This window comes from Globicephala melas, chromosome 15 (assembly GCF_963455315.2).
Source record: "Globicephala melas chromosome 15, mGloMel1.2, whole genome shotgun sequence".
Classification (NCBI taxonomy): Eukaryota; Metazoa; Chordata; class Mammalia; order Artiodactyla; family Delphinidae; genus Globicephala; species Globicephala melas.
The window spans coordinates 4255195-4373270 of NC_083328.1; the positions used below are offsets into that span (position 1 = coordinate 4255195).

Sequence of the window (118076 nt, forward strand, 5' to 3'; positions counted from 1 at the left end):
CCAGGGACTCAAATTTCCCCTTACTTTAAGGGAACGTCTGTTATGTCACCGCTTCTCGAGGACTCTTACCTGTGTCCTGGTGCGCTAATCTTTTCCTTACCTTGAATGCTTAAGTCTTAGAATAAGTGTCCACAGACAACTGATAAATAAGGGAAAGGAGTTTATCATGTTAGCTTACTATCATAGTGAGCTATTTAATCAAAATATTAGTGAATAGAACTTAGCGTTAACATAATAGAGTATTAGCCTAGGATACCTTCCTCCCCCTCATAGGGAAAAAGAAACATAGGTTTTCCAAACCACTTTTAATTCGTGAAAACTGTAGAAAAAATCATAAAATACAGAATTGAAAGAAGAAAATTACCCATACCTTTACTTCCTGAAGAGGATTATGTGTGTGGAAAAAAAAAAGTGTGTTTCAATGGCCAACTAAGCATTATTTGGAGGACATCGCTCTGCGTTGATTTCAGCCCTCTCCTTGTCTTTGAGCTGTTTTACACGTCTTCGAAGGTTGTAGGTAACATGAAATTCTGTCCACTTGGTAGGAAGTTCAGTTGACTCGCCAAACCCCTACCCAGGAAGAATCCAATTTTACCTTCATTTCTTTATTTACATATTCATTTCAGTAGTCCTGATCTGTAATGTGTCTGTTTCTCAGATTCTCTTTTGAACCGGTTATAACAGCTGCAGGTTCCCTCTTGAATGAAATAAAATACTTAGCCTGTGCTCATTTTTATATCTGTATGAGAGTCATGATCTCACCCTTATTTTCTTTTTAAGATTTATTATTTATTTATTTATTTTATTTACCTTTGGCTGCGTCAGGTCTTAGTTGCAGCAGGCGGGCTCTATGTTGTGGAGCTTGGGCTTCTCTCTACTTGTGGTGCGTGGGCTTCTCTCTAGTTGTGGCGGGCTGGTTTTCTCTCTTTAGTTGTGGTGCACGGGCTCCAGGGCACGTGAGCTCTAGCTTGCGGCACTCGGGCTCTAGTTGAAGTGTGAAAGCTCAGTAGTTGTGGCACGCGGGCTTAGTTACCCTGCGGCACGTGGGATCTTAGTTCCCTGACCAGGGATTGAACCCAGGTCTCCTGCATTGTAAGGGGATTCTTTACCACTGGACCACCAGGGAAGTCCCTACCCTTATGTTTTAACAGTTTGGGAGGTCTTCACAGAGATCCTGGATGGATTCACCTAACAGCACCAGGTAAACTTTGTGTCAAGAGTAGTGCACATCATTCCTCAAGAATTTTAAAGTAAAACTATAAAAGGATCCAGAAATTCCACTTCTGTGTATTTTTTGGAAGAAAAAAACACACTAGTTCAAAAAGATACATGCACCCTTATGTTCATTGAGCATTATTTATAATAGCCAGTGTATAGAAGCAACCTATGTGTCCATCCATAGATGAATGGATAAAGAAGATGCATTATATATATATATATATATATATATATATACACATACACACCACAATGGACTATTAGCCACGAAAAAAAAAAAAGAGTGAGGGGCTTCGCTGGGGTTTCACTGGTTAAGAATCCGCCTGCCAGTACAGGGGACATGGGTTCAAGCCCTGGCCCAGGAAGATCCCACATGCCACGGAGCTACTAAGCCCGTGTGCCACAACTATTGAGCCTGCGCTCTAGAGCCTGTGAGCCACAACTACTGAGCCTGCGTACCACAACTACTGAAGCTCGCTCACCTAGAGCCCATGCTCTGCAACAAGAGAAGCCACTGCAATGAGAAGCCCACGCAGCGCAGTGAAGTGAAGCCCCCGCTCGCCGCACCTAGAGAAAAGGCCACATACAGCAACAAAGACCCAACGCAACCAAAAATAAAATAAATAAATTTTAAAAATTAAAAAAAATAATGAAATCTTGCCATTTGTGGCAACATGGATGGAGCTAGAGGGTATTATGCTAAGTGCAATAAGTCAGACAGAGAAAGACGAATACCGTATGATCTCATATGTGTGTGGAATCTAAAAAACAAGGCAAAAGAACTAATGTAACTAAACAGAAACAGACTCATAGATACAGAGAACAAACAGGTGGTTGCCAGAGGGGCGTAGGTGGATGAGTGAAATAGGTGAGGGAGATTAAGAGAAACAGATGACCAGTTACAAAATAAATGAGTCATGGGAATGAAATATACAGCATGAGCAATACAGTGAATAACATTATAATAACTTTGTATGGTGACCGATGGTAACTAGACCATGGTGATGGATGGTAACTAGACCATAACTAGACTTATCATGGTGATCATTTTCTAATATATAGAAATATTGATATTATGCACCTGGAACTAACAAAGTGTTGTAAGTCAGTTACACTTGAATTAAAATTTTTTAATTGAAAAGAAAAGAATAGTGTGTCTCGTTAACTATAGACACTTAGTCATACAGCAGTTCTCTAGAACATATTCATCTTGTGTAACTGTAACTTTATACCCATTGAACAATTCCCATCCTCTCCTCCCCTACCCCTGACAATTTATGTTTAACTTTTTTAGATACCTCATATAAGTGGAACACACAATTTTGTCCTTCTGTGACTGACTTATTTCACTTACCATAATGTCTTCCAGTTATATTCCTGTTGTCACAACTGGTAGGATTTCCTTCTAATAAGTGAATAATATCCTGTTATATGTATATACCACATTTTCCTTATCCATTTGTCTGTTGATAAAATTTGCGTTGTTTTCCTATCTTGGCTCTTGTGAATAATGCTGTAATGAATATAGAGGTGCATATATCTCTTCCAGATGTTGATTTCATTTACTTTGGATATACAGGCTATATTATATTACATTATATTATATTATAGTTATTGTGCTTCCCGGATCTTGTGTTTTTTACAAACTGAAGGTTTGCGGCAACTCTTTGTTGAGCAAGTCTATTGGCACTGTATTTCCAACAGCAGTTCCTCACTTCTTGTCTTTGTGTCATATGTTAGTAATTCTCACACTATTTCAAACCTACCATCAGCAAAAAGATTACTACTCACCGAAGGCTCAGATGATGGTTAGCGATTTTTACCAATAAAGTATTTTTATTTATTTATTTATTTGGCTGTGCTGCACAGCATGTGGCATCTCAGTTCCCTGACCAGGGATCAAAGGTGCACCCTCTGTATTGGAAGACGAATTCTTTTTATTATTATTATTTCTTTTGTGGCACGCGGGCCGCTCACTGTTGTGGCCTCTCCCGCCGCCGAGCACAGGCTCGGGACGCGCACGCTCAGCGGCCATGGATCACGGGCCCAGCCGCTCCCCGGCATGTGGGATCCTCCCGGACCGTGGCAGGAACCCGAGTCCCCTGCATCGGCAGGCGGACTCTCAACTACTGCGCCACCAGGAAAGCCCTGGAAGGCTAATTCTTAACCACTGGACCACCAGGGAGGTCCCTAAAGTATTTTTTTTTAACATCTTTATTGGAGTATACTTGCTTTACAATGTTGTGTTAGTTTCTGCTGTATAACAAAGTGAATCAGCTATATGTATACATATATCCACATATCCCCTCCATCTTGAGTCTCCCTCCCACCCTCCCTAGCCCACCCCTCTAGGTGGACACAAAGCACTGAGCTGATCTCCCTGTGCTATGCGGCTGCTTCCCACTAGCTATCTGTTTTACATTTGGTAGTGTATATATGTCCATGCCACTCTCTCACTTTGTCCCAGCTTACCCTTCCCCGCGCCCCCCCCCACCCCCGCCCCGTGTCCTCAAGTGCATTCTCTGCGTCTTTATTCCTGTCCTGCCACTAGGTTCATCAGAACCACTTTTTTATTTTTTCTTTAGGTACCATAAATATGTGTTAGCATACGGTATTTGTTTTTTTCTTTCTGAGTTACTTCACTCTGTTTCACAGACTCTAGGTCCATCCACCTCACTACAAATAGTTCAATTTCATTCTTTTTATGGCTGAGTTATATTCCGTTGTATATATGTGCCACATCTTCTTTATCCATTCATCGGTCAGTGGAAACTTAAGTTGCTTCCATGTCCTGCCTATTATAAATAGTGCTGCAGTGAATATTGTGGTACGTGTCTCTTTTTGAATTATGGTTTTCTCAGCGTATATGCCCAGGAGTGGGATTGCTGGATCATATGGTAGTTCTATTTTTAGTTGTTTTTAAAAAATAAATTTATTTATATTTATTTATTTATTATTTTCGGCCGTGTTGAGTCTTCGTTGCTGTGGGCGGGCTTTCTCTAGTTGCAGAGAGCTGGCGCTACTCTGTCGCAGTGCGCGGGTTTCTCATTGTGGTGGCTTCTCTTGTGGCAGAGCGTGGGTTCTAGACATGTGGGCTTCAGTAGTTGTGGCACGTGGGTTCAGTAGTTGTGGTGTACGGGCTCAGTGGTTGTGGCGCACGGGCTTAGTTGCTCCGCAGCATGTGGGATCTTCCCGGACCAGGCTCGAACCCGTGTCCCCTGCATTAGCAGGTGTATTCTTAACCACTGCGCCACCAGGCAAGGCCTATTTTTAGTTTCTTGAGGAGCCTCCACACTGTTCTCCATAGAGGCTGTATCAATGTACACTCCCAGCAACAGTGCACGAGGGTTCCCTTTTCTCCACACCCTCTCCAGCATTTATTGTTTGTAGATTTTTTGATGATGGCCATGCTGAGCGGTGTGAGGTGATACCTCACTGTAGTTTTGATTTGCCTTTCTCTAATGATTAGTGTCGTTGAGCATCCTTTCATGTGTTTGTTGGCAATCTTATATCTTCTTTGGAGAAATGTCTATTTCGGTCTTGTGCCCATTTTTGGATTGAGTTGTTTGCTTTTTTTGATATTGAGCTGCATGAGCCACTTGTATATTTTGGAGATTAATCCTTTGTCAGTCGCTTCATTTACAAATATTTTCTCCTGTTCTGAGGGTTGGGTTTTTTGTCTTGTTTATGGTTTCCTTTGCTGTGAAAAAGCTTTTAAGTTTCATTAAGTCCCATTTGTTTCTTTTTGTTTTTATTTCTATTTCTCTAAGAGGTGGGTCAAAAAGGATCTTGCTGTGATTTATGTCATAGAGTGTTCTGCCTATGTTTTCCTCTAAGAGTTTGATAGTGTCTGGCCTTTCATTTAGGTCTTTAATCCATTTTGAGTTTATTTTTGTGTTATGGTGTTAGGTAGTGTTCTCATTTCATTCTTTTACAGGTAGCTGTCCAGTTTTCCCAGCCCCACTTATTGAAGAGGCTGTCTCTTCTCCATTGTATATTCTTGCCTCCTTCATCAAAGATAAGGTGACCATATGTGCGTGGTTTATCTCTGGGCTTTCTATCCTGTTATACTGATCTATATTTCTCTTCCCTAAAGTATATTTCAATAAAGGTATGCATATTGTTTTTTAGACACAAGGCTATCGCACACTTAACAGACTACAGTATAGTGTAAACATAAGTTTTTCATGCACGGGTACACCAAAGAATTCATGTGACTCGCTTTATGGCGGTATTCGCTTCATTGCAGTGTTCTGGAACCGAAGCTGCAGTGTCTCTGAGCTGGGCCTGTATACCAAGAAGTGGGATTGCTGGAACATACGGAAATTTTACAAAAAAGATTTTGAGAAAACTCCATACTGTTTTCCACAGTGCCTGCACGATGTTACACTCCTGCCTATAATATGCAAGGGTTACAATTTCTCTACAACCTTGAAAATTCTTATCTTTTAAAAAAAATTGTAGGCATTCTAACAGATGTGAGGTAATATCTCACTATGATTTTGATTTGCATTTCCTGGATGATTAGTGACGTTGAGCACCTTTTCATGTACCTGGTGCTGTGTTAAGTCTTTCTAACACACATACACACACGCAAAGGGATAGAAGGAATGTTTTGGAAGTGAAGAGTATCTTACCGTGATGGTGGTGGTGGTATCACAGGTGTGTGCATATGTCCAGACTCATCAAGTTATACAAATTAAACATGGGCTGGATTTTGTATATCAATTACACGTAAATAAATCTGTAAAAGCCCAGCAACAAGTGGTGTGTTTCATGAGCCAGTGAAGCCCAGGTACGTCTTATCTCCTCTCCCAGGGGTGAACCCAAGCTGCCATTGAACTTGGAGCACTTTCTGTTTCTTTAGTTTCCCCTTGTATTACTTTTGTGTTTCTGCGTTGTTTTCAGATTACAGCTGAGTGGTTCCCCATTTGGAGCAGCAGGGATTCTGAGTTTGGCTCTGTCGTTTGAAGACTTTTGATGGCCTCTCCAAAGGGATTATGTTTCTACAGAACTAATCTCAATTAGGTGAGAGGTAACAGAGGATCTGGTTTGTTTGTCTTTTCTTAGTCTTTTCTGTTTGTCTACTTGGACAAGCTCAAATCAATTGAGAATCTCTTGCCCAATGGGAGGAGAACTGCTCTTTAATATCTAGACTGGTGAGTGTTTATTCCTGACTCATGTCTAAGACTTGAGAACTGAAGGTAGAAGTTCCATTCTCTATATGTCTGTGTGTCTGTAATTCAGGAGGTCTTTACCTCTGACAGTGTGAGTATGTAATGTTTTCCTACTTCTGGATCTATTAAAGTACATTGTAGAGTCTCTTAAATTGAAGGCTTTCTGTCCTGATTGGCCTACAAAGATATAAATGTGCTTACAAAAATCATATATCCCTAAAATTCTCAGAGAGAAAGGAATGAGAACTTCTCATACGTTAAATGTGCTAGAAAAGTATTCTTGTAGAAATCAAGTCAGGGAATTCCCTGGCCGTCCAGTGGTAGGACTCGGTGCTTTCACTGCCAGGATCCGGGTTCCATCCCTGGTCAGGGAACTAAGATACAGCAAGCCTCTGTGTGCAGCCAAAAATCAACTCAGAAATTAAAAGACTTCAAGTTTACATAATTTAGGTAAATCTTTGACAAATGAAGCTAGTTTAATATTTTTGGTTTAATAAATATTTATTCCTATCTTAATTATCGGTATTAGGCATACATTTAAAAAAATTCTACTTGGGAGTGTTCTTCCTAAATTTATATAGGTGTGCCCATCAAATAAGGTAACGTTACTTCTACTTAATATTTAAGGCTGTGAAAAATGTAAATTTGTGTTTAACCGCATTTACTTATTATTCCGACAAACTTTCTTTCAACAGTAACTGTGTTTTGTACTGTGTTAGCTTGTCGATAAATTCCAAGATCTTTAGTTTACGTAAAGCCTTGAACTGATATTAAATTGTGTTACTTACTGGATAATCGTTGGATACCGAGGTCATTTCTAAGCAAGACAGAAATCCGAAACATTGATTACTAAGCATAATCTCAAGTTCTATGCTCTTGCTGCATATTTTTATTTGTTACCTAGAGGCTGTGTCTGTGGGTGTGTTAATGAATGTGTTTGTCTCTACCACTTGGAGAAGTCGTGTAAGGGATGTTTGTGGCTATGTAAAGTTGTGCTATGTGTGTTCATGAGCTCTCCTAGCCTAAAATGCTGATGTGTGATGGGCAGTTGTCAATTATTCGCTGCTAGTTTTCTTTGTGAAATGGAAGTAACCTTGGTTCAAAGTTATCATTAATATAATATGAATGAGACTTGACCAATAGTAATGTTATCAGCTGTAAGAGAACTCAGGTTCAGCTGCTCATCGCTCAGAAGTCAGTGTTCCAGAGACAAGAGTTGGTGGAAGAAGAAAGATGCTTTATTCAGGAAGCTGGCAACCTGGGAAGATGGCGGACTAGTGTCCCCAAAACCATCTCCCAGTTGCCAATTAGAGGGAAAAGGGGTTGATAGGGAAAAGACGGGAAGTCTCTGGGCTGTGCCGGTGGGGGCTACATGCAGAGTAGCACAGTCATCTCTGACCATCATCTTGAAATTGGTCATGCAGTGGTGTGGTTGGTGTCATGTTGATTGTTTCAGGCACAGTTAATCTTCAACTCCAGTGTTGGTTTGTTCCCATTTCCTTGAGGCCAGTTCCTGGAATTGTGTAAGCCATTGGTTCAGGTCTGCTCAAGGTGGAGCAGCTGACGTCATAGCTCCAGTCTGGTGATCATACAGTTAGCTTTCTCCTCTTGGAGTGGTTTTAGTATCTGCAAAACAAGTTAAGAGTGTGTCTCTGACACTGTTACTTATGTCCTTCGGGAGGAACCAGAGATTCTGTGAGTGCTGTTGTCCTAATCATGAACTGCTTGAACCTGTCCTTTTGTGACTCAGCAGAGGCCTGGGAGACTGCAGCTGTTTTACAAACAAGAGGCAGGGGACATAGAAGGGCCCTGCAGGGTCCTGCTTGGTTCCAGCACCCGAGAGGTACAACTTTGTATGCAAGATAATGAGATGTAGTTTTGTTTATTAACAGGAACAAAACTAGTTTGGTCCTAAAGTGAAATGACTGATTGTTCCAGCACCAGAAAGAGGATAGTGAAGGACACAACCTCAGTGAATATAGAAAGTTGCAGGAGATGGGTGGAAAGGGAATTTCATTTGTCTGAGCTGAAGGCAGCTCAGTTTTGATGTTTATTCCAGAGGTTTTCAGAAAAGAGCTTCTGGTTCTCTGAGTATCCAATGTTATATTGATGCAAAGCGGGAGTTTGGTTTTCTCTCTGTAAAATGATAACTGTTTCTAGTGGAGTGTTGGTCTCTTTAATAAGTGGTTGGAAAGTTGTTCTCTAAATCTGCCTAAACAGCAGAGCTTCTGAGTCTCACTGGAAGAGCTTTCTGCCCCTAGTTCTGAATTCATCCGGTCTTATTATGTTTTGAAAATAAATGCACAGGGACTTCCCTGGCAGTGCAGTGGTTAAGAATCCGCCTGCCAGTGCAGGGCACACGGGTTCGAGCCCTGGTCCGGGAAGATCCCACATGCTTTTAGAAACTAGAGCACGGAGAGAGTAAGGTCATACAAAATTTGAGACGCTAAATATTGTCATAGTTTAAGCAGTGTGAAGATCTTTGAAAGAAATTATTTGTCATTCCTTCAAGCCATAAACATTTGATGAATACTTGCAAAAAATAGAAAATAAAGAAACCTCTAGAGGCCGCGAGCCACAACTACTGGAACCCACGTGCCTAGAACCCATGCTCCGCAACAAGAGAAGCCACCGTATTGAGAAGCTGATGTACCACAATGAAGAGTTGTCCCCGATCACGCCAACTAGAGAAAGCCCACGTGCAACAACAAAGACCCAATGCAGACAAAAATAAATAAATAAATTGAAAAATGTATTAAAAATAAAAGAAAATAAATGCACAACAAAATTTCTGCATTTCTGAGAAAGTTAAGCTTCCTTAAAACTGTGTTCCTTTTGGTCTGTTTTTTTTTTTTGTTTTTTTTTTAAGTGTACTGTCAAGAATTCCCTGGCATTTCAGGAGTTAGGACTCTGCGCTTCCACTAGTAGAGGCCTGTTTTTGATCCCTGGTCAGAGAAGTAAGATCCTGCAAGCTGCGTGGCGTGGCCAGAAAAACAGCAAAGACAAAATAATCATACTTTAGCCGTTCAACACAGTCAGGGACCTTTAGTTCCTCCTCAAGGGCTATCGGGTAATATTCTGAGCCATGTCCTTGGAACTGCTTGGCAGAGACTGAAACCCCCAGCAGGTGGAAGAAGTTAACTGCATGCTGCCCACAAGCACGTAGACCCCAGACCAGTTGGAACCAGAAGGCTGATGATGTTGGGTCCCCGTGACCTCACCACCAACCAATCAGAAGCATGTCCGTGAGCTGATCACGCACCCTGTAACCCTCTCTTCAACATGTAGCCCCTTGCTCTTGTCCCTGTATAGTCCTCAAGCAAAACCTCAGGAGGGGAGAGTTGGTTCTTCGGGACATGAGCCCACCATCTCCCCTGGACTGCCGGCTTCCTCAATAAAGCTATCTTTCCTTGTACCCAACACTTGTCTCTCAGTATTGGAGTCCTGAATGATGCAAGATGTGCCTCATCTTCTGTAGTTTTCTCTGCATGAAAAGGATTATTTTTCAGAGTTAAGAAATGTGGTTGGATAATCACAACACCATTAAGCAGCACCTCGTTGGACAGCAAAGAGGCGAAGCCGACTGGTAATGACCACACACATCATGACTGTGGGAAGACTTTCATCTTTATTGTATTTCCCAAAAGCTGCATTGCTCGGTGCTCTTTAATAATCTAAAATAACATACAAACATGTTGAGACAAGTTAAAAAATTACGACTGAATTCCCACAATTCAATAATGAGAACTAAAAAAATAAAATTTATGCTTACAAGATGTGGGAGGAAATACCCACCTAGCTGTAAGTAGAATGGGAATATTATGTAATATATAAAGTGTATATTATGTAATAGATAAAAATAAAAGTCTCTTGAAAATGTGAGTAAAATTGTATATATGTGTAAATATACAACAGCTGTAATACTCATCAGAAAAGTTTGTAGGAACAAGGTGTTTCAAAATGAAGACTATTTCAAAATAAATATTTAAAACTATTTAAAATAAATATATAAATATAAAAATACAATAATTTTATAGGTGACATTTTCCAAATAAGCCTGTGAAAGTTAAGTCATCAGTCACGACCCTATGGCTCTCATTATATATTTTAAACTTTTTCTATCCTATTCTGAGCCCCTACACTCCACCTTCAAATGCTTCTAGACCGGGGCGAACAAGTGTATAAAAAATGGGACCTCCAATGGGACCTCAGGGGAGATTTGAATGAAATGATCTGAAAATTGGGGTGGTGACTTCCAAAAGGATGGAATCTGAGAAAACCCTGTTTTCTTATTGTCCTGCCACAGACTCCTAGAAGCATGCCCCGCTCCTAGGAGTATGATATGAAGACTCTTCTCAGCTCATTCTAGAAGGTGCTGGGTTCTTCGCGATTATCTGCACAAGAGGCTTTCTCCCTTCCTTCCTCACAGCTGTCATCACTGTCTGGAGTGCCCTCGTGTTGAACATCCTCATCTCTCCTGGGCTCTGTGATCTGGAAGTAAGAGAAAGAGCGAGGATGTCAGATTGCAAAGTGGCAACTGTGCAGCTATAAAGGTTTTCACATGCTTAGTCAATTCTAAGCAGAACTGAGACTCCTTTATGATTGCAGTTTTATCTCAAATTCTCCATTCTGAACCCCAGTCCTGAGCCATTCATTGTTTTCAAGTGTGATTCTTGGACTCTGGTGACCCTGACTCCAAAAACTACTGAATACACCTAAGGTCAGGCCCAGTAATCTGCTTTATAGCGAAGACCCCAGGTGATTGTGCGCAGGGAGCTGGCATTTGGAGAAATGCTGCTTTAGTCTCAACTCACCTTGGTCCTCTGGCACCACTTCAGTTCTGAACTTGGCACCACACTATAGACATGACTGACAAGTCAGCACCGTGGACCAGGAGACCTGATGCCGGATGCCTAACCCTGACGCTAACCCTGCATCCTAATGTCTATTTTATTATTAATTTTTCATTTATTTACTTATTTCCTTTATTTTATTTTTGGCTGCATTGGGTCTTCGTTGCTGCGCGTGGGCTCTCTCTAGTTGTGGTGAGCGAGGAGTACTCTCCGTTGCTTCTCATGACGTTGGCTTCTCTTGTTGCGGAGCATGGACTCTAGGCGCACAGGCTGAGTAGTTGTGGCTTGCGGGCTCTAGAATGCAGGCTCAGTAGTTATGGCTCGTGGGCTCTAGAGCTCAGGTGCAGTAGTTGTGGCGCACGGGCTTAGTTGCTCCGCGGCATGTGGGGTCTTCCCGGACCAGGGCTCGAACCCGTGTGCCCTGCGTTGGCAGGAGGATTCTTAACCACTCTGCCACCAGGGAAGTCCCTGGATCCTAATGTTTAAATAATACTCAGTCCTAAACTTGGTTAGTGTTACGGGCTGAATGTTTGTGCCCCCCAAAATTCTTATGTTGAAATCTTAAAATCTTAACCACTAAGGTGCTGGTATTAGGAGGTGGGGTCTTTGGGAGGTTATTAGGTCATGGGGTAGAGCCCTCATGAATGAGGTTATTGGCCTTGTAGAAGAGACTGTGGTGGGTTGTTTATGAGCGACGCGGTCTGTAGTAGGTAGGGCAGGTCGAATGGACTAAGACAGCTAGTTTGCAAGATTTAAACCAAATGTTTGCTCAGTCCTCTGCCCACATCTAGAACTCTAATGTGTCAATTGTAATAAGCCATGCTGAAGATGGCATTCCTTAACCTTCACTCGTTGTGATAAACCCCCTTGACCGTCAACTTGAGGGGGAAAAGGTGAATTGTCCAAGAGGAATCATTGGTCCAGAAGTGGTGAGTCAGGGGAAATAAAGAGTCCCAGGTCATCTGGCCATAAGCAATTTGAAAGTAAATTTGGATGAAAATAAAGCCAGTCCTAATTCATCTTCTCTTATTGAACGTGTGGGCTGTTGTATGTAATATCCTGTTTGTAGACATTTACTTTGTTGTAGGTAAATGCTAGAACCCATATCCCTGAGGGATGTAAGGCCAAAAATGAATGAAAAAGAGAAACTGGAAACACAGTATATGGAAGAAAATCACCATCTCGTCAAAGCTGTCATTTGGACCCAGTTGCTTTGGGTGAAATGACTTCAGTGAGACCCATGCGTCTGGGACAAACTGGTTTCCCCGAGGTCTGGCGCCCACGGGCACCGCGGTGCTGGTGTCTGTGTGTGGCCGTCAGTCCGTGGCTGGGCGCTGAGTCGGCGTGTGGCTGTGTGCCTGGCTGGCCCCCTTCACAGCGTGAGAGGTGATGTGGGTCCAGCAGTGGGATTCCTCCGATTTCCTCAGTAGACAACACGTCATTCCGCCCTCACCTTTGCGCACGCAGGCAGACCTACCTTTGCGCAGGCCGATGACGTGAGGCCTGCGTGCTCCTGGGGCCCCTGGGGCAAGAGGGCGCGATCTCTTCCCCACACCCAGAGCTCTGGATCAAAAGCCTGGATCTGGAAAGAAAAACAGCCCCTGGCAATGAGGATGCCGCTGCGTCCCGTTGCCCGGCCTCCGGTTCTTTCTCGTCCATCCCCAAGTCCCAAACCGAGTTCCCCGTGATCCCCCCCTCCTCTGCGGCCCCACCCCTCCCCGAGACCGCCACAGCCCACCCACCTGCTCGCACTCTTCTCGAGTGACCCTCGTCTTCCAGCCCATGGAACGGATGAACTGGGAACGCAGTTTGTGGAACAAGGGACGCTGGGAGCGGTTCTTTCCATAGAGGAACGAAAAGATGGCCTGTTTGGGAGCCTGGTTGTCCTCTTCCATGTCGCTGGCCACATAGCTGGGGAAAGACATCAGGTCGCTGTCATCAGGACAGGAAGGGCCTCCGCTTGAGATCAGCTTCCCAGGAAAGAGGCTGGCTGAACATCCTCACACGACCCACCCAGCCCTGCCCAGCGTCACCGTCACCGTCACCGAGAGCCGCCCAGTCGTCAAGGAGGCACTGCCAGGCAGGACCTTCGGAAGGGTGCCTCTCACACCTTGAGGATGAGGACAAAATCCAAACCCCGTTCCCTTCAACTTGTTTTATGTGGACACACCTCTCTCCCTATGTTGTAGGTACATGGACAGTTCCTGAGGGCAGGAGCTGATCTGATCTGTTTCTGCATTCATCCCTCTCCTTCCAAACGACACATTTAGGGCTTGGTTCATATTGATGCATGAATAAAACAGCCTTTTGTGAATCTCTGTTCCCACCACCTCATATTCCGCGGCAAATAGGGTGTACGTAATAAGGTTTCATTAGATGAATGAATGAATGAATGAATGAATGAACATTTAATCTCAGAGCCAAATGCAATACTGATTACCTCGAAGACTCACAATAACGAACATTTGCAAAATGAAAAGAATTGTGCTGAGCGTTTTGGGAATGCATTGACATTTTGACAAGACCTGCCTTCCACATTGTGTCCAGTCTGATGGGACTGGGGAAGGGGAAGGGGGGAGATCAGAAATGACTATAATGCAAAGCATCACAGTATAATACGATTTTAACTCCAGTGGCTCCGGGATGCAGTTAGGGAGATCAGGCATCGTGAAGGTTTTGGTGTTTGAACCCACTTTAAGGATAGGGTCATTTTCTTCAGATAAATGTGTGGGAAAGATACCTGGACAGAAAGCCCAATAGAAACTTAGAGGGCAGGGTATTTGGAAGGAACAGTGGAACACAGGAATAAAGTGTCAGGACGGTGTGATGGAGATTGCAGAGAGAGTTGAATTCCAGCCCAGAACTCTGGCCTTGATTTGGCACGGCATTAGCCGATGAAATTGTGTGAAGCGGTCAGACCTGTGTTTTGGGAGGATATTGAGGCAAATAGAGCCGACTGGCTTGGGAGACTTGGAAGAAACGTCAGTGGGGAGCATTTTACACCAGATCCGCGCTATGTGATGAGGACCCCCCGATTGTGGCATTTGTCGTGGGAACGCAGAAACGGAAGATAATCACACTTGGTGCTGATGTGGGAAGACCCGAGACTGGAAAATCAGAACCGGAAACGTCTCAAGTCTGTTTACTCGGGGGCAGGATGGTGTCAGTTCTTTCTTCCTCTCCTCTTAGGAAGGTTTTGTGTTTTGCTTTGTTTCGTTCAGTGTTTTAATTGACATTAGGGTAGTTTGTTTTGACAACGAATGGTATAAAAAACATAACTTTGTTTGAAAAAGAAACCACTGTACCGTAATCCTGTCATTTTCACACCAGAGTAAACAGTACAAAGGGGTTTAAAAAAATAGATGAAAGGTCAGAGCCCCCCGTCTCTCTCCACCCTCCCAGGGTGTTGAATATTGATGGCGGGGATGGAGCAAGGTACTCACAGAGCTATGAAGAAATGGATTCTCTGGAATTGCCAGGAGAAGAGCCCGGCCCGGCTAAAATAAGCTATCACCATCGACAGGAGATACTGATGGAAAGAGGGAAAGAACGTAGGAGAGAGGTCACCTCCTGGAAGAGGAGAAAGAGTGGGAGGGAGAAGGGAGCAGGGGACGAGGAATGGGTGGTGCCACTTGGAGAGGAGACCCCCCGTGTTGGGTGAGCCTGATCATTTGGGGAAGGGGGGAGGACAGAAGGTCAGAGTTGGCGACGCTCCAAGGATGGGAGGCTGTGGGTTTGAGGATGTGGACTTAGGGCCACTGGCACTGGATTGTGTTTGTTGAACCGGAGCCAAGGCGAGTCCCCAGGAGCTGAGAGGAGAGGGGACTTCGGCAGCAGCCACCAAAGGGGCACACCTGGGGCTCAGATCCCAGAGGGGCCCTCGAGGCCCCTGGAGGGAAGTGTTGACAAGGCATCAGGTTGGGAGGGGAGTGGAAACGTGGGTGTAGGAAGCACCCCGTGCGCCCACCCAGGACAGGCGCTGGAGCTGGAATCCATCTCAGCGGGTGGTTTACCTTGTCAGATACTTCCAGCCTTTTGTCCCAGGCAAGGAATTTCTTAACGACGGGATCCTCTGTGAAAAGAGGGCAGATGTTGCCAGTGGGAACAGGGCTGTCGTGGGAGCATTGCAGATCCAAGAGGGAGAACCGCGCCCCCCGCCCCGGGGAAATGCCAAGTTGTGGCCCAGGGTGAAGCTGACGGGAAGAGGGGATTGAAGACCATTCACTGTGGGAGGAAAGGGGGTGACTCCCCTTCTAGGGGGGCCGAGTGACAGGGAGTGATGCCCCTTCATCGTTACCGAGCATCCTGTTGAAGACCTCGTGGTGCTCAGGCAGCACTGAAGACACCCGCTGTCGCTTCAGCTTCATCTTGAGCCCAATCAGCCACTCCACGACCCAGGTGTCCTGGGCCTCAGCGGCCGGGTCGCCCTTCACCTCCGCTCTGAACGCCACTGACCTCTTCCTCTTACCGCCGGGGCGCTGAGGCGGGGAGGTGCAACCGGCCCAGGGGGCTGACGAAGGGGAAGAGACTACAGTATGACGCCCTCGTCTTGGGAATTCAGCCACTGGTGACCACCCAACCCCACCCCGACTCTGCCTCCCCCCTGAAGCACCCCCGTGCTTTCCAGTCTCACAGACCGCTGACCTTGCCCCAAGTCATCTTTCCATCTTTCTCTGTCCATATCTACCGATCCCTCCCCTGACTCCTTTTGTCATCTTTCCAGCTTCCTGTCCTCGAAACTCTTTCTCATGGTAGATAATTTCTCCCACCAGGGGAAAAAAGAAAAAAAGAACCCTCCCCTTGTTTCCTCTCTTCCCTTCTCTCATCCTTGGATCTCGTCTCCTAACCCTCTTTCTTGCTCCCCAGGTGTTCCGTGTCCCCAGCTCCTGTGCTCTCCTCCCTCAATCTCTGGCTTTCCGAATGTCTCCTTTCTTTCATAGGCACCTTTCGCAGGGGCTCTTTCCCGACCTCTGTACCCATTCCTCCTTACCGGTCAAGCCTCTGCAATTCCTTCTCGTGCCAGCTCCTTCACCTGACGGTCCTGGGATTTCTTCATAGACAGTCACCTCCAGGGGGTACCCTGAGGAGCTGGGCTGGCAGGTCTCGTCCTCAGCCTGGGAACTCGGTGGACGATTGTCCATGATGTCTCCCAAACTCTTCCCTTCCTCGAAGCCTAGACTCTGCTTTGTCCCAACTCTTGTTCTGGACTTGGGCTAAACACGAGTGGTCGTCCCTTCTCCAACTGCAGGGCAACTGGCAGTGGAGAGAAGCTCTGGCGAGATGCTATTGTCTACTACTGTTGCCGAGCACCACGGAGTCTGGTCCTTCCAATCAGGAAGGTCGGAAGCCTCTGATGTCATCATCCGTCATTCCAACCTGGGAAGCAATTTGAAGGAAATCACAAGTAACTGTCAGACCTATGTGTGCACTCGTCCCAGAGATCAGGGGTAAATGGTATCTCCTGCCACTGACCCAACCTCTGCCCGTCCTCCAAAACCCCCCTCAAGGTGTCCAGACCCCGCTTTACCGCTTCCCAGCAGGTGCGCTGTCCTCTCCCTGCTGGACTCTCCCCCTCCCTCCCATTCCTTTTCCACGGGCTGGTGGGAGAGTGGGAAGAGGGACAAGGAGACTTAGGGGAAGCAGCAACGGTTCGGCCTTATAAGAGTGAGATAAGTATGTAAAAAGATATCCCAGGTACATTGACTCACTGGATTAAAAAGTTACGTTAAAACATGGAATTCTGCAAAGCTCTTCTGCTCAGTGTTTACTGGCACTGTGTTCAGAATTCTGTAGTGGGGGAGCACACGTCCGCTACCCTCAGGCACCTTTGAGTCCAAGAGGCATTTTGAGAAGCTAAAATCATACAGAACTACACGTGCTCACGCACCCTTCAACGGGTGTCTACAGACAGACAGACACACACACACAAAAAGGGCCCCTTTGGATTTCACAAAGTCCATGGGTTGTCCAAAGCCTGCCCCTCGATTCCAATTAAGAAGTTCTCGTCTACTTATCAGAATTTTGAGAATGTAGTATCACTGTTGTCCCAGAGATTTCACTACCTGAATAAAAATGTCACATGTAGAAAAGCCTAAATGGGAAAATCTCCAGTTCAAGACAGGTTATTTTTCTATGAGGGGAGGAAGTACACGGTAGCCAGGATGCAGAGAAGAAAATAGCCAACTCGGGATCATGCAGTGTCACTGGAAGCTTCTTCCGAACTTCCCAACTCATGCTTCCACTCCTCGCCTGGGGGTCTGAGTCTTGCTTTTCTTCCTCCCTTCCTCCCTCCCTCCCTCCCTCCTTCCTTCGCTCTTTTTTTATTGTGATAAAATGTGCATCACATGAAATTTGCCCATTTTAAGGGTACAGTTGAGTGACATGACACTGGTGGCACAGTGGTCAAGAATCCGCCTGCCGATGCAGAGGACACGGGTTCGAGCCCTGGTCCGGGAAGATCCCACATGCCGCGGAGCACCTTAGCCCGTGCGCCACCAGTACTGAGCCCGCAAGCCATAACTCCTCAGCCCACGAGCCACAACTACTGAGCCCGTGGGCCTAGAGCCCGTGTTCCGCCGTAAAGAGAAGCCACCGCAATGAGAAGCCCGTGCACCGCAGCGAAGAGTAGCCTCTTCTCGCTGCAACTAGAGAAAGCCTGCGCACAGCAAAGAAGACTCAACGCAGCCAAAAATAAGTAAAACAAAAATCTTAAGAAAAAAAATAAAGAATTCTCATTGTTGTGCAACCATCCCGACTGTCCATCTCCAGAATGTTTTCATGCTGTCAAACTGAAACTCTGTCCCCATTAAACACTGACTCCCCATCCCCCCCAGCCCCTGACACCCACCCTTCCACTTTCTGTCTCCATGAATGTGACCCCTCTGGGGATGTCACCGAAATGGAATCATGTAACATTTGTCCATTTGTATCTGGCCTATCCACTTAGCATAATGTCTTCACGTGTCATCCGTGTGGTAGCCTGTGTCAAAATTTCCTTCCTAGACCCCAAAGCCAGTGTGGACAGTACACAGTGAGCGAGAAGGAAATAAAACCCTAGGTCTGAAGAAGTTCAGATGTATGCCAAGTGCAGTGGGAAAGCAGTGAATGAGAGGTGTCGTGATCCAGTTTGCACTGAAAGGGAAACAATTGATGTTGGCTGCTGTAGAAATGGATGCGGTGGGGATTCAGCAAGAGTGGAAGTCGGGAGACCCAGATATGCTTAGGAATTTGGCGTGGTAGTGCAGGAAGACGATGTCTGAGAAGATGGAGAGAAGCCAACAGGTTCCATATATTTGGAGGGAGACTCAGCAGGGCTCATCGGGGGATCAGACTGGGGGGAGGTAGCGGGGCGGTATTTCTGTTTACTCTGCGTGCACGTGTGTGCTTATGCCTCTACTGCTGAGACTTAACTGTTTCTACAAAGAAACACTAACCTTTCCTCTTACAAGTGGAATTGTTAAATTTTCACTGTTTATACAAAGAAATGTCAAACAATCATTGAAAAATACCTACATGCTCTTTCTATCAATTAGAAACTTTCCTTCCTGTTTGTGGATGAATAATATCTGTTGTATGAATATACACACTACATTTTCTTTATCCATTCATCTGTCAATGAATGCTTGGGTTGTTTCCACATTTTGGCTCTGAATCTTGCTTTTGAATTATTGTTTGGACTTTGATGAGAAGTATCTCTGTTGTTCAGGATGTGCCCAGAGTTTTAGTTTGTCTTTTGATCACTTACATACTTCTAATTAGCCCAAGCAATGCATACGTAGAGTCAGATCAGTTCATCCAAGGTGCAGGGACTGAGTGTCTCTTTGGTTTGCACTCGTGGACTTTCTGAGATGTTCTAGGTCTCAGAGGCCATGCAAAGAGCGTCTGAGGTCCTCCAGAGCTGCCACAGCCCGGCTCTCCTCAGGGCCCGCACTGCTGGGAAAAGCACTGCTGCTTGAGGACCTGTGTCCCTCTGCTGTGGACGTTCCATCGTTAGGAGGCAAATGAGTTCAGATTTGCAATCATCGTGCTTTCAAACATCACCGCTGACTGGGTCCTTGTATAACAGAACAGAAGTTCAGTCTCCCTCTTGCTTAAGAGGCTTTCAAATCCTAGAAGGTTGGTATTCTGTCCCCGTGAAAATTTCTCTTGTATACTGTGAAATACCCTGATTGCTTTATCTAGTCTTCAGATCTGGATTTGCATAATCCCACCCCACATCACCTTGTCCAAATGAGCTAAAATCGGGTGGGACCAGTCTTAAGATGTGTTGGTATGTTGTCCAAAAACGGCGTAAACAGCCCAGATCGAATCTGATGTTGTAAGTGAGCAGGACCTTGTGGGGCCTTCCTGGGACGGATTCTCCCCATGTCTTCTGCCTGCTTCTTGTCTTTAGAAAATTTTAGCCTCCTAGCCTTCCCTGAGTTCGAAAGGGACAATTTAAGCAGAGAAGGGAGAAAGTGCAAAAAGACAGGAAAAGAGTCCAAAACGACCAAATAACAGTAGTGTAGCCGTTAAACAAAGTCAAGGACATTTCCTTCTTCCTCAAGGGCTGTAGATACTGTTCTGAGCCTCGTCCTTGGAGCTGTTTTGCAGACTGAAGCCCCCAGCAGGTGGAAGACGTGAACTGCATGCTGCCCACAAGCACGTAGACCCCAGAGCAGCTGGAACCAGAAGGTTGATGATGTTGACCTCAAATTATCTCACCACCAACCAATCGGAAGAATGTCCACAAGCTGACCACACACCCCTTAACCTCCCCTCCCTCACCCCACTCTTTTGTAATTCACTTTAAACATTTTTTAAATTTTATTTTGGGACTATAGTTGGTTTACAATGTTGTGTTAGTTTCCGGTGTACAGCAAAGTGATTCAGTTATATATACACAGATACCTTTTCTTTTTCAGATTGTTTTCCCATTTAGGTTATTACAAAATTTTGTGTTTTTTTTCGTTGCGCTGTGTGGCTTGTAGGATCTCAGTTCCCTGACCAGGTATTGAACCCGGGCCACGACCGTGAAAGACCAGAATCGTAACCTCTGCGCCAGCAGGGGACTCCCTAGGTTAATAGAGAATATTGAGTAGAGGTCCCTGAGCTATACAGGAGGTCCTCGTTGATTGCCTATTTTGTATATAGTTGTGTGTGTACGTTAGTCCCAACCTCCTGATCTGTTCCTCTCCCCCACCTTTCCCCTTTGGTAACCATAAGTTTGTTTTCTATGTCTGTGAGTCTGTTTCTGTTTTGTAAAGAAGTTCATTGGTATCATTGTTTTAGATTCCACATAGAAGTGATATCATGTGGTATTTGTCTTTCTCTGTCTGACTTTTTTCCCTTAGTATGATAATCTCTAGGTCCATCCATGTTGCTGCAAATGGCATTATCTCATTCTTTTTATGGCTGAGTAGTATTCCATCGCATGTATGTACCACGTCTTCCTTATCCATTCCTCTGTCGATGGACGTTTAAGTTGCTCCCATGTCTTGGCTATTGTAAATAGTACTGCTATACATATTGGGGTGCATGTGTCTTCCTGAATTATGGTTTTCTCAGGGTATGTGCCCAGGAGTGTGATTGCTGGGTCGTACGGTGGCTCTAGCTTTAGTGTTTTGAGGAACCTCCACACTGTTCTCCATAGTGGCGGCACCAGTGTACATTCCCACCAACAGCCTCACCCCATCTGTAAACACCTTTCCCTGAAAGCCATTGGGGAGTGGGGGCCTTCTGAGCCCTAGATACCTGGACCCCTTGCTTGTTGCCCTGCCAGAAACGCGGCACTTTCCTTCACTGTGACCCGGTGTCAGTAGATTGGCTTTAGTGCGTGCGGGCGAGTGGACCCAAGTTTGGTTCACTAACAGCGTGTTTGCAGACAAGCAAAACTATCACCTCTCCTCCTCTCTTTTCCTCCTGTGGATGCAGTTTAATATAACAACGGCTGTAGCTCTAGTGCAGAAATATCAGTAGAGTGAAGCACAAGTGCTTTGTCAACACAGCCCTTTCGGCATGAGAGTCATGTGGAGAAAACATTACAACACAGATGCCTGGACCCAGCCTCACAGATTTATTTCCACAGCACTGAGCTAGGGCCTAATTTTAACTTTCTCAACTGACATGCTTCGGATGTGGAAATCTCTGGGTGGGACGTGCCACCCAGGCCGGTGCCGTAGGGGGGCTTCAAGGCGTTGTTGAATGAAATAAGAAGGAAGGAGGTGAACCGTGACCTGGATTTCACCCAGGCATCCTCTGGCAGGGCTGTGGCCAGGCCATGGGTCCACAGCTGAGCGGACGTCTGTGTCAGCCTCCAATCCTCCTGCCAACGCGTCCGTGACAACCCCTCCAGCAGCCTGGTGCTGCCGTGGATAAGCAGCCCTGGGATCGGAGTTCAGCCCAGGCACCTACCTGGTACATGCATAGTGCATGTGCTGGTGAGGAAACCGCCCTCTCAACCGGGAAGCCTGGAGCACATCCTCCCGTACAGCCCTCAGAGGGGACCAACCCTGCTGACACCTTGATCTCAGACTTCCAACCTGCGTAAATGTCGGACAGTGCATTTGTGTTGCTTAAGCCCGCCAGTTTGTCGTACTTGGTGACGCAGCCCAAGCAAACTGCTACGACCTGTATTTTGAAAAAGAAGAAATTCACATGTGACGGTCGCTTTCCTGCTTCCCCTGCCTTTATTTTTATTTTTTAAAAAAATATTTATTTCTCTTACGCTGCGTCGTGTCTTAGTTGCGGCATACGGTCCTAATTGCCCCGTGGCGTGTGGGATCTTAGCTCCCGGACCAGGGTTCCCGGGCTTCGAACCCACGTGCCCTGCATTAGAAGGCGGAGTCGTTACCACTGGAACACCAGGGAAGTCCCTCCCCTGCCTTCAAATTAAGACGTGTCGCTGAACTTCAAAGAAGAACCTGTCCTTTTCTGTTAGATTACAAACTTGAGTTTTCTTCTTAAACGTTGCGTTTCCGGTTGTGGTAGATGAGTTAGTGTTGAAAAAAATGGCTGAGAGACTTTAAGAGGAAAAGGATTTTACAAATCCTGAAGATGGGTGCCAGTTATCGTGATAAAATTGCTATGTTAAGAGAGCAAAAATAAACAGGAGACAACACAGATAAGTACTTAGGACATGCAGGATGGGAAAGGCTTCTTCAAGTACAGTGTCAAAACACATGAAAAGTATGAAGTGGAAGTGAAAGATTTGAACACAACATACTTTTTTAAGTGTGTGTATAAGAGAATGTGAGAGTAAAAAGTTAAAAAGATAAAGAACAGGGATTGACAGATACACACTTTTATATGTAAAATAGATAAACAGTGATGACCTAGTGTATAGCACAGGGAACTATGTTCAATACCTTGTAATAACCCATAATGGAAAAGAGGCTGAAAAAGAATACATATATTCTTACATAAATACATGTAACCGAATCACTTTGCTGTACACCTGAAACCTTGCAAACCAACTATACTTCAGTAGAAATAGAGAACTGACAAAATAGGGGAAATATCTGTAGTTAATAGAGATGCAGATACACAAGCAGAAAGCTTTGTTTTGTAAATATCCATATATATGAAGAGATCCTAAGGAAACCAAACTAAAAGGTGGCCGTTGCTGCTTCTGGTCAAGGTGCAGTCGCAGGGTCCAGGTTTACCCTCCTAGCTTAAAAGAGCTTTAAAAAGGGGGAAATGTATGAAATGACGGTTTTCCGCCTTTTGGAGAGAGGGGTGAGTCGTGAGGGACATCAGCTCACTGCTGGACATCCTATACATTGGGATGACTCCGTACTTATTCCCTTTTTTAGAGCGTTTCCTCAAGACAACTGGTAATAGAAATACTTCCAGAGAGTGTCCAGGGCAAAGTACAGGGCAGGGGGCTGGGGAGCCCAGCATGTCCCTGGGCTGAAGGGATAGAGTGAGGTGTTGAGGTGGGCACAGCAGCTGGGGTTCACAGGCCACCCCAGTGTTCTGCTGAGACCCGGTCGGTGCACGTGGGTGAGCTGAGAACTGGAGGCCTGGTGGCGGGCTGATGGGCGCGCTGCCCACCCACGGTGCTTCCAAGCAAGGTACTCCGTGTAGCTGACGTCTTTACGTGGTGAAAATGGAAAAGGCGAGAAATGCGCCCTGGAGGTTTGCCAGGCTCTGGCTCAGAGCAGGCGTGGTCACTGTCATTCACACACAGGCAGAATTTCATCGGTGAGAATTCAGGCAGAGGTCACAGTCAACAGCAGCAAGAACCGGAAAAGACCATTCCTGGCTCTAAGCAGCCACTTCCAAGAGCAATTTTGGAGAAGCACGCATTTTGTTCAGGATTAATGTAATGTGGCAGTTCAGCTGGGGAAATCAGCAATGGGTTATGTGCTTATTCATTTGGACGAATCATCACTTATTTCCGTTTTTAGAGGATTTCCTCAAGACGCTTGTAATATAAATAGTTCCTCTGTCCCTTTCGTAAGCATCTAAATCTTTCTAAAAGCTAAATCAGTCTCTTGCCAGCATTACAACCCAGGAATGTCTTTGTTAAGGACCTGAGAGCTATCTTCTTTATCTCTGTCACCCGGGGAGTTTAGGCTAGGTGGTAGGCACCTTGCTCTGAGCTCTAAGTACCTGCTTATGCTAGAGATAGGAGCAGTTGTCTTTCTCCTTTGGATAAAGGGTATTAACTAGCATGGACAGCCACCGAGATTACCAGGTGAATTTAGGATACACTCTGAAAGAATGTATGCCATTTTTATGGTGGTGTCAAGTCTTTTCACATGAGACAAGTTCCCGTTTATCTTGAGAACATGTATGCAACAGAATTTATCTGCTGAGCTATAAAAAAAAAAAACAGGTGAGGTTGATTTCATTTGCACAAACATTAGTGCTTCGCCTGTGGTGCACAACAGTCTGGTTTAATGGTTGTTCAACAGTAAAACCGTTTTCTTTACGTCTACATTTGTGGAGAGGATTTTCTCGGTTGGCGGGAGATTTTTTTTTAATTTTGTTTGTTACTTACTTACTTACTTAATTAATTAATGAGACTGCACTGCGCAGCATGCGGGATCTTAGTTCCCCAACCAGGAATCAAACGCGTACCCCCTGCAGTGGAACCTAGGAGTCTTAACCACTGTACCGCCAGGGAAGTCCCTGGAGATTTTATTTTTAACTTTTCCCCTAGCAGCTTTTAAGGAACAGTTGGCCAAAAACACAGTTATATTATTTCACCCCCAAAATAGTGATAAATCATTACCCTTATGATTCCATTTTTGAAAAATGATATTTTTACCTCACATAAACGGTATCCTCTTTAAGAGGTAAGATCCCTGGTATCTGATCTTCGTACAGTTTTTATCGTGTTGGCTGTGTAAACAGCTACAATTTCTATTTTCTTTTCTTTCCGTGGGTAATATTAGTTTGTATCATGGCTGGGCATTTATTGTATCCTAGGATTTGAAGGAAAGTTGTAGCGTTTCAGTTAAGCGAACATGATACGCTCCTTCCCCTCTCTTGGCGGTGGGGGAATCTCAGATGTAACCCGAAATGTCTCAGGACAGGGAAATGACCAGGGACCCTGGAGGCCATCACACAGCCCCCGCTTGAGGCCGCAGCTTTCCTTGATCCCTAACAGGAGTGAAGACAAATGGGCAATTGAGTCCCTGGTCCCGACGGCCCACCGTCGCAGCCCAGCAGCTCTTCACGGCCAGATGACTTGAAGACGTTTAAGTGGCTCACTAACTGGACGGCGCGGAGACTTCTGGGAAATAGAGTCCTGGCACTTGTTCCGCTCTCCGGTCGGGCTTTGGCAGGCGGACTTCCGGCGTCCTCCTGCGCAGGTGCGCCTCACGGTTTGTGCGTGTTGGCGCAACGCATCGTCGCCGCGCCGCCGTCGCTTCCTGTGTGTGCCGTGGTGTCCGCTGGTCGTGGTTCCCTCGACTTGGCCTGTTGTGGGCGAGCATTTCGGGGCCTGCGGGGCTGGGCGCCGTCCGGCCCGGCCGGCAGCCAGCGCGAGCGAGTTGTTCAGGGGAGGGTTCGCGCAGGCCGGGCGGAGGCTGGGAGTGGGACCCGCGAGCTCGAGCCGCGGAGCCCGCGGCCTGGGCCGGAGTGGCCGAGCGGCCGGCGGCGGTGCAGTGCCCGACCGTCTGCAGCGCGCGGCATAGCGAGTTTCCGGGAGAGCCGTGGGCCTGAAGGGAGTTTGTGCCGTAGGCCCAGAGCCGGCTCCTCGGTCCCAGTGGCTTCGGGAGGCGCAGCGGAGGGACCCGAGAGAGGAGCGCGCCGGAGGAGCAGCCCCCGGACCGGAGCCTCGGGAGCCGGGGGCCTGTCAGCTAGTGTCGACGGGGTAGGTGTTGCGTCTGCGGGCCTGCAGGCGGTTGTGGACCCTGCGGCCCTTGGAGAGCGGGGCTTCGGGTAGCCCGCCCCGGGCCCCGCCGGAGAGCGACCGGGAGGGTTTGAGCGCTTCCCCGAGGTGGATGGGCCGGGCTGGAGGGCAGGGCCGGCTGCTCCGGATGGGGCTCCCCTGGGACTTGTGAGCTCCGGGGGTCCTGGGGGAGCAGGGGCGGGACGTGCCGCGTCCATTCCTCGGTCCAACCGCGATCCTCCTCGTCTTCCTCCTCCTGTCGCCGTCTGGGCATCTCGCACGTGTCTCTCAAAGCGCGTTAGCACATTGGTTGTCGAAGCTAAGTGTCCGCTGCCGCCCTGGGTTGTGCCCTGTGGAATCGCACAGTGTAGTTAGTGCAGGATGAGTCTGCAAGGCTTCTGTCCTGCTGCCTCGCTTGAGGAAGGAAGAGATTGGGCCTGAGGAGGGAGATGACTTGTCCTAGATCCTCACCGGGTGTGCACGTGGGGTCGCTAACAGGACTCCAAACTCCTAGGGCAGGTGTTCTGTCCACTTAAAGTCAGTTTTAATGAAAGAGCTTTTTGAGCGTCGCACTGAAGTTTGTAAAGTTTGTACAAATAATTGAAAGACTGAAACGCACCTGTGTCCCTTTATTCCGGGTATGCTGTGGATTTCCTGATCTAAGTTGTTAACAGACTTAGAAGAGATAAACTATAAGCGTCTTTTAATTTCATATTTATTGACGGAGGTTTATTTTAATAGGACTCAATGTACACTCGGTGCTGAAAAAAAAGTATCCCCTCAGGTACCACAGCCACGTGGGAGTTACAGACCTGAGTGTGGTTGCTCCCTCCTCATTCTAACAGGCCCTTCTGAAGAGGAAATGGCGGGTCTCCCACAGGTGTCTCTTGTGGAGCGCGGGGCGGGTGCTCGTGCAACCCCGAGCCGCTTCAGTCGTAGCTTCACTGCCTGCGTTTTCCTTCTGCAGGTCCGCCTCCACTGTCACAGTCCTGCACGTTGTTCCAAGAGCAGCAGAAAATGAATCAGCCCCTGGTGAGTTTTGCTGTTTACTTATTTACCTGCTGCTGTTCTTTTGTGATAACACCTTGGGAGGCGAATAGTTCAAAACGTGAAATGGGAAAGTCGGAGTAGGGAAAAGATGTGGTTCGACAAAGCGTAGAGGAGCAGGTCAGTACCAAGTGTTTCTGGCAAGTTCCACGTGTAGATCCCACGATCCTCTTATAGACACAGTACAAGCCTCGTGTTCTTGACATCTGTGGCAAAACGCCATCCCTTGCTTGACTTACATTGTCCTGCCGAAGCACTTTTGTTCTCGGGCGTTAAAGGTTTCCTTGAGGATCCCGCTGTAGGCCGCTAGCCTTCCTGAGCCACAGCCCCTAACGTGTTGACATCGGTGCCTTCCTGTCCTTCCCGTAAGCCGAGAGCATGCCTTCCAGGGAGCACTCAGGGCATAGAACTTTTCTGTTCAGTAGAACACCGTTGTCACATAGGTACATTGTTTTCAGTGCTCAGTCCAGGGACGCAATGAGGAGCATCTGGAAGCACAGCCTTGTCACCCTTCCAGTAAATTTCCCTCTTTGTCACTTACAATCTAACAGGGTCGCGTTACACACCATGTAGTGATGTCTGTGGCAAAGATTCCGTGTTTCCCACCTGTATTGTATCGTGCAGCCTGCGGTCTTGGTTCTGCCCCTCCCCGGAACCTGATCCGGTTGAGGTGACCTGGCATCCAGCATACAAACCAGTGGCGATTTGCCAGTCGTCACCTCAGACCACTGTCGCCTTCCCATCTGCAGAGTCTGCTGTGTTGGTTTCTGTGACAGATCTCTCCTTGCTCTCTTCCTGACTGATTCTTTCTTCCCCCCTCTTTGTGTGTTGTCTTTTCACTCTTGGTTCATGACTCTTCAACCTGTCTGACTTCGCCTTGTGGTGCTTTTTACTTCCAGCTCTGTCAGTTCTCCCAGCGGGACCAGATAGATGCCTCTGTCCAGCCACTTGCCAGCATCTCTGTGGAGTTTGTCCAAAGGGCACCTCAAATTGCTAGATCCAGTAGATCCAAGAATGATTACTTACAGCTCCCCCGCCCCTTGCCTTCTCTTTTTGTCCCTGGCGGCTCATCGTTGCATCGTCTAGCCTGTCACCCTACCCAGAAAAATGGGTTCATTCTAAAGTCCTTCACCAGCCTCTGTTACCACGTTGTAGTATTAGGCTTGTTAATGTCGTAGTCTAAATGGTTTTTAGTCGTTCCCCTTCATCCCGTACTTGCTACCATTAAAATAGCTGATCTTTTCATTTCTGTAGTTACGGAAACTTTTTTTCTGTGCTGCTACCTCTTTCCTCCAGCAGCTCAAGTGTATTGTGCATGCTGAGTATTTCTCCTAAAATATTAATCACAGCATTTTGTCTGCATATGGGAAGCACTTTAGAGGTTCCCTGGGTGACTGGACAAACGAGGTAGCCGTTCAATGGAGCCATTAACCATCGAGCCCAGCACTGGGGGGAGGTCGTACCTCGCTGATGATGCGTTTGGATGGATCTGTGGGGTAAAATCCTGATCGGAGACGCTTAGGAGAGAGGAGTGGGAGAACTGGGTTTGTTGTGTTTCTAACTTTTTCAGGACGTTTTGCTGTGACGGGGAAAAGAGAAATTGGACAGTAGCTGGAGTAGGAGCTGAGGTCCGGGGAGGATGTTGTGTTGTGTTGTGTTTTGACGGGAGAAATTAGAGTGGGAATTATCCAGTAGATGCGTGTGGGGGAGGGGAGAGCTTCTGCCCGGGGTGCTGGAGTGGGGAGGGGATGGCAGAGCTGGGTTGCAGGTGGGGAAGCCCTCCAATGGCTTCTCTGTTCTCAGGGAAGCAGCTCCTCAGCTGAGGGTGAGGGTGAAGTTGGGGGTTTGAGGAGAGAGCAGAGCTCTGGGGCCCAGCTCCATGGTGACCGTCAGCACACACAGTTCAGCCAGCTGGGAAGACTGTACTTGCCTTGTCTGCCTGAAGAGCCATCTCCTCTCTTACATGTGGGAGGAATTACTCTTTGGGGAGCCTATGTAATGACACGGGTGCTTCTCAGCTCAAAGCGAATTGAGTGCCAGTTCTGGCCACGGAGACTTTCTGCTCTGCTGGTGGAAGGGTCCCCAGACGACGTGTCCTGCTTCCCTGGCTCTTGGCCTCGGGGACCCTTCACGCCATCTAGTGTCGTGTCTTTTATCTTAGACATAAACTTCAGATGTCTTCAGGTTCTGCATGTGATCTTGAGCAATTCTCTGCTTCCAGGAGCTTCTGTTCTCCTCGGGAAAGGCACTTCACAGACGTAATTACGGGAGAGGACGGGAATCCTGCCCGTCGATACGTCGGGAACTCCAGAGTGCTGACACAGCAGAGCCTGCTTTTATTTACTTATCTATGTGTTTTAATTTTTGTTTCTTTACTTATTAATTTATTCACTTCTGGCTGCATTGGGTCTCTGTTGCTGTGCGCAGGCGTTTGTCTGTAGTTGCGGTGAGCGGGGGCTACTCTTTGTGGCGGTGCGCGGGCTTCTCATTGCGGTGGCTTCTCTTATTGCAGACCGTGGCTTCTAGGCATGCGGGCTTCAGTAGTTGTGGGCCGTGGGCTCAGTACTTGTAGCGTGCGGGCTGTAGAGCGCAGACTGAGTAGTTGTGACTCACGGGCTTAGTTGCTCCGCAGCATGTGGGATCTTCCCGGACCAGGGTTCGAACCCGTGTGCCCACCATTGGCAGGCGGATTCTTACCCACTGCGCCACCAGGGAAGCCCGAGAGCCTGGTTATAAATGCATTGTCAGAGCACGTGGCTCAGTGACTCGGGGAAGGGTGACGGGCCTCAAGTGACCAGGACTTGGGTAGCTGCAGAGGTTGGCGAGGCTCTCAGAGCAGCGTGAGGTGGACTGGATGAGGCTCCTGAGGTGCTGGTAAGGACCTCCTTCCTTAGGACGTGGGCCTCCCGTCAGGAACAGCGGGACGTGGATGCAGGCAGACCCTGAGGTTGACTGAAGAGCCTCCCCTCTGTGCTGGTTTTTGTTTCATCCTGTGGAGAAACTGAAACCTTGTAATCGGGACAGTGAGTCATCTGATCTAAAGATGTCATGTGTAGAGACCGTGGACGGCATGAAACACGGGGTGGGGTGCGGTGGGTCAAGTCAGGGGGACTCTGGGCTCCAGCGCGCTGCCCGACAGGAAGGGGCTAGGCCGCGGCGTGTTCCCGCTGGTCCTAGGCCCCGGTAAGCAGTATGGACGTTCCCTTGGGGTTTTTCTGAATCGTGAATGAGGTTGAGAGTATTTTCACATGCTTAGAAGCTGTTTCTTCTTTTTAATGGATAGACAGTTTTTAGAGCAGTTTTAGGGTTCCAGGAGAATCGAGCAGACAGCAGTTTCCTATGCCCGTCCCTCTGGGTTCCCTCCCTTGATAACCTCTCAGGCCTATGTGGCGCGTCATCGCAGTGATGGATCAGCATTGACCCCTGATTCTCCCGTGGAGTCTGTAGTTTATATTAAGGCTCCCTCTCTGTGTCCTACTGCCCAGGTTTGGACAAGTGTGATGACCTGCAGCCACCACTGCAGTGCTACCCAGAAGCACTTCACTGCCCGAAACATCCGTGCCGGTCACCTGTTCATCCCCCACAGTGTCCCCGAGCCCCCGACAGCTGCTGATCTTGTTACTGTCTGTGTATTTTTGCCCTTTCCAGAATGTCACGTAGTTGGAATCCTTCTGTCTGTGGTCTTTTCAGACTGGTGTATTTCTGTTTTTATATGAAGGGCCTGTCATGTGCATTGCCCGTCTTCCTGCCCCAATACTGTCTTGTTTTGTTTTGTTTCGTTCTGTTTTGTTTTCCTTGTCTTATTGGCTTTCAGAGTCGTGTTAAATGTTTCTAAATTTTTCCAGTTGGGGTCATGTTAGTAAACATTGTTTTCCAAAGTTCATTGTCTTTTTCCTGTATTTTCCAGCATTGCTATGTAATTCATTACTTTTTTTTTTACTTTGAGAGGTTGAATACTATGCATTTCAAAAGTTTCTAGAAATCAGCACGTTTGTGTGGGTAAGAGTCCTAGTTGAAGAGCACCTTCCTTGGTCAGTACTGAGGTGCAGCTTCTTTGCGGGCGGAGGCGCGTGAGAGGGGAGGAATGCGTCGGTCTCATGGTTCCCTTTCTGCTGGGTCTCAGTTCCCCTTTCTGGTTCTGGGCAGTGCATCAGCCACTCTCCTGGGACAGGCCAGGCAGGTAGGGTCCTCGCTTCCTGGCTGTGGAGGCTGTGTGTGTCTGGGAACACCTTTCTTTTTCCCTGACGAGCGAGAGGACCCTTTTGGTTGTGGAGCGGCGTCCTAGGACTGCGGCCCCTGGGCCCCCGCTGTTGTGTGTCATTTGGGCCCCAGCCATGCATGGGAGATCTCTGACACAGGGACGCAGCTGTTAAAGCCCTCTTGGGGTTTTGTCACGTACAATCCTCTGAGGAATACTCCTTTTCTCTAATGGAATTCCAGTGCTTAAGCTTTCTAGCCACTCATGAAAAGAATCTCAGAAAGGAAAGGAGACCCGTCCTCTCTGCCACCAAGCAGGGGAGTGAGCCGACACTGTGAACGTAACGCTGAGAAAGTGGCTTGTGGGAAATGTGTAACCAGTTCTGAGTTGTGGGATTACAAGGCTGTCTGTGTGGAATCTTACTGTACCAAGTGGTCTTTTAAGACACATACGTCGTGGGTTGTTCCCTTGTGTTTTGAAACTAACCTAAAACCCCTCAATATTTGCAGTTCTGATTGCTTTCTTAATTTGTTATCCAGGTTTCCTGACATCCATTTTTTTAAGTTTAAAGTGCAGTTTTCTCATCTTCCCTTTACATAAAAGTGAACGTGGGCAAGCCACTTAACCCATCACCAAATAGAAAATCATCTGGAACATTCACATGAATGCTGTTTTCAAGCAGCAACAGTGCGTATATTTTTATGCCCGTTACCAGTGAAAACTACAATGTTTTCTTATTGTGCTGTTTTTTTCTCATCCGGCAAAATTACAAGCAATTAGAAAAGCCCCACAGATCACACATTTTGTGAAATTACAAATGCAGAACCGGAAAGGAGAATAAGGTGTGCGTGATTCTACTTACGCTTTAAAATGAGAGTAGTTCATGGTCTGATCCCTCACTCTCTTGCATTTGGTAATAACTTTCAGTGTGTGAACGTGTGGGCCCCCAGTCTTCATCCGGGCAGCCACAGGTGTGACCAGTGACGCCTGAATGGAATATGGGCAGAGCTTCTGGAAGACTTGCTGTCGATTTCTGAGACAGGCTTCTCGAGGCTGAGCCGAGGCAGTTCTGCACAGACGCTCGTCTGCCTTGGGCGGCAACCAGCTCTTCCCCCCGCCCCGCTCACCCCCCCACCCCCCACCCCCTGGTGTCCTGTCAGCAGGTGGGCACCCTCAGCCTTCCCAGGCCAGCAAAGCCTGGGTCCCGGACGTCTCTGCATCTGGAGCTGGGGGTCAGGTGACCTGGCATCTCAGGGGACCTTGCTAACAGGACCCATCCTGCCTCTTCGATTGTTACACGTAAAGAACTTTGATTTCCAGTCAATGTCAGGAGTTTGTTGCCATCTTAAACGGCCTCTGTGCTTGGCGTGGTCTTTTCCTTAACCTCCTCCACACCATTCCTTAGTTACCCTGCGGCACGTGGGATCTTAGTGTCCTGACCAGGGATTGAACCCAGGTCCCCTGTATTGTAAGGGGGATTCTTTACCACTGGCCCACCGGGGAAGTCCCTACCCTTATGTTTTAACAGTTTGGGAGGTCTTCACAGAGATCCTGGATGGATTCACCTAACAGCACCAGGTAAACTTCGTGTCAAGAGTAGTGCACATCATTCCTCAAAAATTTTAAAGTAGAACTATAAAAGGATCCAGAAATTCCACTTCTGTGTATTTTTTTGGAAGAAAACAGAAACACTAGTTCAAAAAGGCACATGTACGCCTATGTTCATTGAGCATCATTTATAATAGCCAGTATATAGGAGCAACCTATGTGTCCATCCATAGATGAATGGATACAGAAGATGCGTCACATACACACACACACACACACAATGGACTATTAGCCAGAAAAAAAAAAAAAAAAGAAGAATGAGGGGCTTCCCTGGGGGTGCAGTGGTTAAGAATCCACCTGCCAGTGCAGGGCAAATGGGTTCAAGCCCTGGTCCGGGAGGATTGCACATGCCACGGAGAAACTAAGCCCGTGTGCCACAACTATTGAGCCATGCTCTAGAGCCTGCGAACCACAACTACTGAGCCCGCGTACCACAGTGACTGAAGCCCACTCACCTAGAGCCCATGCTCTGCAACAAGAGAAGCCCCCGCAATGAGAAGCCCACGTACCGCAAGGAAGAGAAGCCCCCGCTGGCCGCAACTAGAAAAGATGCCACCTGCAGCAACAGAGACCCAATGCAGCCAAAAGTAAAATAAATAAATTTTTAAAAATTAAAAAAAAAGAATGAAATCTTGCCATTTGTGGCAACATGGATGGAGGCAGAGGGTGGTGTGCTAAGTGCAATAAGTCAGAGTGAGGAAGGCAAATACCGTATGATCTCATTTGTATGCGGCATATAAAAAACAAAGTAAATGAGCTAATGTCACTATACAGAAACAGACTCATCGATACAGAGAACAAACAGGTGGTTGCCAGAAGAGGGTAGGTGGATGAGTGAAATAGGTGAGGGAGATTAAGAGGAACAGATAAGCAGTTACCAAATAAATGAGTCTTTGGAGTGCAATATACAGCATGGGCAATACAGTCAATAACATTATAACTTTGTACGGTGATGGATGGGAACTCGACCACAACTAGACTTAATCTTGGTGATCATTTTCTAACGTATAGAAATATTGATATTATGCACCTGGAACTAACATAGTGTTGTAGGTCAGTTGCACTTGAATGAAATTTTTTAATTCAGACGAAAAGAATAGTGTGCCTCGTTAACTATAGACGCTTAGTCATACAGCAGTTCTCTAGAACATATTCATCCTGTGTAACTGTAACTTTATACCCATTGAACAACTCCCCATTCTCGCCTCCCCCACCCCTGACAATTTATGTGTGACTCTTTTAGATACCTCATATAAGTGGAAACACACAGTTTTGTCCTTCTGTGACTGACTTATTTCACTTATCATAATGTCTTCTAGTTATATCCCCGTTGTCACAACTGGTAGGATTTCCTTCTAATAAGTCTGAATAATATCCTATGTATATACCCCATTTTCTTTATCCATTTCTGTGTTGGTGAAAATTTGCGTAGTTTTCCTATCTTGGCTCTGGTGAATAATTCTGTAATGAATATAGAGGTGCATGTATCTCTTCTAAATATTGATTTCCTTTTCTTTGAATATACAGGCTATATTATAATTTATTATATTATATTACATTATATTCTATTATAGTTATTGTGCTTCCCGGATCTTGTGTTTTTCACAAATTGAAGGTTTGCGGCAACTCTTTGTTGAGCAAGTCTGTTGGCACCGTATTTCCAACAGCAGTTGCTCACTTCTTGTCTGTGTGTCATATGTTAGTAATTCTCACACTATTTCAAACCCTCCATCAGCAAAAAGGTTACTACTCGCCGAAGGCTCAGATGATGGTTAACATTTTTTAGCAGTAAAGTATTTTTAATCTTTTTTTGTTTCGGCTGTGCTGCACAGCACAGCACGTGGGATCTCAGTTCCCCGACCAGGGATCAAAGCTGCGCCCCCTGTATTGGAAGGCGGATTCTTAACCACTGGACCACCGGGGAAGTCCCTAAAGTATTTTTTTTTTTAACATCTTTATTGGAGTATATTTGCTTTGCAGTGTTGTGTTAGTTTCTGCTGTATAACAGAGTGAATCAGCTGTATGTATACATATATCCCCATATCCCCTCCATCTTGCGTCTCCCTCCCACCCTCCCTAGCCCACCCCTCTAGGTGGTCACAAAGCACTGAGCTGATCTCCCTGTGCTATGCGGCTGCTTCCCACCAGCTATCTGTTTTACATTTGGTAGTGTATATATATGTCCATGCCACCGCTTCGTCCCAGCTTACCCTTCCCCCACCGCCCCGTGTCCTCAGGTGCATTCTCTGCGTCTGCGTCTTTATTCCTGTCCTGCCACTAGGTTCATCAGAACCCCCTTTTTTTTTCTTTCGGTTCCATAAATGTGTGTTAGCAGACGGTATTTGTTTTTGTCTTTCTGACTGACTTCACTCTGTTTCACAGACTCTAGGTCCATCCACCTCACTACAGATAGTTCAATTTGGTTTCTTTTTATGGCTGAGTCATATTCCATGGTATATATGTGCCACATCTTCTTTATCCATTCATCTGTCAGTGGACACTTCAGTTGCTTCCATGTCCTGGCTATTGTAAATAGTGCTGCAGTGAACATTGTGGTACGTGTCTCTTTTTGAATTATGGTTTTCTCAGCATAGGTGCCCAGTAGTGAGGTTGGAGGATCATATGTTAGTTCTATGTGTAGTTGGTTTTTTGTTTTGTATAAATTTATGTCGTTTTATTTATTCTTTATTTTCGGCTGCGTTGGGTCTTCGTTGCTGTGCGTGGGCTTTCTCTAGTTGCAGCGAGCAGGCGCTTCACTGTGCGGTGCGCAGACTCCTCTTACGGTGGCTTCTCTAGTTGCGGAGCGCTGGCTCTAGGCGTGCGGGCTTCAGTAGTTGTGGCACGCGGGCTCAGTGGGTGTGGCTCGCGGGCTCTAGAGCGCAGGCTCAGTAGTTGTGGCACACGGGCTTAGTTGCCCTGCGCATGTGGGATGTTCCCGGACCAGGGCTCGAACCCGTGTCCCATGCACTGGGAGGAGGATTCTTAACCACTGCGCCACCAGGGAAGCCCTATTTTTAGTTTTTGAAGGAACCTCCATACTGTCCTCCGTAGTGGCTGTATAAATGTACATTCCCAGCAGCGTGCAGGAGGATGGTTCCCTTTTCTCCACACCCCCTCCAGCAGTTATTGTTTGTAGATTTTTTGATGATGGCCATTCTGAGTGGTGTGAGGTGATACCTCACTGTAGTTTTGATTTGCCTTTCTCTAACGATTAGTGTCGTTGAGCATCCTTTCATGTGTTTGTTGGCAATCTTATATCTTCTTTGGAGAAATGTCCCTTTAGGTCTTGTGTCCATTTTTGGGTTGAGTTGTTTGTTTTTTTGATATTGAGCTGCGTGAGCCGCCTGTATATTTTGGAGATGAATCCTTTGTCAGTCGCTTCGTTTACAAATATTTTCTCCCACTCTGAGGGTTGTTTTTTTGTTGTTGTTTATGGTTTCCTTTCCTGTGGAAAAGCTTTTAAGTTTCATTCGGTCCCATTTGTTTATTTTTGTTTTTATTTCCATTTTTCTAAGAGGTGGGTCAAAAAGGATCTTGCTGTGATTTATGTCATAGAGTGTTCTGCCTATGTTTTCCTCTAAGAGATTGATAGTGTCTGGCCTTTCATTTAGGTCTTTAATCCATTTTGAGTTTATTTTTGTGTTATGGTGTTAGGTAGTGTTCTCATTTCATTCTTTTACAGGTAGCTGTCCAGTTTTCCCAGCCCCACTTATTGAAGAGGCTGTCTCTTCTCCATTGTATATTCTTGCCTCCTTCATCAAAGATAAGGTGACCATATGTGCGTGGTTTATCTCTGGGCTTTCTATCCTGTTATACTGATCTATATTTCTCTTCCCTAAAGTATATTTCAATAAAGGTATGTACATTGTTTTTTTAGACACAAGGCTATCGCACACTTAACAGGCTACAGTATAGTGTAAACATAAGTTTTTCATGCACGGGTACACCAAAGAATTCATGTGACTCGCTTTATGGCGGTATTCGCTTCATTGCAGTGTTCTGGAACCGAAGCTGCAGTGTCTCTGAGCTGGGCCCGTATACCGAGAAGTGGGATTGCTGGATCATATGGAAATTTTATTTAAAAGATTTTGAGAAAACTCCGTACTGTTTTCCACAGTGCCTGCACGATGTTACATTCTTGCCTACACTATGCAAGGGTTACGATTTCTCTACAACCTTGACAACTCTTATCTTTAAAAAAAAAAAAAAAATTGTGGGCATTCTAACAGATGTGAGGTAATATCTCATTATGATTTTGATTTGCATTTCCCGGATGATTAGTGACGTTGAGCACCTTTTCATGTACCTGTTGCTGTGTTAAGTCTTTCTAACACACACACACACACACACACACACACACGCGCGCGCGCGCAAAGGGATAGAAGGAATGTTTTGGAAGTGAAGAGTATCTTACCGTGATGGTGGTGGTGGTATCACAGGTGTGTGCATATGTCCAGACTCATCAAGTTATACAAATTAAACATGGGCTGGATTTTGTATATCAATTACACGTAAATAAATCTGTAAAAGCCCAGCAACAAGTGGTGTGTTTCATGAGCCAGTGAAGCCCAGGTACGTCTTATCTCCTCTCCCAGGGGTGAACCCAAGCTGCCATTGAACTTGGAGCACTTTCTGTTTCTTTAGTTTCCCCTTGTATTACTTCTGTGTTTCTGCGTTGTTTTCAGATTACAGCTGAGTGGTTCCCCATTTGGAGCAGCAGGGATTCTGAGTTTGGCTCTGTCGTTTGAAGACTTTTGATGGTCTCTCCAAAGGGATTAAGTTTCTACAGAACTAATCTCAGTTAGGTGAGAGGTAACAGAGGATCTGGTTTGTTAGTCTTTTCTGTTTGTCTACTTGGACAAGCTCAAATCAATTGAGAATCTCTTGCCCAATGGGAGGAGAACTGCTCTTTAACATCTAGACTGGTGAGTGTTTATTCCTGACTCATGTCTAAGACTTGAGAACTGAAGGTAAAAGTTCCATTCTCTGTGTCTGTGTGTCTGTAATTCAGAAAGGTCTTTACCTCTGACAGTGTGAGTATGTAATGTTTTCCTACTTCTGGATCTATTAAAGTACATTGTAGAGTCTCTTAAATTAAAGGGTTTCTGTCCTGATTGGCCTACAAAGATACAAATGTGCTTATAAAAATTATATATCCCTAAAATTCTCAGAGAGAAAGGAATTAGAACTTCTCATATGTTAAATGTGCTAGAAAAGTATTCTTGTAGAAATCAAGTCAGGGAATTCCCTGGCCGTCCAGTGGTAGGACTCGGTGCTTTCACTGCCAGGATCCGGGTTCCGTCCCTGGTCAGGGAACTAAGATCCAGCAAGCCTCTGTGTGCAGCCAAAACTCAACTCAGAAACGGAAAAACTTCAAGTTTACATAATTTAGGTAAATCTTTGACAAATGAAGCTAGTTTAATATTTTTGGTTTAATAAATATTTATTCTTATCTTAATTATCGGTATTAGGCATACATTTAAAAAAATCTACCTGGGAGTGTTCTTCCTAAATTTATATAGGTGTGCCCATCAAATAAGCTAACATTACTTCTACTTAGTATTTAAGGCTGTGAAAAATGTAAATTTGTGTTTAACCGCATTTACTTATTATTCCGACAAACTTTCTTTCAACAGTAACTGTGTTTTGTACTGTGTTAGCTTGTCGATAAATTCCAAGATCTTTAGTTTACGTAAAGCCTTGAACTGATATTAAATTGTGTTACTTACTGGATAATCGTTGGATACCGAGGTCATTTCTAAGCAAGACAGAAACCCGAAACATTGATTACTAAGCATAATCTCAAGTTCTATGCTCTTGCTGCATATTTTTATTTGTTACCTAGAGGCTGTGTCTGTGGGTGTGTTAATGAATGTGTTTGTCTCTACCACTTGGAGAAGTCGTGTAAGGGATGTTTGTGGCTATGTAAAGTTGTGCTATGTGTGTTCATGAGCTCTCCTAGCCTAAAATGCTGATGTGTGATGGGCAGTTGTCAATTATTCGCTGCTAGTTTTCTTTGTGAAATGGAAGTAACTTTGGTTCAAAGTTATCATTAATATAATATGAATGAGACTTGACCAATAGTAATGTTATCAGCTGTAAGAGAACTCAGGTTCAGCTGCTCATCGCTCAGAAGTCAGTGTTCCAGAGACAAAGGTTGGTGGAGGAAGAAAGATGCTTTATTCAGGAAGCTGGCAACCTGGGAAGATGGCGGACTAGTGTCCCCAAAACCATCTCCCAGTTGCTAATTAGAGGGAAAACGGGTTGATAGGGAAAAGACGGGAAGTCTCTGGGCTGTGCCGGTGGGGGCTACATGCAGAGTAGCACAGTCAGCTCTAACCATCACCTTGAAATTGGTCATGCAGTGGTGTGGTCGGTGTCATGTTGATTGTTTCAGGCACAGTTAATCTTCAACTCCAGTGTTGGTTTTGCCCTCCCATTGAGGGCAGTTCCTGGAATTGTGTAAGCCATTGGTTCAGGTCTGCTCAAGGTGGAGCAGCTGACGTCATAGCTCCAGTCTGGTGATCATACAGTTAGCTTTCTCCTCTTGGAGTGGTTTTAGTATCTGAAAAACAAGTTAGGAGTGTGTCTCTGACGCTGTTACTTAAGTCCTTCGGGAGGAACCAAAGATTCTGTGAGTGCTGTTGTCCTAATCATTAACTGCTTGAACCTGTTCTTTTGTGACTCAGGGGAGGCCTGGGAGACTGCAGCTGTTTTACAAACAAGAGGCAGGGGACATGGAAGGGCCCTGCATGGTCCTGCTTGGTTCCAGCAGCCGAGAGGTACAACTTTGTATGCAAGATAATGAGATGTAGTTTTGTTTATTAACAGGAACAAAAATAGTTTGGTCCTAAAGTGAAATGACTGATTGTTCCAGCACCAGAAAGAGGATAGTGAAGGACACAACCTCAGTGAATATAGAAAGTTGCAGGAGATGGGTGGAAAGGGAATTTCATTTGTCTGAGCCGAAGGCGGCTCAGTTCTGATGTTTATTCCAGAGGTTTTCAAAAAAGAGCCTCTGGTTCTCTGAGTATCAAATATTATATCGATGCAAAGCGGGAGTTTGGTTTTCTCTCTGTAAAATGATAACTGTTTCTAGTGGAGTGTTGGTCTCTTTAATAAGTGGTTGGAAAGCTGTTCTCTAAAACTGCCTAAACAGCAGAGCTTCTGTGTCTCACTGGAAGAGCTTTCTGCCCCTAGTTCTGAATTCATCCGGCCTTATTATGTTTTGAAAATAAATGTACAGGGACTTCCCTGGTGGTGCAGTGGTTAAGAATCCGCCTGCCAGTGCAGGGCACACGGGTTCGAGCCCTGGTCCGGGAAGATCCCACATGCTTTTAGAAACTAGAGCACGGAGAGAGTAAGGTCATACGAAATTTGAGACGCTAAATATTGTCATAGTTTAAGCAGTGTGAAGATTGTTGGAAGAAATTATTTGTCATTCCTTCAAGCCATAAACATTTGATGAATACTTGCAAAAAATAGAAAATAAAGAAACCTCTAGAGGCCGCGAGCCACAACTACTGGAACCCACGTGCCTAGAGCCCATCCTCCGCAACAAGAGAAGCCACCGTATTGAGAAGCTGATGTACCACAACGAAGAGTCGTCCCCGATCACGCCAACTAGAGAAAGCCCACGTGCAACAACAAAGACCCAACGCAGACAAAAATAAATAAATAAATTGATAAATGTATTTTAAAAAAAAAAAAGAAAGTAAATGCACAACAAAATTTCTGCATTTCTGAGAAAGTTAAGCTCTCTTAAAACTGTGTTTCTTTTGGTCTGTTTTTTTTTTTTTTTTAAGTGTACTGTCAAGAATTCCCTGGCATTTCAGGGGTTAGGACTCTGCGCTTCCACTAGTAGAGGCCTGTTTTTGATCCCTGGTCAGAGAAGTAAGATCCTGCAAGCTGCGTGGTGTGGCCAGAAAAACAGCAAAGACAAAATAATCATACTTTAGCCGTTCAACACAGTCAGGGACCTTTAGTTCCTCCTCAAGGGCTATCGGGTAATATTCTGAGCCATGTCCTTGGAACTGCTTGGCAGAGACTGAAACCCCCAGCAGGTGGAAGAAGTTAACTGCATGCTGCCCACAAGCACGTAGACCCCAGACCAGTTGGAACCAGAAGGCTGATGATGTTGGGTCCCCGTGACCTCACCACCAACCAATCAGAAGCATGTCCGTGAGCTGATCACGCACCCTGTAACCCTCTCTTCAACATGTAGCCCCTTGCTCTTGTCCCTGTATAGTCCTCAAGCAAAACCTCAGGAGAGGAGAGTTGGTTCTTCGGGACATGAGCCCACCATCTCCCCTGGACTGCCGGCTTCCTCAATAAAGCTATCTTTCCTTGTACCCAACACTTGTCTCTCAGTATTGGAGTCCTGAATGATGCAAGATGTGCCTCATCTTCTGTAGTTTTCTCTGCATGAAAAGGATTATTTTTCAGAGTTAAGAAATGTGGTTGGATAATCACAGCACCATTAAGCAGCACCTCGTTGGACAGCAAAGAGGCGAAGCCGACTGGTAATGACCACACACATCATGACTGTGGGAAGACTTTCGTCTTCATTGTATTTTCCCAAAAGCTGCATTGCTCGGTGCTCTTTAATAATCTAAAATAACATACAAACATGTTGAGACAAGTTAAAAATTTACGACTGAATTCCCACAATTCAATAATGAGAACTAAAAAAATAAAATTTATGCTTACAAGATGTGGGAGGAAATACCCACCTAGCTATAAGTAGAATGGGAGTATTATGTAATATATAAAATGTATATTATGTAATAGATAAAAATCTCTCTTGAAAATGTGAATAAGATTGTATATATGTGTAAATATACAACAGCTGTAATACTCATCAGAAAAGTTTGTAGGAACAAGGTGTTTCAAAATGAAGACTATTTCAAAATAAATATTTAAAACTATTTAAAATAAATATATAAATATAAAAATACAATAATTTGATAGGTGACATTTTCCAAATAAGCCTGTGAAAGTTAAGTCATCAGTCACGACCCTATGGTTCTCATTATATATTTTAAACTTTTTCTCTCCTATTCTGAGCCCCTACACTCCACCTTCAAATGCTTCTAGACCGGGGCAAACAAGTGTATAAAAAATGGGACCTCCAATGGGACCTCAGGGGAGGTTTGAATGAAATGATCTGAAAATTGGGGTGGTGACTTCCAAAAGGATGGCATCTGAGAAAACCCTGTTTTCTTATCGTCCTGCCACAGACTCCTAGAAGCATGCCCCGCTCCTAGGAGTATGATATGAAGACTCTTCTCAGCTCATTCTAGAAGGTGCTGGGTTCTTCGCGATTCTCTGCACAAGAGGCTTTCCCCCTTTCTTCCTCACAGCTGTCATCACTGTCTGGAGTGCCCTCGTGTTGAACATCCTCATCTCTCCTGGGCTCTGTGATCTGGAAGTAAGAGAAAGAGCAAGGATGTCAGATTGCAAAGGGGCAACTGTGCAGATATAAAGGTTTTCACATGCTCAGTCAATTCTAAGCAGAATTGAGACTCCTTTATGATTGCAGTTTTATCTCAAATTCTCCATTCTGAACCCCAGTCCTGAGCCATTCATTGTTTTCAAGTGTGATTCTTGGACTCTGGTGACCCTGACTCCAAAAACTACTGAATACACCTAAGGTCAGGCCCAGTAATCTGCTTTATAGCGAAGACCCCAGGTGATTCTGCGCAGGGAGCTGGCATTTGAGAAATGCTGCTTTAGTCTCAACTCACCTTGGTCCTCTGGCACCACTTCAGTTCTGAACTTGGCACCACACTATAGACATGAATGACAAGTCAGCATCGTGGACCAGGAGACCTGATGCCGGATCCCTAACCCTGACGCTAACCCTGCATCCTAATGTCTATTTTATTATTAATTTTTCATTTATTTACTTATTTCCTTTATTTTATTTTTGGCTGCATTGGGTCTTCGTTGCTGCGCGTGGGCTCTCTCTAGTTGTGGTGAGCGAGGAGTACTCTCCGTTGCTTCTCATGACGTTGGCTTCTCTTGTTGCAGAGCATGGGCTCTAGGCGCGCAGGCTGAGTAGTTGTGGCTTGCGGGCTCTAGAATGCAGGCTCAGTAGTTGTGGCTCGTGGGCTCTAGAGCTCAGGTCCAGTCGTTGTGGCGCACGGGCTTAGTTGCTCCGCGGCATGTGGGGTCTTCCTGGACCAGGGCTCGAACCCGTGTGTCCTGCGTTGGCAGGCGGATTCTTAACCACTCTGCCACCAGGGAAGTCCCTGGATCCTAATGTTGAAATAATACTCAGTCCTCAACTTGGTTAGTGTTACGGGCTGAATGTTTGTGTCCCCCAGAATTCTTATGTTGAAATCTTAAAATCTTAACCGCTAAGGTGCTGGTATTAGGAGGTGAGGTCTTTGGGAGGTTATTAGGTCATGGGGTAGAGCCCTCATGAATGAGATGATTGGCCTTGTAGAAGAGACTGTGGTGGGTTGTTTATGAGCCACGCGGTCCGTAGTAGGTAGGGCAGGTCGAATGGACTAAGACAGCTAGTTTGCAAGATTTAAACCAGATGTTTGCTCAGTCCTCTGCCCACATCTAGAACTCTAATGTGTCAATTGTAATAAGCCATGCTGAAGATGGCATTCCTTAACCTTCACTCGTTGTGATAAACCCCCTTGACCGTCAACTTGAGGGGGAAAAGGTGAATTGTCCAAGAGGAATCATTGGTCCGGAAGTGGCGAGTCAGGGGAAATAAAGAGTCCCAGGTCATCTGGCCATAAGCAATTTGAAAGTAAATTTGGATGAAAATAAAGCCAGTCCTAATTCATCTTCTCTTATTGAACGTGTGGGCTGTTGTATGTAATATCCTGTGTGTAGACATTTACTTTGTTGTAGGTAAATGCTAGAACCCACATCCCTGAGGGATGTAAGGCCAAAAATGAATGAAAAAGAGAAACTGGAAACACAGTATATGGAAGAAAATCACCATCTCGTCAAAGCTGTCATTTGGACCCAGTTGCTTTGGGTGAAATGACTTCAGTGAGACCCATGCGTCTGGGACAAACTGGTTTCCCCGAGGTCTGGCGCCCACGGGCCCCATGGTGCTGGTGTCTGTGTGTGGCTGTCAGTCCGTGGCTGGGCGCTGAGTCGGCGTGTGGCTGTGTGCCCGGCTGGCCCCCTTCACAGCGTGAGAGGTGATGTGGGTCCAGCAGTGGGATTCCTCCGATTTCCTCAGTAGACAACACGTCATTCCGCCCTCACCTTTGCGCACGCAGGCAGACCTACCTTTGCGCAGGCCGATGACGTGAGGCCTGCGTGCTCCTGGGGCCCCTGGGGCAAGAGGGCGCGATCTCTTCCCCACACCCAGAGCTCTGGATCAAAAGCCTGGATCTGGAAAGAAAAACAGCCTCTGGCAATGAGGATGCCGCTGCCTCCCGTTGCCCGGCCTCCGGTTCTTTCTCGTCCATCCCCAAGTCCCAAACCGAGTTCCCCGTGATCCCCCCCTCCTCTGCGGCCCTCCCCCTCCCCGAGACCGCCACAGCCCACCCACCTGCTCGCACTCTTCTCGAGTGACCCTCGTCTTCCAGCCCATGGAACGGATGAACTGGGAACGCAGTTTGTGGAACAAGGGACGCTGGGAGCGGTTCTTTCCATAGAGGAACGAAAAGATGGCCTGTTTGGGGGCCTGGTTGTCCTCTTCCATGTCGCTGGCCACATAGCTGGGGAAAGACATCAGGTCGCTGTCATCAGGACAGGAAGGGCCTCCGCTTGAGATCAGCTTCCCAGGAAAGAGGCAGGCTGAACATCCTCACAAGACCCACCCAGCCCTGCCCAGCGTCACCGTCACCGTCACCGAGAGCCGCCCAGTAGTCAAGGAGGCACTGCCAGGCAGGACCTTCGGAAGGGTGCCTCTCACACCTTGAGGATGAGGACAAAATCCAAACCCCGTTCCCTTCAACTTGTTTTATGTGGACACACCTCTCTCCCTATGTTGTAGGTACATGGACAGTTCCTGAGGGCAGGAGCTGATCTGATCTGTTTCTGCATTCATCCCTCTCCTACCAAATGACACATTTAGGGCTTGGTTCATATTGATGCATGAATTCAACAGCCTTTTGTGAATCTCTGTTCCCATCACCTCATATTCCGTGGCATGTACGGTGTACGTAATAAGGTTTCATTAGATGAATGAATGAATGAACATTTAATCTCAGAGCCAAATGCAATACTGATTACCTCGAAGACTCACAGTAACGAACATTTGCAAAATGAAAAGAATTGTGCTGAGCGTTTTGGGAATGCATTGACATTTTGACAAGACCTGCCTTCCACATTGTGTCCAGTCTGATGGGACTGGGGAAGGGGAAGGGGGGAGATCAGAAATGACTATAATGCAAAGCATCACAGTATAATACGATTTTAACTCCAGTGGCTCCGGGATGCAGAAGTTAGGGAGATCAGGCATCGTGAAGGTTTTGGTGTTTGAACCCACTTTAAGGATAGGGTCATTTTCTTCAGATAAATGTGTGGGAAAGATACCTGGACAGAAAGCCCAATAGAAACTTAGAGGGCAGGGTATTTGGAAGGAACAGTGGAACACAGGAGTAAAGTGTCAGGACAGTGTGCTGGAGATTGCAGAGAGAGTTGAATTCCAGCCCAGAGCTCTGGCCTTGATTTGGCACGGCATTAGCCGATGAAATTGTGTGAAGCGGTCAGACCTGTGTTTTGGGAGGATATTGAGGCAAATAGAGCCGACTGGCTTGGGAGACTTGGAAGAAACGTCAGTGGGGAGCATTTTACACCAGATCCGCGCTATGTGATGAGGACCCCCCGATTGTGGCATTTGTCGTGGGAACGCAGAAACGGAAGATAATCACACTTGGTGCTGATGTGGGAAGACCCGAGACTGGAAAATCAGAACCGGAAACGTCTCAAGTCTGTTTACTCGGGGGCAGGATGGTGTCAGTTCTTTCTTCCTCTCCTCTTAGGAAGGTTTTGTGTTTTGCTTTGTTTCGTTCAGTGTTTTAATTGACATTAGGGTAGTTTGTTTTGACAACGAATGGTATAAAAAACATAACTTTGTTTGAAAAAGAAACCACTGTACCGTAATCCTGTCATTTTCACACCAGAGTAAACAGTACAAAGGGGTTTAAAAAAATAGATGAAAGGTCAGAGCCCCCCGTCTCTCTCCACCCTCCCAGGGTGTTGAATATTGATGGCGGGGATGGAGCAAGGTACTCACAGAGCTATGAAGAAATGGATTCTCTGGAATTGCCAGGAGAAGAGCCCGGCCCGGCTAAAATAAGCTATCACCATCGACAGGAGATACTGATGGAAAGAGGGAAAGAACGTAGGAGAGAGGTCACCTCCTGGAAGAGGAGAAAGAGTGGGAGGGAGAAGGGAGCAGGGGACGAGGAATGGGTGGTGCCACTTGGAGAGGAGACCCCCTGTGTTGGGTGAGCCTGATCATTTGGGGAAGGGGGGAGGACAGAAGGTCAGAGTTGGCGACGCTCCAAGGATGGGAGGCTGTGGGTTTGAGGATGTGGACTTAGGGCCACTGGCACTGGATTGTGTTTGTTGAACCGGAGCCAAGGCGAGTCCCCAGGAGCTGAGAGGAGAGGGGACTTCGGCAGCAGCCACCAAAGGGGCACACCTGGGGCTCAGATCCCAGAGGGGCCCTCGAGGCCCCCGGAGGGAAGTGTTGACAAGGCATCAGGTTGGGAGGGGAGTGGAAACGTGGGTGTAGGAAGCACCCCGTGCGCCCACCCAGGACAGGCGCTGGAGCTGGAATCCATCTCAGCGGGTGGTTTACCTTGTCAGATACTTCCAGCCTTTTGTCCCAGGCAAGGAATTTCTTAACGACGGGATCCTCTGTGAAAAGAGGGCAGATGTTGCCAGTGGGAACAGGGCTGTCGTGGGAGCATTGCAGATCCAAGAGGGAGAACCGCGCCCCCCGCCCCGGGGAAATGCCAAGTTGTGGCCCAGGGTGAAGCTGACGGGAAGAGGGGATTGAAGACCATTCACTGTGGGAGGAAAGGGGGTGACTCCCCTTCTAGGGGGGCCGAGTGACAGGGAGTGATGCCCCTTCATCGTTACCGAGCATCCTGTTGAAGACCTCGTGGTGCTCAGGCAGCACTGAAGACACCCGCTGTCGCTTCAGCTTCATCTTGAGCCCAATCAGCCACTCCACGACCCAGGTGTCCTGGGCCTCAGCGGCCGGGTCGCCCTTCACCTCCGCTCTGAACGCCACTGACCTCTTCCTCTTACCGCCGGGGCGCTGAGGCGGGGAGGTGCAACCGGCCCAGGGGGCTGACGAAGGAGAAGAGACTACAGTATGACGCCCTCGTCTTGGGAATTCAGCCACTGGTGACCACCCAACCCCACCCCGACTCTGCCTCCCCCCTGAAGCACCCCCGTGCTTTCCAGTCTCACAGACCGCTGACCTTGCCCCAAGTCATCTTTCCATCTTTCTCTGTCCATATCTACCGATCCCTCCCCTGACTCCTTTTGTCATCTTTCCAGCTTCCTGTCCTCGAAACTCTTTCTCATGGTAGATAATTTCTCCCACCAGGGGAAAAAAGAAAAAAAGAACCCTCCCCTTGTTTCCTCTCTTCCCTTCTCTCATCCTTGGATCTCGTCTCCTAACCCTCTTTCTTGCTCCCCAGGTGTTCCGTGTCCCCAGCTCCTGTGCTCTCCTCCCTCAATCTCTGGCTTTCCGAATGTCTCCTTTCTTTCATAGGCACCTTTCGCAGGGGCTCTTTCCCGACCTCTGTACCCATTCCTCCTTACCGGTCAAGCCTCTGCAATTCCTTCTCGTGCCAGCTCCTTCACCTGACGGTCCTGGGATTTCTTCATAGACAGTCACCTCCAGGGGGTACCCTGAGGAGCTGGGCTGGCAGGTCTCGTCCTCAGCCTGGGAACTCGGTGGACGATTGTCCATGATGTCTCCCAAACTCTTCCCTTCCTCGAAGCCTAGACTCTGCTTTGTCCCAACTCTTGTTCTGGACTTGGGCTAAACACGAGTGGTCGTCCCTTCTCCAACTGCAGGGCAACTGGCAGTGGAGAGAAGCTCTGGCGAGATGCTATTGTCTACTACTGTTGCCGAGCACCACGGAGTCCGGTCCTTCCAATCAGGAAGGTCGGAAGCCTCTGATGTCATCATCCGTCATTCCAACCTGGGAAGCAATTTGAAGGAAATCACAAGTAACTGTCAGACCTATGTGTGCACTTGTCCCAGAGATCAGGGGTAAATGGTATCTCCTGCCACTGACCCAACCTCTGCCCGTCCTCCAAAACCCCCCTCAAGGTGTCCAGACCCCGCTTTACCGCTTCCCAGCAGGTGCGCTGTCCTCTCCCTGCTGGACTCTCCCCCTCCCTCCCATTCCTTTTCCACGGGCTGGTGGGAGAGTGGGAAGAGGGACAAGGAGACTTAGGGGAAGCAGCAACGGTTCGGCCTTATAAGAGTGAGATAAGTATGTAAAAAGATATCCCAGGTACATTGACTCACTGGATTAAAAAGTTACGTTAAAACATGGAATTCTGCAAAGCTCTTCTGCTCAGTGTTTACTGGCACTGTGTTCAGAATTCTGTAGTGGGGGAGCACACGTCCGCTACCCTCAGGCACCTTTGAGTCCAAGAGGCATTTTGAGAAGCTAAAATCATACAGAACTACACGTGCTCACGCACCCTTCAACGGGTGTCTACAGACAGACAGACACACACACACAAAAAGGGCCCCTTTGGATTTCACAAAGTCCATGGGTTGTCCAAAGCCTGCCCCTCGATTCCAATTAAGAAGTTCTCGTCTACTTATCAGAATTTTGAGAATGTAGTATCACTGTTGTCCCAGAGATTTCACTACCTGAATAAAAATGTCACATGTAGAAAAGCCTAAATGGGAAAATCTCCAGTTCAAGACAGGTTATTTTTCTATGAGGGGAGGAAGTACACGGTAGCCAGGATGCAGAGAAGAAAATAACCAACTCGGGATCATGCAGTGTCACTGGAAGCTTCTTCCGAACTTCCCAACTCATGCTTCCACTCCTCGCCTGGGGGTCTGAGTCTTGCTTTTCTTCCTCCCTTCCTCCCTCCCTCCCTCCCTCCTTCCTTCGCTCTTTTTTTATTGTGATAAAATGTGCATCACATGAAATTTGCCCATTTTAAGGGTACAGTTGAGTGACATGACACTGGTGGCACAGTGGTCAAGAATCCGCCTGCCGATGCAGAGGACACGGGTTCGAGCCCTGGTCCGGGAAGATCCCACATGCCGCGGAGCACCTTAGCCCGTGCGCCACCAGTACTGAGCCCGCAAGCCATAACTCCTCAGCCCACGAGCCACAACTACTGAGCCCGTGGGCCTAGAGCCCGTGTTCCGCCGTAAAGAGAAGCCACCGCAATGAGAAGCCCGTGCACCGCAGCGAAGAGTAGCCTCTTCTCGCTGCAACTAGAGAAAGCCTGCGCACAGCAAAGAAGACTCAACGCAGCCAAAAATAAGTAAAACAAAAATCTTAAGAAAAAAAATAAAGAATTCTCATTGTTGTGCAACCATCCCGACTGTCCATCTCCAGAATGTTTTCATGCTGTCAAACTGAAACTCTGTCCCCATTAAACACTGACTCCCCATCCCCCCCAGCCCCTGACACCCACCCTTCCACTTTCTGTCTCCATGAATGTGACCCCTCTGGGGATGTCACCGAAATGGAATCATGTAACATTTGTCCATTTGTATCTGGCCTATCCACTTAGCATAATGTCTTCACGTGTCATCCGTGTGGTAGCCTGTGTCAAAATTTCCTTCCTAGACCCCAAAGCCAGTGTGGACAGTACACAGTGAGCGAGAAGGAAATAAAACCCTAGGTCTGAAGAAGTTCAGATGTATGCCAAGTGCAGTGGGAAAGCAGTGAATGAGAGGTGTCGTGATCCAGTTTGCACTGAAAGGGAAACAATTGATGTTGGCTGCTGTAGAAATGGATGCGGTGGGGATTCAGCAAGAGTGGAAGTCGGGAGACCCAGATATGCTTAGGAATTTGGCGTGGTAGTGCAGGAAGACGATGTCTGAGAAGATGGAGAGAAGCCAACAGGTTCCATATATTTGGAGGGAGACTCAGCAGGGCTCATCGGGGGATCAGACTGGGGGGAGGTAGCGGGGCGGTATTTCTGTTTACTCTGCGTGCACGTGTGTGCTTATGCCTCTACTGCTGAGACTTAACTGTTTCTACAAAGAAACACTAACCTTTCCTCTTACAAGTGGAATTGTTAAATTTTCACTGTTTATACAAAGAAATGTCAAACAATCATTGAAAAATACCTACATGCTCTTTCTATCAATTAGAAACTTTCCTTCCTGTTTGTGGATGAATAATATCTGTTGTATGAATATACACACTACATTTTCTTTATCCATTCATCTGTCAATGAATGCTTGGGTTGTTTCCACATTTTGGCTCTGAATCTTGCTTTTGAATTATTGTTTGGACTTTGATGAGAAGTATCTCTGTTGTTCAGGATGTGCCCAGAGTTTTAGTTTGTCTTTTGATCACTTACATACTTCTAATTAGCCCAAGCAATGCATACGTAGAGTCAGATCAGTTCATCCAAGGTGCAGGGACTGAGTGTCTCTTTGGTTTGCACTCGTGGACTTTCTGAGATGTTCTAGGTCTCAGAGGCCATGCAAAGAGCGTCTGAGGTCCTCCAGAGCTGCCACAGCCCGGCTCTCCTCAGGGCCCGCACTGCTGGGAAAAGCACTGCTGCTTGAGGACCTGTGTCCCTCTGCTGTGGACGTTCCATCGTTAGGAGGCAAATGAGTTCAGATTTGCAATCATCGTGCTTTCAAACATCACCGCTGACTGGGTCCTTGTATAACAGAACAGAAGTTCAGTCTCCCTCTTGCTTAAGAGGCTTTCAAATCCTAGAAGGTTGGTATTCTGTCCCCGTGAAAATTTCTCTTGTATACTGTGAAATACCCTGATTGCTTTATCTAGTCTTCAGATCTGGATTTGCATAATCCCACCCCACATCACCTTGTCCAAATGAGCTAAAATCGGGTGGGACCAGTCTTAAGATGTGTTGGTATGTTGTCCAAAAACGGCGTAAACAGCCCAGATCGAATCTGATGTTGTAAGTGAGCAGGACCTTGTGGGGCCTTCCTGGGACGGATTCTCCCCATGTCTTCTGCCTGCTTCTTGTCTTTAGAAAATTTTAGCCTCCTAGCCTTCCCTGAGTTCGAAAGGGACAATTTAAGCAGAGAAGGGAGAAAGTGCAAAAAGACAGGAAAAGAGTCCAAAACGACCAAATAACAGTAGTGTAGCCGTTAAACAAAGTCAAGGACATTTCCTTCTTCCTCAAGGGCTGTAGATACTGTTCTGAGCCTCGTCCTTGGAGCTGTTTTGCAGACTGAAGCCCCCAGCAGGTGGAAGACGTGAACTGCATGCTGCCCACAAGCACGTAGACCCCAGAGCAGCTGGAACCAGAAGGTTGATGATGTTGACCTCAAATTATCTCACCACCAACCAATCGGAAGAATGTCCACAAGCTGACCACACACCCCTTAACCTCCCCTCCCTCACCCCACTCTTTTGTAATTCACTTTAAACATTTTTTAAATTTTATTTTGGGACTATAGTTGGTTTACAATGTTGTGTTAGTTTCCGGTGTACAGCAAAGTGATTCAGTTATATATACACAGATACCTTTTCTTTTTCAGATTGTTTTCCCATTTAGGTTATTACAAAATTTTGTGTTTTTTTTCGTTGCGCTGTGTGGCTTGTAGGATCTCAGTTCCCTGACCAGGTATTGAACCCGGGCCACGACCGTGAAAGACCAGAATCGTAACCTCTGCGCCAGCAGGGGACTCCCTAGGTTAATAGAGAATATTGAGTAGAGGTCCCTGAGCTATACAGGAGGTCCTCGTTGATTGCCTATTTTGTATATAGTTGTGTGTGTACGTTAGTCCCAACCTCCTGATCTGTTCCTCTCCCCCACCTTTCCCCTTTGGTAACCATAAGTTTGTTTTCTATGTCTGTGAGTCTGTTTCTGTTTTGTAAAGAAGTTCATTGGTATCATTGTTTTAGATTCCACATAGAAGTGATATCATGTGGTATTTGTCTTTCTCTGTCTGACTTTTTTCCCTTAGTATGATAATCTCTAGGTCCATCCATGTTGCTGCAAATGGCATTATCTCATTCTTTTTATGGCTGAGTAGTATTCCATCGCATGTATGTACCACGTCTTCCTTATCCATTCCTCTGTCGATGGATGTTTAAGTTGCTCCCATGTCTTGGCTATTGTAAATAGTACTGCTATACATATTGGGGTGCATGTGTCTTCCTGAATTATGGTTTTCTCAGGGTATGTGCCCAGGAGTGTGATTGCTGGGTTGTACGGTGGCTCTAGCTTTAGTGTTTTGAGGAACCTCCACACTGTTCTCCATAGTGGCGGCACCAGTGTACATTCCCACCAACAGCCTCACCCCATCTGTAAACACCTTTCCCTGAAAGCCATTGGGGAGTGGGGGCCTTCTGAGCCCTAGATACCTGGACCCCTTGCTTGTTGCCCTGCCAGAAACGCGGCACTTTCCTTCACCGTGACCCGGTGTCAGTAGATTGGCTTTAGTGCGTGCGGGCGAGTGGACCCAAGTTTGGTTCAGTAACAGCGTGTTTGCAGACAAGCAAAACTATCACCTCTCCTCCTCTCTTTTCCTCCTGTGGATGCAGTTTAATATAACAACGGCTGTAGCTCTAGTGCAGAAATATCAGTAGAGTGAAGCACAAGTGCTTTGTCAACACAGTCCTTTCGGCATGAGAGTCACGTGGAGAAAACATTACAACACAGATGCCTGGACCCAGCCTCACAGATTTATTTCCACAGCACTGAGCTAGGGCCTAATTTTAACTTTCTCAACTGACATGCTTCGGATGTGGAAATCTCTGGGTGGGACGTGCCACCCAGGCCGGTGCCGTAGGGGGGCTTCAAGGCGTCGTTGAATGAAATAAGAAGGAAGGAGGTGAACCGTGACCTGGATTTCACCCAGGCATCCTCTGGCAGGGCTGTGGCCAGGCCATGGGTCCACAGCTGAGCGGACGTCTGTGTCAGCCTCCAATCCTCCTGCCAACGCGTCCGTGACAACCCCTCCAGCAGCCCGGTGCTGCCGTGGATAAGCAGCCCTGGGATCGGAGTTCAGCCCAGGCACCTACCTGGTACATGCATAGTGCATGTGCTGGTGAGGAAACCGCCCTCTCAACCGGGAAGCCTGGAGCACATCCTCCCGTACAGCCCTCAGAGGGGACCAACCCTGCTGACACCTTGATCTCAGACTTCCAACCTGCGTAAATGTCGGACAGTGCATTTGTGTTGCTTAAGCCCGCCAGTTTGTCGTACTTGGTGACGCAGCCCAAGCAAACTGCTACGACCTGTATTTTGAAAAAGAAGAAATTCACATGTGACGGTCGCTTTCCTGCTTCCCCTGCCTTTATTTTTATTTTTTAAAAAAATATTTATTTCTCTTACGCTGCGTCGTGTCTTAGTTGCGGCATACGGTCCTAATTGCCCCGTGGCGTGTGGGATCTTAGCTCCCGGACCAGGGTTCCCGGGCTTCGAACCCACGTGCCCTGCATTAGAAGGCGGAGTCGTTACCACTGGAACACCAGGGAAGTCCCTCCCCTGCCTTCAAATTAAGACGTGTCGCTGAACTTCAAAGAAGAACCTGTCCTTTTCTGTTAGATTACAAACTTGAGTTTTCTTCTTAAACGTTGCGTTTCCGGTTGTGGTAGATGAGTTAGTGTTGAAAAAAATGGCTGAGAGACTTTAAGAGGAAAAGGATTTTACAAATCCTGAAGATGGGTGCCAGTTATCGTGATAAAATTGCTATGTTAAGAGAGCAAAAATAAACAGGAGACAACACAGATAAGTACTTAGGAAATGCAGGATGGGAAAGGCTTCTTCAAGTACAGTGTCAAAGCAGATTAAAAGTATTAAGTGAAAGTGAAAGATTTGAACACAACATACTTTTTAAAGTGTGTGTATAAGAGAATGTGAGAGTAAAAATTTAAAAAGATAAAGAACAGGGATTGACAGATACACACTTGTATATGTAAAATAGATAAACAGTGATGACCTAGTGTATAGCACAGGGAACTATGTTCAATACCTTGTAATAACCCATAATGGAAAAGAGGCTGAAAAAGAATACATATATTCTTACATAAATACATGTAACCGAATCACTTTGCTGTACACCTGAAACCTTGCAAACCAACTATACTTCAGTAGAAATAGAGAACTGACAAAATAGGGGAAATATCTGTAGTTAATAGAGATGCAGATACACAAGCAGAAAGCTTTGTTTTGTAAATATCCATATATATGAAGAGATCCTAAAGAAACCAAACTAAAAGGTGGCCGTTGCTGCTTCTGGTCAAGGTGCAGTCGCAGGGTCCAGGTTTACCCTCCTAGCTTAAAAGAGCTTTAAAAAGGGGGAAATGTATGAAATGACGGTTTTCCGCCTTTTGGAGAGAGGGGTGAGTCATGAGGGACATCAGCTCACTGCTGGACATCCTATACATTGGGATGACTCCGTACTTATTCCCTTTTTTAGAGCGTTTCCTCAAGACAACTGGTAATAGAAATACTTCCAGAGAGTGTCCAGGGCAAAGTACAGGGCAGGGGGCTGGGGAGCCCAGCATGTCCCTGGGCTGAAGGGATAGAGTGAGGTGTTGAGGTGGGCACAGCAGCTGGGGTTCACAGGCCACCCCAGTGTTCTGCTGAGACCCGGTCGGTGCACGTGGGTGAGCTGAGAACTGGAGGCCTGGTGGCGGGCTGATGGGCGCGCTGCCCACCCACGGTGCTTCCAAGCAAGGTACTCCGTGTAGCTGACGTCTTTACGTGGTGAAAATGGAAAAGGCGAGAAATGCACCCTGGAGGTTTGCCAGGCTCTGGCTCAGAGGAGGCGTGGTCGCTGTCATTCCCACAGGAGCAGCATTTCATCGGTGAGAGTGTCGCAGTTCTGCTGGGGAAATCAGCAATGGGTTATGTGCTTATTCATTTGGACGAATCATCACTTCTTATTTCCGTTTTTAGAGGATTTCCTCAAGACTCTTGTAATAAAATAGTTCCTCTGTCCCTTTAGTAAGTATCTAAATCTTTTAAAAAGCTAAATCAGTCTCTTGCCAGCATTACAACCCAGGAATGTGTTTGTTAAGGACCTGAGAGCTATCTTCTTTATCTCTGTCACCGGGGGAGTTTAGGCTAGGTGTTAGTCACTTTGCTCTGAGCTGTAAGTACCTGCTTATCCTAGAGTTAGGAGCAGTTGTCTTTCTCCTTTGGATAAAGGGTATTAACTAGCATGGACAGCCACCGAGATTACCAGGTGAATTTAGGATATACTCTGAAAGAATGTATGCCATTTTTATGGTGTTGTCAAGTCTTTTCACATGAGACAAGTTCCCGTTTATCTTGAGAACATGTATGCAACAGAATTTATCTGCTGAGGTATAAAAAAAAAAAAAGGTGAAGTTGATTTCATTTGCACAAACATTAGTGCTTCGCCTGTGGTGCACAACACAGTCTTGTTTAATGTTTATTCAACAGTAAACCGGTTTCTTTATGTCTACATTTGTGTAGAGGATTTTCTCGGTTGGCGGGAGATTTTATTTTTTATTTTTGTTAATTACTTAATTAATGGGACTGCACTGCGCAGCATGCGGGATCTTAGTTCCCCAACGAGGAATCAAACGCGTACCCCCTGCAGTGGAACCTAGGAGTCTTAACCACTGTATCGCCAGGGAAGTCCCTGGAGATTTTATTTTTAACTTTTCCCCTAGCAGCTTTTAAGGAACAGTTGGCCAAAAACACAGTTATATTATCTCACCCCCAAAATAGTGATAAATCATTACCCTTATGATTTCATTTTTGAGAAATGATATTTTTACCTAACATAAACAGTATCTTCGTTAAGAGGTAAGATCCCAGGTGTCTGTTTTCTGTTTGTGTGTACCTTCTGATTTTCGTACAGTTTTTAAAGTGTTGGTTGTGCAAACAGCTACAATTTCTATTTTCTTTTCTTTTCGTGGGTAATATTAGTTTGTATCATGGCTGGGCATTTATTGTATCCTAGGATTTGAATTACAGTTGTAGCGTTTCAGTTAAGCTAACGTGATACACTCCTTCCCCTCTCCTGGCGGTGGGGGAATCTCAGATGTAACTCGAAATGTCTCAGGGCAGGGAAAGGACCAGGGACCCTGGAGGCCATCACACAGCCCCCGCTTGAGGCCGCAGCTTTCCTTGATCCCTAACAGGAGTGAAGACAAATGGGCAATTGAGTCCCTGGTCCAGACGGCCCACCGTCGCAGCACAGCAGCTCCTCACTGCCAGATGAGATGAAGACATTTACGTCGCTCACTAACTGGACGGCGCGGAGACTTCTGGGAAATAGAGTCTTGGTACTTGTTTCGCTCTCCGGTCGGGCTTTGGCAGGCGGACTTCCGGCGTCCTCCTGCGCAGGTGCGCCTCACGGTTTCTGAGGGTTGGCGCACGCGCGCCGTCGCCGCGCCGCCTTCGCTTCCTGTGCGTGCGCAGGTCGGCTATGGTCGTCGTTCCGCCGTTTTGGCCTCTTGCCGAACATTTCGGGGCTTGCGGGGCTGGACGCCGTCCGGCCCGGCCGGCAACAAGCGCGAGCGGGGTGTGCGGGCGAGGGTTCGCGCAGGCCGGGCGGAGGCTGGAAGTGGGACCACCGAGCTTGAGCCGCGGAGCCCGCGGCCTGGGCCGGAGTGGCCGAGCGGCCGGCGGCGGTGCGCGGCATAGCGAGTTCCCGGGAGAGCCGTGGGCCTGAAGGGAGTTTGTGCCGTAGGCCCAGAGCCGGCTCCTCGGGCCCAGTGGCCTAGGGAGGCGGAGAGGAGGGACCCCGAGAGAGGAGCGCGCCGGAGGAGCAGCCCTCGGACCGGAGCCTCGGGAGCCCGGGGACGGTCAGCGAGTCTCGACGGGGTTGGTGCGTCTGCGTGCCTGCAGGCGGTTGTGGACCTTGCGGCCGTTGCAGAGCGGGCTTGGGTTACCCCGCCGCGGGCCCCGCGGTAGTGCGATCGGGAGGGTTTGACCGCTTCCCGGAGGTGGATGGGCCGGGCTGGAGGGCAGGGCCGGCTACTCCGGATGGGGCTCCCCTGGGACTTGTGAGCTCCGGGTGTTCTGGGGGAGCAGGGGCCACAGACTCGGCCGGGACGTGCCTCTTCCTCCCTTCCGTCCAACCCCGATCCTCCACATCCTCTTGTCGCCGTGTCGGCATCTCGCACGTGTCTCTCAAGGCGCGTCACCACCTTGGTTGTCTAATCTAAGCGTCCCCTGCCCCCCTCGGTTGTTCCCTGTGGATTCGCACAGTGTAATCGGTGCAGGATGAGTCTGCAAGGCTTCTGTCCTGCTGCCTCGCTTGAGGAAGGAAGAGATTTGGCCTGAGAAGGGAGATGACTTGTCCTAGATCCTCACCGGGTGTGCACGTGCAGTCGCTACAAGGAATCTAAACTCCTAGGGCAGGTGTTCTGTCCACTTAAAGTCAGTTTTAATAAAAGTGTTTTTTGAGCGTCGCACTTAAGTTTCTAAAGTTTGTACAAATAATTGAAAGACTGAAACGCACTTGAGTGTGTCCCTTTATTCTGGGTATGCTGTGGATGTCTAATCTAAGTTGTTAACAGACTTAGAAGAGTTAAACTATAAGCGTGTTTTAATTTCATATTTAATGGCGGAGGATTATTTTCGTAGGACTCAATGTACACTCGCTGCTGAAAAAAGTATCCCCTCAGGTACCCCAGCCACGTGGGAGTTACAGACCTGAGGGTGGTTGCTCCCTCCTCATTCTAACAGGCCCTTCTGAAGAGGAAATGGCGGGTCTCCCACAGGTGTCTCTTGTGGAGCGCGGGGCGGGTGCTCGTGCAACCCCGAGCCGCTTCAGTCGTAGCTTCACTGCCTGCGTTTTCCTTCTGCAGGTCCGCCTCCACTGTCACAGTCCTGCACGTTGTTCCAAGAGCAGCGGAAAATGAATCAGCCCCTGGTGAGTTTTGCTGTTTACTTATTTACCTGCTGCTGTTCTTTTGTGATAACACCTTGGGAGGCGAATAGTTCAAAACGTGAAATGGGAAAGTCGGAGTAGGGAAAAGATGTGGTTCGACAAAGCGTAGAGGAGCAGGTCAGTACCAAGTGTTTCTGGCAAGTTCCACGTGTAGATCCCACGATCCTCTTATAGACACAGTACAAGCCTCGTGTTCTTGACATCTGTGGCAAAACGCCATCCCTTGCTTGACTTACATTGTCCTGCCGAAGCACTTTTGTTCTCGGGCGTTAAAGGTTTCCTTGAGGATCCCGCTGTAGGCCGCTAGCCTTCCTGAGCCACAGCCCCTAACGTGTTGACATCGGTGCCTTCCTTGTGCTTCCCGTAAGCCGAGATCATGCCTTCCAGGGAGCACTCAGGGCATAGAACTTTTCTGTTCAGTAGAACACCGTTGTCACATAGGTACATTGTTTTCAGTGCTCAGTCCAGGGACGCAATGAGGAGCATCTGGAAGCACAGCCTTGTCACCCTTCCAGTAAATTTCCCTCTTTGTCACTTACAATCTAACAGGGTCGCGTTACACACCATGTAGTGATGTCTGTGGCAAAGATTCCGTGTTTCCCACCTGTATTGTATCGTGCAGCCTGCGGTCTTGGTTCTGCCCCTCCCCGGAACCTGATCCGGTTGAGGTGACCTGGCATCCAGCATACAAACCAGTGGCGATTTGCCAGTCGTCACCTCAGACCACTGTCGCCTTCCCATCTGCAGAGTCTGCTGTGTTGGTTTCTGTGACAGATCTCTCCTTGCTCTCTTCCTGACTGATTCTTTCTTCCCCCCTCTTTGTGTGTTGTCTTTTCACTCTTGGTTCATGACTCTTCAACCTGTCTGACTTCGCCTTGTGGTGCTTTTTACTTCCAGCTCTGTCAGTTCTCCCAGCGGGACCAGATAGATGCCTCTGTCCAGCCACTTGCCAGCATCTCTGTGGAGTTTGTCCAAAGGGCACCTCAAATTGCTAGATCCAGTAGATCCAAGAATGATTACTTACAGCTCCCCCGCCCCTTGCCTTCTCCTTTTGTCCCTGGCGGCTCATCGTTGCATCATCCACCCTGTCACCCTACCCAGAAAAATGGGTTCATTCTAAAGTCCTTCACCAGCCTCTGTTACCACGTTGTAGTATTAGGCTTGTTAATGTCGTAGTCTAAATGGTTTTTAGTCGTTCCCCCTCATCCCGTACTTGCTACCATTAAAATAGCTGATCTTTTCATTTCTGTAGTTACGGAAACTTTTTTTCTGTGCTGCTCTTTCCTCCAGCAGCTCAAGTGTATTCTCCACGCTGAGTATTTCTCCTAAAATATTAAGCACAGCGTTTTGTGTGCATGTGGGAAGCACTTTAGAGGTTCCCTGGGTGACTGGACAAACGAGGTTGCCGTTCTATGGAGCCATTGACCATCGAGCTGAGCACTGGGGGGAGGTCGTATCTCGCTGATGATGCGTTTGGATGGATCTGTGGGGTAAAATCCTGATCGGAGACGCTTAGGAGAGAGGAGTGGGAGAACTGGGTTTGTTCTGTTCCCAACTGTTTCAGGATGTTTTGCTGTGACAGGGAAAGAAGAAATTGGACAGTAGCTGGAGTAGGAGCTGAGGTCCGGGGAGGATGTTGTGTTGTGTTGTGTTGTGTTGTGTTTTGATGGGAGAAATAAGAGTCGGAATGATCCAGTAGATGCGTGTGGGGGAGGGGAGAGCTGCTGCCCGGGGTGCTGGAGTGGGGAGGGGATGGCAGAGCTGGGTTGCAGGTGGGGAAGCCCTCCGATGGCTTCTCTGTTCTCAGGGAAGCAGCTCCTCAGCTGAGGGTGAGGGTGAAGTTGGGGGTTTGAGGAGAGAGCAGAGCTCTGGGGCCCAGTGGACATTTTCTGCTCTGCTGATGGAAGGATCCCTAGAGGAAGTGTCCTGCTTGCCTCGCTGTTGGCTTGGAGACCATTCACAGCATCTAGTGTTGTGTCTTTTTTCTTAGACATAAACATCAAATGTTTTCAGCTTCTGCATGTGATCTTAAGAAGCAGTTCTCTGCTTCCAGTAGCTTCTCTTCTACGCAGGGAAGGCACTTCACAGACATCATTACAGGAGAGGAAGAGAATCCTGCCCGTCAATGTGTAGGGAAATCCAGAGTGCTGACAAAGCAGAGTCTGGTTTTATTTATTTATTTAGACTTTTATTTATTTATTAATTTAATCATTTTTAGCTGCGTTGGGTGTTTGTTTTTGCCTGCTGGCTTTTTCTCTAGTTGTAGCGAGTGGGGCCTACTCTTCGTGACGGTGCGTGGACTTCTTATTGCGGTGGCTTCTCTTACTAAGGAGCACGGCTTCTAGGCATGTGGGCTTCCATTGTTGTGGCTGGCGGGCTCAGTAGTTGTGGCTCACAGACTTAGTTGCTCCGCAGCATGTGGGATCTTCCCAGACCAGCGTTCGAACTCATGTGCCCGCCTTTGACAGGCGGATTCTTAACGACTGCGCCACTGGGGAAGTACGAGATCCTGGTTATAAATGCATCGTCACAACACGTGGCTCAGTGACTTGGGGAAGGGTGACGGCCCTCAAGTGACCAGGACTTGGGTAGCTGCAGAGGTTGGCGAGGCTCTCAGAGCAGCGTGAGGTGGACTGGATGAGACTCCTGAGGTGCTGGTAAGGACCTCCTTCCTTAGGACGTGGGCCTCCCGTCAGGAACAGCGGGACGTGGATGCAGGCAGACCCTGAGGTTGACTGAAGAGCCTCCCCTCTGTGCTGGTTTTTGTTTCATCCTGTGGAGAAACTGAAACCTTGTAATCGGACAGTGAGTCATCTGATCTAAAGATGTCATGTGTAGAGACCGTGGACGGCATGAAACACGGGGTGGGGTGCGGTGGGTCAAGTCAGGGGGACTCTGGGCTCCAGCGCGCTGCCCGACAGGAAGGGGCTAGGCCGCGGCGTGTTCCCGCTGGTCCTAGGCCCCGGTAAGCAGTATGGACGTTCCCTTGGGGTTTTTCTGAATCGTGAATGAGGTTGAGAGTATTTTCACATGCTTAGAAGCTGTTTCTTCTTTTTAATGGATAGACAGTTTTTAGAGCAGTTTTAGGGTTCCAGGAGAATCGAGCAGACAGCAGTTTCCTATGCCCGTCCCTCTGGGTTCCCTCCCTTGATAACCTCTCAGGCCTGTGTGGCGCGTCATCGCAGTGATGGATCAGCATTGACCCCTGATTCTCCCGTGGAGTCTGTAGTTTATATTAAGGCTCCCTCTCTGTGTCCTACTGCCCAGGTTTGGACAAGTGTGATGACCTGCAGCCACCACTGCAGTGCTACCCAGAAGCACTTCACTGCCCGAAACATCCGTGCCGGTCACCTGTTCATCCCCCACAGTGTCCCCGAGCCCCCGACAGCTGCTGATCTTGTTACTGTCTGTGTATTTTTGCCCTTTCCAGAATGTCACGTAGTTGGAATCCTTCTGTCTGTGGTCTTTTCAGACTGGTGTATTTCTGTTTTTATATGAAGGGCCTGTCATGTGCATTGCCCGTCTTCCTGCCCCAATACTGTCTTGTTTTGTTTTGTTTCGTTCTGTTTTGTTTTCCTTGTCTTATTGGCTTTCAGAGTCGTGTTAAATGTTTCTAAATTTTTCCAGTTGGGGTCATGTTAGTAAACATTGTTTTCCAAAGTTCATTGTCTTTTTCCTGTATTTTCCAGCATTGCTATGTAATTCATTACTTTTTTTTTACTTTGAGAGGTTGAATACTATGCATTTCAAAAGTTTCTAGAAATCAGCACGTTTGTGTGGGTAAGAGTCCTAGTTGAAGAGCACCCTCCTTGGTCAGTACTGAGGTGCAGCTTCTTTGCGGGCGGAGGCGCGTGAGAGGGGAGGAATGCGTCGGTCTCATGGTTCCCTTTCTGCTGGGTCTCAGTTCCCCTTTCTGGTTCTGGGCAGTGCATCAGCCACTCTCCTGGGACAGGCCAGGCAGGTAGGGTCCTCGCTTCCTGGCTGTGGAGGCTGTGTGTGTCTGGGAACACCTTTCTTTTTCCCTGACGAGCGAGAGGACCCTTTTGGTTGTGGAGCGGCGTCCTAGGACTGCGGCCCCTGGGCCCCCGCTGTTGTGTGTCATTTGGGCCCCAGCCATGCATGGGAGATCTCTGACACAGGGACGCAGCTGTTAAAGCCCTCTTGGGGTTTTGTCACGTACAATCCTCTGAGGAATACTCCTTTTCTCTAATGGAATTCCAGTGCTTAAGCTTTCTAGCCACTCATGAAAAGAATCTCAGAAAGGAAAGGAGACCCGTTCTCTCTGCCACCAAGCAGGGGAGTGAGCCGACACTGTGAACGTAACGCTGAGAAAGTGGCTTGTGGGAAATGTGTAACCAGTTCTGAGTTGTGGGATTACAAGGCTGTCTGTGTGGAATCTTACTGTACCAAGTGGTCTTTTAAGACACATACGTCGTGGGTTGTTCCCTTGTGTTTTGAAACTGACCTAAAACCCCTCAGTATTTGCAGTTCTGATTGCTTTCTTAATTTGTTATCCAGGTTTCCTGACATCCATTTTTTTAAGTTTAAAGTGCAGTTTTCTCATCTTCCCTTTACATAAAAGTGAATGTGGGCAAGCCACTTAACCCATCACCAAATAGAAAATCATCTGGAACATTCACATGAATGCTGTTTTCAAGCAGCAACAGTGCATATATTTTTATGCCCGTTACCAGTGAAAACTATAATGTTTTCTTATTGTGCTGTTTTTTTCTCATCCGGCAAAATTACAAGCAATTAGAAAAGCCCCTCAAATCACACATTTTGTGAAATTACAAATGCAGAACCGGAAAGGAGAATAAGGTGTGCGTGATTCTACTTATGCTTTAACATGAGAGTACTTCGTGGTCTGATCCCTCACTCTCTTGCATTTGCTAATAACTTTCAGTGTGTGAACGTGTGGGCCCCCAGTCTTCATCCGGGCAGCCACAGGTGTGTCCAGTGACGCCTGAATGGAATATGGGCAGAGCTTCTGGAAGACTTGCTGTCGATTTCTGAGACAGGCTTCTCGAGGCTGAGCCGAGGCAGTTCTGCACAGACGCTCGTCTGCCTTGGGCGGCAACCAGCTCTTCCCCCCGCCCCGCTCACCCCCCACCCCCTGGTGTCCTGTCAGCAGGTGGGCACCCTCAGCCTTCCCAGGCCAGCAAAGCCTGGGTCCCGGACGTCTCTGCATCTGGAGCTGGGGGTCAGGTGATCTGGCATCTCAGGGGACCTTGCTAACAGGACCCATCCTGCCTCTTCGATTGTTACACATAAAGAACTTTGATTTCCAGTCAATGTCAGGAGTTTGTTGCCATCTTAAACGGCCTCTGTGCTTGGCGTGGTCTTTTCCTTAACCTCTTCCACACCATTCCTCCCTCCACGTTCTTTTGAAATCACCTGAACTTTTTTATGTTTAACATGCTGGTCCTGTGTTGTATTCCTTTGTTGGCAATTGCATAAACTTAACAGCCACATTACATTTAGTTATTTAAATTTACTTCTCTGTTTTCTGCTTCATATTTGTCCTCTTTTCACGAGTAATAGGATACACTTTAGATTATCAACAATAATAGTAGGTATCATTGAGAAGCATTTTATGTCCAAAGAACTATGTTAAGTGCTTTCCATGGATGAACCCATTTGATATTGACCTGTATCATTATGTGATAGGTACCATTATTATCTTTTTTTTTTTTTTTTTTTGCTGTACGCGGGCCTCTCACCGTTGTGGCCTCTCCCGTTGCGGAGCACAGGCTCCGGACATGGCTCACGGGCCCAGCCGCTCCGCAGCATGTGGGATCCTCCCGCACCAGGGCACGAACCCATGTCCCCTTCATTGGCAGGCGGACTCCCAACCACTGCGCCACCAGGGAAGCCCCCCCATTATTATCTTTATTTCAGAGGTGATGGTACAGAAGGAAACAGTTTGTAATGACTGGTGTGAGTGTTCGTGAATTTATTCAGAAGATCCACGCTAAAACGTCTGGGTGTGGCAATTTCTAGTTCTTTTGTGAGCTCTCTGTCCCTTGTCAGGAGTGTGCTTCTCCCCTGGAAGGTGTTCATGGGAAGAAGGGATTCCAAGTCCCCAGCTGGGAATTAGGGGCAGCTCACCCAGCTGTCCCCGACAGCTCGTTTGGCAGGTCAGGGTCAGACCACTCCAGGCTTATCTTCATAGTAAAATACGGAACTAGGATGTGTTGCCTGGCTTGCTTGTTACTTCGGGAAGTGTGGCCAGTACTGCAGCTCAGCTCCTTCTGTGAGCGGTAGGAGAAGCTTAGGACAGGAATGGGACACATGTGTCCGGAGTTTAGGAGAGAAGCCTGGGCTGGCGATATAAATTTGGGAAATGTTGACATGTAGATGGTAATTAAAGCCATGAGGCCAGATGGGATCACCATCAAAGCAAAGTGTAAAGGAAAATAACTGAGCCCCAGGTCCCTCTAACTTGAGGATGACTCAGGGGAGAGGAGGAGCCAGCAAACGAGACTGAGAAGGAGTGGCCGGGGAGGTAAGAGGAGGACCACGCTGTTAACAGTCTGGAAGCCAAGCGAAGGGGCACAGTGCATCCCGGGTTGGCACGTGTGCCCTCAGGCCTGTGCTCCTCGGGGGCAGGGGCTTTGTCTGCTGTTGTAGGTCCCCAACAGCCAGGATTGTTCCTGGCTCACAGTGTAAGACAATATTTTCTTTCTTCGTTGTACACTGAACGAACTCATAGCAGTGTATTGCATTTATTTTCCTCCCACGAGATCCATAACGTAAAAGAGGTATACAGTGTTAACTTTCTTGGTGAGCTGGGTGAGCTCTTGTCCCCCTAAGTCTTCTCCACGTCACCCAGTTCCCATCACGGTGCCATTACAGGGGCCAGTGTCATTCAAGGACGTGGCTGTGGACTTCACCCAGGATGAGTGGCAGCAGTTGGACCCTGAGCAGAAGATAACCTACAGGGATGTGATGCTGGAGAACTACAGCCACCTCGTTTCTGTGGGTGAGGAGAACCTGCTTTCTGAATTGCTGAGATAAACAGGATTTCCCTCTAACTTACTGACTTTAACTTTGAATTTAACGGGACAAATGTGAGTAATCTGGGGCACCAGGCAGGAGGGCATTTGGTCTTTGCCTCCAAGTAGGTTCTAATTTTGGTACAGCACAGATGGCCACTTCTGTTGTGTAGCTCGAAAGGCAGCCCTTTGCTTAGATGACAGATCTGGAAGCCCAGCAGCCAGGCTCAAGTTCTCTCTCATTTCTGTTAACAGGGTGTCACATTATCAAACCGGAAGTTATCACCAAGTTGGAGAAAGGAGAAGAGCCATGGATAGTGGGAGGAGAATTCCTACTTCAGAGTTACCCAGGTGTGTGAGTGAGGCAGTGAGGAGGTTGGTAACTCAGAAGTGTTTTTCCCTGGAATTTTTTAATGGTGCCAAGCCTTAGAAGTGACTAAGGAGAGTTGCTCGTGTGCTGTAGCTACACGAATCTCACTCCCAAAGACTTCCTCCTTCCCCACAAAAGCTTATGTTGGTAGAGCTCCTCCACGCTTGCTTCTACCCAGAACCAAACCCACTCACTTCCTTCTTCCTCTTAAACCTCAGATCCTCTTGTTCTTACAGCATATTCAGTAACCTCTTATTGTAGATTGTTTTTGCTTTCAGCCATTCATAGTCTGTTACTAGAGAATAACTCGTGACTCTCCATATTCTTTTTACTTCCCTTTTTTCTTGTTTCCCATGAAATGCCTCAGACTTGTTTCTGTCTGCAGTTTCACTTCTCACTTCTCTTTCCTTGAGGTCAGAGGTCAAACCCCCGTCTTGTGCATAAACCAGTAAACTCAGTTCACCTTTGCTGTCATGAGCACAGGTGCTGGTCATTCCTGAGACGAGTGCTGCTAGAGTTTGGTATCTCCCTCTTCCTCCAAATGCCCATTTTCATCTTGTCTCCTATACTGTTCTGTGGCCAGGGCCTTGAATGCTGTGTGGAGTGAGTAGGAGGTACAGAAATGAGTCGTGGCTCATTTATCCTCCCACCCCCCCCCCTCCAGAAATGTCTCTGAAGGATCTGCTTCGCACTTCAGTGGTTTGTTCCCCGACTTCTTCAAAGGGCTCCTCCTGTCTGAAGTCTTGAGGGTTTTTGTCTGTTTAATGCTGCATTGTCCACCCTGTCCTCTGGTTCAGTGTTTCCTGTGGGAGCAGTAGGCGCTCCTTCATTCTGACTGGATTTGCAAGATGTGTTCATCTGCCTTTCTAACCCATCTTATCACTAGTCTCATAGGGTAAGCCTACAGCAATTCCCTGTTGATTGCTAAAAAGAATTTAAACTCCTCCTCCTTTAAGAATTACCCAATATCGGCCCTGTGTTACCTGGAAATTTTAATTTTCTATTGTTTTCCGAAACTCCGGATAAACTCCCTTTGGTCCACACTTCTAAATGTCTTCTGTTTCATTGGGGTGTGGGTTATTTGTCCAGATTACACATTCTTTAAGTCTGAACTCAAATATTCAAACCCTCCTTGAAGTTTTTCCTTCCAGCTCTAATCATCACTCCAATCTCTTCTTTGACTTTGACTCCACCTCATCATGGTGATGCCTTAAAAAAAAAAGCTAGGTCTGATCAAGGAATCTGTTATTTGATTATGTATTTTTTGCTTGAGCTTCTGCACACCACGCCCCCCATAATCCAATAAAGAAAAGGCCATGTTCTGTCCCCTCATCATAGTATGTAATATATAGTACATGTTTATTTCTTTGATTATCTGAGGAGCCAGGTTAGTGAAAGAACCTTGTCCATTCAATCAGAAATAATTTATAGGCAGGTATTTCTTTTTATTTTATTTTATTTTTATTTTTTTATTGAAGTATAGTCAGTTTATAGTGTTGTGTTAGTTTCAGGTGTACAGCAAAGTGATTCAGATATAGGCATTTATTTCTAAATATGTATGTCTAGGTGACATCCCATATATTCTGCTGGTAGTCGAAAGATGTCCATATGATTAAAATTAAGAACAACTATGATTTCTATTGAGGGGTTCAAAAGAAATAGGAAATAGAGCCATACTTTCTAAGAGGTTTTGGTTAAGAAAAGAGAACAGAGATGCATGGGTAATTTAAAAGTCAGCATTGCACATGGAATGTTAATGTTCCAATGCAAGGCTGAATCAAAAATATATGGAGAGTAATTATTTTCAACTATAAGGGGAAATGGAGCTAATTAACTTGAGAAAGGACTTGAATAGTATTTTTTTTTAAGCATGGACACACCCTAAAAGATAGGGTTTGAGTGGATCAAGGCTGGAAGTCCGGCAAACTTAGTAAAACAATAGGAGCAGAGACCTGTGGTTGAACGTAAGCTGGAGCATTGCTGGTACCAGACATCTCGGTGTAGGTGACAGTGCCTTAGCCTGTGATCTGTCTCTCCACTTGATGTGAAAGTGCCATGGTGTAAAGTGCTGATCCACCTCCTGAGACTGATTCCTCCTTGTCCTTGTCCACTGGCTAAACTCATTGTCGCCCCATCAGTTTACCCGTTTGCAGTGAGTCCTTTCACATCTAAGAATTGGTCATTCACCCAGCATCTTTTGTCTTCTCATCATTGCTCCACGTTTGTATTTTACCTTCTATACCCAGTTTTGAACAAAATCTTAAAAGTAGCAAAGATCAAAGGTGCTTGTGTGTGTTTTTGCTGCGTTGGGTCTTCGTTGCTGTGCGTGGGCTTTCTCTAGTTGTGGCGAGCAGAGGCTACTCTTTGTTGCAGTGTGCAGGCTTCTCACTGTGGTGGCTTCTCGTTGTGGAGCACGGCCTCTAGGTGTGCGAGCTTCAGTAGTTGTGGCACACAGGCTCTAGAGCGCAGGCTTAGTAGTTGTGGCACATGGGCTTAGTTGCTCTGTGGCATGTGGGATCTTCGCAGACCTGGGCTCAAACTCGTGTCCCCTGCACTTGCAGGCAGATTCTTAACCACTGCGCCATCAGGGAAGCCCGGTGCTTGTGCTTTTGTCAGCTTTTCTCACCACTGGAGATTGTGGAGGTTGTGTGTGTGCATGTGGGTGCTTATTCCAAACCAAAAGAATAAGGGAAAAAAGTACACTTGGAATTGTTTTCATCTGTCCATGAAGCTAGCACCTGTGCCACAAAGAAATGGCTTGTGTACAAGTCACATCTCATATCTTATATAGGAAGATGTATAAAAATTGGTTAATTTTGCCTCTTTTTAGAAGAAGACTGGGAAGCCCATGATCTGATAGAGGGAGCCCAGGAAAATGAAGACAAACATTCAAGGCAAACCGAATCTGTCAACAACAAAACCCTGATTGAAGAGAGAGGTAATGTTTTTGGTAAGACTTTTAATGTGGAAACAAACCCTGTTCCTTCAAGAAAAATATCCTGTAAATGTGACTCATGTGGAAAGAGTTTAAAATCTACTTCAGAATATATTAGTAGTGATGGAAGCTATGCAAGAATGAAGCCGGATGAATGTAGTGCATGTGGGAAATCTCTTCTCCATGTTAAGCTTGAAAAAACCCATCTAGGAGATAAACCTTATGAATTTAATCAAAATAGGGAGGCTTATGCTCTAAATGAAGGAAGTATTTATCAGAACATTCATATTTTAGAGAAACCCTTTGAATACATGGAATATCAGAAAGCCTTTCAAAAGGGTACAGTGTTTGTTAATCATATGGAGGAGAAGCCCTACAAGTGGAACGAATCTGAAATAGCCTTTCTCCAAATGTCAAACCTCAGTGTGCACCAGAGAGCTCATATGGAAGTGAAGCCCTATGAATGCAATGCATGTGGGAAGTCCTTCTGTAAAAAGTCAAAATTTATTATACACCAGAGGACTCATACAGGAGAGAAACCTTATGAATGTAACCAATGTGGGAAATCCTTCTGCCAGAAGGGAACCCTCACTGTACATCAGCGAACACACACAGGGGAGAAGCCCTATGAATGTACTGAATGTGGGAAAACTTTCTACCAGAAGTTACACCTCATTCAACATCAGAGAACTCACTCAGGAGAGAAGCCCTATGAATGTAGTTATTGTGGAAAATCATTTTGCCAGAAGACACATCTCACACAACACCAGAGAACACATTCAGGAGAGAGACCCTATGTTTGTCATGACTGTGGAAAAACCTTCTCCCAGAAGTCAGCACTTAATGACCATCAGAAAATTCACACAGGCGTGAAACTCTATAAGTGCAACGAGTGTGGGAAATGTTTCTGCCGCAAGTCTACTCTGACTACACACCAGAGGACACACACAGGAGAGAAACCCTACGAGTGCAATGAATGTGGGAAATTCTTCTCTCGGTTGTCATATCTCACTGTACATTACAGAACTCATTCAGGAGAGAAGCCCTATGAATGTAACGAATGCGGGAAAACCTTCTACCTGAACTCAGCCCTCATGAGACATCAGAGAGTCCACACAGGAGAGAAGCCCTATGAATGTAATGAATGTGGAAAGTTATTCTCCCAGTTGTCATACCTCACTATACATCATAGAACTCACTCAGGCGTGAAACCCTATGAATGTAACGAATGTGGGAAGACCTTCTACCAGAATTCAGCCCTTTGTAGACATCGGAGAATACATAAAGGAGAGAAGCCTTATGAATGTTACATATGTGGGAAGTTCTTCTCTCAGATGTCATACCTCACTATACATCACAGAATTCATTCAGGAGAGAAGCCCTATGAATGTACTGAATGTGGGAAAACCTTCTGCCAGAATTCAGCTCTTAATAGACATCAGAGAACACACACAGGAGAGAAAGCCTATGAGTGTTATGAATGTGGGAAGTTCTTCTCTCAGATGTCATATCTCACTATCCATCATCGAATTCATTCAGGAGAGAAACCTTTTGAATGTAACGAATGTGGGAAAGCCTTCTCTCGGATGTCATACCTTACAGTACATTATAGAACTCATTCAGGAGAGAAGCCCTATGAATGTAACGAATGTGGGAAAAAATTCTACCACAAATCAGCCTTCAATAGCCATCAAAGAATTCACAGGAGAGGAAATATGAACGTACTTGACGTGGGAAGGCTTCTTTGAAGTCACACCTCATTTAATGTCACAGAACCCTCAATATTTCTACCATCCTAAGATAGTTCACACAGGTGAGTGTGGACAAGCCTTCGAGCATTATAGTCAGACTTGGAATCTGGAAGTTCACAGGATGGAAACCACAACTGTAACTAGGCCCCATGATGGGTTGACAAGAGTAAAAATTTATTGATACTTAAATTGTACATAGTTTCACCATGGATTCAAACTATTTCACATATCAGGGAATTCAGACCAAGGGAAAATCTCTCAACTTAAGGAATGTGGAGAATATATTCTGTTGGAAATTATGAATACTGAAAGTTATGTTTCTGATAAAATATAAAGCTTTTTGTAAAAAAGGAGCTGCAGAAGATGGCCGCTGTGAATAAATATGCTCCTTATGTAAATAGAAGCTGTAAAGTTGTCAGGTAGCTAATCAAGACAGCAACATGGCAACATTAAGCTCATATATGAGTGGGTCCTGAGGATGTAGGACTAATGCTTTTGAGGGTGTTTTGGTCTGTTTGTTTGCTTTTTAAGATGCTGCATTACAGGAATTGTTTGTTCAGTTTGAGTCATGTTTGAAAAGGCATCCTATCCTTATTAGAATAATTTCTAAGGCATATGGTAAAGACCCATTTTAAGTAGCACCACTATGTTAGCATCTTAATATGCATTGTTACTGAAATAATATTTGAAGGATAAGAAGTATGCTGCTTTTTGTAATCTTCCCTGGCATTTATAAATGCATTTTATCATTGGTAATGAACTAAGTCTTCCATAAGGGAGCCAGTGTTTTTAATAATGTTTTCAACTGTATCTGAATTAGCAAGAGATAAAAATCTATGCAAAAAATAGCAAATGGCATAGATAATTTACAATTGTTAATGCTAGAAGTCTGTAGTGAGGAACATAGGACTCATTGCACTCAGTACAGTTTTTTAGATGAACCTAAAATAGTTTCATTTTAATCTAATTTTTTCCACCTACGGTTTTTTATTTAGATGCCTACCTAAGTGTAAGTGTGCAGAGCACACATAATGTGTAACCTAGGAATTAATTTTATTTGATAGGATGGTATTTTTAAACTGTGCTTTGCTCCTTCCTGAATGGATTAAGAGTGGGTTCATATGGCTTTGTAGCTGGCATTGTTGGGTGACCACCCTAGTCACTCACTCCTTATTGTTGGCTGGCCAAGTTTGGGTATCCATTTCTCCTGACAGAACAGAAAAATCCTGATTAGTTTCAGCCAATAATGATAATCCCTTTCTCATGGCCAGCAACTGGTTTAGAGTGGTCCAAGGACCCATTCTAGACAAATAAAGGAAACATCTGACAGGTTATTTCTGGAAAAGTTTTCTTCAAAGCTTCAAGGAATCATGCTGGGTGAAATGGAACCTTGTTGAACTTTTTCTCCTCTGGAATGTGATGCCTGGCTCTGTCTTTCAGCAATGAATTATGATATAATTTGCACGTGGCAGAGCAGAAAGATTGGAAGAACCTGGGACCTGGGCAATGCTCTTGAGCCACTGAACCAGCCAGCCATGTAGCCATTCCACCTCTGGACTGTTTCTTTTCTGAAAGACTAAATTTATTTTTAAGATGATTGATTTAGGTTGTTTTTAGGGATAACTAAAGATACAGAGTTTGTAGGAGTTACGCGATTGAGAAGTGGACTTTAGGCAAATCATTTATTTTGAGCTGTTGATTTCGAAATTACCTTATTTTCTGTAAATTTTGGTGTAAATAGTTTAAGCATTAGAAAACCTGAAACCATTAAATGTGTATGTTTTTCTAAATTGTTATGTTACTGACCTAAGAACCTCTGGAACCTGATACGATGTCAGGTATATCTATCTTTTGGTAATGCATGACATAAATTTTGTTTAGGTTAATTTGTTATTCATGGATCATTGCTATCATGTTGTTGACAATATATGGTGTCAGGTAAGGACCTACTTCTGTTGTCCAGTGATTAGCCTGATACCCTGTATTATTTGAGTAATTCACCCCTTACCACGGAGATGAAATGCCATGCTTCTCATGTATTTCTGTCACTCATGGCACCTGTTTTTTGTTGCTTATCACTTTTCCACCATATGATCTTGAGTCTGCTACATAACAGGAATTAAAATTCTGGTAGAGTGTATAATAGTTTTGTGTAGCAACTATATTTGTTGAAATGATATTTGCAGAGGTTTCCTACACTAGAGGGAAGTAGCTTAAATAAACAGTATGCATTTTAAGTAAAATATTTGAAAAGTTTAAATGGTTTACCACATTCTTTTTCTCTTATGGAGTGCCTGACATGAAAGGGTCCTGTACATGTAAGTGGTCCTCAACTGCCTCTTCAGTAATGCAGTCGTGGGATTTCTTTATTGTTTCAGAGATGTCAGTGTTTTCATATTATTACATCTTTGAAATTAGGATCTATAGCATGTTCTGATTCAACTGGCATTGATTTTTTTTCTTTCTTAGAGGTACTTAAAATAATGGGTTGTCTTAGATTTGATGGAATGCAATATTTGAAAAGTTTTTAACTATTCCTGGCAAGGCCTAAGTTCATGAAAGAAGGCACCACAGGGGATGGTTCTGTTTCCCCACCCAGCAGCAAACCGAATGTGGAATTGGGCAGAGCGGGAGTACTTGCTCTTTATACACAGTGACCTCATACTGTGGAGTGTAAGCAGATTTGGAACTCCCAGGGGGTTTCCAAGGGCTGAGCAGGAGGTCGACCCCTCCTGGCACATAGAGGTGAGATTCCCCCAGTTTTTTTGGTCTGTTTTTTCAGTTATCCTAGTGTTAGTGAAATGGTGGTTCATTTGATGCTTCTGTGGCCTCTCAAACAGGTCAAAATGAAGACCATTCCTAACACCAGGGCCCTCTTCTGAGGCAACAGTCACCCTCTCTTTATTCCACCTCAGCGTGGCTGGCTGGGCTGTCCACTCTAGCGCCCCAAAGAAAGTTGTATGGATAGATACTGGTAAGGATGTATTGGTATGTTTGTATACTGTGGAAATATGTAAAATGATACAGGCATCTGGGAAACTAACCTGGAAATACCTTTTAAATTCAATATGTGTGCTTTATCATGCAGTAGTACCCCAATCTGTTGATAGATCCCAGAGAACTTCTATACACAGGAGGATGTATATACAGGGAATTTCACCACAGCAGGACTTTTGAGATATCCTAGGTGACTGTCATTAGAAGAGGTGAGTAAAATGTGGATCAAGCAGTGGGGTGGTGTCCAGCAGTTAGCAGTGTGTGCTTTGTTGTAGCACAGCTGATTAACCCTTTTAGATATGAATGAAAGAAAAATGGATGGAATGAGATTTCGTGCAACTAAAAAATGTTTACATCAAAGTTACACACACACCCTCATAGAGGCTACAGTAGTATGTGCTTAAGGTCATACCTTCATCAGTGTGAGTACCTGTGGGGGAAGGGATGGAATTGGGGTTTGGCATGAAGAAACAGTGGGGTCCACACAGAAACCAATGCTGATAATAAGTATGTTTTTAACTGAGTAGTACAGTTAACACTGTGCCCAGGACTCCTCCAGAAATATGAAAACATGCACACAGGAAAAGTAAAGGCCCCTAATTAAAATCCCCAATAATGTTTTATTCTGTTCAGTTTTAGCCAGAATTTTATAGCTTAGGTACCTAAATGGTGCCTCCTGTGCCTTTTCTGGCAACTTCTACCCAAGCCAACTTTCAGGAAAATGGCACAGCTGCTTGTAAACGTTCTTATGATGAAAGAGTTATACATGTGAGTATCTGCATCACTTTGTAGAACTCAGTGTAATAAACTGGGCTGCTGACTGTACTACAGTGTTACCCTGCTTTGTTTATGAAAGAGACTCCCCCTTCAGTTTCAACTGGCACATCACTGGAGATTTGACTTCTCAACTTACCTTTTAGGTAGGTTAGCCAGGTGATTATGTTGGAGCCCATTAGGGAAATCTGTGTCATCCTCTGAGTCACATTCTTAAAAGAGTCACATTCTTAAAAGTTGGTTCTTCACTGCCTTTCTTCCTTCCCTTGCTTGGGCTGTGTTTGATAGAACTTATTATTCTAAAACATATAAAAACCATTCTTGGTTTATGCTGTACAAAAAAGAGGCAGTAGGCCAAATTTGGCCTATGATCCATATTTTGCCGACTCCTGCTTAGGGGATGGAAAAGTAATACGTTGAAGGGAAACTTCTCTGGATAACACCATGGAACGGGATGAGGAGGGTCCCCTACCTCCCTGGACCCCCTGTTTGGAACTGTACATGAGATTTCAATCTCTTGGTTCAGCCACTTTGCTTGGCAGCCAATCTGACACTTACACAGAATTAGCCAACAAAAAATGAACTGCAGTCATGTCTTCTAAAATGCAACCTATGCCTTCCTCCAAAACTTAGTGGTACACTAATGATGAAATACAAGACTGAGTCTTAGAAAGTAAAAGGCAGCCCACTCAAAATCTTTTCAACAATAATTTTTTCAACAAGATTATTCATGGAATCAACAGAATCCTAATAAATACTAGCACACTGTAATAGTATTAAATTCCTAATTAAATATGCAGTATTTTACCTTCAGAAAAATGTGTGCGCCCGCCCCTCCCCCCAAAGAAAAAGAAAAATGTTCACCCAGATCTTGGTTTGTAATTTTTCTCCACTAAATGGAACCAGAGCTCTTAAGAGTAAAAGCTTATTCCAATGCTGATTAGGAAAATTAAGTGTAGAACAGTCATTTGTATTAGCAATCAGGAAGTGCTCGAAAACTGACGAGAAGTGATTTCACCAAAAATGGCAGAGTAGAGAAATCTGTCCCCCTCCCCCAACATGAACAATTAATGAGCTGGCAACGTTGGCAAAACTCTAGAATCTAGTCTGGGACTTAGAACCACCAAGGAAGCTTGATAAGGGCAACACTTTGCAATGAGAAAGCTGCCCACCCACTGTCCCCCACATCTCTGGTCACCAGCCCGATTGCTGGCAGCCTGAGCCCCAGGCACAGGTTGCTGGGGGCAGGGCAAGAATGAGACCTTACCCCACAGGGCTGTGCTTGTGGGCCTCACCTGTGGGCTGCTGTCTGTAAGTCAGTAACAGGGCGTCCCTTTGTTGTTTCCTTGACTCAGAACAGTCTTCCCAGAGGGCTGGTGCCAAAGGCATTTAAAGGCACAAGTCCTGGGGGTGGAGGCAGCAACCTGGTGGGCAGGATGACAGTCAAAGTGAGCAGCAGACGTATTGAGAAGCCTGGGAAGGGACAGGTTGGAAAATGGAGTTGTGTGTGGCAATACGAGCTTTTGAAAAGCTTCCTAGTGCACATCGTGTGTGCCCAGGTGAGACACAGCTGAGAAAAGACCTGAAAAGTCCCTATGCTCTCACCTGGACTGGCCTGCAGGCTCCATGTAAGCTGGAAGTGAAGGCTAAGGCAGAGTGGAACCAGCCTGGCTAAGCGCTGAAGGAGTGCCCAACACAGCCAGCCTGCAAAACTGGGGGAATGTCCCCTTTTTTTGGCTCCAGGTGTTTACAGAAGCTGACAAAACACAGCTGACCTCTGGAAGCTAATGGAACAGAATTAAGTGGCCACACAATATACAGATTCAATGCAATCCCTATCAAGTTACCAATGGTATTTTTTACAGAACTAGAACAAAAATTTTTTACGTTTGCACAGATACACAAAAGACCCCAAATATCCAAAGTAATCCTGAGAAAGAAAAACGGAGCTGGAGGAATCAGGTGCCCTGACAAAGCTAATCAAAACAGTATGGTACTGAAAAAAAAACAAACATAGAACAATGGAACAGGATAGAAAACCCAGAAATAAACCCACGCACCTATGGTCACCTAATTTACGACAAAGGAGGCAAGAATATACGAGAAGACAGCCTCTTCAATAAGTGGTGCTGGGAAAACTGGACAACTACATGTAAAAGAATGAAATCAGAACATTCTCTAATACCATACACAAAAACTTAAAATGGATTAAAGACCTAAGTGTAAGTAAGGCCAGACACTATAGAACTCTTAGAGGGAAAAAACATAGGCAGAGAACACTCTTCGACATAAATCGCAGCAGTATCTTTTTGGATCCACCTCCTAGAATAACGAAAATAAAAACAAAAAACCAAATGGGACCTAATTAAACTTAAAAGCTTTTGCACAATAAAGGAAATGATAAACAACAAAAAGTCAACCCACAGATGGGGAAAAAAATATTTGTAAATAAAGCCACTGACAAGGAATTAGTCTCCAAAATATACAAACAGCTCATGCAGCTCAGTATCAAAATAACCCAATCAAAAAATGGGCAGAAGATCTAAATAGACATTGCTCCACAGAAGACATACAGATGGCCAAAAAGCACATTAAAAGATGCTCAGCATTGCTAATTATTAGAAAATGCAAATCAAAACTACAATGAGGTTATCACCTCACAGTAATCAGACTGGCCATCACCAAAAAGTCTATAAACAATAAATGCTGGAGAGGGTGTGGAGAAAAGAGAACCCTCCTGCACTGTTGGTGGGAATGTAAATTGGTGCAGCCACTATGGAGAACAGTATAGAGGTTCCTTAAGGAACTAAAAATAGAACTACCGTATGATCCAGCAATCTCACTCCTGGGCATATATCCAGAGAAAACCATAATTCAAAAAGATAAATGCACCCCAATGTTCATAGCAGCAGTATTTACAATAGCCAAGGCATGGAAGCAACCTAAATGCCCATCAACAGAGGAATGGATAAAGAAAACGTGGTATATATATATAATGGAATATTACCCAGACACAAAGAATGAAATAACACTATTTGTAGCGACATGGATGGACCTAGAGATTATCATACTAAGTCAGACAAAGACAAATATGATATCACTTATATGTGGAATCTAAAAAAAATGATACAAACGAGCTTATTTACAAAACAAACAGATTCACAGACTTCAAAACAAACTTATGGTTACCAAAGGGGAAAGGTAGGGGGAGGGATAAATTAGGAGTTTGGGATTAACATATACACACTACTAAATATAAGATAGATAACCAACAAGGACCTATTGTATAGCACAGGGAACTATATTCAATAACTTGTAATAAATCACAATGGAAAAGAATATGAAAAAGAATACATATATTCTTTATGAATCTTTATGAATCACTTTGCTGTACACCAGAAACTAACATGACATTGTAAATCAACTATAGTCCAGTATAAAACAAAAACTAAAAAGAGTTAAGTGGCCACACATGACGAAGGATATAGACTTATAAAAATAGCTTAGAAAAGTCAATAAGGACGCAAACGACAAGAACCCACAACAAAAAATCCCTGGGGCAGGGGGAGAATCTGATTTCCAGAGTTCCCACGTTATCTAAAATGTCTAGTTTTCAGCAAAAAATTACAAAACATGCAAAGAAAGTATGGCCCACTCACAGGAAAAAGACCAACAGAAACCGTCTCTGAGCCCTGCCTCTGGTTGGGGGGAAGTGGTCCAGCCAGTGGGATTAGGAGTGCCACTCAGTAGGCAGCTACTTTAGACTAAATTTAAATTCAATCAGAATCCCAAAAAGCTCTGGAGAGGAGCCTGGTAAATCCGTTCTAAAGGTCGCCTCTAAGAATTAATGTGGGAAAAGCCAAGAAAGTCTTGAAAAATAGAAATGAAGAGGGACTTGGAGAAGTGTTACAAAGCAAGAACAATTAAAATGCCACTTTAGTTAATTAGCACAAGTGTAAAATGTGAGCTATATAAATAAAAATCTGGAAAGAACCAGAGTACTTACAACCTGTGAGTCAGGACAGAGAAGGCAAATAAGACAATGTAACCAAGCTGCCTGCAGCTCCAAGGTCAAAACAGACCAACCACTGGTCTACAATCATCTGCTGAGCCTGTGCTCTAGAGCCCGTGAGCCACAACTACTGAGCCCATGCGCCTAGAGCCCACGCTCCGCAACAAGAGAAGCCACCACAATGAGAAGCCCACACACCGCAACAAAGAGTAGCCCCCGCTCATCGCAACTAGAGAAAGCCCGCGCACAGCAACGAAGACCCAATGCAGCCAAAAATAAACAAATAAATAAAAACATTTATTAAAAAAATAACAAAACATGGAGTATAGACTGTCATAGCCCCATGTCAATCCATGTACCCTATGAATCAGAATCTACAGGTAAGTGATGTAGGCCTATGTACTTAGGAAATGCTTTCTGAATAAACGTATCTATCAGCATTAATAGATGAGCATATCTATTATATACTATACATCAAATTAAGGAAGAGTTAAAAAAAAAAAAAAAAGACGCCCCCCAGATGGGGACAAAGGCCTCAGCAATAACCAGATGCTCTCAGGTGTCACAGTATATGATGAGGTCTGAAATCCTTATGGCTCAGCTGCTAAGTGAAATGGGAATTCTAAGAGGGGAGAGAGTAAGAAGCACTTCAAAACAGAGGTGAGTACTTGAGCTCAAACATAAACTAAGTGTAAAATATGCACAACAAGCATTAACTACATGCCAGGCACAGTCCTAAGCCCTTTCTTAAAGATCTGGACAGGCAAACCTCAAGAAGAGGTGCAGATGTGGGTAAGACGTATGAGCAGTATTTAGAAGGAGGATCATATGGAACTTACCATGAGTTTTTGAGTAACATCAACAAAAAAGGATGAATATGGACTGATATGTTTAAGAAAAGGTATTTTAAGTAATAGAGGACAACCCTAGGATTATATAAGGCCAGCAACAAGACGAAACAGATGCTTTAGATTTAAAAGTATATACTTACAGTTAGGAATGAAATAAGGCATCAGAGAATAAGGTTCTGGTTTTAAGTAAGGTCACTGGAAGGTAAGAATAAAAACTATAGAAGACAGTTTTCAAAAGAAAATTAAAAATAAGAGGAACTATGGACAGATCAGTATTACAGGTACTTTTCATGGTTGTCAGATAGGGAAGAAGAAAAGGATTAGAACCCAAGTAAGTGGAAATAAGGAACGTGAGAAGATTTACAATTTGGAAGAAATGATTTTAGGGTTAGTTTCTGCCACACTGACAATGAAAAGACTAGAACACCTCAGGTAAAGCAGAGAGTAGAGGGCAGACGAGGCGGAGATAGAGGACGTGGGAATTTTTCAGTCACTGGGTAAAGTGAAAACCTTAACTCTTAGGAACAGATGAGGTACGGGGAAGGGACATTGTAAGACCTAGTTCTTGACAAACTCTTCCCAGCAGAGTGATCATGTGATCAAAACTGCTTGCTATTGAAAGACGTCTTAATTTTTGCCAAATTTGAGCACAGAAAATGCTATTTCACTGTCATACTTTTTACTTCTCTTATTACGAATGAAGTTGTAGATATTCTCATTTATCATTTGTGTTTTTGTTTCCCACTTGTGTTTCCTTTTCATGTATGTCTTTTGTCCACTTCTCTGTTGGGTTGTTTGACTTTTTCTTATGAATTGTAGGAGTTCATTATTCAACAAACATTTATTGAATGCTAAACTGTGGCTGGCACTATCCTAGACAGTGGAAACACAGACATGAAAGAAAACAAACCCTGTTCTCATGAAGTTTACATTCCAGTGGGAGGAAGCAGAAATTAAGTAAAATGAATAATGTATAATGTCTTATTTAAATTTCTGTTTGAGAAAAGCCATGAATGTATTTTGGATATTAAGCCTTTGCTGGTTATATATGTTACAAATAACTTCTCTCACTCTATGCCATGAATTTTGAATTTTTATGGTGTTTTGTAATGAGTGAATGTTCTTAATCTATTTTTTTCTTCTAAAACAGTATTTTTGTGCTGTTTGAGAACCCTTTTATAAGGATTGTACATAGATGATACATACATATCAAGAGCGTACATATATTCCCCTTTTATATAGTTATAAACATATTCCACTATACTTTCTTCTAGAAGTTTTATATATTTTACTTTTAAATTGATTTCTGTATAATGGTAAAAGACAAATGTTTTCTCCATATGAATCATTTTCTCAACAGCACTTACTGAATTACCTCCCCTTTGTCTGTTTCTCACATATCTGATTTCCATATGCGTGGAGCTAGTTCTGGAATCTTCTGATCCGTTTATTTTATTTTATTTTTTTTTTTAAGCCCTGCCTTCCCTGGCTCTTAGCCTCATTCTCCCATCTTCAAAGGCACCGATGTTGCATCTCTCTGTGCCTTTATTCAGTAGTCAGGACTTCCTCTGACCACAGCTGGGAAATGTTCTGATTTTTTTTTTTAATTTATTTATTTTTGGCTGTGTTGGGTCTTCGTTTCTGTGCAAGGGCTTTCTCTAGTTGTGGCAAGTGGGGGACACTCTTCATCGCAGTGCGCGGACCTCTCACTATCACAGCCTCTCTTGTTGTGGAGCACAGGCTCCAGACGCGCAGGCTCAGTAGTTGTGGCTCACGGGCTTAGTTGCTCCGCGGCATGTGGGATCCTCCCAGACCAGGGCGCGAACCTGTGTCCCCTGCATTAGCAGGCAGATTCTCAACCACTGTGCCACCAGGGAAGCCCCCGATCCGTTTATTCTTACATTAATATCACACTACAGCCAATAGCTAGCACTGAATTTGAAAGGGCAAGCTCCCCCTAGTTTTTCTTAGCCTTCTAAACTGCTTTGTTTATTTTGGGACGTGGCTATTCCACACAAATTTTAAAATTTTATATCTAATAATCCTAAAATCTTAAGTCCTTTATGTTTTAATTCTATCCTGATAATCAATCCCCACTTCAGTTTTAGACTTAGTTCTCACTTAAATAGCACTCAAAAACAATCTTCTGCTATTTTATACTTTACCATTTCTTGATTAAAGTTCATGTTCTAGAAAATTCTTTACAAAGAATTCACGAAAACAATATTTCCCTGCATTCTTGCATGTTCAAACTTACTGTTGTTACTTTAGCTGAATAACATTTTGTCTACATATAAAATTATTGGGATTTACTTTTAGTTCTTAAGGATTTTGTAATTCTTTCTCCACTGCTTTTAAAAGCACTGGATGTTATTATGGACGTCTGAGATCAACTTGATTTTTTTTCTCCCCCTTAAAAATGACTGGGGAGTTCCCTGGTGGCCTGGTGGTTAGGATTCAGTGCTTTTGCTGTTGTGGCCCAGGTTCAAACCCTGGTCAGGGAACTGAGATCCTGCAAGCCAAGCAGCACAGCCAGAATTTAAAAGAAAAAAGACTTAATTCAAGTGCTGGGGATCTAATGTAGAGCATGGTGACTATAGTTAATAATATGGTATTGTACCCTTGAACGCTGTTGCAAATATATCTGAATCATTCTCACCCCCCCCCAAAAAAAACCACACATACAAATTACCTGTTAACTACGTAAGGTGATGGATGTGTTAATTATCTTAATCTTGGTAACCATTCTACAATATATGTACATCAAATCGTCACACTGTACGTTTTAAATATATACAATTATATTTGTCAATATTCCTCAACAAAGTTTTAAATGACTTAATTCTTTGGTTTTGCAGACCAAAAAGAACCTTTCTTTCTTTAAAAATCTAGTAACTTCCCTAGGATATACCATGGTGGTGACAGTTCTGAGTTAGTTTCCCATAAGTTAGTCCTTTTCATGTAGACTCCAGTCTTCTTTCATACCAGGAAGCTTCTTTGAAATGTATCTCTAAGTATTTGTTCTATTCAATTATCTCTGGCTTTCCACATGGGGGACTGGATGGTGTGCATGCTGAACCTCCTTTTCCAGTCTTCCACATGTGACCCCTTTAACTGTGCCCCGATTCCCATTCCATCTGCTCACTTCCTGTGCTCCTCTCTTCCAGGCCCCTCACTATGTTTTCAGCTCTTTGTGCTCCTTCCAATTCTACACATTTTACTGTCAGGATGTTTCTTCTTCCAGTTCATTCCTGAGCACTGGAAGCTTTCAGACCATCTCCTGTGTCTCTTCATCTCTCCCCTCAGTGCTTATATATGGTTCCTTGTGCTTTTGAATCATAAAAGCAATTGCTTCATTAAGCTGTGAAACATTCAATAGTGAGATACTTGGTCACAATATTTCTCTCTTCTATGACAATATTTTTCAGGTGCGTGTTCTTCACTTACTAATTTTTTTTTTTTTTTTTGCCTTTTCTTTTTTTCTCTTTCTCCCTTTTTTTTTTCTTAGGAAAACATCCATGCATCCTGCACTGGCTGCTTAGGACCAAGGACTTAACATTGTATTTGATTATTTTTTATTTCTCTCTGAAAACCTATGGGCATTTTCACGTGCAAATTCTTGTTTATCCCCCAAATGCTACAAAGACCAATACTTTACACAGTTAAGGGTTATGTGTGTGATTCCACCCTGAATCCCACTTCTCTGCTTCTCAGAACCAAAGCAGGTAACAAGGAAGTTCCTGCCACAATCTTGTTCAGTCCCTTCCTGATGTTTTACCAAGGGTTAGTCACCTTGCATTTCTTTCTGAGGTCAGCAGCCCTGGAGGTCTCTCTCTGGTTCCAATTCCAGGTGCCTGTACCCAGCTTGATTTTTTATTGCTTTCAACAGTTCTTCCCCTTATGTCATGGTTTCAAGTTTAGCTATTTTCTCAGATTTATACAAAATACCAGTCTGCAACTCATTTCTCAATCTCCTAGTTGGTTTTAGATGGTTTACAGGAACGAAGGGGGAAAACGCTGACTTCATATTTCCAATTTCAAACTAGAAATTCATTGTGTCCTTCTTGACAAGCACCTTTCTTGCCCTCCAGACATCTCTCTGGGTTTTCTTCTCTGTTACGCTTGTGACTCCTACGTGTTGTAAGGCTGTGGGTTGCAGCCTCTTTTCCTGTCTATCCACATCCACTGCCCAAGGCCCAGTTATGTCTGCATACCACCTTTCAACTCATGACTTTCAAATTTAATCTGCACTCCTGTCTGTTCTCCAACTCCAGATCTGTATGTCCAAGGGCCTTATCAACATCTAAATTTGAATAATCATCTCAAGTCACTGACGCTTCTCAAAGTCACTTCTTAAAAAATTTGCCCCGAACTGCTCCTCCCCACTTTTCCCATCTCAGTGAACACTTCCCACCCCAGCAGGTTGCTCAGACTAAATACTGAGGTCATCCTCAGCTCCCCACCCCGTTCTCTCACTCCACATCCTACCCAACAGCAAATCCTACTCTCCCAACGTGGAGCCACATTTCATCACGTCTACCCCCTCCCTTACTTCACATCTGAGCCACTGCAAACACCTCTTTGCTGTCGAGAGCTGAAACCGTCAACATCCACACAGCTTACTCTCTGCATTACCATGTCTACTGTTCCACTGTGTTACCGGCAGACTTTCCTGCCCCATGAAACTCATGCCCAGGAAAATAAAAGTTGCAAATGATCTTACTGTTCATTTCAGAAGCTTCCTCAAAACCCTTTTAAACAAACTTCTCACCTTTCCCATAGATACTATACTACTTATTCTCCAAGACCTGTCCACAAATCCTAAACTGTTAAATCATAATTCTTACCCAAAGGTTATTAAGCCCCTGAATTAAAAAAATATACTTTAAACTATACCCTCAAATCTCATAAATAACCTTTGTTCACTCTTTTCCAAGATGCTACGAAGACTGTCAGGGTGAGCAATAAATTAAGATTTGCCTTCACAATGGTGGTGGTCAGTATTTCAGGAGCCAGCATTTCACACTGTCTTTATGCTTTTACTTTGTCCACCACCCTTGTCCCCGTCCCCAATTTCCTCTGCATAGTAGCAAAGAAATTCTTTTAAAACATACTCTTTTGCAGAAATCCAGTAATAGCTACACAACTCGCCCCAAATGAAGTCAAAGCCCTCGCCGTGTCCTGTAACACATCATTTGGCCCCTGGCTACCTGTCTGATGTCACCTCCCACCAGCATCCCTCTCAGGTGCTCCCCTGCCACCACTCTGGCCTCCCTGTTTTCCTCAGAGCACTTCCAACAAACTCCTGCCGCAGGAACTTGGCCCTGTGGCTGTTCCTTCGCCTGGAACCCCCAGGAGCCACATGACTCACCTCCTTCCTTCTTTATCTGCTCTAATGCTGACATCATCAGAAAGGCATTCTCCAACCACCTTTTACAAGAGCACACCCCGCTCTCTATCTCCTGTTTTAGTTCTTTTCACCATTCTCGTCACCACTGGATGTGTAAACTTATTTATTCACGTCTCCTCCTCCTGCTAGCTTGTAAGCTATAGGAGCTCAGGAACAGTGTTTGTTCATTGGTGTATCCCCGACACCAGGAGCGAGGGTGGCACAGAGTAAAAATATCTGCAGAATGAATTAATAAATGCCTGTGGGGAAAACTGAAAAGAAAATAGTCCATGAAAATGGAGAGAAGATGAATACTAGAAAGGAGAAACCAAGAACAAAGGTCAGGAGGCAGGCAGGGGGTCAACACTGGGCACAGAATGGTCACCTTCCCTAAAAGTCAGGCCAGAGAGGAAAGCGCTGGTACTTAAGAGTGGTGGATGGAAATGTGGTTCAGGTTATCTGAGGCAGGCTGGCTCGCCGTTCAGTTACTTCCCAAGGTCTGAAGCCCCTACATAGAAGTACTGAGACAGACACCAAAGGTCTCAACTTCTGGACCAATCCATCTGGGTCTGCTTTTCCAGTGGCTTCTTTTTTTTCACCTGATAATGACTAACTCACCTGGATCACTCCGGCATGGAAATGCTCTCTCTAATGGCCATGGCTCTTCTCCTTGCTCTAGCTTGAAGATCACCTCTGGTTTGCTGACGCAGTACCCTGTGAGTGAGATACAGGGTTAAGACTTCAGACAAGTTGCTTGGACATCGGGGGCCCTGAAGGACAATGAAGGTGCCGGTTCAGGAGTCACATGATAATGGTGCCCATTTGAACCTTTATTTAGGGACGTGAGAACAGAAGCCTTCTTTCTGTGCTCAATAGCAGCACTCATTTCTGACCCGTGAGGTGTGCAGATATCATAAAGCTCCGCCAAGGGCTCGTAAGCTTTGGCGGCTAAGAAACAATGCACACGCTGAGGCACTATACAGGGAAGACGCCTCACCCACGGAGACCAGCATCACATCCCGGTACAGGGTCCTCCGCATGCAGGTCAGCTGTAGCCTCTCATCCCAGGTGAAGTCCACAGGCACGTCCTTGAATGACACGGATCCCTGGCCAGCACACTTCTGTTCAAGCCAAAGAGATCAGTATTGGGTGATGTGAGAGAGATGGGAAATAATTCTTAACATGTTGATTTTGAGAGTTTACCATAAATATTATATAGGCTGCCTATTCTATACCTTGTTTTGTGGTTTACTTTGTGGGATAAAGTGATATCATAATAGGAAAATCCCGATTGTAGATTAACTTATTAATTCAAACAAAAAAAACTGAAGTTTCTACCATGTGTCTGAAACTATCCTAGCTTGCCAAGAATATTGACCTAAATCAATCTTTTTTGTTTTTCTTTGTTTGCGGTACGCAGGCCTCTCACTATTGTGGCCTCTCCCATTGCAGAGCACAGGCTCTGGACGCACAGGCTCAGTGGCCATGGCTCACAGGCCCAGCCGCTCCGCGGCATGTGGGATCTTCCCGGACCGGGTCACGAACCTGTGTCCCCTGCATCGGCAGGCAGACTCTCAACCACTGTGCCACCAGGGAAGCCCCTAAATCAATCATTTTTATTTGGCCTTTAAGAAGCTTAAATCTGGGGAGACGGGCTAAACATGAGTCAGCCTCTCATGCCAGAGCACAACCTAAAACAAGTTAAAGGAAATTTTCAGCTGCCGTGCATTGCGAATAATCACATTGTTAATCACTCAGCATCTCTGTGCTTTGAGTCTCTTCTCTGTTGATTCACTTTGTTACAAAGCAGAAACTAACACACCATTGTAACGCAATTATACTCCAATAAAGATGTTTTTTTAAAAAAAAAAAAAAGAAGCTTAAATCTTGGTAAGGAGAAAAATCATACCTATGAATACTTATCGTGTAATAAGGTATTATTAGAGCTATGCTAGAATCAGTGTTATATAATGTAGGAGATATGACTATTTTGTATTGTCAGGTCGGGATTCACAATAGCAGATCTTCATTAATGTGGTGCAAGCACATACACAAAGTCAAAGAGGTATGAAAAACACACAGCAGTATGACAGGAACAGGGGAACAGGGCAGGGCCACGAGAAGAGGAAGAACTGCAAAGGTGTTCAGCAGCACATTGTGCAGTAATTCTGGACTCATCCGTGTAGTTGAGTGGTCTCCAAAATACTTCATCACCATCCTGGCAGTAAAGTTTTGAGCACCCCCAATTTATTTATTTTTAATAAGTACTATATACATTCTGCTAATCCACATGATAATAAGCTTAATTTATCTTTTTTTCCCTCATTAAAAGTTTAAATGTAATCAACCTGTTTTCCTCCCAATGGAGAAGAAAGCACTGGGATATCTTGTGCCTCCACAGGTGGGAGGTGTGACCACTGAAGAAATGAGGAGCTGGTGAAGACACATGTGCAATCACCATGGTAGCTGTAACGTTTACATTAAACAGCAGCAAGGAAGATCTCAAATCAACAACCAAACATTACAATTTAAGGAACTAGAAAAAGAACAAATTAAACCCAAAGCTAGCAGAAAGAAGAAAATAATAAAGATTAGAGCAGATGTAAACAAAATAGAAAACAGAAAAACAGAGAAAATGAAACCAAAAACTGTTTTTTAAAAAAGATGAACAAATTTGACAAACTTTTACCTAGATGGAATAAGAAAAAAAAAGGAAAGACTCAAATTACTAAAATCAGAAATGAAGATATGAACGTTACTACCGATTCTGCTGAAGTAAAAAGGATTATGGGAGAGTACTATGAACAACTGTACAATAAATTGGATTACCAAGATGAAATGGAAAAATTTTTAGAAACATAAAATCTACCAAGACTAAATCATGAAGAAAATAGGCACACTGAATACACCTATAACTAGTGTGGAAATTGGGTCAGTAACCAAAAACATCCCGACAAATAAAAGTCCTGGACCATGGCTTCACTGGTTCATTTTACCAAACATTTAAAGAAAAGCTGGGCTTCCCTGGTGGCGCAGTGGTTGAGAGTCTGCCTGCCGATGCAGGGGATACGGGTTTGTGCCCTGGTCTGGGAAGATCCCACATGCCGCGGAGCGGCTAGGCCCATGAGCCACGGTCACTAGGCCTGCATTCCCGGAGCCTCTGTTCCGCAACGGGAGAGGCCACAACAGTGAGAGGCCCGCATACCGCAAAAAAAGAAAGAAAGAAAGAAAAGCTAATACTGGGACTTCCCTGGCAGTCCAGTGGTTAAGACTCCACGCTTCCACTGCAGGGGGCATGGGTTTGATCCCTGGTCAGGTAACAAAGATTCCACATGCTGTGCAGCACAGCCAAAGAAAGAAAGTAGAGCTAATACAAATCCTTCTCAAACTTTTCCAAAAAATTGAAGAAGAGCGAATGCTTCCTAACTCATTCTATGAGGCCAGCATCACCCTTATAACAAAGCCAGACATAGATGTTGCAAGAAAACTACAGACCAATATCCCTTATAATACTACAAAGCTACAGTACTAAAAATGGTGTGGTACTGGCATAAAAACAAACAGACAAAAGGAATAAAATAGCCCAGAAATAAACCCTCAAATTTATGCTCAAATGCTTTTTGACAAGGTTGTCAAGACCACCCAATGGGGAAAAGATAGTCATTTCAGCAAATGGTACTGGGAATACTGAATATCCACATGCAGAAGAATAAAGTTGGATCTTTACTTAACCTCAAATAAAAAAATTAACTCAAAATGGATCAAAGACCTAAATGTAAGACTTAAAACTATAAAACTTTTAGAAGAAAAGAGGGCAAACGCTTCATGACTCAGTATCTGGCTATGATTTCTTGGATATGACACCAAAGGCACAGGGAACAAAAGAAAAAACAGACAAACTGGACTCCCTGAAAACTAAAAATGTTCTGCATCAAAAGACACTATCAGGGCTTCCCTGGTGGCACAGTGGTTAAGAGTCCGCCTGCCGATGCAGGGGACACGGGTTCGTGCCCGGGTCTGGGAAGATCCCACATGCCGCAGAGCGGCTGGGCCTGTGAGCCATGGCCGCTGAGCCTGTGCGTCTGGAGCCTGTGCTCCGCAATGGGAGAGGCCACAACAGTGAGAGGCCCGCGTACCGCAAAAAAAAAAAAAAAAAAAAATACTATCAACAGAGTAAAATGCAACCCACAGAATGGGAGTAAATATCTGCAAATCATTATGTCTGTTAAGGGATTAATATCCAGAATATATAAAGAACCCCTAAAACTAAACACCAAAAACTCCCCGAACATCCAATTCAAAATGGACAAAGGACCTGGACATTGCTCCAAAGAGAATACACAAATAGCCAATAAGCACATGAAAAGATGCTCAATATCACTGATCATTAGTGGAATGTGAATTAAAACTACAATGAAATATCACCTCACACCCATTAGGACGGCTACTATGAAAACAAAAAACACAACAAAACACAACCACCACTACAAAATAACAAGTGCTGGAGAGGATGTGTAGCCATGGGAACTCTTGTGCACTGTTGGTGGGGATGTGAAACAGTACAGCTGTTACAGAAAAGGGTGTGGCAGTTCCTTAAAAAATTAAAAACGGAATTACCATATGACCAAGCAATTCCACTTCTGGGTATATACCCAAAAGAACAGAAAGCAGGATCTTAAAGAAATATCTGGGGCTTCCCTGGTGGCGCAGTGGTTGAGAATCTGCCTGCCAATGCAGGGGACACGGGTTCGAGCCCTGGTCTGGGAAGATCCCACGTGCCGCAGAGCAACTAGGCCTGTGAGCCACAACTACTGAGCCTGCGCGTCTGGAGCTTGTGCTCCGCAACAATAGAAGCCGCGACAGTGACAGGCCCGCACACCGCGATGAAGAGTGGCCCCCGCTCGCCACAACTAGAGAAAGCCCACACACAGAAACGAAGACCCAACACAGCCAAAAATAAATAAATAAATAATTTTTTTTAAAAAAAGAAATATCTATACACCCATGTCCACAGCAGCATTACTCACATTAACTAAAATGTGAAAGCAACCCAAGTGTTCACTGACGAATAAATAAGCAAATGTGATATGTATATACAATAGAAAGGAAATTTTCACATATGCCACAACATGGATGAACCTTGAGGACATTATGCTAAGTGAAATAAGACAAGCACAAAAGGACAAATACTACATAAAACCATTTATATGAGGTACTTAGAATAGTCAAAATCACAGAGACAGAATATAATGATGGTTGCCAGGGGCTAGAATGAGGAAGGAATGTGAAGTTATCGTTTAATGGGTACAGAGTTTTAACTTTATAAGATAAAGAGTCATGTGGATGGGTGGTAGTGACGATTGCACAACATTATAAATGTACTTATTTAACACTACTGAATACTTAAAATGGTTAAAGTGATTTTTTTTTTATTTTTTGGAGTATAGTTGATTTACAATGTTGTGTTAGTTTCAGGTGTATAGCAAAGTGTATCAATTATACATATACATGTATCCACTCTTTTTTAGATTCTTTTCCTACGTAGACCATTACAGAGTATTGAGTAGAGTTCCCTGTGCTACACAGTAGGTCCTTATTAGTTATCTAAAAATGATAAATTTTATATGTGTATTTTACCACAACAAAAAAACTGGGGGAGTGGGGGGAACTCCATTAAAGATAAGAGTTTGAACACCCCTCCCCACCATGTACATGGATGGAGAAAGACACACCATGATAATACTAATCAAAAGAAAGCAGGAGTGGAGTGGCTATATTATTTTCAGACATAGCAGACTTCAAAGTAAGAAAAGTTATCAAGGATAAAGAAAGTCATTCATAATGATAAAGGGGTCAAATCTTCAAGAAGAGGTAACAATCCTTAACATGTATGCACCTAACAACAAAGTGTCAAATACATCGGCAAAAAGTGATAGAACTACAAGGAGAAACAGATGGAATCTAATGTTGGAGACTTCAACACAGCTCTATCACAAACAGTGGGCAGAAAATCAGTAAAGACACAAAGACAAACCTCATTTTACTATGCTTCACAGATACTGCCTTTTTTTTTTTAATACAAGTTGAAGGTTTGTGGCAACCCTGCATTGAGCAAGTCTACTGCCGTCATTTTTCTAACAGCATCACTTTTTAAATTAAGTTACGTGCATTTTTTTAGGCATAATGTTATTGCACACTTAACAGACAACAGTACAGTGTAAACATAATGTTTTTTTGTTTTTTTTGCGGTACTCGGACCTCTCACTGTTGTGGCCTCTCCCGTTGCGGAGCACAGGCTCTGGACACGCAGGCTTAGCGGCCATGGCTCATGGGCCTAGCCACTCCGTGGCATGTGGGATCTTCCCGGACCAGGGCACGAACCCGTGTCCCCTGCATCAGCAGGCAGACTCTCAACCACTGCGCCACCAGGGAAGCCCTGTAAACATAATTTTTACAGGCACTGGCAAACCGAAAAATTTGTGTGACCCATTTCATTATGATATTCGCTTTACTAGGATGGTCTGGAACCAAACCCACAATATCTCCGAGGTTTGCCTGTAGTTGAACTCAACAACACCATCAGTCAATTGGCTCTAATTGACATCTATAGACTGCTTCATCCAACAAAAGCATAATACACATTCTTCTCAAATTCACATGGAATATTCACCAAGATAGACCACATTCTGGGCCATAAAACACACCTTAATAAATTTAAAAGAACAGAAATCATACAATGTCTAACCTCTCAGACCACAATGGAATTAAACTATAAATCAGTAACAGAAAGATAGCTGAAAAACTCTAAAATACAAGAAGATTAAACAACACATTTCTAAGTAACACATGGGTGAAAGAAGAAATCTCAAAAGAAATTTTAAAATATTTTGAACTAAATGAAAATTAAAACACAATTTATTGTGTGAGGCAGCAAAATCAATACTAAATTTATAGCATTGAGTGCATATATTTAGAAAAAAGAAAGATCTAAAATTAGTCATCTGGGCTTCCCTGGTGGTGCAGTGGTTGGGAGTCCACCTGCCGATGCAAGGGACACGGGTTCGTGCCCCGGTCCGGGAGGATCCCACATGCCGTGGAGCGGCTGGGCCTGTGAGCCATGGCCACTAAGCCTGCGTGTCCGGAGCCTTGCTCTGCAGCGGGAGAGGCCACAACAGTGAGAGGCCCGTGTACCACAACAAATAAATAAATAAATAAAATCAGTCATCTAAGATTCCACCTTAGGAAACTATATGAAGAACAAATTAAATCAAAAGTAAGCAGAAGAAAAGAAATAATAGAAACTGGAGTAGAATCAAAATGAAATTTCAAAAGAAACTGAAAATAGGAAATCAATGGAGAAAAATCAATGAAACCAAAAGCCGATTCTTTGAAAAGATCAATAAAATTAATAAACCTCTAGCTAGACTAAGAAAAAGAGAAAACACAAATTACTAATATCAGAAATGAAAGTGGGGATATAACTACAGATCCCATTGACATTAAAATAATAAAGAAATATAATGAGTAACTCTCTGCCCACAAATTTGACAATGATGAAGTGGACCAATCTGTTCAAAGTCACAATCTACCCAACTCACACAAGAACAAATACACAATCTAAATAAGGCTGTATTTTTAAATTGAGTCAATAATTAATAACCTTCCAAAACAAAAAGAACCAAGCCTAGATGGCTTCACTCATAAATTCTACCAAACACTTATGAAAGAAATTATACTAAATATCTACAATCTCTTTCAGAAAATAGAAACAGGGAACAGTTCCTACCTCTTTGTCTCAAGACAAAGACATTACAAGATAATAAAACCACAGACAAATATCTCTCATGAATATAGATGCAAAAATCCTTCACAAAATGTAAAAAGAAATACACACCACAATGGGAGAGGGCACAACAGTGAGAGGCTCACATACCGCAAAAAAAAAAAAAAAAAGAATCTGTTTGCCAACGTAGGGGACATGGGTTCAAACCCTGGTCCAGGAAGATCCCACATGCCGCGGAGCAACTAAGCCTGCGCACCACAACTACTAAGCCTGCGCTCTAGAGCCCACGCTCCACAACTACTGGAGCCCATGCACCATAACTACTGAAGCCCATGCGCCCTAGAGCCCACACACAGCAACTACTGAGCCCATGCGCCTCAACTACAGAAGCCTGTGCGCTCTAGGGCCAGTGTGCCACAACTACTGAGCCTGCATGCTGCAACTACTGAAGCCTGTGCCCCTAGAGCCCATGCTCCGCAACAGGAGAAGCCACCGCAGTGAGAAGCCCATGCACCACAACGAAGAGTAGCCCCTGCTAGCCGCACCTAGGGAAAGCCCACACACAGCAATGAAGACCCAACACAGCCAAAATAAATAAATAAACTCTCAGTAAACCAGGAACAAAGAGGAACTTCCTCAACTTGATAAAGAAATCTACAAAAGCCTACAGATAACATCATACATAATGGTGAGAAACTAGCAGCTTTCCCACTAATATAAGGAACAAGGCAAGGATGTCCCCTTTCACCACTCCTTTTCAACACTGTACTGGAAGTCCTAGCTAACGCAACAAGACAAGAAAAGGAAACAAAAGGTATACTGATTAGGAAGGAAGAAATAAAACTCTCTTTGTTGTCAGATGACAAAATCGTCTATGTAGAAAATCTGAAAGAATCAACAAAAAAGTCCTGAAACTACTAAGCGATTATAGCAATTTTGCAGGGCACAAGGTTAATATATAAAAAATATATATAAAATATATCATTTTTCTATATAACATCAATGAACAAGTGGAATTTGAAATTAAAAACAGTATCATTTACATTCACTCACCCCCCAAATGAAATACTTATGTATAAATCTAACAAAATACATACAAGATGTATATGAGGAAAACTGTAAAACTCTGATGAAAGAAATAGAGGAACTAAATAAATGGAGAGATATTACATGTTTGTGGACAGGAAGACTCAATGTTACCATGATGTCAGTTCTTCCAAACCTGATCTACAGATTCAATGAAATCTCAAAATCCCAGTCAATTATTTTGTGGATATCAACAAACTGGTTCTAAACTTTTAAAAAGGCAAATGACCCAGAATAGCCAAACAATATTGAAAGAGAGGAACAAGGTTGGAGGACGGACACTACCTGACTTAAAGCCTTACTGTAAAGCTACAGTAATCAAGACAGTGAAAGAATAGACAAATAGATCAATGAAACAAACTGGAGATCCAAGAAATAGACCCACATACATGTAGTCAACTGATCTTTGACAAAGGAACAAAGACAATACAATGGAGCAAAGACAGTCTTTTCAAAAAATGGTGCTGGAATAACTGGACATCCACATGCAAAATAAATAATCTAAACACAGACTTTACACCCATCACAAAAGTTAACTAAAAATTGATCACAAACTTAACTAAAATACAAAATTACAAAAGTCTTAGAAGATAACACAGGAGAAAATCTGATGACTTTCAGTTTAGCAATCACTTTTTAGACACAGCACCAAGGGCATGATCCATGAAAGAAAGAACTGATAAGCTGTACTCCATTAAAATGAAAAATTTCCACTCTGTCAAAGACACTGTCAAGAGAGTGGAAAGACAAGCCACAAACTGGGAGAAAATATCTGCAACAACACATCTGATAAAGGACTATTATCCAAAATATACAAAGAACTCTTAAAACTCAACAATAAGAAAACAAACAACCCAAGACTTTAAGGGACTGCTTACCAAAGAAGATATACAGATGACAAACAATAAGCATATGAAAAGATGCTCCACATCACATGTCATTAGGGAACTGCAAATTACACCAATGAGATTCCACTATACACCTGTTAGAATGCCCAAGATCCAGAACACCGACAACACCAAATGCTGGTGAGGATGTGGAGCAACAGGAATTCTCATTCACTGCTGATGGGAATGCAACATGGCACAGCTACTTTGGGAGATAGTTTGATGTTTGCTTACAAAGATAAACATGCTGTCACCGTACAACCCAGGAATCATGCTCCCTGGTATTCACCCAATGAAGTTAAAAACTTATGTCCACACAAAAACCTGCACACAGATGCTTATGGTAGCCTTACTCTCAACTTCCCAAATTTGGAAGCGACCAAGATGTTCTTCAGTAGGTGAATGGATAAACTGTGGTACATCTAGACAATGGAATACTATTCAGCACTAAAACAAAATGAGCTATCAAGCCATGAAAAGAAGCGAAGAAATCTTAAATGAATATTACTAGGTCAAAAAAAGCCAATCTGAAAAAGCTACATACTGTATGATTCCAACTATACGACATTCTGGAAAAGGCAAAACAATGGAGATAATGAAGTGGTTGGTGGGGGGAGGGGAGGCAGGGAGGGAAGGGAGGGATGAACAGGTGGCGCACAGAGTAGTTTTAAATGCAGTGAAACTACCCTGTATGATACTATAATGGTGAATACATGTGACACATTCATCAAAACCCACAGAATGTACAACATCAAGAGTGAACCCTAATGTAAACTATAGATTTTGGGTGACAATGATGTGTCAGCGTAGGTTCATCCACTTTAACAAGCGTACCGTCTGGTGGGGATTGTTGATAATGGGGAAGGCTGTAGGTGTCTGGGGGCAGGTGGTATATGGGAAATCTCTGTACCTTCAGCCCAGCTTTGTTGTAAACCTAATACTGCTCAAACAAACACGAATTCTTACAAAAGCAACAATAACAAACATACTCCACCTTGCATGATCCAAGATAGCATTCAGAGAAGGGAAAGGAGACCCCAATTCTCCTGGATGGCCCTGCTCTGTATTCAGGTAGGGTGATTATCCAGTCAGAGCAGAGTTTGCTTCCCAAGCCTACCATTTGCTTATTCAGCCACAAACACGTGATGAGCACCTACCAGGAACAAGGCACAGGGTGAGGAACGGAAAATATGAAGATGAACACGGCATGAACATGGACTTTGAAGGGCTAATGGCCTGTCAGCACAGACACAAACAGGTAATTTCCACGCAATGGACAAAGTGCAGTGACAGGGGCAGCAGGGGCATTGTGGAGCACAGAGGGGAAGGGCAATTAATCCAGAGGGGGACAAAGAGGAGAAGGGCTTCCTGGAAGAGATCTCTCCCAAGTTAGCTCCTGAGAGATGAACTGAAGACTCAGGAAAGGAAGTGGAACAGGGCTCCCAGGTCAGCCCGCAGGACAGAGACGTGAGTGAGATGCACAGGTGGGTGGTAACCGGATGTGTTCAGGAAGTTATGTCAGGTTTGGGGTCACTGGAGACCACTGTTACATGTTTACTCTTTAAATGTCACCTTCTCTAAACTGTGAACTCCATCAAAAAGGGACCAGGTCTCTACATCGTTTTGAGCAGAGTCTGTGGCACACAGTTCAGTACCTCACACACTAATCAATCACTGTTGAATAAAATGTAGAATATGATAATTTTTTTTAATATTTAATAAAACAAAGAGAAATAAGAAGTGGTTCTGTTCTCAACAGCCTTAATTTCATGATAAGAACTCAGCCTTTCCTCTCTGGAGGGCCAGAAGCTATTCAAGTGGTTTCCATACTGAAGTGGCATCATCTGAATAGCATTTCAGATTCCTCAGGAGGACAGACTTAACCTCGGGGAGAAAGAAGCAAAAAACTGTTCCAACAGTGCAGGGGAGAGAAGATGAAGCTCTGATAAGGGGAGAAAGAATTAAGCAGAAAACACAGGTTTAAGAAATGATGACATCTTAAAGGTAGTAGAGCCTAGATGCTACCCAGGATGAGGTGAGGGGTGGGAAGAATAGGATGAATCCCATTTTGGTGGCTTTTTATCTATTTCCACTTTTCCATCTTAACATATGAACACCCTAAAAAAAGCCATGAAATCCACTGGAAAATGAAATAGGGAATAGAGAAAAGAAATACTTCACCTGGGATTTGTTCATTTTCTGTTGTTCTTGGAAGACTGTCAAAACCTGGGAAGGCATTCCTGGAAGAGGAGGAAAGAGGAACAGGATGATGAGAGCTCCTCAACGCTCTTCCTAAAAACTTCCACACGCCAGCTGGGTAACCTTTAATCCTGGAGAAGGAGAGGAAGGTTAACACCTGCCCCTTTGTGACTCCTTAAACCCACAATGTTCCCTACTCCTTTAACTATTTATGTTCCCCTCTCACTAACACAGAAGTATTTAAAGCAGAATTATTAAGCATATGATAGCATCTCAAAATATGAAATATGATGCCTTCATTAAAACATATAGCAGGGGGAAAAACCCTAAAGGCTATCTTGCGTAACTGTTTTTCTACCAAGATGTTAACCCCCTGAGTCCGAGAATCCTCATAAAGTTTTGAAAAAAGGGACAGGTGCCTTAAACTTGTTTTTTTAAAAAGAAAAACTGTTTCTTCTAACTTGCTTTTTCTCAAAAGGATTTTTTTTAATATTTATCTTTTTTTTTTTTTAATGGCTGCACCTGGTCTTAATTGCAGCACAGGGGATCTTTAGTTGAAGCATGTGGACTTCTTAGTTGCAGCATGCATGCGGGATCTAGTTCCCTGACCAGGGATCGAACCCGGGCCCCTGCATTGGAAGCATGGAGTCTTACCCACTGGACCACCAGGGACATCCTCAAAAGGATTTTTTTAAGAGGAAATGTGTTTCCGTGAGATCGTGTGGACAGCACATGCCAGGACTTCTATGTGCCTCTTACTGATTCTTCACAAGTCATTTCCCCTTTCAGGCTTTTTCCCTTCTGTCAAATGAAAAAAAAAAAAAGATAATCCTGGCAAACCGTCTGGGAACTACTACTCTTGACTCTAAGAACAGGAACGACAGAAACCAGCTTCTGGAAAGAACTGGTGGAGAATGAAGGGAGGGGAGGTTGCCATTGGGGGTGGGGTTAAAGATAAAAGCTTCCCAGCTGCGGAATCCCCCAGCATCCCACCACTCCCACCACATGTAACACTCAGTCCCAGCTCCCTTCTGTCTTCCAAAGTGACTCACAGCTGATGGTGGTGAAATCACTCAAGCCTCCGCCCTCCGGGCGATACGCTCCTTTTCTGGGTTTCTTCCGCTTCTCTTCTGAAGCTCCGATGCGTCTTGGGTCAGAGGCTAGAGGGAGCGGGGGTTCTTCCCTGTGAGATTCCCGTTCCTGGAGTCCCCCTCCTTCCGGCTCAGTAGAGATGCTCTGTTCCAGTAGAGCCTAGGGGACAAATTCACTTCAGCGGGAACCTGCATCCGGGTGCCATATCTGCCTCTCTGAGAACACGCAGCTCCAGAGACCTCAGGCCGCACTTCTACGACCGCAGGCGAGGCTGAGGACAAAGGCGGGCTGGCCGCGGCTTAAGTGCCCTCGGCCCCTGGACGGCACAGCTGCGGGGCGTCTCCGTCGCGGCCGGAGGCTGCTCCGGACAGCGCTGGGCCAGACGGATACCAGTCTAAGGGAACTAAGGAAACCCGGGATGCACACCGCCGCCGCAAGCCTCGGGCACACACGCTTCGGTTACGTATTCGGGCCCGAGGAACGCGCGCCACGCCGCGCCGAGAAGCATCACGGGGCTAGTCTTACCTCGCCGGGCTGCGAGGCCCGATGGGGTCTGTCGCTCAGTCCTCTGGGCCGCGTTCGGGCCGCCTCGGCGATTACGAGGATGGAGACCCCGCAGCCAGCGCGGCCTCTCCCACAAACGCGGCCCTTCCCGCGCGTTCGCTCGGGACCCCCAGTCTCCCTCCATTCAGTGTGGACGCGGCCCAGGCGGCGCTGCCTCTGCCTCCGCCTCGCGCCCCTCTTCGCAGCCTCGGGAGGCCCGCGCTGAACAGGACGCCGACCTCCAGGGCCTACCGCCCGCCCCACGCGCGGCCGCGCCCAGACAGGCCCGAGACCACCAGGGAGCCCCGCCGAGAACCTACGCGCGCCTGCGCACAGAGCCCGACGCCGATATAGGTCCTCGGCGAGCTCCGCCCACTGTGGGGCGGGGCCTGCGCGGGGCCCTTCCCTCTCCACCCCCAACCCCCCCCACATCGCCCCAACTCCCACAACCCCGTCGCTCCCCACGTCATCCCCACCTCTCCTAGTCCGACCTCACCTGCCCCTCCCCCTACACGCCCCCGCCCCTACATCACCCCCACAGCACCCTAGCCCCTACCGCTCTGCATCACCATCACCCCCACCTGGAGATGACGGGCCTCCTCGCAGCCGCCAGCTAGAGAGAGATTTAAGAACACAGATGAAAAAGTTAACCAAATTAGCCCAGCCAAGCAATTTTTTTTTCTTTTTTTTTTTTTTTGGCATTGCTGCCGGGCTTGTGGGATGTTAGGTCCCCTACCAGGGATGGAACCCGCCCCGCCGCAGCGAAAGCTTGGAGTCCTTACCACTGGACCGCCAGGGAATTCCCCAAGCAATTTTTTTTTTAATGTGAAAGAAAAAGAAGTAACGGGGGTGCAAAATTTAAGATTCAATACACGAAAATTGAAGGTAAGTCAAAATTCACACAAGTGAAGTGGGGTGGGGGGAAGTATCTCACACATTCTCGCAGAGATGACTGTGCTGAACCGTTAGGCACGCATCTTTCTGACATTTTTACCATAAGGAAAAAATTCAAAAGGATCATGAGCTAGAGAACAGGCCTAGGAGAAAGGGTATTTAGCACTTTACCAAATGGTAAAGGGGCCTTTGGGATTGGTGGGGAGTATTCAGTATACTATGTTAGCTCAACCAGTGACTGCACTCAAATACAATTAGTGTTAAACTCCTAGTTCACACATTAGGATAAATGAGTTTTACCTGGATTCAACATTTTTAAATTCAAAAGAAAATTCTTAAAGCATAGTGAATTTTAGAAATATATAATCAATAGGGAAAACATATGACAACAGAGAAACCATTAAACTAAAAACTGTTTTTATTTTAGAAAGTTACACATTTCAGTTTCAGATTAAAAATTGCAACTAAGTTTAAAGAAAAACTAAGAAAAGGTCTTTATAACATATATAAGAAACAAAGACTTTATAATTTTAATGTATTAGCAGCTTTTATAAATCATTGAGAAGATCAACATTATTGTCACTTCTTTAAGATATGAAAAGGGAATTAAAAGACAGGATGTATCAATAAGTGAACAATAAATATATTTAAAAGTCTCGTGATAAATAAAAGACATCAAAATTTAAGATATTTTTTGAAAATAAAATTTGAAAAGAATAAAATAATAGGAATATCCAGGACTTCCCTGGTGGCGCAGTGGTTAAGAATCCGCCTGTCAATGCAGGGGACATGGGTTTTATCCCTGATCCGGGAATATCCCACATGCTGCGGAACAACTAAGCCCGTGAGCCACAATTACTGAGCCCGTGAGCCACAACTATGGAAGCCCACGTGCCTAGAGCCCGTGCTCTGCAACAAGAGAATCCAATGCAATGAGAAGCCCACACACTGCAACGAAGAGTAGCCCCCGCTTGATGCAACTAGAGAAAGCCCGCACGCAGCAACGAAGACCTAACGCAGCCAAAAATAAATAAATAAATAAATAAATAAATAAATAAATAAATAAATAAAAGAACAGAACTTAAGGCCTGTTGGGTTGAGCTACTCAGAATGAGGTCAGTGATTTGTCACAGCAAAGCCTAAGACACTGTACCAAGCTCTTCCCACGTGTACCTCACTGCAACCCTATCATGTAGATGTGCTGCCATATATATGTGGGGAAACTGAGGCTTTTAGAGGTTCAGTCACCTGCAGAGGTCATAAAACTGTGACCATTTCCCTCAAATCCAACTCTTAAGCATAACGCCAGATTCGTACCACTAACAAAAGTACCGGTTCCGCCATGCCGCCAGACAAACTTATGGGAGCTCCATCCAAGGGGCCACACCTCTCTTTGACCATGAGGAAGGACAGACATCCAGAATAAAGAGGCCAACTGAGTCTGAAGAAGAAACATGAGCCCGTATTCTCATGATGTCTTCTTCCCTCCTCTTACACCTAAAAAGTGAGAACAGAAGTGGGTAAGGACACAGCTGCATCTCTATCACTTTCCGTCCTTCACCTTTAAGGAGGAGAGGGAAGAAAGCACTCATTCCCTGAGGAAATCCACCTGGACCCTCCCAGAGCTCCCTCTCTGCCCTCCTCCTGGGGACTAGAGCATCCCGATAATGCTCTTTCTCCATATTTACTGAATAAGCTGGATTTCAGCCCAAAGGCTCTGTATCTGTGAGGGACACTGACCCTATTTTTAGGAGAGTCTCGAGGAGCATAGAAAGGGCAGAAATTCAGAGCCACAAGAAAAGCAACCTCGTCCCAGGGCACTTGGTTAAGTTAGGGGGAAAACATTCAACTTTGTTTTGAAAGGAAAAGCATGCACGTGAAGTCCTGGGTAAATTCAGACGCCCAGGCTGGATTCGAACCCCAGAGACCAGGATCTTCCATCACCCCAGGTTGCAGTCCCACTGATGTCCAAGGTCAAGGATCAGAGGCAGAGGTGAGCTCCTCCAGACTTAACTTGGACCCACAGGGGCACTGGGAGGGGTCAAGGCCTCGGCCCGGTTAGGGAGACCCTGCTTGCGGGTCCCCCACCTCTGTGCTCCGTGAGCAGGCCAAGGAGAGGACATCAGCCTGGGCCCGGGAGCAAAAGAGGTCGGGAAAACCGCCGGGACCTGAGGGGAGGCATGCTGGGAGTCACCCCCGGGGTCCTGCCGCTCCCTCCAGAGAGCTGAGCCACCCGCTGGCCTCTGGGCTCCACCGCGGGCTCTGATGAGGGCCTGGGGGAAGGAAGCAAGATGGCAGCCGGGGAGAAGGTGGGAAGAACTTCAGAGACTCAGCCAATCCAGAGGGAGAATCGCGTGGACAGCCTGCCTCAGCCAATCCTAGGAGAGCAGAATGGCTCTTGGAAACTCTGCCTCAGCCAATCCTGAGGGAGCAGAAGTGAGTGTGGAGAGCCTTCCTTAGCCAATCCCGAGGGAGCAGTATCGGCGTGGAGAACCTGACTCCGCCAGTCTCGAGGCAGCAGTCCAGCGACGGGCCTGCCTCAGCCAACCCCGAGGGTGCATAGGGCATACTGGGCAAGCTCTTCAACCAATGAGAGAACGTTGTTCATCCCTCCAAGGTCTCTTTGTAAAAACCACTTTAGGCTGCATACGTTTTTTCTGGGGTTGCAGGAACTGGTTTTTCACTCAGACACGAGCTTGTCTTAGGAAATATAAGTTCTCGGTAATTAATGTTTAACAGTAATGTCGTCTGAGCCAAGAAAGACTACCTACTTGGTTCTTTCTCTCCCACAAACCTGTATTCCTGGGAAAATCTCCCAGGATTCTCCAAAGGATTTAAACCATCGCAAAATGAGAATTATAGGGAATTTGGGGAAATTGTCATGCAAGCATCCTTACTTAACACCTGAAATTGGCTGTGCTGTCAATAGGATTATTTTTCTTTTACTGTATTTTTTAAGATTAAAATTCACTTTTTAAAGAAGGTACAAAAAACGGATTTCAGGACAACTAAGAAACAAATTTTACTTTTATTTGCAAGTCATTTGATTCCTATACTATTTTGCTTTCTATGTAGGTGGTAATATTGCCTGCTTACTAAGAAATAAATTCCTTTATTAAAACTTTCCTCTGAGCCTCCGTGTTTGTAACAACAGTAAGAAACAACACAGTTTTTTTTGTTTGTGGTACGCGGGCCTCTCACTGTTGTAGCGTCTCCCATTGCGGAGCACAGGCTCCGGACGTGCAGGCTCAGCGGCCATGGCTCACGGGCCCAGCCGCTCCGCGCGCGGGGTCACGAACCCGTGTCCCCTGCATCGGCAGGCGGACTCTCAACCACTGCGCCACCAGGGAAGCCCAAGAAGCAACACGTTTTCAGCCCTCACTACTAACGAGCCAAGAGCCATTCTAAAAGTTTCTACTCATTTGATTCTAATGACAAAGCTGGGAGGTAGCCACTGTGTTGAGGCAACAATTTTATTGAGGTAGAAGTGACATACAGTGAATTGAACTCGTAAAGAAGTATACAATATCGTAAGTTTGGGTGCATGTATATAGCTGCAAAACCATCACATCAAGATAATGAACAGATCAGACTCCAAAAAGTCTCCTCATGCTCCTTTATAATCCCCCACCTCTTACTTCTCCCTGCCCCCCCAACCCCCGCCAATTCCCAGACAATCACTGCCTGATCTTTCTGTCGCTGTAGATGATTTTGCATTTTCGAGAATTTTTGAATTTTATCTAAACGGAATCATACGCCTTTTTGAATGGCCTCTTGAAGGCAACATCATTATTTTGAGGTTCATCAATGTTATTGAGTGTATCAATATTGTATTCCTTTTAATTGTCAAGTTGTATTCCACTGCATGAACAAACCATTCCTTGTTTACCCATCCACCTGTTACTGGACATTTCATCCACCTGTTTCCGTTCATTCATCTTATGTAAATACCTAGGAGTTGAAGAGCTGAGTCATATGGTAGATGTATAGTTAACACTTTAAAAACTGCCAAACAGATCGTTTTACATTCCCACCAGTGACGTATGAGAGTTTAAGTAGCTCCACATGCTTGCCAGCATTGGCTCTGCTTAGTTTATTTAGTTATAGCCATTTTCATAGGTGGGTAGTAGTATCCTATCATGGTTTACATTTGTATTTTCCTAATGACTGATAATGCTGAGCTTCCTTTCACACGCCTAACTGCCATCCATGTAGCTACTTCAGTGAATCGTCCAAATCTTTTGCCCATTAAAAAAAAAAAGGGGGGTCCTTTGTTTTCTTATTATAGAAATTTTAGAGTTTTTTTTTAAGTTGAAATGCATAATTTAATTATTAGAAATAATCAGTAAATCTTTATATCCACTAATGGAATAAAATACAAATTACATAGCACAATTCAGTGCTTACAAGCTATGAGGAGAATGCAAAACAATAAAGAACAGCTGCTCAGTTAATCAAACATTTCCATCTTTATTAACTGGAGAACTATATGGCAATCATTTAAATTGAAAAGAACTGTGTTTAGTGGGTAATACATTTAACCATTCCAGATACTTTCTTCAGTGAAATATTTATTTTCATCCTGTTATCAGATTATTTTTATTGTTGAGAACTTTTAAAAATTGAAGTATAGTTAATTAACAATTTTATATATTTCTGGATACAACCCCTGTATCAGATATGTGACTTGTAAATATTTTCTCCCATTTTATCATTCTCTTAACAATGTCTTTCAAAGTTCTTGATTTTAATAAAGTCCAATATATCATTTATTTTCTTTTATGAATCTTGTAACTAAAAAAACTTTGTCTAACATTTGTAAATGTTCAGAAAATTTTCTCCTGTGTTTTATCAGAAGCTTCACAGTTTTAGGTTTTACATTAGGTCTCTGATCTAATTTGAGCTGATTTTGATACCTTGAGAGAGGGGTGGATAAAAATACAGTTTAATTCAGTGTTCCAATAGGAATTGAGAAGAATAGAATGATGGAAAGGCAATATTATAAGGTACGGTCTAAGAACTTTACAGATTTATGAAATATGTTCATACATCAATTCAGAAAATAAAATAGGTTCTGTGCCAGACAAAATTTAAAAATACACACCTTCCCATTAGACTGCTGTCTTCTTTTATTAATAGGAGTTTTTTGAGTATTTTAGACATTGCAAATATTTTCCCCCTCTGATATCTGTTTATTGAGTTTATCTCTGGAGTCCTTCATAGTACAAATTTACAAACCTTGAAGTAATCAAATTCATCAATTTTTTGCCTCATGGCTATGTATTAGAGTTTTGTTCAGTCCTTTCCTACCCTGAGGTCACAAAGATATCACCTACATTTTGTTCTGATAATATTAAGGTTTTACTTTTACATTCAGTTCTTTAATGTATCTGGCATCCACTTCTTTATACAAGGTTAAATAGTAATCCAATATTATCAGCCAGTTGCCCTAACATCATCTGCCGAACAGTCTGTGCTTTCCGCCTATTGGTAGGGTAAGTTACCCCCTCTTTACGCTTCTTCCACAGAAATTTATCAAGGCCTTCAAAAAGCTCAACTGACCATATGTGCGTGGGTTTATCTCTGGGCTTTCTATCCTGTTCCATTGATCTATCTTTCTGTTTTTGTGCCAGTACCATACTGTCTTGATTACTGTAGCTTTCTAGTATAGTCTGAAGTCAGGGAGCCTGATTCCTCCAGCTCTGTTTTTCGTTCTCAAGATTGCTTTGGCTATTCAGGGTCTTCTGTGTTTCCATACAAATTGTGAAATTTTTTGTTCTAGTTCTGTGAAAAATGCCAGTGGTAGTTTGATAGGGATTGCATTGAATCTGTAGATTGCTTTGGGTAGTAGAGTCATTTTCACAATGTTGAATCTTCCAATCCAAGAACATGGTATATCTCTCCATCTATTTGTATCATCTTTAATTTCTTTCATCAGTGTCTTATAATTTTCTGCATACAGGTCTTTTGTCTCCTTAGGTAGGTTTATTCCTAGATATTTTATTCTTTTTGTTGCAATGGTAAATGGGAGTGTTTTCTTGATTTCACTTTCAGATTTTTCATCTCTAGTGTATAGGAATGCCAGAGATTTCTGCGCATTAATTTTGTATCCTGATAAACCCACGCACATATGGTCACCTTATCTTTGATAAAGGAGGCAGGAATGTACAGTGGAGAAAGGACAGCCTCTTCAATAGGTGGTGCTGGGAAAACTGGACAGCTACATGTAAAACAATGAAATTAGAACACTCCCTAATACCATACACAAAAATAAACCCAAAATGGATTAAAGACTTAAATGTAAGGCCAGAAACTATCAAACTCTTAGAGGAAAACATAGGCAGAGCACTCTATGACATAAATCACAGCAAGATCCTTTTTGACCCACCTCCTAGAGAAATGGAAATAAAAATAAACAAATGGGACCTAATGAAACTTAAAAGCTTTTGCACAGCAAAGGAAACCATAAACAAGACCAAAAGACAACCCTCAGAATGGGAGAAAATATTTGCAAATGAAGCAACTGACAAAGGATTAATTTCCAAAATTTACAAGCAGCTCATGCAGCTCAATAACAAAAAAACAAACAACCCAATCCAAAAATGGGCAGAAGACCTAAATAGACATTTCTCCAAAGGAGATATACAGACTGCCAACAAACACATGAAAGAATGCTCAACATCATTAATCATTAGAGAAATGCAAATCAAAACTACAATGAGATATCATCTCACACCAGTCAGAATGGCCATCATCAAAAAATCTAGAAACAATAAATGCTGGAAAGGGTGTGGAGAAAAGGGAACCCTCTTGCACTGTTGGTGGGAATGTGAATTGGTACAGCCACTAGGGAGAACAGTATGGAGGTTCCTTAAAAAACTACAAATAGAACTACCATATGACCCAGCAATTCCACTACTGGGCATATACCCTGAGAAAACCATAATTCAAAAAGAGTCATGTACCAAAATGTTCATTGCAGCTCTATTTACAATAGCCCGGAGATGGAAACAACCTAAGTGTCCATCATCAGATGAATGGATAAAGAAGATGTGGCACATATATACAATGGAATATTACTCAGCCATAAAAAGAAACGAAATTGAGATATTTGTAATGTGGTGGATGGACCCAGAGTCTGTCATACAGAGTGAAGTAAGTCAGAAATAGAAAGACAAATACTGTATGCTAACACATATATATGGAATTTAAGGGGAAAAAAAATGTCATGAAGAACCTAGGGGTAAGACAGGAATAAAGACACAGACCTACTAGAGAATGGACTTGAGGATATGGGGAGGGGGAAGGGTAAGCTGTGACAAAGAGAGAGAGTGGCATGGACATATATACACTACCAAATGTAAAATAGATAGCTAGTGGGAAGCAGCCGCATAGCACAGAGAGATCAGCTCGGTGCTTTGTGACCACCTAGAGGGGTGGGATAGGGAGGGTGGGAGGGAGGGAGACGCAAGAGGGAAGAGATATGGGAACATATGTATATGTATAACTGATTCACTTTGTTATAAAGCAGAAACTAACACACCATTGTAAGCAATTATATTCCAATAAAGATGTAAAAAAAAAAAAAAAAAAAGCTCAACTGAGGGCTTCCCTGGTGGCGCAGTGGTTGAGAGTCCCCTTTCCGATGCAGGGGACACAGGTTTGTGCCCCGGGCCGGGAAGATCCCACATGCCGCGGAGCAGCTAGGCCCGTGAGCCATGGCCGCTGAGCCTGCACGTCGAGCCTGTGCTCCGCAACGGGAGAGGCCCCAACAGTGAGAGGCCCGCCTACCGCAAAAAAAAAAAAAAGCTCAACTGAAAATTTTATTAAAATTGCATTGAATTTGGGGAGAATTGACATCATTCCTTCCAAGCGCATGGAATACCATTTACTAGGATTGCATTAGGATTGCTGGGTTGCAATTACAAATGCAATTGCAGAGAAACACTGCTGATATCTTCAGGTTGATCTTGTATGAACGCTTCTATAAGTTCTAGTATTTTAGCAATGGATTCTTATGTTTTTCTAGATCATGTTATCCGAGAAGAATGACATTTTTATTTCTTCCACTTAAATTCTTACACCACCTCTGCCCTTGCATGGAAATTCCAGCACTATGTTAAACAGTAGCAGGATGGTGGATATACTTGTTTCCAGTTCTAAATGAAATCCATCTAATGTTTTCCCAACAAGTGTAAAGTTTGTATAGGTTTTTGTTATATACCCCTTACAAGGCTAAGGAAGTTTCCCTCTATTTCTAATTTGTTGAACTTGATCTAATGTCCTTTTTGTATCAGTTGTAATATATGAAGTTGATGACTAATATATACAGTTTAAATAGTTATATATAACTATAAAATATAATCAGTATATATTATTCATAGTAACATGTATAATATATAAGCACACTATGTGTGTGTATGTATACATATATTATATATGGTGAAATATATAATTTTGTATAGTTATATATACACAGAACCTGATGACTAATATGTACAGTTTAACAACATTCAAAAATATTGTTTTAGAGACATAACTATGTAGTATAACTCTAAAAACAAACACAGGAATGATGAACAGCAAATTAATGATAATAATCACTTCCATAGAGGAAAGGAAGAGAATGAAACTAGAGAGGGAAATGTAGATGAGTTCTTCTGCACCTGTAATGCTTGTTTCTAACAAAATAAAAATGCTGATGCAATATAGGAAAACATTAAGTCTGGATATAGACGAAAGATTCACGGTTATTCATTACAGTATATTCTCTACACCAGTTATTTTTACATTTTTAGTTAAAACAATTGCATTCTGTCTTACCCATCAGGTTGCTAAAGATCACGAGGTTTGCTAATTCGTACTGTTGGCAACGGTGTGGGAAAACAGGAGCGAGTGTGCTGCTGATGAGAGTGTACCCTGTTATAGTTACTCGGGCAAAACTCAGCACGAATGTACCCTCTGACACAGCAATCCCACCCCTAGGAATTTATCCTACCAATCACATTAACAAGTGTGGGCAGAGGACATACATGCCTTCCAGCATCGGTCGTGGTAGCAAAAGAGAGGAAGCATCCCAGGTGTCCATTAAAGGGGATCTGAGTGAAAAACAAACAAACAAACAAACATTCATACAATGCAACTATGTAGCATTAAAATGAAGAGGTAAATCTCATTGTGCTAGTATGGAACTAGCTTCAGGAAATATGGTTTAGAGGATAAAAGCACTGTGTTTAGTAACGCACCATTCATTTAAAAAGAAGGGAGGGATATATATGTATTTGAATACGAACATAGTTTCTCTGATTCACACGAGAGGTTAATAACAGCAGGTGCCCTTCAGGAAGGGAATGGTGAGCAGGTGGGGCTCTGAAATAGCTATGAGGAAAAGAATAACATTTTTTGCCACTCCTAACTAAAGCCTTTTAACATGTTTGAATTTTTATGATATGCATGTATTAATTTTTCAAAAATATAAAATCATTTGTATTAATGGTCTTTTAATGTCCATGTCATCCTTTTATCCTGCCTTTATTAGTAGCAGTTTCTAAAAAGGTAGTCTGTCTTTGCTTCCTTTGGGCTGGGGAAGTTATGGGGCTTTGAAGATTAAGATGGGCTGAGAGGCTCACCAACTCAGTAAAGAATTGTCACTAGCTGGAGACCACCCCAAACCGGGTGTCTCAAGGTCTACATGTCACCCATTCAATGATTCATTCATTCAGGCATGTTTATTGTACAAATTGTTTTTGCTAAAAGGCACTGCACTGGTCAGTGGGGAGAGATCCAAACAAACTCTGTCCTTGCCTTTTTGGATCACATGATCCTTCTCTTGAAGGAGACAGTCATTAAACCAATAACACGGACAATAATGTAATTTGTGATAAGAACTGTAAAAGATAGAGCCCATGCAGTGCTATAAGAGTGTAGAACAGGGACATCTAACATAGATTAGGGGAGCAGAGAAGACATGTCCAAGGAACAGATGTTTAAACAGAAACCTGAAGGATGCTTTGCCATTTAGGACCCTTTCTGCTGCAAGTACAGAAATCCAACTCGAATTAGCTTACATCAAAAAAGGAAACTGTTGTCTTTAATAAAAGTCCAGGATGGGTCTTGCTAGCTTCAGACACAGTCAGACCTTTGGGCCCAAACAATCACATCAGGGTTGTGTCTGTTTCTGTCAATGGCCATGTTTGCCACTTTCCCTTGTGTTATAGGCTGAATTGTGTCTCCCCCAAAAGGTATGTCAAAGTCTTAACATCTTGTATCTCAGAATGTGACCTTACTTGGAAATAAGGTCATTGCAGGTATAATTAGTTAAGATAAGGTCATAGTGGAGTAGGGTGTGTCTTTAGTCCAGTGTAACTGGTGTCCTTATAAGAAGAGGAGACACACAAGGAGAAAGATGCCAAGTGAAGATAGCCACATGACCACGAAGCAGAGTTTGCAGTGATGCATCTGTAAAGCCAAGGAACATCAAGAATTGACAGCACACACTAGAAGCTAGAAGAGACAAGGAAGAATTCTCCATGACAGGTTTCAGAAGGAGCATGGCCCTGTCCACACCTTGATTTTGGACTTCTAACCTTTGAACTGTGTGACAAAAAATTTCTGTTGTTTTAAGCCACCTAGTGTGTGGTGCTTTGTTACACAGCTCTAGCTAACTAATACACTTTGCCTTTGTTCTCGGGAGGCTCTCTGTAAAGCCAAAGTCAGCCATGGAATCTGCATGCTTTTCTCATTCTTAGTCCCCACAATCTTAGGTAAGGGACAGCCTATCCTCACAGTGTTCTCTTTGCCCCCGTAGATTTTGTTATCAGTTCTCATGGGACTGCTTGAGTCTATGAGGATTTCTTGTTGGTCATAGTTAAATGAGATTTGAACCTAAGAAGCAGTGTTGGGAAGACAAAGTGCCATTTGGAAGTCAAGTTCCAGGTTTGTATAACCAGATCAAATGCCTTCCTATCTTGGAGAAATAATTCAAGTCACACAAATTGACAAGCAACAGGGAAGCCTTCCTGTCCCAGAAAATTCTTAAACCCTCTGGTCCAAATGATGGGCTCCAGCCCTTGCCAAGGGCAAGGTCCTGCCTGGTCAGAACTAGAGTGGGAAAAATCAAATCTTTACTTCTCTTAGTTGTAAACCTGTTAGTTCACTGGGCATTTCATCCAAAATGTGTACCATTTTCTTCCTTGTCACACCGGCATCAAGGCAGATGTAGGTCTTAGGTGATAATTTTCTCCTTCAGATCACTGGGATGCAATTTAGTCCCAGGGAGAAAAGTGTCAAAAGAATGTTGACTAATTTGTGACCCTGGGCAAATTTTCCTCATCCATTTTGGTTTGTGGATGGGAAATTCTTATGCCTACACCCTGTTTATCAGTGCCCACACCCACTAGGATGGCTATAATTTTTTTAAAAAGGAAAATAATAAGTGTTGGTGAGTATGTGGAGAAATTGGAACCCGCATACATTGCTGGTGGGAATGTAAAATGGTGCAGCTGCGTTGGAATATAGTTTGGTGATTCTTCAACAAATTAAACGGAATTACCGTATGCCCCAGCAATTCCACTCCTAGACTTATACCCAAAAGATCCGAAACAGGGACTCAAACAAATACCTGTACACGAATGTCCACGGCAGCACCATTCACAACAGTCAAAAGGTGGAAACAGTCCATATCAATGGATGAATGGGTAACTAAAATGTGGTCTGTACACACAATGGAATATCATTCAGCCTCAAAAAGGGAGAAGGTACTGATACATGCTACAGTGTGGATGAGCTTTGCAAACACTGTGCAAAGTGACATGACTAAGTGACTGTGGTCACATATTGTGTGATTCCGTTTATATGAATTATCCAGAATAGGCTAATGTACTGAGAGAGAGGAGATTCATTGTTGCCAGGGGTTGGGAGGGGGAATCAGGAGTGACAGCTTAACGGGTGTGGGGTTTCCTTTCCAGGTGACGAAGATGTTTTGGAACTAGATAGAGGTAGTGGTGGCACAACATTGTGAATATAGTGAATGCCACTGAACTGTATACTTCAAAATGGTTAATGTTATATAAATTTCATCTCAATTAAAAAGAAGAAGAAAAAAGAAAGAAAGAAATTGCATGTGATTCTACTGCAAGGGTCTAGAACATTAGGAAGTGTGTCTGGATGAAGTAGTTAATATTGTCCTGTGGGAGAATAGATGTGTTCTGACCTCTCTAAGGTTGCTTAGTTCTCCTATGACACCTCAAGAGACAGTCCAAGTTTCTCAGATACACAAACAGATCCAGAACCTTCTGTGGATGGAAATTGCAGTGTTTGCAGGTTTTAGGCATGGAGCTTCATCCATGGTCTGGGCAGGGCTGACACATTTCAACATTGGGGACGACCAGGTAGCCTCACCCCACAAATTCTGGGGTCCACAAGTGGCCTCCTGTGGGATTCCACATGGATGGCAGGGGGTAAGGATATGGTAAGTGGGCACACATACCCATTTTCACTCTGTTTAGTGTGTCTTCCTGTATTACTGAGGCTGGAAAGCTAAATACTGCATTTCCCAGACTCCCTTGCTGCTAGGGTTCTCAATTCAAATTAGACTTGGCCAGTTAGATGTGCTTGTGTGTGACTTGCCAGGTGGAGGAAAGGAGGGTGTATCTTCCTGTTGCTTCCAGCACTGTGCTGGCAAGCACACTCAAGGTGGGAGCAAGACCCTGGCTCCTCCCTGATCCAATTTGTGCCCAAAGAGAGTTCACTTAATGGCCCTGAGATGCCCCATGTTGTCTGTTCCCAGACAAAGTTCGTTGTTTTTTTTTTTTGTTTTTTTTTTTTGCGGTATGTGGGCCTCTCACTGTTGTGACCTCTCCCGTTGCAGAGCACAGGCTCCGGACGCACAGGCTCAGTGGCCATGGCTCACGGGCACAGCCGCTCCGAGGCATGGGGATCTTCCCGGACCGGGGCACAAACCCGTGTCCCCTGCATCGGCAAGCGGACTCCCAACCACTGCGCCACCAGGGAAGCCCCGCAAAGTTCATTTTTACATGCTGACCTGCATTTCACCACAGCTCTGCTCTTCCATGACCAACCATTCAGTCATGTTTTCTACTCTATCAGTTTCCCCCTGTTTCACAGAGACCTACTTCCTGAAGCTGCCCATCCACTTGCTCAAATTGGACTGATGTATAGCTGTTGGTCTGGGCAACTATTTCTCCCAGACTAGCTCCACTGTTTGCTACATTCCAAATTGTTCTCTTTCTTGGTTGATTCTTTACATTTCTGACATGCTTCCTAACATGGATTTAAGGGAAGGTAAAATTTATGAATTCTTGCATATCTAAAAATATCATTATTTGTCCTCATAACTAGAATAGCTTGGCTGGATATAGAATTCCAGATGGAAAATTACTTTTTCCTTAGGAAAAAAATTCCACCTAGTAGCATTGAGCACTCCAGCACCCAAATTGTGGTCCCTATATATCATTTCCCTCTAAAGGAATCAGGGCTTTTGGAGAATTGGCTGATTACAGGTTTGGGGTAGGAAATTGTCAAGGTAAGCCTGGGACATCTTGTCATACCAGGAAGTAAGGAAGCTATCAAAGATCATTAGTGTTGAGTAAAAAGCCATAGGAGCCACCTTCAAGAGGCTCCAATTAGCTATAGATGGAACAATTTGGACATTAATAAGAATAGTAACTGCAATGGGTTAAAATGACCCTCAAAAAATCAACTCTTTGAAACCTGTGGAGGATGCTAGAGAACCAAGTTTTTGAAAACGGATAAAGAAAAAGTATCAACTCAGAAACAGAGTAGAACAGTGGTTGCCAGAGCTGGGGGTGGGGGAAATGGGGAGGTGTTAGTCAAAGGGTAAAAACTTCCAGTTATAAGTTCTGGGAATCTAATGTACAGCATGGCGAGTACAGTTAACAACACTGTATTGTAGACTTGAAAGTTGCTAAGAGAGTAGATATTAAATGTTCTCACCACAAAAAATAATAGTGGTAATTATGTGAGGTGGCTCATCTGTTAACTAAGCTTATTATGGTAATAATTTTGAAATATGTATGTATATTAAATCATCACACTGTACACCTTAAACTTACACAATGTTATATGTCAATTATATCTCAATAGAGCTGGAAAAAGAATAAAATGCATTAACTTATTTTAAAAAGAAGAAAAAGACTCAAACATTTTTTCTTGTCTTTCCTACACAAACTGTACCTCAAGGTATGAAATAGTTGATGAGGAAAAGCTTCTATTTTGGGAAGTAAGCAGCTAATACATGAGAAAGAAGTGATAGACTACAGTCATTTTGTAACCCCTAGTGAATTATCATATCTATGCAATAATCATCAATAGTGCTAATGCCATAACAGGAGAGACATCCAGACACATATGTGTCTCCTGATGGAAGTACACACCACCATCAATGAAGCAGTCTTGTTGGGGGGCGACATGAGTTTGATTAATTTTCAAAAACGCAGGGTAAAATGTTAATAACACGACACGTCCACACCCAGCAAAGTCCAGACTGTGGGAACCTCTGTAGGACAAAGGACCTAGTCTCCCCAACAAATAAATTCCAGGGGGAAAAAGTAAGATTTGGGGACCCTAAAGATTAAGAGAGACGTAAGAGGTCTTCCCTTGTGGCGCAGTGGTTGAAAATCTGCCTGCTAATGCAGGGGACACGGGTTCGAGCCCTGGTCTAGGAAGATCCCACATGCCGCAGAGCAACTAGGCCCGTGAGCCACAACTACTGAGCCTGCGCGTCTGGAGACTGTGCTCCGCAACAATAGAGGCCGCGATAGTGAGAGGCCCGCGCACCGCTATGAAGAGTGGCCCCCCGCTTGCCACAACTAGAGAAAGCCCTCGCACAGAAATGAAGACCCAACACAGCCAAAAATAAATAAGTTAATTAATTTAAAAAAAGAAAACAACAACAACAACAACAAAAAAGAGAGACATAAGAGATAAATCAACAAATTGCAATGTAAGGACCTTATCTGGATCCTGATTCAAACAAACTGTTAAAACACACATACATTTATGAGACAATGAGCAACACCTGAACACTGAATACTCGATGGTATTGAACAATTTTTGTCAGTAATTTTAGGCATTAATATGGTATTGTGGTTTGTGTTTCTTTAAGAATCCTTACCTTTTAGAGATACACACTCAAATAGTTACAGATGAAATGACAAGATGTCTGGAATTTGCCTCCAAAAAATCAAGGCACTGGAAGACAGGGAGGTCAGCAGGAGCGTAGGTGAAGCAAACTTGGCCATAAGTCGACAATTCTTGAAGGCAGGAGATGGACACAATGCATTTGGTAGAATATTCTTTCAAGTTTTGTATATATTTGAAATTTTCCAGAGTAAATCTCAAAGTACAAAGAAGAGTAATTTCCCTAAGAAAGTTGCAGGCTTTTCTCCAGTTATGCTAATGAGGAATCTGATGTCAGTTGTATCTCTGTTCTTCTGCAGGTGACTGATTTTTCCTTTCTAGAAGCTTTTAAAATCTTCTCTATATCTGTTGTCCTGGATTTTCATGAGATTACATCTATTAATGGAATTAATGGAATTCCATCTGCGCAGCACTTGGTGGGCCTTTTCATTCTGAAGACCTGGGTCCATGACCTCTAGGAAATTGTCATCTGTTTTATCTGTTAATTTCTTCAATCACGATTTTCTTTTTTCTTTCCTTCTGGAAAAGTTCGATGTGGAGACTCTTGAATTCATCCTTTGTGTCATGATTTCTGCCTCTTCCTTCTGCTCTATATTCTGAGAGATAAACTTTAACTTCTAATTTTTCTTTTTTCTTTTGGGCCATTATTTTTAATTGCCAGGTTTTTTTTTTGTACCCTGATGTTTCTTTTTCCTAATATCCAGTTCTTATTTCATACAGGCAATGTCTTCATGAATCTCTGATATACTATTGGTGGGGGGGAGGGGCTTAAACAACAGAAATTAATTTTCTCCCAGCTCTGGATCCTAGAATTCCCAGATCAAGGTCCAGCAGGGTTGGTTTCTGATGAGAGCTGTATTAGTCAGTGTTCTCCAGAGAAACAGAATCAACAGGATCTACATATGGGAAGAGATCCTTATAAGGAATTGGCTCACATAATTATGGAGGCTGAGAAGCCCCAACACATGCAGTTGACATGCTGGAGACCCAGGAGAGCTGATGTTATAGTTCCAGTCTGAGTCCAAAGGCAGAACACCAATGTCCCAGTTCAAAGGGGGAATTCTCCCTTACTCAACCTTATTGTTCTATTCAGGCTGCCAACATATTATTATTTTCAGGCTGTGTTGAGTGACACAACCAACATTTGAACTATTGATTCAGACATTAATCTCATCCAGAAACACTCTCTCCGATCAGCCCAGAATAATGTTTGACCATATATTTGGGCACCTCATGGCTCAGTCAAGTTGACAAGTATAATTAATTGTAAGAGTGGTGCTTCTGGCTTGTACAGGGCCACCTTCTTGCTGTGCCTTCACATGGCACAGAGGGGAGAGAGATAGAGACAGAGAGAGAGTCAGAGAGAGAAAGACTCTTTGGTGTCTCTTCCTACAAGGGCAATAATCTTATTGGACCAGGGCCCCACCCTTATGACCTCATTTAACTTTAATTGCTCCCTTTCTCCAAATACAGCCACACTGGGGAGTTAGGACTTCAACATATGGATTTGGGGAGGACACATACCTTCAATCCATAATGCTGCCTGACAAGTTATCACAATTTTGCAGCTTAAAACTTACCCATTTATTATCTCAAAGTTCTTTAAGTAAGAAGTATAGGTAGGCTCTGCTGGATTCTCTGCTCAGGGCTTCACAATGCCAAAGTCAAGGTGTTGTCCAGGCTGGGCTGTCACCTGGAGGCTCCTGGGAAGAATATGTTTCTGAGCTCATGCAGGCTGCTGACTGAGTTCAGATCCCTGAGGGTGTAGGACTGGAGCATAATTTTCTCTCTGACTGTGGCACAAGAGCTTTCGTCAGCTTCTGGAGAAAAATTCCTGGGCATGTGGCCCCCTCTGTATTCAAGCCAACAAGCACTGTTGAGCTTCAAAGGTCTTTCTTCCTTTTCTGCTACCAGCCAGAGAAAACTCATTGCTTTTAAAGGTCTCGTGTGTTTAGGTCAAGCCCACCCAGTGTTGCAATACAAGGAAATGTCATTACTAGAATGATATCTCTTCCCATTCATATGTCCCCCCCAACCTCAAAAGGGGGGCAACCATACAAGGGTGAAGGTCACTGGGGGTCATTCTTAGAATTCTGCCTTCCACACTCTCACAGAATTAATCCTACCTGTGGATGACAGAATCGGCCCACACCCATGAAATCCCATCCTGCTTGTGATCTTCCTGGAGACACTAATTTATAAATCCTTAAAGTCCTCTTGTTTCCTGAATTTTCTCTGTTTCTTCCTACACCATTTTTTTCCTGTTTATTTTGGTGGTTTGCTTTCCTCTAGCAGGATTCCTTCAAATGTCTAGTGGTCCTTGGCTGGCTCTTCTTGGTTGAGTAATAGATCTGCAGGAATATCTCTCTGCATATCTGAGGATTCCTGGAGATACACATATGTTTCACATGTGGCAAGTTCCCCTTTAGGAAGAGCAGGGGGCAGGGGGCGGCCACTCTGCTGAGGGTCTCCTACAAATCCAAATGAAGATGGCTTTATTCTAGGGGGCTAACACCCATACGAGGAATGATAGATGTGGCCATTAAAAAAATGACCATGAAATTCTCTGACATTCCTACTACTGAGAATTGGGGTTCTACACCCCTCCCCTTGAAATAGCTTTGACCAATGGAATATAGTAGAAGTGACACAACGTGACTTCTCAGGTGAGGTCCCAAAAGGCCACGCAGCTTCTGCCTTGTGTGTGGAACACGTTGGGATCACTGGTATCCAATCATCCCGAGACTAGCACGCCACACAGGGAGGCCCACCTGGAGGCATGCTAGCCCAAGTCCAGGTGTACGATTCCAGCTGCCAAGTCTCCCCCAGCTGAGGTCTCAGACATCACGGAGCAGAGAAAAGCCAGCCCCACTGTGCCCTTCTGAACTCCTGACCCAAGAATCCATGCATATCATCAAATGGTGCTTGTGTTAAACCACTAGGTTTGGGGGTTGTTTTTGACACAGACGCAGTCAACAAAACAACAGACAGGACAGAGCTTCTCCTCTCCTCCATGACCACCCACGCATCTGCAGCAGGTGCATTCTGGTTGCACAGCGCCCTGTGACCCTCACCCATGTAGAAACCTGGTCTCTGCACAGCCACCTCTGAGGGCACCTTCACGAGGGCACATAAGCCCCTGGGATCACACACCACGCCAGCCAGGCTACATGTCCTGGTCAGGGCCCCGTGCCTCCCTGAGAGCTTGAACCTTCCAAATGCAGAAAGTCAGGAAGGCAGGCATCGAATCTCTGTGTAACCTCCACTGTCATTTTGAAAGCTCCCAGACTCCCCTATACTGGTCAGGCCTCGACCTGCTGCAGGCAATGGAAACCCAACTCCAACCAGCTTTAGAGCAAAACGTTATCCCTGTAGGGCTTGGGCAATGGCTCTATCCAGGGACAGGAGGAACAGCGTCAGCCTTCTCTCTCTGCAAATCCAAGACAGGCTTTCTCCACATGGCAAACGCAGCACCTGTTGGCAACGCAAAGCACATCCCACCAACATACCCCCAGAAAGAGAATTTCTTCCCCCCTCCACATTGAAGGGACCAATCTAACTCCTTGGTTAGGTCCTATGCTCTCCCCTGGGCCATCATCAGGGGGTCAGCACACCCAATGTGGGTGGGATAGGTTGACCCCAAGAAAGACTTGTTCCATTAAAGGAGTCCACTATTCTGCCCATCAACTCCAATTCCCGAAAGAGTCAGGCACACACCAGAGAACCACACTGCCTGGACTTGAATCATGGCAAATCTTGGGCAGGAGACTTCTGTGTCTCAATTTCCTCATCTGCAAAATGGGACTAACAATAATAGATTTGTTGTATTAAATTGAATTAATTCACATAAAGTGCTCAGAACAGAGCCTAAGATACAGATTCTGTAGACGTGTGAGCGGCTATTATTACCAGCCCTGGCATCTCCCCCTCTCTGAGAAGCGACAGGAAGGGGAAGAGGACAGAAGGGAGAAGAGGCAGCCATCCCCCATACCCAGTCCCTGGAGAAAAGGGTTCTGGGCATCCAGAAAGGTACACTGTCCTAGCTCCCCAGCCTCCGCACCCCTGCCCAGGTCACCAAGGTCCACCCTAGTCCCCTCATGGCCTTAGATGCAGCAGCTCAGACAGAGGTGCATCTGAACAGAAGTCTTGCAGGGTCCCAGCCTAGCCTCTTGTCTTTGCTTTCCTGAACACTGGGAAAGCGCCCCCCGCCCCCATAGCCGGGGGAGGTTCTCACTCAGAAGCGGGCTGGGGTGCAGGGGAATCCAAACTGTGGTTTCCACACTGCAGGTCATGACTCATCATGGGTTGAGCTTTTTTTTTTTTTTTAATGAAATAGATTAAATATGGTGGGATAAAAAAATGCAGTAAGTGTTAAGTACTGGTTCATGAAAGTGTGTGTGTTTGTGTGTGGGTGTGTTTGCATGAGCACATGCACTAGGTCACAACTATGTAAAATGTTTTTCTCACTGTGGATTACAAGCCAGTTTTCAAAGCACTGAGTTGGGGGATTAGAATGTTTTAATGGGCTTGAGGACGGAGGCCACTGAACATGCCCACAGTAAGGTGCTCTGCTCAGGGATTCTGCTGAACGAATGAACAGAAAGAAAGGGGACCTCCTATTGGCTCTTTGGAACCGTGGGAGAGGCTGCAGCAGAAAGCACAGGTCACACACAAACAGTGAAGGAGCTGTAATCTGAGAGAGGCCAACCTGGTCTGGGTGGGGACACTTTCTATCCACAGCCACAGAAACACCTTAGCAAAGGCCACGGGTTTAAAAAAATAATAATAACCTATTTATATGTTAAAAATAAACAGAGGGAGTTCCCTGGCGGCCCAATGGTTGGGACTCCGAGCTTCCACTGCAAGGGCACGGGTTAGCTCCCTGGT

General features: G+C 44.7%; 4 protein-coding genes across 13 annotated transcripts; 1 reads left to right on the forward strand and 3 right to left on the reverse strand.

Moving 5' to 3' along the window:
* Positions 1-10760: 10760 nt before the first annotated feature.
* Positions 10761-16389, reverse strand: LOC115850234 (speedy protein E4-like). The gene is made up of 7 exons (XM_060284417.1): positions 16281-16389; positions 15546-15758; positions 15262-15320; positions 14692-14777; positions 12991-13159; positions 12726-12830; positions 10761-10886 (listed from the first exon to the last, which is right to left on the reverse strand). The coding sequence occupies exons 1-7, from the start codon at positions 16387-16389 to the stop codon at positions 10761-10763; spliced, it is 867 nt and encodes a 288-aa protein (XP_060140400.1).
* An 8559-nt stretch (positions 16390-24948) lies between these two features.
* LOC132593448 (speedy protein E4-like) lies at positions 24949-47341 on the reverse strand. The gene is made up of 7 exons (XM_060284419.1): positions 47233-47341; positions 46498-46710; positions 46214-46272; positions 45644-45729; positions 43952-44120; positions 43687-43791; positions 24949-25539 (listed from the first exon to the last, which is right to left on the reverse strand). The coding sequence occupies exons 1-7, from the start codon at positions 47339-47341 to the stop codon at positions 24949-24951; spliced, it is 1332 nt and encodes a 443-aa protein (XP_060140402.1).
* ZNF12 (zinc finger protein 12) lies at positions 25027-87502 on the forward strand. Of its 8 annotated transcripts, XM_070043567.1 has the most exons (7): positions 25027-25050; positions 25421-25553; positions 26539-26603; positions 57366-57430; positions 64307-64433; positions 64702-64797; positions 67647-73324. In XM_070043567.1, the coding sequence occupies exons 4-7, from the start codon at positions 57416-57418 to the stop codon at positions 69497-69499; spliced, it is 2091 nt and encodes a 696-aa protein (XP_069899668.1). In that variant the 5' UTR covers positions 25027-25050; positions 25421-25553; positions 26539-26603; positions 57366-57415; the 3' UTR covers positions 69500-73324. The 8 variants fall into 8 exon arrangements, with proteins under 8 accessions (XP_069899668.1, XP_069899670.1, XP_069899669.1 ...); XM_070043569.1 differs by lacking the exons at positions 25027-25050; positions 25421-25553; positions 26539-26603 and adding exons at positions 55978-56380; positions 84205-87502 and having other exon boundaries at positions 67647-67754; XM_070043568.1 differs by lacking the exons at positions 25027-25050; positions 25421-25553; positions 26539-26603 and adding an exon at positions 55978-56380 and having other exon boundaries at positions 67647-67754; positions 70943-73324.
* On the reverse strand, positions 66234-97461 carry LOC115846822 (zinc finger protein 510-like). 3 transcript variants are annotated; one of them, XM_070043590.1, is made up of 7 exons: positions 97098-97461; positions 96533-96731; positions 96135-96281; positions 95463-95611; positions 84523-84646; positions 84144-84239; positions 66234-74697 (listed from the first exon to the last, which is right to left on the reverse strand). In XM_070043590.1, the coding sequence occupies exons 4-7, from the start codon at positions 95517-95519 to the stop codon at positions 74663-74665; spliced, it is 312 nt and encodes a 103-aa protein (XP_069899691.1). In that variant the 5' UTR covers positions 95520-95611; positions 96135-96281; positions 96533-96731; positions 97098-97461; the 3' UTR covers positions 66234-74662. The 3 variants fall into 3 exon arrangements, 2 of the variants coding, with proteins under 2 accessions (XP_069899691.1, XP_069899692.1); XR_009558988.1 differs by lacking the exon at positions 66234-74697 and adding an exon at positions 80832-84046 and having other exon boundaries at positions 97098-97460; XM_070043591.1 differs by lacking the exon at positions 66234-74697 and adding an exon at positions 80832-81497 and having other exon boundaries at positions 97098-97460.
* Positions 97462-118076: the final 20615 nt, after the last annotated feature.

Bases quoted from the DNA above. Each gene is read 5' to 3' on its own strand.
- LOC115846822 (XM_070043590.1), bottom strand. From the start codon at position 95,519: ATGCCTTCCCAGGTTTTGACAGTCTTCCAAGAACAACAGAAAATGAAC. The intron at 84,647-95,462 runs GTGAAGTATTTC...TGGCTTGAACAG, and splicing joins AGAAAATGAACAAATCCCAG to AAGTGTGCTGGCCAGGGATC. The intron at 84,240-84,522 runs GTGAGGCGTCTT...TCTCACTCACAG, and splicing joins TGTGATGCTGGTCTCCGTGG to GGTACTGCGTCAGCAAACCA.
- ZNF12 (XM_070043567.1), top strand. The intron at 64,434-64,701 runs GTGAGGAGAACC...TTCTGTTAACAG, and splicing joins CAGCCACCTCGTTTCTGTGG to GGTGTCACATTATCAAACCG. The intron at 64,798-67,646 runs GTGTGTGAGTGA...GCCTCTTTTTAG, and splicing joins CCTACTTCAGAGTTACCCAG to AAGAAGACTGGGAAGCCCAT.
- LOC132593448 (XM_060284419.1), bottom strand. From the start codon at position 47,341: ATGGACAATCGTCCACCGAGTTCCCAGGCTGAGGACGAGACCTGCCAG. The intron at 46,711-47,232 runs GTGAAGGAGCTG...CTCCTTCGTCAG, and splicing joins AGAAATCCCAGGACCGTCAG to CCCCCTGGGCCGGTTGCACC. The intron at 44,121-45,643 runs GTGAGTACCTTG...GTCTTTCCCCAG, and splicing joins ATCCATTTCTTCATAGCTCT to CTATGTGGCCAGCGACATGG.
- LOC115850234 (XM_060284417.1), bottom strand. From the start codon at position 16,389: ATGGACAATCGTCCACCGAGTTCCCAGGCTGAGGACGAGACCTGCCAG. The intron at 15,321-15,545 runs GTAACGATGAAG...CTCTTTTCACAG, and splicing joins GGTCTTCAACAGGATGCTCG to AGGATCCCGTCGTTAAGAAA. The intron at 14,778-15,261 runs GTAAACCACCCG...TCTTTCCATCAG, and splicing joins GGCTGGAAGTATCTGACAAG to TATCTCCTGTCGATGGTGAT.